General features: G+C 44.2%; 3 protein-coding genes and 24 non-coding genes across 27 annotated transcripts; 20 read left to right on the plus strand and 7 right to left on the minus strand.

Annotated features, from left to right (window-relative positions):
• The first annotated feature begins 11240 nt into the window (after positions 1–11240).
• Trnar-ucg (transfer RNA arginine (anticodon UCG)) lies at positions 11241–11313 on the plus strand. Its single transcript has one exon. It is a non-coding gene; the product is annotated as a tRNA-Arg (tRNA).
• Positions 11314–16793: 5480 nt separating this feature from the next.
• Positions 16794–16881, minus strand: Trnay-gua (transfer RNA tyrosine (anticodon GUA)). Its single transcript is given in 2 exon segments — positions 16794–16829; positions 16845–16881. It is a non-coding gene; the product is annotated as a tRNA-Tyr (tRNA).
• Positions 16882–19156: 2275 nt separating this feature from the next.
• On the plus strand, positions 19157–28029 carry Btn1a1 (butyrophilin subfamily 1 member A1). Its single transcript, XM_075971037.1, has 7 exons — positions 19157–19283; positions 19810–20160; positions 23336–23617; positions 24505–24654; positions 25061–25081; positions 25177–25203; positions 25632–28029. The coding sequence occupies exons 1-7, from the start codon at positions 19205–19207 to the stop codon at positions 26294–26296; spliced, it is 1575 nt and encodes a 524-aa protein (XP_075827152.1). The 5' UTR covers positions 19157–19204; the 3' UTR covers positions 26297–28029.
• Positions 21066–21137, minus strand: Trnae-uuc (transfer RNA glutamic acid (anticodon UUC)). The gene has a single exon. It is a non-coding gene; the product is annotated as a tRNA-Glu (tRNA).
• Positions 28030–31897: 3868 nt separating the features above from the next.
• On the plus strand, positions 31898–31980 carry Trnal-cag (transfer RNA leucine (anticodon CAG)). Its single transcript has one exon. It is a non-coding gene; the product is annotated as a tRNA-Leu (tRNA).
• Positions 31981–34989: 3009 nt separating this feature from the next.
• On the minus strand, positions 34990–35063 carry Trnat-agu (transfer RNA threonine (anticodon AGU)). Its single transcript has one exon. It is a non-coding gene; the product is annotated as a tRNA-Thr (tRNA).
• A 3561-nt stretch (positions 35064–38624) lies between these two features.
• On the plus strand, positions 38625–38697 carry Trnar-acg (transfer RNA arginine (anticodon ACG)). The gene has a single exon. It is a non-coding gene; the product is annotated as a tRNA-Arg (tRNA).
• Positions 38698–39306: 609 nt separating this feature from the next.
• Positions 39307–39379, plus strand: Trnav-cac (transfer RNA valine (anticodon CAC)). Its single transcript has one exon. It is a non-coding gene; the product is annotated as a tRNA-Val (tRNA).
• A 10616-nt stretch (positions 39380–49995) lies between these two features.
• Trnaa-cgc (transfer RNA alanine (anticodon CGC)) lies at positions 49996–50067 on the plus strand. Its single transcript has one exon. It is a non-coding gene; the product is annotated as a tRNA-Ala (tRNA).
• A 537-nt stretch (positions 50068–50604) lies between these two features.
• Positions 50605–50678, plus strand: Trnai-aau (transfer RNA isoleucine (anticodon AAU)). Its single transcript has one exon. It is a non-coding gene; the product is annotated as a tRNA-Ile (tRNA).
• Positions 50679–52014: 1336 nt separating this feature from the next.
• On the plus strand, positions 52015–52086 carry Trnap-agg (transfer RNA proline (anticodon AGG)). Its single transcript has one exon. It is a non-coding gene; the product is annotated as a tRNA-Pro (tRNA).
• A 3167-nt stretch (positions 52087–55253) lies between these two features.
• Positions 55254–55341, plus strand: Trnay-gua (transfer RNA tyrosine (anticodon GUA)). Its single transcript is given in 2 exon segments — positions 55254–55290; positions 55306–55341. It is a non-coding gene; the product is annotated as a tRNA-Tyr (tRNA).
• Positions 55342–56940: 1599 nt separating this feature from the next.
• Trnaa-agc (transfer RNA alanine (anticodon AGC)) lies at positions 56941–57013 on the minus strand. Its single transcript has one exon. It is a non-coding gene; the product is annotated as a tRNA-Ala (tRNA).
• Positions 57014–59114: 2101 nt separating this feature from the next.
• Trnay-gua (transfer RNA tyrosine (anticodon GUA)) lies at positions 59115–59211 on the plus strand. Its single transcript has 2 exons — positions 59115–59151; positions 59176–59211. It is a non-coding gene; the product is annotated as a tRNA-Tyr (tRNA).
• Positions 59212–60995: 1784 nt separating this feature from the next.
• Positions 60996–61080, plus strand: Trnay-gua (transfer RNA tyrosine (anticodon GUA)). The gene is given in 2 exon segments: positions 60996–61032; positions 61045–61080. It is a non-coding gene; the product is annotated as a tRNA-Tyr (tRNA).
• A 915-nt stretch (positions 61081–61995) lies between these two features.
• On the plus strand, positions 61996–62082 carry Trnay-gua (transfer RNA tyrosine (anticodon GUA)). Its single transcript is given in 2 exon segments — positions 61996–62032; positions 62047–62082. It is a non-coding gene; the product is annotated as a tRNA-Tyr (tRNA).
• A 1827-nt stretch (positions 62083–63909) lies between these two features.
• LOC142848258 (activator of basal transcription 1-like) lies at positions 63910–66371 on the plus strand. The gene is made up of 3 exons (XM_075970063.1): positions 63910–64219; positions 64712–64911; positions 65064–66371. The coding sequence occupies exons 1-3, from the start codon at positions 63958–63960 to the stop codon at positions 65424–65426; spliced, it is 825 nt and encodes a 274-aa protein (XP_075826178.1). The 5' UTR covers positions 63910–63957; the 3' UTR covers positions 65427–66371.
• Positions 66372–72404: 6033 nt separating this feature from the next.
• On the plus strand, positions 72405–72477 carry Trnav-aac (transfer RNA valine (anticodon AAC)). The gene has a single exon. It is a non-coding gene; the product is annotated as a tRNA-Val (tRNA).
• A 207-nt stretch (positions 72478–72684) lies between these two features.
• Trnaa-agc (transfer RNA alanine (anticodon AGC)) lies at positions 72685–72757 on the plus strand. Its single transcript has one exon. It is a non-coding gene; the product is annotated as a tRNA-Ala (tRNA).
• Positions 72758–73515: 758 nt separating this feature from the next.
• On the plus strand, positions 73516–73588 carry Trnav-cac (transfer RNA valine (anticodon CAC)). The gene has a single exon. It is a non-coding gene; the product is annotated as a tRNA-Val (tRNA).
• A 9049-nt stretch (positions 73589–82637) lies between these two features.
• Positions 82638–82710, plus strand: Trnaf-gaa (transfer RNA phenylalanine (anticodon GAA)). The gene has a single exon. It is a non-coding gene; the product is annotated as a tRNA-Phe (tRNA).
• A 90-nt stretch (positions 82711–82800) lies between these two features.
• Positions 82801–82873, plus strand: Trnav-aac (transfer RNA valine (anticodon AAC)). Its single transcript has one exon. It is a non-coding gene; the product is annotated as a tRNA-Val (tRNA).
• Positions 82874–83105: 232 nt separating this feature from the next.
• Positions 83106–83178, plus strand: Trnaa-agc (transfer RNA alanine (anticodon AGC)). Its single transcript has one exon. It is a non-coding gene; the product is annotated as a tRNA-Ala (tRNA).
• Positions 83179–83965: 787 nt separating this feature from the next.
• Positions 83966–84039, minus strand: Trnai-aau (transfer RNA isoleucine (anticodon AAU)). Its single transcript has one exon. It is a non-coding gene; the product is annotated as a tRNA-Ile (tRNA).
• Positions 84040–84358: 319 nt separating this feature from the next.
• Positions 84359–84432, minus strand: Trnai-aau (transfer RNA isoleucine (anticodon AAU)). Its single transcript has one exon. It is a non-coding gene; the product is annotated as a tRNA-Ile (tRNA).
• A 5539-nt stretch (positions 84433–89971) lies between these two features.
• Trnam-cau (transfer RNA methionine (anticodon CAU)) lies at positions 89972–90044 on the plus strand. Its single transcript has one exon. It is a non-coding gene; the product is annotated as a tRNA-Met (tRNA).
• A 7466-nt stretch (positions 90045–97510) lies between these two features.
• Positions 97511–108930, minus strand: LOC142848266 (zinc finger protein 322-like). The gene is given in 5 exon segments (XM_075970081.1): positions 97511–101457; positions 101460–101703; positions 104581–104661; positions 107980–108064; positions 108730–108930. Coding segments are annotated over 2 exon segments (1230 nt in total). The 5' UTR covers positions 101563–101703; positions 104581–104661; positions 107980–108064; positions 108730–108930; the 3' UTR covers positions 97511–100330.
• Positions 108931–110608: the final 1678 nt, after the last annotated feature.

A 110608-nucleotide genomic window follows, 5' to 3' on the forward strand; every position in this document is an offset into this window, starting at 1 on the left:
GAGGTGGAGGCAGGATAATATGACTGGGTGGAGAAAGGAATATAAGGCATGAGAAAATAGGAGCTCAAGGCAGTCTGAGGTATTTTGAGAAGGCATTCGGTCTGAGGAGTTATAGACACAGGATACCCCATAAGATCTGAGGATTTCATACAGGTATGAATTAGTGGCTGGCCACTCTGCTTCTCTGATCTTCCAGCTTTCACCCCCCTAATATCTGACACTGGGCTTTTATTATTAAGGCCACTTAGAATTGGTGTTGCAAGAGCTACTGACCTCTCTAAAGATGTTAGGAAACAGTCTTCTTTTGGGTTGTTACAGCACCATCTTCCTCTGGCTTCTCCAATGGGATTGATCCGGTCAGCCATTGTGACGGCTATAACAGCAATGTCTGTTTGGATAAACAAGATAAGAGGAAACAGACTGGAAAATGGCCATGCTGCTACTCAAGGTAAGTCACAGAAAATGAGGTGACTTATGGAGGGTGGATCCACTATTAAGGGTGGGTAGAATAACTGTCCCATTAGAGAGACTGTACTTCTCTTCAGCCTATTATTTCAGCTTTCCAGAGTAGAATGGGAAAAAAAAGACACGAAATACCAACTGTCTAGAGCTCAGAAGAGGAGTAGGGGTTGATCAGAGAGGAGTCCAGCTCCTTAAACCATAAAACACGGGAGGTCACACCACCAGTTCCCATCCCTCAATGATTAAATTCTAGGAAAAGATCCTGACGGCAAAGGAAGAAATGGAAAATAAAAGACAATGTGAAAGGAAGTCCAGAAGGCCTGAATCTGATCAGTAGCTCTGAAAGGCTTCGATTCTATGCCAGTTGACAGTGATGGAGTTCACAAGGAAAGCCCCTCGTCTTTGACTTCTGATTGGTGAAAGTTGTAACTGTAACTTTGCAACAAATGTTTATGACTTTTGTGCTTATAAACCCTGCTTCTTCCCCTACTCAGGGCTGCCAGGAAAAGCAAGGCTCCCTAGTCCTTGTCCTGCAGCCCTGATTGATCACTGACTCGCTTAGATGGTGATTTATTAAAGTCTTTGGAACCCATAAGTTGTGTCTCTCTCTTCTTTCTCATGGCACAGTGTCCACAGGGTGTGGCATTGTATCTACATTTTGATTCAATTTGTTGGGATATAGAAGGAAACAGGACCTAAGAGACTACAGTGTACACTAGAGAAGAATATTTACTTCTTCCTTAGTAAGAAATAAATGTTAACTTTAGAGACCCCTTGAGCTATGGATGTCCCCATTCCTAAACTAAGGTTTAAAACTTCCATTGTTTTGAGTTTTCACAGCAGACACATTGGTGTTCTGGCTAAGTTTCTGTCAACATGACAGGAGCTAGAGTCATTTGAGAGGAGAGAGCCTCCACTGAGAAAATGCCCTGCACAAGATCCCCCTGTGGAAGAAGCGTGTGTGTCATTTCTTAGGTAGCGATTGGTGTAGAAGGGCACAGTCCACTGTGGGCTGGTGATCCACGGATGTACTGTAAGGCAGGCTAAGGATCAAGGCAGTAAGCAGCACTCCTCCATGGTCTCTGCTTCAGGGCCTGACCTGACTTTCCCTTCAGGACTTTCTGTGATCTGCACCTGTCAGATGAAATAAGCCCATTCCTCCCCAAGGTGCTCTTGGTCATGGTAATTAAACACAGCAGTAGAAACACTAAGATGATTGGTCTCCAGTTTACGGCAATGTCCTAACCTATCAACACATTCAAGGTTTCTTAATAAATCACCCTCACCTCTAAGGGATCTCTGAAACCTAAAATAAGAAAGTTTTGATCATTGGTTGAAACTAGGCAAGCCAGTTCCATGCCTAAGAGAATATTAAACTGTACAATACATAGGCCCTGCCCACCCTGCCCTGCCTTTCTTTCACCACACCTAATTCAGCCTCACTGCATTTAGTGTCTGTCATAGGCCAACTGTTCATGCACAGGAGCACAGCTGAAGAAGATGGGAATTTATTGGGAAAAAATGGGAAGGAGTAGGCAAAAGAGGGGGAGGTACTTTGGGAGGCCAAGGCAGGGAGATGTGGGTGCTGGCAGTCTATGAGGTTTGGCAGTTTGGGAAGGGCCTCCTGGGAGGAAGATATGTTTTTGTGTGGCATGGGGACCAAGAAAGAATGGGCCCTGGGAGAGTTTGGTGAAGTAGTGTGAACAGCAAGCAGAGGAGAATCCAAGCAAGAAGGGACTTCATGAAGAATTGGCCCATGAGGCTATAGTGGAGAATAGAACGTAGGAATACTTTTGCAAAAACAAACCAAGTACTCAGAGAATAAGGCAGCTGCTCATCCTTAGCAATGTTGTTTTTCCCCAGAGTTCAAAGATTGTTCTACACACCCAGGAAGAAATAGGCTCAATCTTCCAGCACCACTGTCTGCCCCAGCGTCTCTAACACCAAGCACCACAGTCTTCATGAATCACTACTGACTGAAGGGACCACTTGAACAGGGATGTCTGAGAGAAGCTGGAGAGGTGGAACCTCAGGTGAGAGGAAGATTTGCATCCAGGAGAAAGGAGATTGGTGCTGCTCTAAGAAGCCCCATGTGGAAGAGCCCTGCTGGTGCTATAGCCAGGAGGTGGGGTTCTTAGCTCTCCACTGAGGCTGGGGCTAAAGGACGACCTCTGGTGCACCAGTTTCTGCTCTGTGGCTGTGATCACTGTTCTCAAAAACAATTTAAGGAGATAGTGGTTTCTTTAATCTCACACCTGATTGACAGATTGTGGAGGACTTTGTGATGAACTTTAAACCAAGTGTATTTCAGGAGGTTAGGAACATCATCTGAGAACACAGTGATAAGTGAGTTTGGGAAGATTGTTGCAGGAAAGAGTTTCTTGGCCTGGAGAGGAGAGAAAGAACAGAGAACAATTTCAGGGAAGGCCACAAGGCAAGGACACAGAAAGTGGGGTAAAAGTTGACCAATGGTTCATTGAGGCAGCACCTGAGAAATGAACATTCTAGTCTCAAACAGGGTAATCTAAATTCTCCTTTAGGTTATGTTGGACAGGTTAACAGGGCATTGAAAAGTACAGCAAGGGATGGGGTCTTCAGTTCTCAACACTCCCAAAATTGGTTGCTCAGTTTCCATGACCCTGACCATGATCCAGATGCAGTAACCAAAATAATTAATGTTCAAACAAACTAAACAGAAACTAAAATAACTGGAAATGGTATAAGTGAAATTGTCATGTTGTCTGAAATCACTACTGTGTTCTGCCATACAAATGTTGCATGGTTACTCTGCTCTCACCTAACACTGCGTGAATGTGGGGTTTTTGTTTTGTTTTTTACTTTAACAATACTACCCCTGAACTTCAACGTCAAGAACTTTCTGAGGTGTTAGCCTTCCAACAATAAAGAACTCAGTTTAACATTATATGTGTGGCTGGTCTGTGGTTTTCTCACCTGTCCTGTTGTAGATTATCATGAGAATCTCATGAGACAGTACTTGGGAACCATCTTGTGCTACAATAGGGTAACATCTGAGAACCTAAGAGAGAGAGCTCTTTCTTCATTTCCTAGTATTTCCTGAAGCAAAGCCCTCTCCCCTCTCCACCCGCATCCAACCATGGACAACTATAACTTCACTACCATTTTTCATCACGTAGGTCAAGCCCCCAGCATTTGTATAAAAGGTCAGTGTATTAAACTTGGAGAGCAAGCTACAGGAATACCTAGAGGAATAATGTTCCAAGTAGAAAGAATGAGGAATTCGTGCATAGGTGTGCGAAGACAAAGAGGCTGCCACGCCTAGAGACTGGAGGTAACTGGGATTGAGAGGGAATTTAGTGAGTTATTTGGTCCCTGTCGGGTCCAAAGAAAACCCCAATTCCCCAAACTCCAAAGTGCAGTCCAAACATCCAGAAATGAGCTCAACCTGAACTACACAAGGCTATTGATGGCGAGATAAAGGCCAGGATTCTTTCAGGAACTGGTGAAACTGGCTCCCATCTGTCTGAAGGGACAGAATGGCTCTCCGTTGACTTGTCCCTGCAATCACAGGCACATACCGGTTGCCAAGCTCCCTCAATATCACAGTGTTTGTTACACATTTCAAAGCTCCCACAGCAATTTCCTGGCCCTTCCCTACCCGCAGCCAGTCACCCTCCTTATTACCTTGTTCTCACTGCATTCTCTCTATTCTACATCGCCAGCTAGTCTCCCCTCTCTCACAGATAGTGTGTGGGCCGTGTTCAGTCTACTTTCTTTCTTCGTTCTGGACTCTTCCAGATGCCTCTGGTTCTCCCTCTTGTACCTATAATAAGAATCCTTCCTTGACCCTCACCCTGGAGAGGTCATGTGGGCAGTTTCTTGCATACAGTCACAATATGACAAATGTGCTGCTATGAGACCAGCTTTCAGCAGCTCAGGAACTGAAGAGGAGTCGGTGAATAATCACTCAATTGTGATTTTTTTTTTTATCAGAGGGAGTAAAACTTAACTCTCTGGGTGTAACTCCTGCGTTACTCTCTACGGTACAGTTAGTACTCTCTACTGTACCGTTTGTGAGCAGGGCAAGGACCTGGAGATTAAAAGAACACACAAGAGACGTGGATCATTCATGAGGAGATGATGTGGAACGCCGTTTATTCGAGTTTAGGAAAAACTTTACATACCTAGCTGCTGCCTCAGGCAGGTGGGAAATTACCAAGCCCAAAATAAAGGAGGAGGAAGAGGAGGAAGAGGAGGAGGAGGAGGAGGAGGAGGAGGAGGAGGAGGAGGAGGAGGAGGAGGAGGAGGAGAAGAAGAAGAAGAAGAAGAAGAAGAAGAAGAAGAAGAAGAAGAAGAAGAAGAAGAAGAAGAGAAAAACATCTTTTAGTTAATCAAATACTTTGATCAAAGAAGATTGCATTACTCTTTCTCAGAGGAGTGCTCTTAGACGTGTGTTGGCAGCTTCCTTTCTTCCAAATCAACTTACATTGGGCCTGCTAAAACCCTCTGTTGGCTTCTCCCTTTTAAGGTATCACAATCTAATTTCAAAGAGAAACTGGGCAGAGTCTCAGCCAACCACAGCAAGCTAAAGCCATTCAGAGGCAGTCTTTCAAAAGCGGTTCAACCAATGGAACCGCTGATTCAGAGCTTCAGCAGCGCCGACTCGCCTCCCGCGTGAAGAAGGCAGCGGGAACAGACACTACCAAAGTTCTTAAGCGTGGGAGACGGTTGATGGCCTGATAGCCTCCTTGTTCGAGATGTAAATTATAAATGGGTGGCAGGAGACCAGTGAGGGAATGACAGCTGCGCCTGGGACACCTTTTAGTCAAAACACCTTTCAGTCAAATAACTATTTTAACAAAAAAATATTCTGTTAGTTTTTCTCAGAGTGTCACAGACACGGGTTGGCAGTTTCCTTTCTTCCAGATCAACTTTAAGTGTGGCCTGAGAGAGGCACCTAAGGGCTTCTTCCTATAATGAAACGCCACTGAGCTACAACCAATCAGAGGCAGTCTTTCATAGAGGTTTAGCCAATGGCACCGCAGATTCAGAGCTCCCGCCGCGCTGGCTCAGGAAGCGCAGGGGTCGGGGGCTGCGGGGTGACTAATTCTGAACAAAAGGGGAATGTTGACCCTGACATCCTCCTCCGTGTCGGAGCTGTGCGTTCTAAATAGGGGGGCAGGAGGTGTGTGAGGAAATGACAGCTGGGCTGCGGTGATGAGCGACCGGCCTGGCGAGCCGAGGAGAACGCGCTGTGCGGCCCCGAGGAGCTCCGTCCGGCAAGACAACCCGGTGCAGACAGCTGTACCGTCTTTTCTTTCTTTCTTTCTTTCTTTCTTTCTTTCTTTCTTTCTTTCTTTCTTTCTTTCTTTCTTTCTTTCTTCTCTCTCTCTCTCTCTCTCTCTCTCTCTCTCTCTCTCTCTCTCTCTCTCTCTCTCTCTCCCTCCCTCCCTTCCTCCCTTCCTCTCTCTTTCTCCCTCCCTCCCTCTCTCCCTCCCCCTCTCCCTCTCTCCTCCCTCTCTCCCCCTCCCTCCGTCTCCTTCCCTCCCTCTCCTTCCTTCCTTCTCCTTCCTTCCTTTTTTGTTCTTTTTCTTTCTTTTTCTTGTCCTCTGAAACAAGGTTTCTCTGTAGCTTTGGAGCCTGTCCTGGGACTCTCTTTGTAGACCAGGCCCTGCCCCTGCCCCCTAGTGCTATTGCTGAGATTAAAGACCTGGGCCACAACACCAGGCTGTGCGTTTGATTTTTAAGTAACACATTTGCTTGCTCAATTATGGCTTGTCTTTTGAAATTTAGGAAATGCTACGAGAAATATAAACCTTGTTTGTTTGTTTATTTGTTTGTTTGTTTGTTTTGAAACAGGATCTCTCTGGAGCCCTGGCTGACTTGAAGCTTTCTGTGTAAACCAGGCTGCGTTTGGCCTCAGAGGTTCTCCTGCCTCTGCCTGTCCAGTACAGGGATCTAAGACTTGAGCTGCTTACCACCCTTGAAAGAGACATGAACTTTTTAAAGTTGACAAAAAGAGATGAAAAGTTTTAGAAGCATAAGCAGGACCATTGTTTGTTTTCATCTGGTTTTCATCCTCATAATAGAGAAAGCAGTTAATTAGTTTGAGCACACACTTTGAACAGATTCATACATTTGAGCAGTACCAAAAATAAATCCTGAAAAGTTAACATACACATATTTTATTCTATGAACTCTTATGTACATTGGTGTTTTGCCTGCATGTGTGAGTGAGAGAGTTGTGAGCTGTCATCATGTGGGTGCTGGAAACTGAACCTGCTCAACTAGGTCCTTTCGAAGAGATGCCAGTGCTCTTGACCACTGAACCACCTCTCCAGCTCCACATTATCAAATTTAAGTGCCCAAAGGAGATTTTTTTTTGGAGACTGTGTCTATGGTAGTTTTGTTTTTGTGAAGCTTTGGTAGCTAGTACTTAAACTGTTACCGAGAATAGATTAATGATTTAAGAGAAGTCCACTGATGTGAGTAGAGGCGTGATGTCCATGTGTTAAACTTTGGACTTGGAAACTTACCGTTACATATATGTTATCTCCAAGTCTTATCATTCACATGCCTTCAATCATTTACCCAGACTCTCACAACTTGCATGGACTTTCTCCCTTTTCTTTCCATCTGGGAATTTCCAACCCTTTTAACCTTTCAGCACAGACACTCATCACTAAAACTCTTTGCATCTTTACATCTATTAAAGTTTATTTTTTTATTTGCTGTTTTTCCTTAATATCAGGTGCTTGATTATTCAAAGTAGTCATTGAGAAGGCAAATCTTTTTCATTACCATCCCTTTAAATGTGCAGAAGAGAGGCAGATTTTAGGTCAGAAATAATAGCTTGGTAGCTTTGAGTTTGTTTTCCCATTGAAAGCCTGTTAGCTCTAGGAAAAGGCAAGGCCTGCTTTTTACATAGAAATGCTCAAAGGCCTGATCAGAATTGTATATCCGTAAATCAGTGAAAGAAATTAGGTGGGCCGGGCGGTGGTGGCGCATGCCTTTAATCTCAGCACTCGGGAGGCAGAGGCAGGCGGATCTCTGTGAGTTCGAGACCAGCCTGGTCTACAAGAGCTGGTTCCAGGACAGGCTCCAAAACCACAGAGAAACCCTGTCTCGAAAAAACAGAAAACAAAACAACAACAACAAAAAAAAACAGAAATTAGGTGGTAGTGAGCTCTTTGCCTTCTGACTTTTTATAATGTCTTGTGGAAAGTTCACAGAGTCCATAGAGGTCTTCTTGTAGGTTTTTTGTTTTTGTTTTTGTTTTTGTTTTTTCTTATAGGATTTTATCTATCAGTGGAAGAAGACCCTAAGTTGCCTTGAGGTCAGGATATTTATTCATTTCTTTACATGTTTACTTTAAGCCTTTGTCAGAGCCTGTGACCCTGTTGAGAGTCTTCACTGATCTGTTCATTAACCAGCCGAGGGGTGGCGAATAACTGAGCCTCACTTTTGAAGTTGTCTTATTTAACAGACCCATGAATGAAACTGCCCTTTAAAGCTCTCAAGGGCGAATCATTGGGGAGCATCATGGCCGCCTGTGTGCCAAAGGTACTGCAAAGACAGTGTTGTGAAGGTGGGAGCAAGCATTTTAACTAAGGACAGATCGGTCAGGTCACCTTAGAGGAGCTGAATGAGGCCTGCCTGCTGTTGTAGCAGGAGCTGGCAGGGCCTCTGAATTGTGTGATGAAGATAGGGCGTGGGAGAGGGAGGCCCCATAGCAATTATGCGTGCATGGTGTGCCCTAAGAGGAACATTTACGAGCTTGTGCCAACAATGACTTACTTTTAACTTCTTTAAAGTGCTTAACTGCCATGCACGCATATGAGCATAAAAATCCATTCTCTTCTTGAGCGCTGGGGTTTAAGGCCGACAGGTTTTCCTCACCTAGTTTAGTGTCGTTCTGTTTGAAGAGAAATAGGGCGGTCAATTTGTCTAAAATTGCGTTTTCAGGTATGTCCTGTTCCTTAGTTTCTCCTTCTATTCTTGGGATCGTCATTTACCTTTTTTCACAGAATAGAAATCAGCTCTTTTTCTCTCTTTTTTCCTCACTTCTAGGTCTGAATGTAATGCCTTGTGCATGTTAGGCAAGTGCTTCTCCACCGATGTGCACTCTAGAACCCTGCTATTTTGTTTTTGGTTTTTTTTTTCTTTTTTTTAATACTGTGTCTCAGGTAGGCCAGGCTATAGCCAAGGATGGCCTTGTACTTCTGATCTTCCTGCTTCCAGCTCCCAAGTGCTAGATTACAGATGTTCTTCATGTATATGTGGTGCTGGAAATCTAACCCAGGGTTTCATGTGTGTTATACAAGCACTCACATCAACTGAGCTCAGCTGTCAGGAGCCGTGTCCTCCTAAAATCATTACAGGAACCATCACCCTGGGGAGTCTGCAGAGAGCCCCACACCCCTAATTGTGTTAGGAATCGTTCTATTGACAGAGCCTACCCCACACCCAAATTGGCTGTTAATGGAGAGCTATCTGTTAGCGGAACCCACCCCACATTCCAAACTATCTAGAGAACTAGGTGTGTCATCTCCTAGTTGTGACTTCCTGGCCTACGTGACCAACACAAACCACGTGACCACCATGGACCACGTGGCAAGATTCCATGCCCCCGCCCCCATCCCAAGCCAAACTCCTTACCCTATATAAGCTGTACCCCATCTCTAATAAACGGAGGCTTTGACAAGAAACCCCCCCCACCGCCCCCCCCCCACCCCCGCTTAGCCTCCTTCTTCTCTCCTAGCCCATTATCTTCCAGATAGTGCCTCTCCATGACCCTGGAATAACTGAACTGCCAGGCGGGTTACAAACCCTAGACTAAGTAACCCGCCAAGGCAATCAACACTCAGCTTCCCCTGCTATTCATTGTTTAAATTTACTTATTTTTGCCGGTTGTGGTGGCACACGCTTGTAAGATTTGCCGAAAGAGGCAGAGGCAGGAGGATAATGAGATCTCTCAGCAGTTGTTAATTGCCTGTAGTCTTTATCTAGGAGTGGAGCTATGAGATTTCCGGCTTCTTCCTTCCTCATTAGCATGTCTTTTGGTGGTGTGATTTTTCAGGTGTTGTTTAGGCAGCCCTATTATTTATCGTAAAAATACAGCTTCCCTGTCTTTTCTTTTTCTTTCTTTACTTTTTCTTTTCTTTTTCTTTTCTTTTTTGAGATGGGTCACACCACCACTTCCCACTCCTAAGTGATTAAATTCTAGGAGGGAAACCAGATGTCCTAGGCAGTTTGCTTGCATAAGGAGAAAGTGATAGAGAATGTTATACACAGAAATCCTGTGCACAGGTTCTAGACCATAGAACTGTCAACGTGAGCACTGCATTGTTGGGAGGCTTGGCTGAGGATCTGTCTGAAGTGGTCTTGTGTGGCACTCTTTCTGGGAAGACAGGAGCAGACCTCTGTTCACCCCAGATAGAGAACCAGGGAGAGAACAAAGTACAGATACTGTTAAAGTCTAACTCGGTGAACCAATGAGTTTTATTAGGGTTTGTGCTGAATAGTTTTATGTCAACTTGACCCAAGCTAGAATCATCTGAGAGGAGGAAACCTCAATTGAGAGAATGCCTTCAGAAGATCAGGCTGCAGGCAAGCCTGTAAGGCATTTTCTTAATTAGTGATTGAAGCAGGAAGACATGGGCTGGTGCTCCTGGGTTCCATATGAAAACAGGCTGAACAAGCCATGAGGTGCAAGCCAGCAAGCAGCACCCTGTCATGGCCTCTGCACCAGCTCCTGCCTTCAGGTTCCAGCCCTGCTTAAGTTCCTGTCCTGACTTCCTTTGGTGATGAACTGTAATGTGGAAGCATAAGCCAAATAAACCCTTTCCTTTCCAAGTTGCTTTTATCATGGTGTTTCATCCCGTCAGTAGTAACTAAGACATTAGTGACTTACAACAATAAACGTATTGCTATAAGACTACGTATAGCAATAAAGTGAAGTGTTACTTACAGGCGCAGAAATGACCCAAAGACAACTCACCAACATTAGCATTAGTGGCAGCTCATAAAAGCTGGAAACCTGTAGACATCTCAGCAGATTGGAGAGTAGTCTGTCCAGGCAACATAATTGTTCCAAGCCTCTTTCTTGAAGGCAGCTTGCCTGATTTCTGCTTCTTCCAGCCAGACAGCTGGTCTCGACTTCTAAGGAAGTTCAGCTTATCTGAGAATGTCAGCAATCCATACAGTATACTATGCTTAGTTGGGGTGTGGGGGCCAGTGTATCTGGTCAGTTTCAGGGACACAGCTATCGAGTTATTTCCCAAATTTAACAAGCTTCCCTGCAGGATGAAGTCTTCCACCTCCCTTAGTATATCCTGTTGTTTTCCCTCCCTTAACACCCTGTGTCTTAAAGAGCTTCCTCCGGCTTGGAAAGGCTGCGGTGCTGTCAGAAGCAAGCACTGTTGACCCAATGTTGCCTTTCAGCCACCACAGAAGGAGCAACAGTCTCTAACCATCAGATTGCAGGATAACAAGGATTTCCACGTTATTTTCATAGGATCAAACACTTTGTTTTTTTAGAACTGATGTTACATCAGATACACTTACAGCTGTCTTCTCTGTATCTGGCCCTCTTATTTTTTCTCATCCTATCTTTTCTACCTTTAGGAGGCCTGAATCACCAAATTTCTATCTTCAAGGATTTCTGATTGAAACTCCATGATAGTAAATTTAAACTTATTTCACCAATAAATTTGTAATAACAACATCGCTAACAATCACGAGTCATGAAGAGAACAGTTTTTTTCGAATAACAAATGAGCAAGAGCCCCTCCATGTGGGACCACGTGGCCTAATGGATAAGGCGTCTGACTTCGGATCAGAAGATTGAGGGTTCGAATCCCTTCGTGGTTGGTTGGTATCCTTTTTAGATCTTATTTTCGACCTAAATATTAGGCCACCTGACAACCGCCTTCTGACACAGCTATTTACTACTGGTTAAACACAGAAAAGACCAAAAACATTAAACTGAATCTAATCACCCAATACTAAGAGATACAGATTTTTCAGTTTAAAGACAGTAAAAAAAATAAAAGCTGCCTCAAGAGAAAACGGAGCCTAATCCCTAAGGTGAGATAGTCGAAAATACAATTTAATTGAGTTTGATTTTCAGAAAACTCTTTTTGTTTGTTTATTTTTGTTGTTTTTCGAGACAGGGTTTCTCTGTGTATTCCTAGTTGTCCTGGAACTTTCTGAGGACTAGGCTTGCTTCAAACTTAGAGATCCACCTGCTTCTGCCTCTCCAGTGCTGGGATTAAAGAGAAAAGTCTATATCAGAGCAAAACAACAAAACAGAATTCTGGGAAAGTGCGGTAACCCCCCCCCAAAAAAAACACCACTGAAGTTGCCATTATAGTCAAACAATGAACCAACTAGCTAGCATGACTGTAATCCCAGCACCCAGGAGATGGAGACAGGAGCATCATTACACGTTTGATGACCGCATGGTCAATACAAGCAGTTTCAGCCAAGTTAGGATTATTGAGTGAAACATGATCTCAGAGGAAGATAGAAAGAGAGAGAGAGAGAGAGAGAGAGAGAGAGAGAGAGAGAGAGGAGGGAGAAAGGAGAGAGACGGATATTTTAGAGAAATTTTAAAAAGAACAGAATATTATTAGATACTCCTAAAGAATTGCTACATTGTCTTCCATTGGACAAGGACACAGTAGTTTTATCAATATATATACTCGTGTGATTCATGTTTGTATATTTATATATTTGATCATATGCGCCCTAGTTAATTTAATGCCATTCAATTTTTAAAAAATAGATGAAACTAGTAAACAGTTACAGGTTGACTCTAGGTGATGATGAATTACAGACAGATCCCTCTTTTCATCTTCTTTATATGTTGAAAAACATATATACGGCTCCTGGTTACACACAAGTAACCTTTCAGACCCCACACTCACACTTGAGTGTGTCTTTTCCTTTCCCTGGATGCCTCTCTCTCTCTAGAATGTCCCATGCATAAGTCACACTGAAGGCTCAGCAGGTAAAGGCACTCACCATCAAGGCTGACATTTAGAGTTCAGCCCCTGAGACACACATGAAGGAGAGAGCTGATTCCTGGAAGTTGTCCTCTAACCTCTACACGCACGTGCTCCTACACTCGTCGTCCCCCATCAATCCGTTCGTCCATCCATCAATCAAAATAAACAAATGTAATCTGTATTCAAATCCGTTCCTAAAAAACTCCATTCTGCTTCTTGGTTCATCCTAAAGTTCCTTTCTGTCGTGAAGTCAAGAATCCCATCTTCACTTGAGTATCTGAAAAAGAAAAACTTCCTCAGGCTGCCGTAGGTGGCACTGGGGAGCTGTGTTTCCCATCCAATCCCCACAGCCACAGACAAACCCTAGTTGGGCAGCTGGTGGACCTTGGCCAGCAGGCTTCACATAGCCACAGGCAGTCAGGACCCTACTACCAGTCTCCAAGCTCCTACAGCACCCACCCCAAACTTGGCTCCCCACTGAGAGTTGTCAGATACGGAAAACTCTTGACATCTGAAGCCAAAAGGAACTTCCCCCAGGTTTCTCAGAACAAAAGCTGAGACATAAAGCATGTTCATTCATGACACACTGAGAATCAGATACTCTAGGAGGGAACAGTTGTTTCGTTGTGAGTCTAATGCCATTCCCAGAAACGCAAACCTTTAACACGCTCAGCTGCTTTCCACACACTTAACTCACCTGGTAACTGAATTTCAGTCTTGCTTACTTTCCAGAGAAACTAAGAAAGGGCCTTGGGAAAGTCTGGGTCGCCCTTGTCCCGATTATTCTACAAACAACAAGCCTTTCATAAACACCAGTGCTGCCACAGAACTGTCACCTAGAGTGTGTGGGGGCCACTGACTTCACTGCACGAGGAGTCAGAGCTCCCAACCCCCACCCCCAAGATCTCTAAGCCTCAGGATGATTTAAAGACAACATTTTGGAGATAAGGACAGAAAGGAAAAAGATGGTAATAATTGTTTTTCAAGTTTTAGGTCACAAACCCTCTCTTGGAAGTTGACCACAACAGCGGGCCCATTTCTTCTTCCCTAGGTTGCCTGAAGGCAGGGTAATTCCTCACTCTGGGTGACAGTGAGGGAGGGGAGATTGCAGGCAGAGTGTGTCTGGAGAGGCAGTGGCTAAGAGAAGCAGAGACCCGGAGCTGGTACTGACAGTGGTGAATAGGCCTGAGAAAAGTCCTGAGAATCCTGGCAGTTTACAGCACAGTGTTCCTTTACTTAGAGGCAGTTGTCTTCTGAATCTCACAGCCCTTGAATCTCAAGGTACCGCCTCTTTGTTTCCCGGTTTGCTTCTGGCATCTCTCTGACAAACATCACTCCACAAGTCCCCAAGGGCGGCAAGATTTCCACTCAGTTTGGAGATGGGGAGTTCCTAATCCCACCTGGTCCCTTAAGAGTCCCCAGTAGCAGGGGATCCTGGCCTATGCCTTTAATCTTAGCACCTAGAAGGCAGAGGCACATGGCCCCCTGTGAGCTCAAGGCCAGCCAGATCTTTATATTGAACTTCAGGACAGCCAGGTAACATAGTGAGACCCTGTCTCGAGACAAAGAGTCCCCCAAAAAGCGGAGCTCCCAGTAGCCACCAGTGAACTTGCCCTTTGTTAGCGCTTCCTTGTCTACGCATCCTCACTGTGTTTCTCGAGATCCTCTCCCAATACATTACAGGCATCCAAGTCTTAGTTTTTAGGGTCTGCTTTTGGTGAAGACAAACGGACACAAGGTTTAATCAGGGGCCACAGAGGGGCCTCACTGGTAAGAGGATGAGAGAAGGCCATTTTTTAAAAGCATCTGGGTCTTGCGTAGCTCAGACTGGCCTTGAATTCTGTCGTGCCCCCCCACCCCCCAACTGCCACACCTGAATGTCCTGGATGCTGCTGGATCGTGACACGTGGTGGTGTGAGGACCTGACTTTGCAAACTCCATTTTAAAGAAGGGGCTTCATCTTAAGGCATATAACGAGCAGGGGGCTGATCTCAGATCCGGAAATGTGCTGCAACAGCAGAATTTGAACAGATACCCCGAAAATAGTCCATCAGAGAGCTAAGGAGCAGGGCCATAAAATTTAACGAGGCCCAGATGTTCCTGGGAGGCATCCTGTTCTTGAAGATACCCTGTCAGTTATTTGTGGCTCATTGTTAGGTTTTCACACCCAAAAACTGACCAATGGTTTCAGTAAGTACCTTACCCTATGCCCTCCTTATCCGATCCCTAGACAACAGGACATGAACTCCCTTTAAAAGTTCTACCCTTCCAGGGTTCCCTGCCACACTTTCCTCCTCACCATGCTGCGGTGCTGGAAAGGTGTTGATCCAAATATGAGTTTGGATATTTAAAAAAAACGTCATGTAATTTGCATTGGAAATCTGACTCCGTGAATTCATTTGCAGACCAGAAACTTGGGCATAACGGTGGGTGTGCACCACCACACTGGGCCGAATAGCAAATGTGTAGGTGTTGCTGAACCATGAGAGTGCGGCTTTGCTCACACCACCCCAGCCTGTCAGCTAGAGGGAAAAGGCGCCCCGCTTTGGCCAGTTGTGCAGTAAGGCCACAGGACAGTGAAAAGACCAGAGTGAACAATAGACAGAGATAACACAGAGGCTGCAAGGGGTAGAGCTCAGAGAAGGTCTTGTTGAATTCTCTGTCCATCTTGTTCAGTCCAACCTCGGTTCATTGGCTTCTGTTCAGTACTCTGGTGACCCTTTCACCTTCTCCAGACCATCTCCGAGTCACCTCATTTCCACATCCCTTACAAATATGCAAATTCCTTCATATTACCCTAGGCACGGGGTTGGTAAATAGGAACATGACTTCAGAACCGTATTGTCAAAATGTCATGCTGTTGTATCGGGTGTATGTTAATCATGTGTGCTCCCTAAAAGAGCAGTTGGCCACGAAGATCAATGGCAAGCCAGTTAGGAGCACAGAACTTGCAGGCCCTCGCTCACTCCAGCCCTTCCTCTTGGCTCAGCTTAACCAGAACTGTCACACAGCTGGCTGCTGCCTCGTCCCTTGGTTCTGCACGAGAATAAGACCAAAAGCTGCAACCCTTTGACACTGAGACATCTTTGTCATCTACAAAGTACACATTGGTGTTGGGCCACCACTGCCCGGCAGTAACAACTTTTTTAAAGACTTATTTTTAACTGTGTATATATGTGTCCACCCAAGTGTGGGTTTGTGCTCATGAGTGCAGATGCTCAGGAGTCCAAAGAGGGTGTTGGAGCCCTGGGGTGCTCACGAGCCACTCCACACAGGTCCTTATAGGAGCAGTCTGTTTTCTTAACTGCTGAAACTTCCTTCCAGCCCACTGACATTTTTATTCGTCAGTCTGATAAGCCAGGGCGTATTTAAATGTATTGCATAAAACGTTTTAAAACAAAAATTACCCACAACTGATGAGGCAAGAATTCAGAACTAAAGAGTTGGTATTTTGATAATGTGCATATCCTGTAGGTATGAGCAAGCTGAATGGGGCATTTCTGATTGACAATCAGATATGCAGGGATTGCTACCTTCTAAGCCCTCTTGCCCGTCCTTAACGTGCAGAGAAATTTTAAGCAAAAAATAGTATAACTAGATTTGTATTTGGGAACAACCCGATCTTGGCAGTCCAGTGGGCCAGCTGGGGTAGCTGGCCTTGATCTTAATCATGGTGATTAAGAGAAAAAATAAAACTGAGGAGAAATTTTGCCAACAATATAAAGCAGTTACTTTAAAATTCTTTTCAATTTATTTGTAGGCATGTATGTTTATTATGTGTGTGTTGGTGCCCCGAGTTCCCTGGAACTTTAGTTACATATGGTTGTGACCTTTCATGTAGGCGCTGGGAACTGAACCTAGGCCCTCTGCAAGAGCAGCCAAGCTCTTAACTGCTGAGACATCTCCCCAGACTCCAAAATTACAATACAGTTATTAACTTTAATTTCTAAACTGTCCACCCGGACCAATAAGAAGCATCATGAAGCCCCATTCTCAAAACAGACAGCAACTGGTCTGGACAGCTCTAGCCTAGATTATATCAAGTGGTTTGTCAATGCGTTAAAAATGACCAGCCTTGCTATCATAAAAAGACTTGATGATAATAATAATGATTTAACAAATTTCATATTTCCATAGTAAACATATAATACCTCTCTTTGCTGGCAGAGTCGAATGTATGATCCTTTCAGAGATAACATATATATACCCTTTGATCAAATGGTAATATTTATAGAATTAGATCAGATAGCATATTAGGAGCTATCAAATTTATGAACAAGGAAGGTTTTGTTCCGACCTCTCTCTCCTGCCATCGTGTGTCCTGAGCCATAAAAACACTTCTCCTTCGAGCCGGATTCGAACCAGCGACCTAAGGATGTCCAAATGACCACTCTACAGTCCTCCGCTCTACCAACTGAGCTATCGAAGGATGATAGAGACAGTTTCTAACAAGGTCTCAAGTAGCTTATCCTGGCTTTAAATTTAGTCTATATTTGTGAATGGTTTTGAATTTTTGATCCTCCTGCCTCCAGCTGGGATTGCCGGTATGAGCCACTATGCCTGATTTTAAACAGCGCTGAGGATCAAGCTCAAGGCTTCACTAATGTAAGGAGGACCAAATGCCAAGTGCATTATTTATAACAGAAAAAAAACACCAAACATCCCATAATCTTGGCAATTACATACTTTTTTTTAAAGCAATGCTTTGAATTATTCAGGAAAACTTACTAATTGTTTCTATGATTACACAAATATGAAATAAATACCAAAACAATATACGTCAACTATCATTAACTGATGGGTTTGTGGTGGTTTCATTTATAAAAATGTTTCTCTTCATTGTTTCATTTTTTGGTAATAAATGTAAACTCAAAACAAGACAAGGAATTGCTGATCTCATGAGTGACTTTGGCAGGGAGAAGCTCAAAGTCCTTGTGAGCTGGGCAGTTGTACCACCGTGAAGGTGGGTGTCCAGTAGAATCCTGCAGCCCACACACCAACTCCTGAAAGTGTCCCGAGTCATTGTGGCCTCAACCTTTAATTATTCACAAATGTGATGATAGAGCAATTTACTTTCTGGGCTCCAATTCTTTTTCTTCCTCTTCCTCCTCTTCTTCTTCCTCTTCCTCCTCCTTTTTATTCTCCCACACCACCCCCCATTCTTTTGGTTTTTGGTTTGTTCAAATCAGGGTTTCTCTATGTAGCCTTGACTGTCCTGGAATGCACCCTGTAGACCAGGCTGGCCTCGAACTCATAGAAATCCACCTGCCTCTTTGAACACACAGAGATCCATCTGCCTCTGCCTCCCGAGTGCTGGGATTAAAGGCGTGAGCCACCATCTGGCCCAACTGGGCTCCTATTCTTTTGCCTGCTTTGCTTCAAGTACTCTTCCACCTCCTTACTCAGCATAATTCAAACAAGGTATTATTAACATTAGTCTTTTGCTAAAAACAAAACAAATCAAGCAACAACAACAACAAACCCCACTACCCCAACAACAACCATAAAAAGACACACACACACACACACAAAAAAAAAAAAACATCAACTCTCTTTTGTTTTATTCAAACAAGTTCTTTATATGTAGCTCTTGCAAACCTCAATCTTGCTGCGTAGCCTAGGTTGGCCTTAAATTTGCAATGATCCTCCTGCCTCCTGAGTCCTGAATTTACATGGGTGAACCACCACACTGGGCTTATTGTCCTTTTCCATGCTAAAATAATTGAAGCTACAGGGGTAAATTAACTAGCTGATGGCCTCACTCATCATTTTAGTTACTCAGGTTTTCTGTCTTTTTGTCCTCATTCCTTGTATTCAGTCCAGTTCTTCAATGCATAATCTGTTCTCTTGGAAGAGGATGAAGAACAGCAAACCACTGGACTACCAATCTGTAGTTCACATCCTTGGAGAACTGGTTTTTGTTTTTTCCTAAGAAAATACTTTTGGCCACCCCAGGGGTGGGGGTGGGGGCAGGCTTCCCTAACAGCCCACAACCCCCTTCCTCCTGCTGGCTCTAACATTGGCCCTAGGGCTACAAACAGCTTTTTCTTTTGGTTACTCTGGCTCCCGTTCCTTTTTCCTCCCTGACCACCGAAGTGGGTAGGTGCTTCACTCTCAGCTCAGCGAGACACAGAACAACACAGCTCTCTTTGTCCAGCTCCTCTGTGCTAGGCTTTCTGCTCCTCAAGCTCCTCAGCTCTGCCCCTCTCTTCTCTCTAGACAGGCAGGACTGTAGCTCAATAGGTAACTCACGGAGATCCTCCAGGGTGCTGAGCTTACAGGTGTGAAACACCACGTCCCCCTTCATTTCATGTTATCCGTGTCTACCTTGATGGCTTTGTCTTTATTATCTTTTCTAAGCATGAATAACGAGATGTTCTACTCAATATGATTTGATTCTATTTCTGCTTCTTCTTCTCCTCCTTCTTCTTCTAAATGCAGAGATTCCACCATTTCTTCATTTATCTGAAACCGTGTCTCAGAGCTCCCTTCTGGAGACAACTAAGGACTGGATGACCCAGTTTGCTATTTTGTGCATGCCTGACTGGACTTAGAGAAGGGTGTGGATGGCCACTCTTGTAACATGGACTGAAAAATTACCGTTTGGGGGAGGTACAGTGCCCTTCAGGTTGGAAAGAACTGGTGGCGAGCAGGGTGCTTGCAGAGTCAATAGTTACCCCTTGACCATTTATCTCCCAGCCTGAAGCTCCTGACGACTCCATCAGCAGCCTGTTGCCCCAGCAAAGTTGGAGATGGCAGTTTCCCCCAACTCCTGCCTCTTGGCTTATCTGCTCACCTTCATGGTCCTGCAGCTGCCCACGCTGGATTCAGGTACGTCTGTGTTCTAACCATCTCTTTGATGCAAGGATGGAAGGTCCCTGTAAATGTCAGTGACCCAGTGTGGCTCCAAGTGGGGACCTCCACGAGAATTCAGTGGATTCAAAGAAAATCCACCCTGGTGGTAGTGCATGCCTGCAGTTCCAGCACTAAGAAGGCAAAAGCAGACCTTTATGGATCCAAACCTGCCTAGTCTGGATAGAGATAGCCTGACCAGCTGGGGCTGCATAGGGAGACCCCGGGGTTTTTGTTTTTGTTTTTGTTTTAAATCAAAGGAACTGGAACGCTGGGTGTGGTGGTGCACACCTGCAATGCTAGTTGAGAGTCGAAGGCAAGAGAATCCAGGCCACACAGTGAGTTGGAGGCCAGCTTGGAATTTGTGGGATCCAGTCTGAAAAACAAACAAAACAACAACAGGAATAGTAGGCAGCTTGAGCTCCGTACTTTACGAGAAGCCAGTCTGGTCTGTAGGCCCTCGATCCCATCCCATCGTCCCATCTGATCTCATTTATCCTGGCAGCTCCCTTCAACGTGATCGCACCTCAGGAGGCAGTGCTGGCCCTACTGGGTTCAGACGTCGAGCTGACCTGTCGCTTCTCCCCAAACGCGAGCGCGGAGCACATGGAGGAGCTGCGCTGGTTTCGACAGACTAGGTCGCCGGCTGTGCTTCTTTATCGGGCTGGTCAGGAGCAGGAGGACCAGCAGATGACCGAGTACCGCGGAAGGGTGACGCTGGTGACCGATGGGCTCCCGGACGGCCGCGCTACTCTGCGGATCCGAGGTGTCAGGGTCTCGGACCAGGGGGAGTACCGGTGTTTTTTCAAAGACAAGGACTACTCCGAGGAGGCCTCTGCGCATCTCAAAGTGACTGGTGGGTACACAGAGGGCTGCGTCGCCGAGTCACTTCGCCCTAGACGCTCACTTTGGGAACTACCGAGTTCATTCTCCAAATCACTTTGAGGTTGAAGAAGGCAGGCCGGCGCCGAGTGGGAAATAAGTGGGAAGGGGCTCAACCAAGGGGGCGGGAGACTGAGCGAGATGTCGTTCCTGCGGATACTTCATTTTAATTCTCCGCACTTTCCCCGTCTAGAAGAGACTGTTTCCTCCAAAAAATGCATAACGCTCCTAATTTAATTTAGTTTTTGAGACAATATTTGGCAATCCTCCCGCTTCTACTACCACAGTGCTTGGATTACAGGTGTGCACCATCGCCTCTGGCGATTACATTCTTTCACAAAGTACATCATAATTCACCGGATCAGTTCCCAGAACCGGTTTAAATTGCGTGTGTTTTCACGTTTATATAAGTCTGTCGTGAGCGTCTCAGATGCTCTGAGCAGCTTCGTGGATTAGTGCCTAAGGACACATTATAGAGTGTGGTGCGTTTCTAATGTTCTTCATCTGTCCCCAAAAGGTTTTACTTTAACTCACCCCCCCCCCAACCGCGAGATAATATGGAAAGAATACATTGAGCTCTGACTTCCCTGCTTGCTATGATCAGAATCAAGCAAACCGCCCACTCCGTGTCTCCTACTGTAAAACCAGTAAACTATATACAAGAATTCGCAAAAAAGGAAATACAATTTATTATTATCCACTTACTACCTAATAAGTGAAAAGTACTTTGCCAATGGTAAAAGCATTTTAAAGAATCTTCTACATCTTAGACTAACATGTATAATACATATATATTGCCTTTCTAAATTTATTGTTAGTTGACTCATTTACTTCCTTTGAGAGCAGGGCTATAGAACCAACCTACTTAAAAGAAGTTCATTCCCACACCGGGAGTCGAACCCGGGCCGCCTGGGTGAAAACCAGGAATCCTAACCGCTAGACCATGTGGGAGATGCTGTACTTGTCCTTCTCTTGCCTCCTCCTCCCAAATACAGGCTTACAGGTGCACACAATACACTCGCTCTAGGTGCTAGGAAGCGTAAAGTACTTGTATAAACTTGAGTCTTGCTGCCCCTAGTCCTAAAGTGCGTTGCGATGTTTTGCCATATCTAAAGAATCACATATCTTTTAGGGAAGTGCATCTTAAAGACTGATTGCGTATATAATTGTGTGAGGTGTGTGTGTGTGTGTGTGTGTGTGTGTGTGTGTGTGTGTGTGTGTGTGTGTGTGGTGTGCTTAAATTTAAACTGGGTGAAGTGACCGCCTGCAATTCCAGCAATTGCGAGATGGAGGCAGAAGAATCAAAATCAGCCTTGGCTACTGGGAACCTCATGAGTTCCAGGGCAGCTTCGCAGCATAAAGCCCAGCTTCAAATAACAGAAAGACTCACCTAGGTATTTGATGACATCTTTAGCCGGTCGTTGACGTCTGCTTTTAATCTCAGCCCTTGGGAGGCAGAAGTGGGAGGATTTCCGAGTTCTAGGCCAACCTGGTTTACAGAGGGCGTGAGTTCCAGGGTTGAGAGAAGCCCTGTCTTGAAAAACAAGCAAAAAATAAAACAAAACAAAGCTGGATGTTACCAGCGCTTGGGAGGCAAAGGCAGAACTCTGTGAGTTCGGGGATAGCCTAACTACACTCACTCTACAGAATGAGTTCCAAGACAACCAGGGTTATACAGAGAAACCCTGTCTCAAAAAACAAACAGAAAAAATATACTATTATTATTATCTTTTATGAGTGCTAAACCTTTAAATGATGGCCATTTTCAGATGGGAAAGGTAGTTATATGTCTACTTTGTTGTTACTGAAGTGTGTGTGTGTGTGTGTGTGTGTGTGTGTGTGTGTATGACATAGACTTGCTATATAGCAGCTGGCTAGTCTGAAACTTGCTATGCTGACCAGGCTAGCCTAGAACTCATTCAGTTGCTTCTGCCTCTTCAAAACTGAGATCCCGCACCATCACACTCTGCTGTTTTGGAGCTATGGTCTCAAACTTATTATGTAGCAGAGGCTGGCTTCGAACTTCTGATCCTTCTTCCTCCACCTCTTGAGTGCTAGGATTACAGCTGTGTGTCCCCAAGCCTGGCCCTATGTTGATTTTTATTAGGGCATAGTTGTGTGAGGAAAGATGAGGTTGAACCCATTTAGGAAAATTCTGAGTCATCAGCTTAGGTAAAGGAAAGTTAAATTATTGACTACAAACCTCAAGAAAAAAAAGAAGAAAAAAACTCCAAAATATTTTGGAGATAGAGGTATGGTGCGTAGCATGTTTGTTTAGCATGCACAAAACCCTGGGTGGATCTCTGTGAGTTCGAGACCAGCCTGGTCTACAAGAGCTAGTTCCAGGATGGGCTTCAAAACCACAGAGAAACCCTGTCTCGAAAAACCAAAAACAAACAAACAAACAAACAAAAAAAAAAACCCTGGGTGGGATCTCCGCTGTATGAAATGGTTGTGCTGGGCCGGGCGGTGGTGGCGCATGCCTTTAATCCCAGCACTCGGGAGGCAGAGGCAGTCGGATCTCTGTGAGTTTGAGTCCAGCCTGGTCTCCAAAGGGAGTTCCAGGACAGGCTCCAAAGCTACAGAGAAACCCTGTCTCGAAAAACCAAAAGAAAAAATGAAATGGTTGTGCTGGCCCCTAGGAGTAACATCAGCACTGGGGAGGTAGAAGCAAGAGGATCAGAAGTTCAAGGTCATCTTCAGCAGCGTGGCGCGTTCGAGGCCAGCTTGGGCTACATGAGACCCTGTCTAAAAAGGAGACTACCTTTCTATCCATCATGAAAAATTTCTAACCACAGTTGCCTCATCTCCCAAATCGTTTCAGGAACTTATAACTACAGAGTCTTTCTTGACTCTGGAGCTCCTAAGCCAGCTCTTAGTCATTGTTCTTGCTCTCATGATGGCTGGACAAGTACCCCCATGTCTACCCATAGACTTTTGCTGTTTTGTTCAAGGGCTGTTTCCAATAAAGCACCGTCTCTGATAAGGGATAAGAAATTATCTTTATTGTTTCTTCAGTCTTCACACAGAAGGACTAGAGGAATCCCACCTATTCCCAGCCCACTTTTGCCTCCTCTCTGTCTTTCTCAAGATTATCATGCTCCCAGGAAAACCCACTGGGAGATTAAAGCCAGCTTCTCTCTCCATAGCGCTGGGCTCTGATCCGCACATCAGTCTGGGAGTTAAGGAGAATGGTCAGATCCAGCTGAAATGCACCTCCTCAGGGTGGTTCCCAGAGCCAGAAGTGCAGTGGAGAACGCCCTCAGGAGACAGCCTTCCATCCGCAGCAGAGTCCAGCAATCGTGACGCGGAAGGCCTGTTCACTGTGGCAGCTTCGGTGATCCTCACAGACAGTTCCGTAAAGAATGTGTCCTGCTGCATCCAGAATCTCCTCCTGGGCCAGGAGAAGGAAGTAGAGATCTCTGTACCAGGTCAGCGGAACGCATATTGGACTGCCATGTTGACAGAGACTCGGGACAATATCCCCTGGGACCCGGGTCAGAAGGGACTTCATGGTAGAGTTGTCTACATCGTCCCTGTCCCAGGGGCTCTGGCCTGCTGACTCGAGGGAAGCCCTACCACCTTCATTTGAATAACGATGCTGAGGGTTGAGCTGAGTCTGGTGATAGAAGGCTTAGAGTGTGCACGGGGTCCTAGGCTCCTCCTCTAGTGCTCCATACACCACCCCCATGTTGTAAACATTCCAGAGCTGAATTTTAGGATAAACAAGTGAGATAGCGAAATTCTTTTCCTTGGGGCCTTCTTGACTGAACCCTTCTGCTTCAATAACTAGGGATTAAATTACTTTTCTGATTTGATTCTGCCCTTCTGCCCTCCCTGTACCTCTCCTTTCCTCATCCCACACTGGAGCGCCATATAGGCTGCCGCGTTCCTCCAGGAAGTAACCTCTTCTGTCGTTCCCTGGTTATTACCTCTGGTTTTGCAGGGATCGTTACCTGTTTATTGGCCAACACAGCCTAATCTGTGATGTATGTGGTCACCCTTCTCCCTTTTCCTCCAGCACCTCAGTGGTAGTTAGCAAGGGGTTTTGTGACACCAATTGGCCCATTAGATTTTTATTTTACATATCCTGGCCCTAGATGGCTCTTCGAAGCTTGTTTTTTCCCCCCAGAGTCAAATCTCTCTGAAAAGTTTAGTATGAAAGAGCAATACTTGCTGTGGGGGTTGGGGGCTGTTAAGGATATCCCCACATCCCCATCTCTATCTCCTTTGACACCAGGAGAGAAGCTGAAATTATTCAGTTTTCCAGACAATGCCCTTCTTCAGTTTGTTTTTGTTTTGTTTTGTGTTTGTTTAGCTCCCTTGGTGCCACGACTGACTCCTTGGATAGCAACTGTGGCTGTCGTCATACTGGCCCTAGGATTTCTTACCATTGGGTCCATATTTTTCACTTGGCGACTATACAAGGAAAGATCCAGAGAGCAGAAGAGTGAATTTGGCTCTAAAGGTAAGTCACAGTGCTCACAGGGCTTCTTGTCACAGCATCCAGAGAAGTGGGACTCAGGCCTGTTCCAACAAGAACGTCCAACAGGAAAACGATGGATCTTAGAATTCTGAAGTTGGACGAAACTATGAGCCTTCTAAAACAATGGGTACCTAGTGGCTTCAGGCCCTCTGGCCAATTCTAACCCTGCTTCCCAGGAAGAATCTTATGATTAAGATCTAGTCCTAAACCAGGAGGAACTTCCAGATGATTTCTTAGAAATATTGGTTTTGCCAGCAGCATTTCTGTTCCCGGTTCACTGGGTCACCGTGGATTAAACAATGTCTCTTCTTGTGTTTCTCATTCTGGTCTTCCTCCGTCCCCTTGCCTGTTATAAAAAGTCACTGAAATAATTTTGTTTCTTTTCCAGAGAGACTTCTGGAAGAACTCAGTAAGTTGTCTTCTTGTTTTTGACCCACAAGATTTATTTTCTCCCTCCTGTCTGTTAAGGCAGCACTGACAGTCTCTCTGTTTTACAAATCGCAGGGTGTAAAAAGACGGCGCTGCATGAAGGTCAGTGGTTCGGAGCTCCTCAGTGCCTCTGAAGCCCGGTCTGGGGAGTCAAAGACCTGTGAGGCTTGAACGCGAGAACACGCAAACGTCCCCTTTAGTGACAGGATAGAAAGAGGGAAGGTGACAGTGAATGACCTCAGCACCTTCTGGGAGGCGTCACAGAAGATGGATGGCTAGGCGAAAAGCCCCTTTGACACTATCCCACTAGGTACTCAGTTAAGTCATTCCGTAGTCGCAGGTGAGAGATGGGTCTGGAGAGAAGGGCAGCAAGTGAGGGGCCATGCAGCTCTCCTACTACAGGGTTGGTTCATCAGCTCCTAAGTCTGCTCCACGTATTTGGGAAGGAGAGTTAACCGGTCGGCCGAGTACCATTGCTGATTTTCTCTCTTTCTCTCCCTCTCCCTCTCTCTCTCTCTCATTGCCTCCAGTGGACGTGACCCTGGATCCAGACACAGCGCACCCCCACCTCTTTCTGTATGAGGATTCAAAATCAGTTCGCTTGGAAGATTCACGTCAGATCCTGCCTGATAGACCAGAGAGATTTGACTCTTGGCCCTGTGTGTTAGGCCGAGAGATCTTCACTTCAGGGAGACATTACTGGGAGGTAGAGGTGGGAGATAGAACTGATTGGGCCGTTGGTGTGTGTAGAGAGAATGTGGTAAAGAAAGGGTTTGACCCCATGACCCCCGAGAATGGGTTCTGGGCTGTGGAGTTATATGGAAACGGGTACTGGGCCCTGACCCCACTCAGGACCCCTCTCCCTTTAGCGGCCCCTCCTCGCCGGGTTGGGGTTTTCCTGGACTGTGAGTCAGGAGACATTTCCTTCTACAACATGAGCGATGGATCTCTTATCTATGCTTTCCCTAGCACCTCCTTCTCGGCCCCCCTACGTCCCTTCTTTTGCCTGTGGTCCTGTGGTAAAAAACCCCTGACCATCTGTCCAACTGCCAAGGGGCCTGAGAAAATCACAGTCATTGCTAATGTCCAGGATACCGTGCCCTTGTCCCCACTGGGGGAAGGCTCCGCTTCTGGAGAAGCAGATACTCTCCATTCTAAATTGATACCTTTCTCGCCTAGCCAAGTGGCACCTTAATGACTATATCAACTCCACAACTTCCCTTTTTTGTCTACTCCCGCATGCTCTGAAGCATCAGTTGCTCGCTTCCTGCAGTCCTGGTTCTTTCTGGTGGGCGGTGATTAATTCGCCTTGGGAAGGAGGGTATGCTGATGCTAGAGAGGGCAGGGAGAAAGGCTTTCCTAATTTGTTTCCGCGCCAATACTGGGGAGATTGAGAGGTGATTCCCAAACTGTTTCTAGTAGCCATATCCCTTCAGATCAGAGCCTACATAGGAGGGCTTGGTACGATCGGTCACCGGAGGGCCCCAGAGGCAATCAGGCTGGCATGAAAGGGTGGCACCAACATTTGGAATAGGGGCATGTGGAACAACAGATTTTAGGCAAGGGCAAAACCAAATAGGATGCTGGGAAAGGAAGATCTTAGGCTAAAAATCCCATAAAGAAATTTAGAGAAGGCCTGGCAGGAGTGAATGAAGTAAACTTGGTCCCGTTAGGTGCACTTGTCCTGTCCTAGGGTTTTTCAGGACTATATCTCAAAATTTTTTATTAGTTAAATTTTTTGACAGCTTCAAACATGCATATAATACATTCTAATTACTCTCACACTTCTCTATTCTCTCTTGTTTCCCTCCTCTCCCCCTCAGCAATATCCCTTCTTGCTTCAAATCTGACACTGAGTTTAAGTCAGGGATATAATGAGGGCTCTCATGGGAACATGGATTCGGCGCTCTCCACTGAAGTTTGCTGGGCTCAAGAGAAGAGGCACAACTGAACGCAATGATTTTCCTCTCCCACATCTGTCAGCTTCCTGTAGTTCAGCCGGGAAGGGTAGGGCCCCTATCGTGGCTAACTGTTGACAAAGCCAGCTTTGTTCAGGTCTAGTTCAGGAAACTACAGTACCTATGAGGTCATGATTACAAATGCCCCAAAGAGCACACTTCCCAGCTGTTTTCCCTGTCCTCTGGATCTTAGGTTCTTTAATCTTCTCTTTCAGGACGCGTCTTGAACACGGTATCTTACATTTTCTAAGTCGTGTTCTATAGGATAGAGGAGGCTGGCCCTACTTGTATGGAAGTACAGCTGTGAGCAAGCCAGGCAGGGACTGGGAGGAGTGGGGATGAGCAGGGCTAGAGAAAGAACCAGGCAGGGTTAGAATAGAGGAGGATTTGAATCAAGTCTGCCAGGTTATTTTTGCAGCTGTCAGGCCCTGCTCTTCCTTCTGTGTCCTTCTCTTTTTCCCTCCCCTCAAGGTCAATCCAACAGCACTCTATTGACTTCACTAGGTAGGTGTGTGTGTGTGTGTGTGTGTGTGTGTGTGTGTAGGTAAGTAGAGGTTTACTAAGTAGCTCAGACTGACCTTGAATTCCTCATGCTCCTGCCTCCATTTTCCAAGTGCTAGAATTTCAGCCGTGTCCAGCATGCCTAGCAAATCCACCAGTTTTGACTCAGCCTGCTTAGGGTAACATCATTATCTCTGTCAGTCTCAGCTGCGTGCTCCCTCAGGCTCCACTGCAAAGCACAACCAGCTCACAGGTACCTTCAATTCCCTCCCACCGCCATTCTTTTCCACGCTGTGCTATTACTTAATGTAGCCTATCCAGCCTTCCTGAATCCTGTTTTGTGTTAGGACCCCCAGTGTTGCACCATGATGTTCAACACAACTGGACAGCTTGTTCCTATTTGTGTCTGCTTCAGTGTCCTCCTGCTTGTTTGGGAATTGTGTATATCCAAGCACTTCCATTTCTATTGCATTTCTCCCAGCTTCCAGAATAATAAACAAACAAATAAATAAGTAAATAAAGTCTGATTGCTGAAGGCAGCTTCCGAACTTTCCTTTTTTATCCTGGTAAGAGGAACTAGATCAAAGAGAAACAGGACTGAAAGCTACCCGGGAATCCGCTGCCTGCTCCAGCAGTGCTGATCTGTATGGTCCCAGGTCTAGGCCTGCAGGAGAGATTCACCAGAAAAGGCAGGGATGGGAGCTACTCATGGGGATCAAACTACCTTCAGAAAGGCCGCTGTGCAGAAAGCTTCCTGCTCTCAGCCTCATTCCAAGGGTGGCTTCACTTCTGTTGCTGTTAAGGTAATTGTGTTGGTGAGTCAACCTGGCCACTTGCTCAGACGAACCAGGAGGGTGTAGCTCCAAGCAGAGCTCTTGCTTACCGTGCCCCAGTCTGGTGTTCCATACTTGGTGCTGCCCCTCCCCCATATGACTTTGACAATTAAGTCTTCAAACACATGACAGTTGGGGGACACAATCAGACCACTGCAGGCTCTTTCCTCCATCGCCTCACAGCACCCAATGTCCTCTCTCTCTCTCTCTCTCTCTCTCTCTCTCTCTCTCTCTCTCCCTCTCTCTCTCTCTTTCTCATACACTAGCCACCCTATGCAGCTTGTCTTACACTGTACTCCTGGGAGGAAAGCATACTTTATCTTTGCTTTAAAATAATTAATTTAAGTTAAGCATGGTGACACATGCCTGTATTCCCAGAACTCAGAAGTCAGAGGCAAGAGAATGGTCACATTTGAAGGCAGTCTGGACTACACAGTCAGTTCAGAGGTCCACCCAGGATATATAGCCACACACTATCTCAGTAAATAAATGCATAAATAGGTGTGTTTATTTGTGCTCAGATTTTACTTGTAGAAATTCACAGAAGTCATAGTCAAAACATCCTTTTAAAAAACCGCATTGGAGCCGGTCGATGGTGGCGCACGCCTTTAATCCCAGCACTCAGGAGGCAGAGGCAGGCGGATTTCTGGGAGTTCAAGACCAGCCTGGTCTACAGAGCTAGTTCCAGGACAGGCTCTAAAGCCACAGAGAAACCCTGTCTAGAAAAAACAAACAAACAAACAAAAAAACAAAAAAACGCATTGGAGAGCTGGTGAGATGATTTACCAGATAAAGTCACTTGCTAACCTTGATGACCCGAGTTCAGTCCCAGTGACTCACACAGTGGAAGGAGTTGTCCTTTGATAGCCTCATGTTTGTCCAGACCATGTTCACCCATACACACATACACATACACATGCTAAATGTGTGAATAAGTGTAATTAAAATGTTACATGCTTAGAAAAGGTAGACAAGTGCGTCGTTGTGTTTAATGTGTAATATGTATCCTAACCGGCATCTGTAAAATCTCACACGGAATATATAGAACCGTATCTCTGAGATTAGAAAGAGAAGGGGTCTCAGAACTGGGCACGGTGGCACATGCTTGTAATATCAGCATTCTGGGAACTGAGTGAGGAGCTACATAGGAAGTTTTAGGGCCCTATCAAAGGGGGCATGGTGGAGTGGAGAAAAGACCTCTGCTTCCCTGTGCCCCACAGTATTCAAGGCAAGAGGTCTGTGGATGTACTAACCAGTGGTTAGATTGTTAGGAAACACCAAGTCCTGATTCCTGGTGCTCCAGTTCTAGACTCTGCCTGTCACCTGTATGTCACTCTGTATATCACCCTAAGTAATGAGAAGGGTTACTCACCAACAAAATCACCTCATTTGTACAGTAACAGCAGCCTTTAAAAAGAACCAAACTCAGTTGGATGTGGTAGTATACATCTGTAATTCCAGCTCCTGGGAGGTGGAGGCAGGAGGATTAAGAATTTAACAACAACCTCAGCTACTGGTGTAGTGTAAAATTCAACCTGAGCTATATAAGACCTTGCCTCAAAACAAAACAAAAAGCATAATTTGAGTCAGAGTCCTGTTCCATACTGTCTTTTTTTTCTTTTTTTTTTAAATTTATTTATTAAAGATTTCTATCTCTTCCCCGCCACCGCCTCCCATTTCCCTCCCCCTCCCCCTGTTCCATACTGTCTTAAACACTTATGAATGTGGCTACACGGTGGTGGCGCACGCCTTTAATCCCAGCACTCGGGAGGCAGAGGCAGGCGGATCTCTGTGAGTTCGAGACCAGCCTGGTCTACAAGAGCTAGTTCCAGGACAGGCTCCAAAACCACAAAGAAACCCTGTCTTGAAAAACCAAAAGAAAAAAAAAATGTGGCTACAGTCTCATCGTTAAAAGAAAGATTCAGGCTTTCACTAAAGTTTAACCCTGAAAACATGCTCTCAAATCTGGATGCATGCAGAGTTTCTTCAGGTAATGAGGGCATCTTAAAAACCCAGTCAGCCGTCAGGGTGACAGGGTGTTCCTCTTAATAATAATAATAATAATAATAATAATAATAATAATAATAGCAACAACAACAATACATTTAAATTTTCTGTTATCAGGTGACACTCCCAGACATTCTGATTTAATTGATCAGGAGAGAATTGTTATCCTAAAGGGTTGTCAAAAGCATTACCTATAAACTTTCCCTACTTTCTGCTAATGTTGGGGGGAGTTTCTCTAAGAATTACAAAATACTATATTTTATTTAAGTCATGGATTTCACAACGGTGTGGAGGAACTGTTAGACACATAATGTGGAACTTTATCCCCTAAACCTACTTAAAAGTCTCAAGTCAGGATTATATATAGTTATGGTGTACAAAATGTTCTGATATGTGGAACACTGCAGAAAAGCTGAAGTTACAAACCATAACTGTTACCACACATATTTTTGTGGTGACAACCTTTAAAATCTCTCAGCAATTGCCAAGTATGTGGCACATTGTTATTAACCATATTCTTGTTTTTAAACAGCAGAATTTCAAATTCAGTAGGTCTAGGTGGAGCTGAGCACCTGCATCTACCTCGATATCTAGAGCTGTACATTTTACTCACAGTGTTAGGGATTAAGCAGTGTTTCAGTCAATGACATTTAAGCACCAGAAACCGTCCAGAAATAAGGAAAGAAAGAAGAAAGAAAAAAGCAGTTTCTAGACTAGACACCATGATTGAAGCCTGTGAGGCCACTGCGCCGGAAGCCGAGGCAGGCTTGAACTACATGAGTTTCCTAAATCTCAAAAGCTAAAACCAAGGGTGGTGGTGGAATGGGTGAAATAGTTTTTTAAGACCACAGGGGCAGAACGACTTGTCTGCGGTCCTTCGGGCAGTTAGGTGACTGGACCTGAAGCTGTCTGAAACCAGAGCTCGGTTCCTTCAATTTCTAGTAAGATTCCGGGGACACCATCCCCACCGCTGAGATAGACTGTATAGAAATCGGTCGCCCTGGTCTTGATTTGCGTTTGGAAAATCCTCTGTTGTCGAGAATTGCTATAAAGTACATTGATGGGTTTAGGAGAGAAACGATTTCTGGTTTTCGGTTTTGTTTTTGTCTCTAAGAAACTTTTGCCTTAGACAAGTGCACACAGCTGTGCACAGCTCGGAGACTCAGCCTCTGGTTGTGCCTGCGGGGAGACCACCTACCGGGGGGCCCTGGTGACAAAGTGCCCCGGGCTGGGAGTGACTGGCGGGTGAGCACCCACCGGCTTCCCGCTGAGGACTCGGAGCAGACCGTGCTGCAGCCAAGCCCGCGCTCCGCACCGGCCAGAAGGCCGAGGGTTTCAAGAGTTTCAAGCGTAGACGCGGCAGGAGGCGTTCACCTCGCTACAGCGATTTGTTTAGAACTGAAATGTCATCAAACCTCGACTGAAAGGTGGCAGAACATGGCGAATAGCATTTTAGAAAAGATAGAAGTAAAAGTCGAGCAAGGTGGAAAGCAGCAAGTCAGGATGGCCGAGCGGTCTAAGGCGCTGCGTTCAGGTCGCAGTCTCCCCTGGAGGCGTGGGTTCGAATCCCACTCCTGACAAGTGTTCATTTTAAAAATTTTGCCTTCTTTAGTAAACGTTTTACTTTTCTTTCTTAGTCTGACTTTACAATAGAGGCACTGTGTAGTTGCAAGATAGCTTGAAGGCTAGATATTTTAATATTTTCTTTCTCTCTGTTTACAAGAAAATTTATATGAATCTTAATTTTTAATTCATGACTCACTATCATCACTTATGTCTGCACTCTTACTGGCTAAGCATCTCACTGGTCTGAACTTTGTTTTTTAGGTTTCTGGTTTTGTCAGAATTGCATATATACTTATACTAGTTAAGATCCTACAAAGATACAGAACTGGTATGTATATGTCTGACTGTCTACCTATCCACATCTACTGGGATACAAGAAGACAGATGGAAAAAGGCAGATGCACAAAGAGATGTAACATGAAGGCATGGCTCACAGTTATCAAGGCTGAGAATTACCATGATCTGCTGTTTGTAAGCTGGGAACAAGAATGGTAGGTGACCTAGTTCAGTCCAGGTATGAAGTCTAGAGAGCAGAGGCTATGAAGTCAGTCAGATCATGTAGCTCCCCATCATCCCCACACCCCACTATCCCCACACCCCACTATCCCCACACCCCACCATCCCCACACCCCACCATCCCCACACCCTACCTCCACCACACCCCACCATCCCCACACCCAGTCTAAGCCTGGATCAAGCCCCACCACACTAGGGCCTTCAGTCTACTGAGTTAGGAAGTTCCAGAACTCTGGAGACCCCATGGCTGTTCAATTAGACATTTAAATTTAACCATCACACTGTTGATGCTCACATGGTTGATGGCCAGGCAAGGGCTGATCTCTAGAGACAAGTAAACAGGACTTGTTCGGGCCCAGCCCTGAGGAGTGAACAGATTTGTAAGAAACTGTTACAAAGACACGAACGGGGTGTAGTGGTGGACACCTGTGAGCTCCCCAGAGGTGAGGGCAGGAGGATCAGAGGATGGAGACACAGGAGGAGGCTAAGGCAAGTCAGTCGTTACTACAGCCAGTCAAAGTCAAAGAAAAGTATTGAAAAGAACCTCTAAGAAAAGAATTTTATTTGGCACATTTGGAAATAAAGTCTAGTCTATGAGCTTTCTGTTGCTCTGATAAAATGCTGATGAAAACTAGCCCGGGGAGGAAAGGGTTATTCCAGTTTACAGATTATAATTAATCAAGCCAAGTCAGTGCTGAAACCTGGAGGCAGAAACTGAAGCAGAGACCGATGCTTACTGCCTTGCTCCCCAAAACATCTATCAGGGGGTGGCACTGCCCTCAGTGAGATGGGCACTCCCACATCAGTCCTACAAGCAGTTCTGATGGAGGCAATTTTTCAGTTGAGGTTACCAGCTTGTCAAATTTGCAAAATATAATCACCGCAAAGACTAAAATGTAAAACATGATATGCACGAACAGGCCAGGGTAGCTTTTGGTAAATCTGAGTAGGAAGAAAATGTTGGTAGTTCTATTATGACAGAGAAATCCATACACATTGTGACAAAAGCAAGTTTAATGGCATTTTCAGTGTGTGAACTGACGTTCCCTCAGAAAAGGCCACATATTTGTGTGTGAAATGTATGATTAGTCCTCTGTGGTTTGGCGAGTTGGCGTGTTAAAAATCAAGTACCAAAATGATCTTGGGCTATCTTTAGTCCCCCATTAACCATTTATCAACCACTTTCTATATTGGTCAGGGAATGTATTAACTTAGGAACGCTTTCGCTTTCATCAACCCAACAGCTAAGAATGACATCAGAGGCATTTAAAATCTATAGTTATTTCCCCCACTTTGATGTAACCTGTTTCCCTGATGTCCACTAACAACAACCACCACAAAGCCAAAGCCTTAAAGTGAAGGCAGGCTGTTTGGACGAACCTTTTGTGATCTTAGCATACCACGCCTCTGAGCTTTGTGTCAGACCCGCCATCGAAAAATGGTACCCAAGTGCTCAGTTTCTGCAGTCAGCCTGGGGCAGATGAGTCAGGTTTGGTGAGAGGAGGAGACAGCGGTGTGCAAGAACTGGAGAATAGTCTTTACTCTTAAAATAGAGAAAGGGGTGTGTAGGCAGAGAGAAAAATCAGAGAATTTGCCTCTCATAGTCATTGCTTACAACATAGTTGGAGTCAGAAAGTTTAACTACCTCCAGAGCTGTCCTTCAGAGTATCAGGATGCTCTGTTTCCACAAAAGCAGTCAAGTCAGGCATGTGGAATTTTCTGTGCCAAGCGCTGGGAGCTGGGTCTTGGGAAATGAGTAGGGGTTTGGCAACTACTCAGTGAGCTCCTGTTTCCCTGATCTTGTGAGAATACTCAGCTCAGATAACTATACATTTTTTTCTTTATTTTTTCAAACTTCTGAAATTCTTCATGCTGCAGAAGGCTCTCCAGTCCTAAGTCTTCTTCAAGTCTCTGTGTTTCAGAGTGTCACTCACTCTGTGACAGGTGACCATACAGATGCTTTCCTGGACAAATTTTCAGATGTTTCTTTCCAAAACGCTCTGAGCACAATACAGCATTAAGATGAATCATGGCGGTTTATATAGTTGTCGGAGGTGATATGGGGCTTTCCCCAACAGGTTTATCAACCACTTCAAAACCAGGTTTTAAAAAATAAACAAAGAAAAGAAACAAGCCATTTGAGGCAGAATTCAAGAATACACCTATTCAAGATTCCTGATAAAGAAAATAGAATAGCCAGAGGTCCTGTAGTTCTTGCAGGATTTTTTTCTTTTCTGTCTGCTATCCCTGATAATAATTTTTGTGTTTGCTGGGGGGGAAGGTGGTTGTATACTACATGAAACAAAATTATAGGAACACGAAGAAATGCATAAATTTGTCTTTTAAGGAATGATCTTAGCTTTCGTTTTCTTGTTATTACTACCTTGTTTATTAGAATTCACGTCCCAATCTGCATTAATACTTTCGTTAAGTGCCTGCAGTGCATGAAGATAATTTTGATGTGACACTTGACAGAGCGGTTTACTGAACACCGGAAAACCACAAAAAGGCCCCGCTGGGATTCGAACCCAGGATCTCCTGTTTACTAGACAGGCGCTTTAACCAGCTAAGCCACGGAGCCCGCACGCGTTTTGGGCTTCAAATCAACAAAGAAAAGGAATGAACTTTGCTTTTGTTGTCTTTTTATAGCTTTCTCTTTGAAGGCGGCCCAAGCAGATCCCCCAAATCCTAAAAATGGTACCAGCTACGCGTCAAAGACCTAAGAAAACGCTCAGTTGAACTGAGTCCTCGTCGGGGCGGTTTGGGAGAAGCACGGATGAAGGAAGGCTGGATGCACCTCTGCAGCTCATCAACACGCTGATAAAGTTCCACCCAGGAAAAGTGAGTAGTCGGGGCCCCCAAAAAGGTGTGTGTGCGTGTGTGTGTGCGTGTGTGTGTGCGTGGATGTGCGTGCGTTACACCTATGTTCCCAATCCCCAAACGCTCCATGCAGCAAGCAAGTTTTTTTTTATTTTATGATTTTTAAGTTAAACTGAAATGTAAGATTTTGATCATTCTTCAATTCCCCCCACGTTCTCCCGTCCTCCTATAAATTTAGGTTTCAACTATCTCCTTCTTGGTTCTAAAATTAACGAAAAGAATTCCAGACACAAGCCTTAAAAATCTGTAATATGACTTCATCATCAACAGCCCATCTTGGAAAGGAATGAAGGAGAGGCTGGTGTTCAACAGCTCTGGAGGGAAAGCCTTCTTACGTTTGGCCAAAGGGTCTAATTTGACAAAAGGTTGAGTAAAGAGCATCTGCAACATTTCTGTATTGTCTCCGGAGCTGTGCATTTGTGTCTGCTTCCAACCTACTCAGTTCTCTGTTCAAATAAACCCATCCTTGAAGTATAATTCAAACAAAGGAAAACAGACAGTTTACAAGTACTGTTGTTATCGTTGTGAAAGTAACTTCACAAACGAAACCTGCAGGTACAGTCGGTTGGGTTTCCTAAGACCGATTGTCCCAGCAATGACGCTAAATTCAGCATTTCACTATTTCTAAACTGCGTTGATAGTTGAAGAATTTATCAGACTGTAAGACAGCCAGCCATTGGACGACAAAGATGGGGCACGGTGACAGTCTGTGGGTACTAGGGCTCTTACTTTCGTTAGAAGAATTATGAACTATGAACTCTATTTATGATCTATGAACTTGATGAAATAAGGATCCATTTCTTTCATCTTAAATTTTAGATGTTTTATTGTGTGTATGTGTGTGCTTCCCTGAATGCTTTGCCTGAGGAGTCTGGATGGGGCAGTTAAATCCCGTGGAGTTGGAGCTTCAGGCCTAACTTGGGAACTGAAAGGAAGTCCTTTGGAAGAGTAGCCGAGTCATCTTTCCAAACCCCACTTCTTAATCTTATAGTTAGCCAGCATGTTGTTAATGGTGTGTTCAAAGGCTCAGTCACAAAATACAGCTTTAAAGCTACAGAGAAACCCTATATCGAAAATCAAAAAAACAAAACAAAAAAAACCAAAAAAAAAACAAAAACAAAAACAAAATACAGCTTTAACCAAACTGTGGCAGATGTCAAACGACAACATTGTATTTGGTTTGTATTTCTCGTCTGACTCAAAGCTGGTGACATTTGCATGGAATTTCTAAGAAGTCTAGGAATTGTTGAGCCTGAGAGAACTCCTGCAAGATAACAAAACTCTGATTAACCCTTTACAGACTTGCGTGAGCTGGACACACACTATAATCTTAGCACTTGGGAAGTAAAGGGCGGAGGTTAAGAAGTTCAAGGTCATCTTCAGCAACAGAAATAGAGAGTGGCTGCTGTTTCCCGGCAGCCTCCACTGTGGACTAGGGAGGCAGGCTCATTACTCTGCTCCACACATCTGAGATTGGCGACAAGACAAAGTCTTGTGTCACACACTGCTCACATTAAAGAAAAGAAGAGAGACAGACAGCAGTTTTCCTTATGCCTTGGAGCAAAACCAAAGGAGAGTACATTGAGACCAAGGAAAGAACTCATCACAGTAGTAGCTTAAGGTGTCAGCTTGGTCAGGCTGTAATAATGCCCAGTTATGTACTAAACACTAACAGAGCGGGGCATAGTGGGCTCACTCACAGCCCAGCCTACTCAGTAGACAGGCTGTAGACGTTTTAACCCTGTCACTCATGTACGGCAGTTAATCATGTATTCTTCTGGATTTGATTTCTCTGCCTAATACAATCACTGACTGGAAGCTGGATCTCTCTCTCTCTCTCTCTCTCTCTCTCTCTCTCTCTCTCTCTCACACACACACACACACACACACACACACACACTCACACACTCATACTGGACTCAAATAAGACTCACCCAAATAAAGTAAAACAATACCTTGCTGAGGACATTATTCAGGAAATTGAGGCAGCCAGAAAAGGCCTTGAAATTTTGCAAAAGAAAGGGAGTTTCAAGAGATTAAAAACAATATGACAGGACATCTGGACAAACAGAATGAGCCCAATAGCTTTCAGAGATGCCCTCTGATCTAGCCCCATCTCTGAGTGTGATGGGAATAAACAGGACCTGGAGCCGCAGGATTTTGCTTCGTTACTAAAAATCCAAGCACACAAATGTACATGCTTGTTTGTTTGTTTGGAGACAGAGTCTGAGGTAGAAAGATGGTTGGAGTTTGCTTGCTAAAGGAAGAATCGGAAGACTACTTTAGCCCTGACCATCTTGTCTCCACCTCCTCAATGCTGGAAGTGTAACCATATGCTCCTGTGACTTTGTGTTGGTGACATATTTCAACATAATTGGTTTCTTTTTGAAATCATTTCTTTTTCCTTACATATATTAGCATCATTCCTGAGATGGAGTAGAAAAGATACCAAATTACCTTGGGGGTCTGAGAACAAAACCTGATGAGAAAGGACAAAGTATTAGGCAGGCTTCCTTTAATGCTTAAGTGTAAAAACAGTTGCACACATGTTTAGAGTTGTTGAAACTGTATGAACCCAAACTAAATAGTTTTCTAATCTTAAGATGTATAGTCTCAACATCAAGCAATTTACTTCTATTTTAACAGCCCTTTATTTATTTACAGATACCCTTGATTTATTTATAAATACCCTTTTCAAAAGTCTCTACTGAAGATTGAAACACATATATGACAATTATCTTTGCTTAGGAAATCTGTACAAATGTGTACCGGAACTGACAGTTCCTAGAAAAACATAGCATGCTGAGACGTGTGGTGGAGACTGCCTACTGGGGTCTTATTTGGTAAATATTTGGGGTAGGGAGCATCAGGACTATGATATGTTCCACCTTTTTTCTTATTGTATTATTTTTTCCTCCATATCTCTCACAGTTTTATGTAGAGCTTTAGTGTCTATGTCAAAACTATCATGTTTTCTGTAGGCTACAGGAAGATCCGTTTTCTTCATTATTTTATCTCCCGTGCATCCAGCAGTATTGGTTGAATGAATGCGAGCTTGAGTAGAAAAGCGACGTGGGGACACCTATCACCGCCGTTTTGTTTGGTGGGGGGGCGGGTGACGGGAGGAGGGGGTGGGGCAGAAACAAATCTAGAAGTAAAGATAATAGAGTCCTCAACAAAACAAATCAAAAAGACACTGCAGTGTTAAACTCGGAGAACAGCATAACTAGTTGTGTGCCCCACCCAAAGGCTTACGTGTGCAGGGCCAGTGGCGCAATGGATAACGCGTCTGACTACGGATCAGAAGATTCCAGGTTCGACTCCTGGCTGGCTCGGAGTGCACGGTACATATTTTTCCTGACTACACGGAAATTTAATGAAGAAAATCCATACACGTCTGAGTTTGTCTGAAACAAAATAAGAAACAAAAGGATCACGCTGTCACTTTTTTTGTAGCTGGGTATTTTGGGGTCACTTTGTAACCCAGCCGGCTTGAATTCAAAGCGATCCTCCTGCCATAGCTTCCCTTACGGCTCATCGCTTCTTTTTAGACCAAATCCCACGTCCGACCGTGCGGTGGCGACACCAGCGTATCTGCGGAGCCGTGATCCCCAGGCCGGGTTGTTTCGCCAGTCCATTTTGGCTTTAGGATGATTTTAAGTGACCTCTTAATCCATTAAAAATCTGTTCAGAACAATTAATTTTAATAACAAGGGTAATCTGGAGAGATTATTTAAGTTTCTGTTTCAGTCTTTCCTATTCAGTCGTTTGTAGAATAAGAATTTGGTTTCAGGTCCCACTTATGAAGCCCAAAGTTTGTGCTTCTCTGTTTCTCGGAGTTAAACACGAGGGACGCCTCTCCAGGTCACCATCAAACATTTACTTGACAACAGAAACGAAAGAAATCGAAGGAATATCTCAAGGCAAGGCTGCTAGTACAGCTTGTTTCCGTAGTGTAGTGGTTATCACGTTCGCCTCACACGCGAAAGGTCCCCGGTTCGAAACCGGGCGGAAACAGTGTTACTACCCACTTTTAGTACTATATAGAACTAATTCTAAACAATTTTCATCTATTATATTCTCTTTCGCTCTCAGTGTGTAGTTTGAAGCTTCTCTCTCAGCAGCTCCCATTTCCCTCACCCGAGCCTAGACCTCTTTCTGCGAATGGAGAATCCTTTTCTCGCCCACACCAGCTGCCGGAAGCGCATCCGGGGCTTGCTCCGGCGCGGCTAGGTGTCCACCGCCGGGGATCGCCCCCCTCCCGTCGCTCTGGTGAGTGCGCCGCCGCCTCTGCCTATCTTAGCGAGGGTCTTAATTACCCAGTCTCAGAAGATGTTTCCATTCCTACCTGTGGCTTTAAAGCTATGCTCTGTAGATAGCTTTATTCTACTTCTGTTAAAGTCTGAATTTGTCATATATCACATCGTATAAAAAGGTTCGTGTTGTCTATATTCCTCTGCAACTTGCTGGTTTTGCTCAGTTTTATGTTGGTACTTGTTTATGTTTTCTGCATGTAACTGTTACCTACTTATTTCTGCTGCTGAGTAGTATTCTCTTGCACACATATTACTAAAATTTATTGTCTTTTCTATTAAAGCCATTTGGGTGCTTTCTAACTTTTAAAAATGATAATACTATCATTAACCCCATCTGCCCACAATTTTCAACTTTCCCATAGAGATATTCAGGAAGAAGAATTGCTTTACACGATGCAACTTTGCTTTACAACTATATACTAATTTCACACACACACACACACACCCAGCAGTGTGTATAGGTTTTGATTGCTCCACATCTACTGAGCCCTTCATATTGTCAAGCAACTTAGGTTTTGCTCTTATCGGGTCCGATGACCTGGGACGGATGTGTAGAGTCGGCATAAGAAAGAAAAGTCTGTTTCAAGCAAATGGCCCCGGATAGCCTGAGTCATTTTTATTTATACAGTTTCAATAGCTTGCATGAACAGTTTTATAATGATATTTGTTTCCTTAAGTTTCTAATAATGATTACAATAATTGCCCGTTTGCTCTCTTATCTCCTTCCCTTTCCGCCCCTCATCTTCCCCACCTGTAATCATGATCTACTTGATTCGTAGCCCTGATATTAGAAGCAGAAGCAGTACAGCCAGCAACAAAGGAAACTTTCTAACATGGCACAGCTACAGGTGGACCAGTGTGCCCAGTCGGCAGCATGTGCAGTTCCAGCATCCCGCAAAGTGAGAGGAAATTTTGCCTCTAATCGTTAATGTTTACCTCTGGTCAAGTCATCAGCTAAGGAGGTTCAATCCGTTCTTCATTCTGTACCTACTCTGTCTCCTATGGGGGACATACCAGGCTTTCTCCTACCATCCTAGAAACTACTTAACTTAAAAGCTTACTCTTAGTAGTTGGCACTGCTTATCTTTTGTTCTCATGTCCCCTTCCTCTCAACTTCCTTCGATATTGACACAGCTCTAGAGATGAGGGTGCATCATCCCCTGTTCCTAGATGGTTCCCATAACTCTTGATATCATCTACTTATTAACACTTCTTCTAGACTCTTGTGGATAAAATCAATCTGTCCAGGACAATTATGCAAATTTGTAATTTTGTCTTTCAGGCTAGTCACGAGGTGCATTGGAAAGGTGACATTGTGTTCTTGAGAATCCTGAATTTATGGCCGTACCTGAAACACCAGAGCCTTTGGGCTGACTCAGATCTGCTGTGTATTTTTACCAACATCCCCTCTGGCTCACCTAGAGGAGAGTCCTAAGGGGAAAGTTTGACTCATGCAATAGCCATTTCATCTATGGCTCTAAGAAAGTGAAACTAGAGGCAACCAGCAATCATTTGTGGAAGGAAAGTGAGGAGAGCAGGCAGCACCTCTGTTCCTGGGCTCAAGCCCAGAATTATCCAGCAAACTACCCGTAGGCCTTGCCAAAAATGGGTTAAATTCTCCCAGGCCTTGCCAAAAGGAGCACTTGTTCCTGCTATTCTCAGGCCTTGTTCCCCCAAAGACGTCGCATGGCTCCCAGCAAGTGCTCTTCAAGTTAGTGGGTAAGAAGCTGTATCCTGTAGCTCACACATGCATTTCCTGGGTCACACATCCTCTGCTCCTAGATCTAAGTAGTACTTAGCACTTTTAGCCGTAGGTGGTTTTTTTTTTTTATTAAATTTTACGTTTTGTGTCCTTTTTGTGGATCTACAGAAATGTTTATACATTCTAGGTTCCAAGCCTTTGTTAGGTGTGTGTCACAAATATGTTTGCCCGATAATTTAGTTCTTACACAATTTTGATAATTGCTCCAGGTTTGCTATAATCAATGATAAAAATTGACAAACTGAATCTAATTTTTTTAAAGTGACCCAAGAAATTAAATGTCAGCTTATGAACTATTAGCTACTTTTCTTATTACAATGACTACATCCCCGGGGGGAAGCAACTTAAAAGAAGGAGGATTTATTTACTTAACTCTTATTTTGGGGCATAGCACATCAGGGTATGAAGGCCTGGTGGAGCCACAGTCTTGACCATAGGCCCTTATCTGAGAGGACTGGAAGGCAGAGCATTTTATTTTCTTTGTATTTTACTTGGTACCCACAAGTTGCTAGCTGTAGTATAATTTTATTTTTAAGTGTTGAATGTGTTGATTCCTTCCTTGGTGGTTTGTGTGCTTTGTGTCTGGTTAAAGAACTCTTCCCAGGAGTGGTGTGAGAAAGAAGCATCCAAGACCGGCAAGATGCCTACCAAGTAAGCAGGCAAAATCCGACATCAAGAACGATAAAGGAAATGAGTCTGCGTCACAGGCTGAAACAGAAGGGAAAAGAGCCACCCAGAGGAAAAAGGGGAAGCAGATGCTGGCAATGGCTGGAACAAGCCTGCAAAAACTCAGGATGCTTCCACAGTTCAGCCCCAGGAAGAGAACATCACTAGGGATGCCAAGTAAAATGGCATGTTCTGTTAGTGACCCTGCTCTTACAATAATATTTTTGAAAATCAAATTTGTTTTTTTCCTCCTTAAATTGTAGAATTTTATTTTTTGAAGTTGCATTGTTAGTACATAAGGCGACTTAATTTTTTGAGGGGTGGAGGTGCAGGGATACCAATGAGTGTATCTCAGAAGCTGAACTGAAGTGAGACAAATGGGGTTTTCTCTCTCTCTCTCTTTTAGATTACTGGTTTCTGGGGAGGAGGCAGAAATCTTAAATAAACAAACAAACAAACAAACAAACAAACAAAAAAAGATTACTGGTTTCCAAGAAAGGTTCTCTGAAATTCACACTTGAAAAAGTTTGGCAGAGAATTGTTATAAAACAAGAACAAAAAGTCACAGGCATGCCTGCCTCAAGTAACAATAATTGGGTTTTCTACAACATCATGATGCTGCCACTCGAAAGAACAAAGATTCCTGCTTTTGTCTTGTTGGCCAAACTGTGAAGAATAATCATCACGTTAGTTCATTTCCTCATCAGAGCTGGCCTTGAAAAGCTCTCGTGTGGTTTGTGAGAGTATCTACTCCCCATGGCTGTTCCTTCTCAGAGCAGCAACCAAACACTTTGTCGGCTGCTGAGGTTGGGGGGAAAGGAGCTTGGACACTGTGATAAAGTACCACCTGCTGCGCAGCCACCACACCCCGCACACCCCACACACCCCGCACACCCCACACACCCTGCACACCCCACACACCCTGCACACCCCACACACCCTGCACACCCCACACACCCTGCACACCCTGCTGCCAGTATCTGTAACTGACAAATGGAAACCTAGATATAAGCAGGCTTGTTGGGGTAGAGGGAACATTTTATACCTGGAGTTTAAAGATAATCTTTATTGCCCTGTAATTTTCTAGTTTTGTTTTTCACACTTGTCTTTAGTCTGCCCTGAACTTATTTTTTTTAGACAAGCTCTTTTTAAAAACTGTTTTTATTGGGCTTTTTTAAAATTGTTTTTCTCCGCTCCTCTCCCTTCTTTCCCCCTCTCCTTGTACCTTCTCCTTGAGCCCCGTGCTCCCAATTTACTCAGGAGATCTTCATTTTTTCTACTTCTCATGTAGATTAGATCCGTATATGTTTCTCTTAGGGTCCTCTTTGTTGTCTAGGTTCTCTGGGATTGTAAATTGTAGGCTGGTTTTCTTTGCTTTATGTTTTAAAATCACTTAGGAGTGAGTACATATTATAGTTTCCTTCTGGGTCTGAGTTACCTCATTCAATATGATGTTTTCTAGATCCATCCATTTGCCTGCAAATTTCAAATGTCATTTTTTTCCACTGTGTAGTACTCTATTGTGTAAATATACCACATTTTCCTTATCCATTCTTTGGTTGAAGGGCATTTAGGTTGTTTCCAGGTTCTGGCTATGACAAATAATGCTGCTATGAACATACTTGAGCACATGTCCTTGTGGTGTGATTGGGCATCCTTTGGGTATATAACCAAAAGTGGTATTGCTGGATCTTGAGGTAGGTTGTTTCCTAATTTTCTGAGAAATCGCCACACTGATTTCCAAAGTGGATGTAACAGTTTGCTTAGTCAAGAAGTGGCTAAAAGTCTTCTCTAAGATTGATACCACGCTCAAAGATGTAGCCAATATTCAATGAACTATTTTGAACAGACAATAATTAAAATGCATAACAAAACAAGTATTGTAGGTTTCTTGTTCTAATAAAAGATAAGCCTTGAAGTGTTTATTATTGGTCAAACAGTGTGCGTGACCCCCGTGAGCCGATGACCAGCTAAGACGAGGGAGGCTTGTCGGGCCTCACCTCCAGCACCAGGACTGTGGCTCACACCTTCCGCAACCTGGAAGGTGTCCCAGCAGGTAGGGCCGCAGGTTGCTTCTTGCTTGAAACTGAAAGGGAGTTTTGGAGATCATTATGAGCCACCAAGGAAACCCTTTGGAGATGGGATGTTGAGAAAGAAGTGACGTAATTTACTGGGTTCACGATAACCACGCCAGCTGAAGAAAAAGTGTGTGGGGGGGGGCGGCGAGCACAAAAGTGTTTCCCTTCTCCAGGGCCAATACCTCAGGTTCAAAGCAAAAAACTGCTGGGCACTCAGCGTGATTCATGCCAGGCACGCAAGTGCTCAAAGTAGAAACAAATCAGGATGTTAGGATGAGCCTGTGAGACAATAAAGAAGCCTTTCCTTCTTTCTTCCTCCCTTTCTTTGTAACGTTTTCTTTTTAATTGACACATTACTGTACATATCTGTACTGTACAAGTTGAGGTTTTAATATGTGTATGCAATACCTAGTAACATGATTGGGTATTAACTTCAGATGTCTGACATTTATGTTAATGTTTAAAATCTTTTCTACCAACTTCTTTGAAATATTCAGTTAATTGCCAAGCATAGTCACCTGTACTATACAGAACACTGCAAGCGGTCCTTCCTGTTCCCACTTCAGGAATATTATCAGTGTATATTCATGGATGCATATGTGAAGTCATGCACTGTAGCAAATAATACATCTAATATATTTATTCTTCAGAGTCTGTGCTGCCATGGAAGGCTGACATCCTTCCCTGTCTCTTTGTCATTATTCCTTTATGCTAGAAACTAATTGTTGAATTTGCCCAACTGTAATCACTCGAGTCAGATGGTTGCACAATGGTATCTTGCAACTTTCTTAATTTACTCAGAGAAACCAAATTCTTTATTGGGAGGGAGGGGGAAGCAGGTTATAGTTAAAATCTACACTAATGATTCCCAATCTTTTAAAAGCGCAGTTTCTCAAGTCGAGGTGGCCCACACCCGCACTCAGGATAAAAGTTCTCCAGGATTTTCTCATGAGAAACCAGATGGTGCCTGGTAATCACGTTAGCTGTCTAGCTTATTCCATACAAGAAGTCGTGGAATATGCATTCCTATATTTCTGTAATCAAAATTGTCAATAAAACTTTGTGTGTGATTAAAAAAATTGTATTAGCTTGTATTAATTATGCATTATAATGTTTCATAATGACATTTCATCCATGTCTATAATGTCATTTGATGATCACATACCTCCCTTACCTTCTGTTATCTCCCTCTCACTTGTGAGTATTCCCTTTTCCCAACTAGCCGCCCCCATTCCCCATCTTCCGGTTGCATAGATGTCTGTGCACGTGTGTGTGTGTGTGTGTGTGTGTGTGTGTGTGTGTGTGTGTAAGAGTTTCATCGTTGTTGGTTAGAGGAACATAAAAGAGAGTTGTCCATAGGAATATGGCATCTTTATCCCTTCTCAGCAACTCAGCTGTTGAGCTGTGTATAAATTTGCAGGAACAGTGGGTCATTCTGCTTTTCTTCCACCTACTCAGGTGTGCTTTCTCTCTCTTCTCTCCTGGTGGCTTTGATGGAATTAATCACATGAAAAATTGATAGAGTGTAAGATTAGACTGGACTGCAGTGCTGGAACTTTTTCTGCACACTTCATGCTATTCTGCCTTTCTTTAGGAAATACTGAGTACAGGACAGATGGGGAGCGAAATAGTTAAGTCCCACCATAATGACGTATACTCATTCAATCACCAGGGCTCCGATGGTAGGTGCTAGGAGCTATGTTGGGTGTTAGGTCCACTGGGGTGCAAAGACGGGGGACAGACCGCCAGAGTCTATTAAACCAGAAGCAAATTTTATTCCAGGGAAAAAATTAAAAAAAAAAATCTCCATGGGTCACAAAAAGCTTATCAACTTGCTGATACCATAGCCAGAGATGGATCCCTAAGGTTGTAGCAAAAGATGGTTTTCAAACTCCCCCTTTTATAGCAAGAAGCAAAGCATTAGGCATGAACAAAGGAAGTTTTAAAAATTTGAGGTAAAATTCAGATACAAAATGTTCTTCTTTGCAATTTCCATTAACAGAGTTTTTTTTAGTTGTACTGTGTTTGTATTTACGTCATTGTTCTCTCCTGGCTTCCCCTGAAGTTGTTTACCAAAGCCCTACACTCTCCTGATACTGCTAGTTTTGTGTGGGGAAGGTACGGGGAAAATGCACAACCAAAAAGGTACATCCCATCATTTAAAAGTTAACCCAGCTCACATCAATTGCTGCTGGTCATGAGTACCCTGGGGCGGGTATCTAAAAACTGACCCTCAATATGCAGAGCTAACCTCAGTTTGCAGAGGGCAGCTTCAGCCTTGCAGACAGAACTATTGGTTGTAGAGCAAAGTAACCCACTGTTAATAGTTAATCCTTCAGCGGCTGACAGCCTGCTCGCATCCTCCTAGGCTTATACTTTATATTTCTTTATTTCTACATTCTTATTTCTGGAATCTACATTTCTGTATTCTTGGACTCTTGGGCATGGCCGTGGGTGTACTGTAGAGGAAGATCCTACAGAGCTAGTGCATCTGGCTTCAATTCTGGAGTGTTGTTAATACCTAGTGGCTGAACTACCTTTTGTGATTGTTACCTTTCGTTTCAAGTGTTTAATTCTTATTTGGGTCCTTCCTGAAGGATCCTAGTGTCTTTGCAAAGCTTAGTTCTGAGAGTACTTGGCAAACCAAGCAGTCTCATGGTTAAGAATTTTACTTGGGCAAATGGTTCCTTCAAACAACTCCAGATAAGGGTGTTGGTATGCAGAAATTGACTTGCTAAGAGGTATAAATTGTGTCACAATAAAGAGGCCTTTTCCAAAGCTCTGAACAGTCAGTTCACTAGAAGCTGGCTCCCCTGTTGCTGATTGCTAAGCCTGAATCACAGTCTGAAGTGACTACCTTGTTTGACAGACTGCATAACCCAGGCATCGACAGCACAGAAAGATCAGGCAGAGTCCAGCCCATTCCTGTGAACACTCAGACATAGCCCCTGAGTCTGGACGACGTTGAGGAGACAGGCTGGGGGGGGGGGGGGGAGGCGGGGACTTCCCAGCAGAGGAAGCAGAAGGAAATTTGCATGCTTCTCTTTATGTTACCTTTGGAACAGTTAAGCTGAAGTTAGAAGAAATGCAAGAGGCAGTGGGTGGTGGGACTGGGAGTGTAGCTCTGTGAAGGAGCTTGTTTCATAGGCACCGGGTGGAATGTGTCTGTGACCCCAGGACTAGGAGGAGGGAAGCAGAAGGGTCTCAAGCCCATAGCAAGTTTGAGGTCAGGCTGTGCAAAGATTAAATCCATTCCTTTGCTAACTAGAAATTAATAACTAGTTTTTTAAAAAAGAAGTAAAGCAGGAAATCCATGGTCCCAGGCAAAGCCAGTTCCACAAAAACTTTTTTTTCACATGGAATTTCAGATTTTATCCAGTTTGCTTTGAATCTTATAGGAAATGTGCTATTTGGACTTCACAGAAACTTTGTGTTGACCCTTGAGTGGTTGAATTCAGAGGAAGGCACCAGAAGTGGAGATTTCCTAACAGTAAAATAGACTGCTTCATTCTGGTCAACAAGTCAGAACTGTCTAGGAGGACATGGAACAGTTGCCCACTTAGATGAAGACAAAATAATGAAAACCAGTTTAATAGCACTGACTGTTCTTACAGAGTATGTGGATTTTGTTTCCAGCATCCACATGGTAACTCAACTGTAGCTCCAATTTCAGGGGATCCATACCCTCTTCTGGCCTCTTCTGGCACCAGACACTTGAGAAGTGCACAGACATACATGTAGGCAAAACACCCATGCATATAAAATTTAAAATTAGATATTAAGAATAATAAATAATAAAAATAAGCCCAGGGGGGCTGGAGAGATGGCTCAGAGGTTAAGAGCATTGACTGCTCTTCCAAAGGTCCTGAGTTCAATTCCCAGCAACCACATGGTGGCTAACAACCATCTATAATGAGATCTGGTGCCCTCTTCTGGCATGCAGGCAGGCATGGAAGTAATGTTGTATACATAATAAATAAATAAATATTTAAAAAAAATAAAAAAATAAACCCAGCCCTTGGGAGGCAGAGGCAGGCAGATCTCTGTAGGTTCCAGGCCAGCCTGGTCTACATAGAGAGTTCCATGACTAGAGACCCTGTCTCTAATACTTGCCCCCAAATATATATGATAACATATTATGTTACATAAATTATATATTTATATATTAAAATATAGTATAATATATTTGAGGGTCAGTATATATACATAATAAACAAATACATGGGCAAGTATATATAATAAACATATATAATATATATAATAAACAGATATATGGGCAAGTATATATAATAAACAATTGCCACAGTACCTACAAAAAGGACAAGAGCTTTTGAATGGTAGCATGGGTGTTGAAAAGACTTTCACAAAAATCTCCAAATCTTCCCTCCTCCCACCCTTAAACATTATAAAGTACACGAATTATGAAGGACGTGTAAGGAAGGATAGGCATCCGAATGCCTATCTTCTAGAATTTAAGTAGATGGTCCTATTATGGGGAAGAAGGTAAGGAATAGATGAGGAGGGGGGATGGGAGACTGATGGACTGTGAGGGGCCTGGGTAGGAGCCACAGACCTGGAGTAGCAGCACTCAGGAAGGGAATTTAACAAGATCCTGATCCAGGCCAATGTCCATTACATTGTGAGTTAGAGGCCCTCCTTGGCTATATGGACCCTGTTTTAAAAAAGCTAACCAGGGCCAGAGAGATGACTCAGTGCGTCAACGGGAGGAGCCAAGGCTGATGAACTAAGTTCCAACCGCAGGGTCCATATGGCAGAAGGAAAGAACAGGCAAGTTTGTGGACAAAGATGCGGAGTATCAGTATTTGTACGTTGGTTTCCCGGCTCCAGTTCACAGAAGACAACACTAACAAAGCTATGGGACCCTGTACATGTAGTGAGTTGTGTTTGGGGAAGGAACTACAAAGTTGGGAATCCCATTTCTTAGAAAGCAAGCACTAAGTGTAACTGCCCACTGCGTTGGAGACATTGTTTTCTAAGGCTGCTTGCTTTGTAATCGTTCTCGAAAAGAATCTGGAACAAAGAGAAATCAGTTTGTCAACAATAAAACACGGAGATATGAAACTCACAGAGAGCTGTCTCCCAACAATGAATTGTTAGCAGTAGTGGAGTTTTCTGTGTTTGAAGCCAACCAAGCTCACGAGCACACAGGTTTAGAGGTCAAGAGAATGGGGGGAAATCGGTAATATGTCTCTTAGTGTAATCCACTGCCTCTAGTATATGAACTGTTAGACTAGGGGAGTTGAGGACGATGAACATTATACTATGCTTTACCGCATATATTCCCCTCGCGCGCGCGCGTAGTGTATATATGTATCGAATTATGTTAGTTGAGACCTAACGCCCACATTCTATTCCTAAGGTTTTTTTTTCCAGAACAATAACCAATACTTTACATGTAGGCCCAAGCAAAATCATTTTCAAACTCCTGTTGAACCTTGTAAGTGAGCAACTGAATTGTTTAGGGCTACATTCTTTGAGTATGATATGAGAGGTGGAAGAGGTGTGGAAGCTTTTGAAAAAAATGGAAAAGAAAGAAGCTTTTAAATAAGGGTTCTCTCCTTTTTCTCGTCAAATTTCTAGGTGGTTCTTTTATACAGGTAGTGAAATGACCAGTATCAATGGCTAAACGGTGTCCTGTACTTAAAAAGCAGGTGACTATTGTCTCTAACAATTTCAAGATTTTTTCCCCCAAGATTTTGTTTTATGCAGAAAGCATTTAAGATTCAGTTTCAGAAAGAAAAAGCGAATTCAAAAATTGGAGCGATCCTCAAAGCCCACATGACAGCGGCTGGGGATGTAGCTCAGTGGTAGAGCGCATGCTTCGCATGTATGAGGCCCCGGGTTCGATCCCCGGCATCTCCAGTTCTGTTTTCTCCCTGAAAACAGGATACCTAACATTTTAAGATTTCAAATCATTACATATTACGTCCTGCACTACATATTGTTATTGTTTTTAACTACAGCTAATAGAGCCGGATGCTAGCACCGAGGGGCCTAGTATTGCTTTAAGGTCTTTTAATATCATTTTATCTGAAACAAATGTATCCTAGAGCGTCGAAAACTACACCCCCATGCATAATGAGAGAAGCAAAGAATTCTAGAAAATGGACCGTTTTCCAGAATGAATGGCTATTTGTGGTGTTTGGCTGGCTAGGGCAGAAGTAATATTGTTTTGAAATAAAAAACGAGGAGATGTCACTAATCCAATATTTCATGGCACAAATAAAAGTTCAGTATACAACTGAGAAAACGGAGAAAGTCTAGTTCCTTGAGGGAAATCCAGATACCCAAATATACCAACATAATTTCCAACAGAACCAAGAAAAAAAACCAAAAAACAAAAATAACAAATGTTGTATAAACTTGTTATAATAATTTTGGAGCCCTACTAGTACCGTCGGCCGGTTAGCTCAGTTGGTTAGAGCGTGGTGCTAATAACGCCAAGGTCGCGGGTTCGATCCCCGTACGGGCCAGATGTGTTTTTCTTTTGCTACCCCTGGCTTCTGTCTCCTCCAACTTTGAGAAATGAACTGCATGAAATTTCCAGAGGGAAAAGCAAATTGTTCAAGAATTAGTCTTACAGGACAGCTATTACAATCAGGCTGCAAATGTTTTGCAGCGGGTCCGTCTCACTACGCTAAACTGTAAGAGACTCATTTTCCCTGGTCAGAGTGTTTGCTCAGTACCTTCACGTTAAGAAGGCAGAACAGTGTGCAGTGCATCTTTCGAGTTGAGTGTGAGTTCATTAGAAGGAAAAGTGTTCTCACCGCTTTGTTGAGGGCTTGAACCTTGCCTGGGAATGGTCTGTAAACAAAGTATCCAGCCCCGGCATACAAGGTTAGTGTGAGCAGGCTACTCTGCGTGTCTCTGCTGGGGCGAGACTAGGGAAGGGAACGCCTCTTTTCTCTTCTCTTCTCTTCTCTTCTCTTCTCTTCTCTTCTCTTCTCTTCTCTTCTCTTCTCTTCTCTTCTCTTCTCTTCTCTTCTCTTCTCTTTTCTCTCTCTCCCCTCTCTATCTCTCTCCCTCCCTCCCTCTCCCTCTCTCCCCCCTCTCCCCTTCTCCCTGCCTTTCTTCCTTCTCCCTCCTCCCCCCTCTCTTTCTCTTTTCAGTAAGAAAAGGCTAAGCCCCATTTCGGAATCTGCTCTAGCCTGTCAGAGCGTTGATTTGGTTCGGTGAAACTAGGCGCCCCTTTGCTCAGTCTATTTCTTGACGTTTTTCCTCTCCTTTCACCAGACCCATTTTCCTTCTGTCTTTTTTTCAGGATTCCAATCCTATTAATCTCTACATTCCTTGGACAGCTGATTTTTCTGTTTATTCGTGAACTCCTGGCTGTATATCTCGGGTAGTGAAGTTTTCCACCTTCGCAGTATCTTCCGAGGGAAAAATTCCCGGGTCAAGTCGTCTTGAGGTCCAAGTGGGTTTGCGGACAGTGCAGGCGGCTTCCCCACCAGCCTCCTGCTGACACGTGTGACTCAGTTTCGTGTTTGCTCACAAATGGGCCCTTTTGGGTTTTGCTTCCAGACAGCCTTTAAGTAAATCTGAGAAGGAATTAGACTGTTCTTAATAAACGCTACGATTGTTTCTCTTACAAGGGTGGGTCAAGAGGTGTTTATACAGTCCTCAGAGATTTACCGAAGGAACTTCCGGAAGAGTCAAGTAACCACGCTTATCGGAAATAACATAAGTAAACAAAACAAAATATCACCAGAGTTAAAGGCAATAAAAGTAATATATACTAAACATCTACTCGGGAGAAACAAATAGAGTTTGTTAAATAATTAAGAAAAGTAGCAAACAGTTGCTATCAGAGGCTCGTTGGTCTAGGGGTATGATTCTCGCTTAGGGTGCGAGAGGTCCCGGGTTCAAATCCCGGACGAGCCCAGTTTTTTTATTTCGGTCACTGAAAGTTTAAACTCAGCTGTACCCATAATGGTGGCAGTGTCGCATTCTCTTTTGCAAGCCCGCTTTTTATGAACTCTTTTTGGTTTGTATCTTGAAATCTCATAATTAAAATCAGTTGTTTTCAGATTTGACTTTCACTTTTTCTTTCAGTGGGTCTCACTCAGAGTCTCGCTAGGTCAGGAAGCTCTGCGCCGTCCAAAGTCAAGGGTTCTAAATTCTGCATGGCGCAACGTTCAGTACCATAAGTGCTCGCAGTGATGTCGCAATTACAATTGTTTTAAAGTTACAAACCCTGAAAATAGTTTTTGCTTCTATCAATAGTAATGAATTATACAGTAACGATACATAAAAATACAGAATTTGTCACAAGTTTAAAATAGTTGCGCCCAACGTGGGGCTCGAACCCACGACCCTGAGATTAAGAGTCTCATGCTCTACCGACTGAGCTAGCCGGGCACATGTAGCTTTGTGTCTCTACACTTTCATAAGAGAATGTGTATCCTTTTCGCCCCCTTAAGGTAGTCATGAATTGCAACTTTAGATTTTGTTTTGTCACTTACATTAGTTTTCTAGGTAAGCTGAAACTGTAATAATAAAAAAATGCAGCAAATTATTACTCTGTATTCTACTTTACGTTTTCCTTCTTTTCTCATTCTCTATTTTTCCTCTTTCTATTTCTCTTTCTATCTTGATCTCTCTTTCTTCTTCTTCCTTCCTCCCTCCCCCCGCCCCCATTAACCATAGAACTTTTCCTGGATCTTTGGGGCTTTTCCAGAGCCCAGACCTTGCTGCTAACTTGACTCTGCGCGTAGTCCTAGAAGCTCAGTTCCGAAGGCCTTATCCAGGGCCCTCCCGCTTTGTGATCCACCAATGCTTTCTGCTGGCGTTCTCCACCTACCAAGTCGACCGGCTTCCTTACTCTTTGTGTTAAGAACAGACCTGAAGGGGACAGTAATGCAGACCAGCTCGGTGAGGAGGCTTCTGTTGGCAGGTGATGAACTACCGCAGAGCCGCAGCAAAGTAGAGGTAGGACAGCTGATCACGTGTCTGTCAGGAAGGCTGAGTCGGCTCGGTTGCCTGTCAAATTCATAAATTCATAGCAAGAAATAGAACTATGTGGTTTGACGCATTTTCAATTGTTTTCAAAATCTGAAAGACTAAGTTCATAGCCAGAGTTGACTGGTAGATAATCAAAGCGAAGGGGCTTCGATGGTAACGGTTACAGCATTTCCAGTTAACACTGTCAGGAGGCCATTGAGCTTGCCTTGCAAAAACACCCCCTTCTGAATGACCAGTCACCCTCCCCATGCTCTCCATCCAAGCCTTCCTTTTTCCTTTGCCTAAGTGTTGGGTCCCTAGAGGACAGGCCTTCGCACCCCCACTTGATCGGTTTTGCACTCTTGCGGTTGGTTGAAAACAGGAACAAAAAACAGGAACAATCTGTTGTTTTCAGCAATGTTTCTAAGGATGTTTACGGTGATGAGCTTCCTGCTTTTGCTGGCCTGGCCTCCCCTGTTGATGGCTGTATATGCTGTGTGAGAAAGTGGAATAAAGGCTTGTCTGCAGAACCTGGAGCTGTGTTGTGTGTTAATCCCGACGTCCCTCGCTCAGAAAAACGACAGTTGCCGTGCTGGCGCGGCACCTAAGAACCCAAATATTAATGTCTCCACTTGATATGTCATGTCTCACCATAGTCTAGCTATTCCATTGAACAACAACAACAACTCGCGTGCTCCCTGTTCAGAAAGGCAGCTCCCTAGGTCTGGCAAACACAACCATGTATAGAAAACTAGGAGGACGGATTCCCTAGATTTGTTGATGTGGCTCGAATGTACGCAGTGAAACATCAACAGTGGATTTCACCTACAGTGCGCGAAGCCCTAGTGTCTTTCAGATCGATTGACAAATGGAGTTAGGTGATTGCAGGTGGTTTAAATAAAGAGATTGTCTCTTCTCCTAGTGGGAGACCAGGAAGTTCGTGCTCAACTCTCTGGCAAAGCTCCCTCGCAGGGTCTTTTGGGGACACAGTTCTATTAGATCTGAAGTCTTCTTAGCCTCACTTACTTTTAATTACTTCCTTCTTCCAAATACAGCCCCACCGAGGGTCAAGGCTTCGTGCTCTGAATTCCATACAGACACAGTTTAGTTCACAACAGGAAGACAAGCAACCAAGAAAAACAGCCTGTGATGCTCAGTCTTTCGGGAGGTACTTGAATGTTTGCTCGACTGAATGCACATCATCTTTTATATATAAAATGATCAGTCAATGTGAGTGAATTGACTTAGGAAATCTTCTGTGAGCTTTCCTCATGAGAGGTCATCTGCAGGCAGTGCACGAGCTCCTTGGCGAGACACAAGAAACACCAACCAGAGGGCAGTCATCCGAGGGGCCCGCTGCTGGACCGGCTAGGCGCAGGATCACCTTTGAACTTAGCAAGGCTCTGGATGAAGGGCACAGACTGAGAAATCACTGAGCAACCGAGCCTATTCAGGGACAGTGTTTCTTCCATCCGTACAGGCAAGTGCGTTCTTTAGACCACCGTGACAGTTTGAGAGACAAAAAAAGGATACAGAGATGCAGGGACTCAGTGCAGTTTGCAGGGCCGACTGGGCCTTAGGTGAAAGAAACAGAAAATCCTGTTATCCTATCCTCTTCTATCTTACCCTACCCTATCCTATCTTTGTTTGTTTGTTTGTTTATGAAGGCTCTCACTTGGACTGTCCCCCAACTCACTCCGTGGAATTCACCGAGTTCTCCCTGCCCTGACTTCCTGGTATTGGGATTGGAGGAGAACGCAGCAACTACATCAGGGCCAGTCACAGACTCTTGTTGCAAATCGAGGTTAACACGTTTCAAATCTTGCTGATATGGGGCAAAACCTGGCTGTTTAAATTCACCACAATAAAAGTTGGTCCTCGCAAAGTCCTGAATAGTTTTGTTTCCTTGGTTTTCAAACTCCATTTTCTTCTGGGGCCAAGGCACTAAGTGACAGAAATTTGGTTTTGAGGAGGCACTAAATTAAGAAGAAGAAAAATGAAAGAGAGAGGGAGAGAGAGAAAAAAAAAAACCTCTTATACAATGAATAAGACACAGGGTCTAATGACGCAGAGATGGCATCCCCAGTGGGAAGAAAATACACGTGGGCCCTTCGATAGCTCAGTTGGTAGAGCGGAGGACTGTAGTTGAGCAATCCAGTTATCCTTAGGTCGCTGGTTCGAATCCGGCTCGAAGGAGACCCTAGTTTTGGCAATTTTTTTTTCTGTGCACCCTCTAGAGAATTGGGTGGCATCTTCAATATTTGAATCAGATTAACACTATTCTCGATGTACAGATAAATGAATATAATTTTTAAAACTTATTCGCTGTAATAATTTTTAATGCTTGCAAGCAGGCTTCGACTTAATAGCTCACATAATCTCATCCCTTTGAAGATCCTTGTCCCTTGAGGACAGGAACCAGGAACACCGTCTCGGCCGGGGTCTGGAGCCGGGAGTGCGCCCTCAAACCCCGCGCGAGGCCCTCGGGCAAACGGTGGGGCACGCGCGCCCTCAAGTGGCTGGAGAGTTCTCAGCAGCCGGACCTCAGGCTCAAGCTCCTCAGCCGCAACTGTCCAATCTGCTTAGCTTTACCGTGTTACGGTGGTTTATTGTTGCTGTTGTTGTTTGTTTTCAAGCAGCTGGGAAAACCTGGCGCATATCAGAATCACCTGGAGATATTTTACAACCGGTGCTAATTTCAAAAGGTATGCAAATGATTTTAATGAGCTGCAAGGGCTTCTAAAACACCGCTAGGCTGATGTAACAGCGGGTTTATCAACCAGGAGTCTCCGGCCTGCCTTGGCAGTAAGGTGAGCCTTTGTTTTCAAAACAAAACAGAAGGCACTGCTAGAAAAGAAATGGCAGCTTTAGGAGAGAAATGCAAAAGGAGATTAAAGACAGCTCAGTATCAGTAGAACGTATTTGCTAGTTTTGTGCTCATTCCACTAAACTACGTTACTTCTGCTCTCAAAAATGTGATCTCAGATACAAAAATGTGGAAGACTCTCAAACAGAGCAAGTAAGACAACGTAATTGACAAAGGTTTTAGGTCGATCAGAAGTTACGCAAGATTTCTTGCACCTTCCATCCCATGTGTCAGAACTTTTATTCTCGTAGCAAATTATTTTCAATTTTCGTTGTAAACCATAATGATCTTAAGTTACCAACATGAAAAACCACGAGGCCGGCCTAGTTGCAGACCTGTCTGAGCTGGCAGTTCCGGAAGCTCTTGTGTTTTGAAAGTGTGTTGGGGGCAAAAAAAAAAAAAAATCCAATTTTCTTTTTCAAAGATAATGTTTGGGCCTCAGATACAAAATGTATTAGATAGTCCTGGACTAGGCTTCTCTGCAAGGCACAGTAAGTTCCCACCCATTTCTTTCCATACCTTGTACAGTGTTCTGGGATGTTCTACAACTGAAGGAAATAAGCAAACGACCTAGATTCAGACACACCTAGACTCCTCATCTTATTAGCAAAGGGGAATGCTTTAAGAACTTGATCGGAAAACGGGAAATAGTGAATAAAGAGATATTATCAAATAACTGAATGTAGACCTGCGAATTCTCTCAAAAGTAACAAAACTCCAGCTCTCCAAGTCGTGAGGGAAATCTCTCGAAGAAGTCGGCCATTTCCCATAGAAGAGTGTGGCAACAAGCAGGCCCTCCCGGGTTGCTGAGGGAACCCGAGGAGTTAAAAGGGGTCTTTAGAGTGAGGGAGGTGGTGCCTCCAGCAAGCTGCTCTTGCTCTGAAAAAATATGATTGGGGGGAAAAAAAACCCCCGAAGGGTGGAAAAACTGGAGAATGCGGGCATCGATCCCGCTACCTCTCGCATGCTAAGCGAGCGCTCTACCATTTGAGCTAATTCCCCACCTGGTGGTGCACGCTTGCTGCCTTGCTCCCTTTTCATATCTGGATGTAATTCAATACCGGACAGTATTTTTCAATCCACCAAATAGAGACTTTTTTTTTTTCGGGGTTTAACGTTTGGTTTTAAAAGCCCAGTGAAATCTGGGCAAGATGATAAAACTGAAATGGAGAAGGTGAAATGTCGCATTTAAGAAAGTTTTTCCTGGGCTGGGTGTGGTGTTCCGTAACCCCAGAACTGCAAGTAGGGAGAAGAAAGGGGTCCTGAGGCAAGAGGAAAATGGCCTCTTTGAGACCAGCTTGGGTTACCATAGCAAAACGAAGCTAAAAGTGTGTGATTGTGGTTTGGTATTCGCGGAACAGTTTCGAGGTGACTTCCGCCCGGGACAGACGACAGACAGTACCGCCTGTTCGGCGGAAGGCACTGGGGTACGTTCAGGGGGCCAGGACGCGGAGATCACTGAAACAATGGTGCTGGGATTGGCAAGAAATTGACGTTGGGACCCTGTGTACACAAACCAGATGCCAGAGGGAAAATAAGCTTTCGGCCGAGAAAAACACTAGTTTCCCAGGCGGCGAGGCTGGGCTTTGGCGCCCTGCCTTCTTTCAGGAATATTCCACTACCTTCGGCTAGGAATATATATATATATATATATATATATATATATATATATATATATATATATATTCAGACTAGAGAAGTCTTTGCAAAAAGAGAGAAGTAGTAATTGCTTTTTTTCCTTCTGGACTTACGGAGCTGGCAATGTCTAGCCCAGAGCCCTACCTCGGACCTGGAGGCCGAGTATCAGGTGGACCTCCAGGTCTTAGCTAGGGCTCTGGTGGTGAGCAGAGGGATGGACTAGACATGGTCAGAGGCCTGACATCGATGAGAAGAGCAGGTGAAACCCCCACTCAATAAGCGCAGCTGCCTTTTCTTCTGAAAGTTCAGCAAAAGAGGCTTCCTCTTGTGAGCTTAAAGTTTATTTTTTAAAAAAAATCATTAAAATCGGAGTAAGATAATAAAAATTGAAAGGGAGAAGGTGCAACATATTTAAGCCACTGGTTCTTGAGCCGGTTGGGGCTGAGTTGGAGGCCCCGTCTGGGCCATTTCCTGAATACCAGGCCAGTCAGAGCTGGAAAAAAATCTCCTTTAAATAGGAATACATAATGAATAAACAAATAAGAAAAGGAAAGAAAAGAAAGAGAAACACACAACCAAAAACCCGATCCTGTGTCTATGAGCTGTGCAAGGCGCCCACACAAGCCTTTCCAGGGTCTTTGGACCACGCTTAACGTTTGCTTTTCTCTTTTGCTTATTTATTACAGTCAAGGTTGACAAAAAGAAAATTACTTTCTGTGGAAAGAAGCTCCCTCCACATAAAAGATTTTAAATCTCAGATGCTAAAACCATATTCCTATCTTACAGAACTATTATTCCTCTCATAGACTTGACTTGCTATTCACCACTGTCGAGATTCTTTCTCCTTACTGGACAGAGTCTGCCCACTCTGGCCAATATTTAACCTTCAAACGACACTGAGAAGTGTAGGCGTGCAACAGGAGCAGGGTAGTCCACTCCCGAGGCACGTACGTCCCCATCTGCTGGCGTGGTTACACTCATGGCCCGAGGTCTTCAGCAGGAACAAAGCTTGGGTTTCCAGAAACACTGGGATGGGTGTTACCTTTCCAAACTCTCGATTTCCAGGGGTGCTCGAAGATGAGGAATGTTTTACATCCTACTCTGAAGTGTTGACAGTCACTAAATGGCACCACTTTCCCGACTTTCGGGAAGAAATGCCAGGGCACCAAAATGACAAAAGGTCATTGCTCTCCCCCACCCACCACTACTTTCTTCAGTTGTCTCAAACTTAATGCAACCATACCATTTATCTAGCAAACCTGGACAAGTCTAAGAGGAAGGACAGGCTACAGAGTATCTAGGAGACAGCAAATCTTACTAGTTTGTTTTGTTTTTTTATATATACCCATGAAACTATCAACATTATTATATAAAATATTCCAACTGTTTAAAGAGATTACTTTAAAAATAGTTATGGCAACTTAACAAAATAGAGATAATATTCCTAAGAACAGGTTTTTCATCTCCTTCGATAGCTCAGTTGGTAGAGCGGAGGACTGTAGTGGAGTTTCACCCTCTCCTGAGACATCCTTAGGTCGCTGGTTCGAATCCGGCTCGAAGGACAAGTGTTTTGATGGTAAGGAACATATAATTTAATAAGTCTCCCCTAAAGCATAAGTTTCCTTTGCTAACCCGTCACTTACTTACTGCCTCCTGGTTGCTCTAGTTCCTCTAATTTATACCCACTGGATATGTAGAATGTCAAGGGTCACCCTGCTCCCAAGACTTTATTTTTTTCCCAGGAATCAGGACATAGGCGACAGCCAGTGGGGTCCTCTGTGGTCGGGACCAGTTGGTCTTGGCATAGGAAGAATTTTGAGGCTATGCCAAGCATACCCCAAAGCAAAATGTCACGTACCATTTCCAAGAGAAAGCCATCAGTTCAGTCCCTTTTGCACAGTGTGTCCCCAACACACTCCACCCACCTCCGACAGTGGTGCACACCTAAAATGTGAGATCCTCTCACTAGGGACCGTGAGATTGTCCCAGTGAGGGTATAAAAGAGGGGCCGGTCCTCCTCCTCCTCTTCCTCCTCTTTCCCACTACGGGCGAAGACGATTAACATCTCCCAAATGACTGATGATGGGTGTAGATACTTATACTGGAATCCCAGCAACTGGAGAGGTTGAAGCAGGAGAATCTAGGCAGAGCCCGTAAAGATCTGCGTTTTGGTTTTTCTTTCTTAGAGGTTTTCTGGAGCACCTAGACCGCCTCAGCTCCTTACAGCCTTCCCTCAGCTCCCCACCCTCTCTCTGCTTAAGTCTCCGACACTAGCCGAAACCCGGAATCCTCGACATCGCTGTACGTGTCGCAGACCTCCAGAATACTAGAAATATTTCCATAAATTCTATATGCTTTCCTTACCTCTCATAATTAATAAACTTTACAACGTATAAATTCCAACAAACAAATAAAAGCTTCCCTGAACGGCTTGCCATGTTCTCCCACGGGACTCATTTTTCTGTCTTGGCACCAGGAAGCTGAGTGGCCCATAGGTGGTCTCTAGGCAAGCATAACTGCATACTTAAATATGGGATGTTTACATTTATCAACTTTTGTTCCAGGATAATTGTTCAATATACAAGCGCCACTCCATTCCTAAATACATGCAGTGCTGGCTAGGTTTTGTCAACTTGACACAGCTCGTCATCTGGAAGAAGTTTCGAAAATGCCTCTACCAGATTGACCTGTAGGCAAGTCTCTGCGGGCATTTCCATGACGAATTTTCATGATGAATGATTGATGTGGATGGCGCAGCCCGCTGTAGGTGGTGCCACTGTGGGCGGTGCCACTGCTGGGCAAGTGGCCCTGGCTTGTGTAAGAAAGCAGGCTGAGTAAGCAAGCCAGTAAGCAGCACGTATCTTCCATGTTATCGGCTTCATTTCCTGCTCCCAAGTGCCTGCCTGCTTGAATTTCTGCCCAGGTTTCCCTTATGGTAGACTGAGCAAGATGTGTAAGTTAAATAAACCCTTTCCTCCCCAAGTCGCTTTTGGTCATAGCATTTTACCACAGTGAGAGGAACAGAACTAAAACACATGTCAAAAGCCTCTCAAGTTTTGTGTCTCATTCAGTTGCATTCACCCTTACCTTCATGCTTGTCGCTGAACTGGGCAATAGCCCTGTATCAGGATGCATTATCTATGATATTGTTGCTATTTTCTCTCACTTTTAGCAGAGGGAGGAGGTCCTAGAGAGACAGGACAGCACAGTGGGACAATAAAAGCGATGTTCTAGTATTTTAAGAGACTTTCCTGGTAGCTGTCATTTTGAATGAATCCAAAAGTAGAATCTAACAACCGGCTATTTCATAAATCATCAAGTGCTTGACAGCTGCCTTAGACAGCTTCCTTCGATAGCTCAGTTGGTAGAGCGGAGGACTGTAGGTGGTAATTGATATCCTTAGGTCGCTGGTTCGAATCCGGCTCGAAGGAGAGTTGTTTTAATGGCACAGACTCAATGACAATTGAATTGATTCTATTGTCAAAAGATAATATGCACCGATATATTTAACCAACTTTAGAAGTTCAGATTTGGAGCCCATTTAAGTTCATGCATATAAACTACATTTAGTTTAGACCTGCAATTTTAACGAGATAATTTTTTATAGATAAACATACTAGAAAGATTTTCATACATGTCATAATTTATAAACTTTTCATAATTCATATATCCCATACAAATATCCCTGGATTGCTTCTTGTTTTTCCCGATGGTACTCATTTTTCTGTCTTAGGATCAGGAAGCTGAATGGCAGCATCGGTGCTCATTAGCCAAGCACGACAGCACACTTAAAAACGGAGTGGTTAAAATTACTGTTTGAGGTGTATGTCTAATGTTTCATTTATTTGCTTCATTACAATTGTGCAAAATAGCAAGTTTCCCTCCTTTTCTAGATCCACGTTAAAGGTCTCTCGTGCACTTGTGTCTACCCCTGGTTTTCTTCGTTCAGAAGGGAGAGAATCACGTGTTTCTCTGGTGAAATGGGCGACAACTGTGCTCAGGATAGTATTGTCTGCCTCTGGTATCACTGTCATTTTCTCTCACTGTTAGCAGAGAAAGGAGAGCACAGCAGGGAAAGTGCATCAAGGGGATGATGTTTCCCTCCGGAAGGATTCAGGGCACGCACATTCCTAGGAGCAGTTTTTGGAAGTCTATGAGAAACACTTATGCATTAAGAGCACACATTTCAAACATGTTCTTACACACATGTGGTGTGATCATTAGCTAATTTTAGAATCTCTAGTACTTCAAAAACACTTCCTTATCCTTTATTTTACAACAAATCAGATGAATTGCAACAAATCTACCAGCTATTTTATAAATCTTAAAAACAGTGTTAGCATGTTCCTTCGATAGCTCAGTTGGTAGAGCGGAGGACTGTAGGTGTGATGTTGGTAATCCTTAGGTCGCTGGTTCGAATCCGGCTCGAAGGAATTGCCTTTTGAAAATGGCTCACTATCCACTGGATTACCAGGATTTTAAAGGAAAACACCGCGAACCAATGTCATGTGAACATACACAATTACAGAAGGTGGTGTGAAATAAGCAAATGCAATAACAACCCTATGAGATTTTCGTGTTCAATCATTGACGATTCAACGATTCTTCACGATCCTCTACTATATTCATACTTTTTAAAAATATTAATTAAATTTTAAAAGGGTCTCTCTTGTAGGCCAGGCTGATCTGGAACTTAACTTCCTTTTTCCACCTCACCATTGCTGGTGAAGTAGTCAGTTAAAAATTAAAAGCAGGAGTCTGTTCTCCCCGCACCCGACAAGGAGCAGAGGTAGCCAACAGAAAGTTCAATGAAAGCACCAAAACAAACTCCCGAGAAACCCAGGTTTAATTATTCTGCCTTCAGATGCACCCGAGTTTTACAAATAACGCCCGTAGCCTGCCGACACAGTTGTCCCGGCTTCAGTTCTCTATAATCTTCCTGGCGATGGAAGATGAGAAATTATGTCGGGCCTCGGCGAGGGAACACTTAATCCTCAGGGTCGTCCTAGGCTCCGTAAAGCAGGAGGGACTTTTATTTCACGAAATCTGGCAGTATCGCTGGCCCCTCGGCTGCCCTTAGGAGCCAGAGGCACCGCGGCTGTTACCGCGTGGGTCCCAATAGCAAGAGCCGGCCACTTAGCGGCGCAGGCGAGCGGCTGGTGTGAGGATCTCGCCCCCTGGCGGCTGTCCCGAGGCTGCGCAGGGTACTGACCGAAGAGCGGCAGGAGAGCAAAACTGAGCGATGCTACCCCTCACCCTTCGTTCATCAACTGGCAATAGAAATAGATTCGCGCACGACAGAAGTGAGGGAGAGATCTTTAAATAACTAACACATTTAAAGATTTCAATATCCACCAAGTTAAATTTGAAGTCACCAGAGGCGCGTTTAAAATTTAAAAGGACAAACCCAATTACGATTCCAAAATTCTATGTGCAAGTTTATACGCGGCTTCAAAAACTTTAATTTTAAAATGTTTAAAACTCTGTTGACCAGCCTGGTCTACAGAGCTAGTTCCAGGACAGGCTCCAAAGCCACAGAGAAACCCTGTCTCGAAAAACCAAAAAAAAAACAAAAAACAAAAACAAAAAACAAAAAAAACTCTGTTGAAATTTCAAATAATGAAAACTTCAAAGCTCTGACTGAAATTTACAAGTTGAACTTCGTAAAACTTTTTAAAAGATGAGTTATCCCCCTCAACCTTATTTGCACCACCGTCCTCAAACAAAATACTGTTTTGGTCTCTGCAACACAAAACTCTCCCAACAAATTCTGCAAAAAAAAAAAAACGTGAGACGCACCAGGACACGTATTTGGTGCATGCACGCAAAAATATTCCTGCACATTAAAAAATAAAAATTAAAAATAGTCCTCGAGAGATTGCCTCAGGCCGGGGTGGCATTCTGCAGGGACTCACTGCCCGTGGCTCCGCCTCTTACTCAAGAGAGAAGTCTGTGGGGTCCGCCCCGCCCCTGCCCCGCCCCCGCCCCGCCCCCGCCCCGTCCCCTGCCTCTCGCCCCACCCCAGACCCCGCCCTTTGCTCCGCCCTGCTCCGCCCCGCCACAGACCTGGAATCCGGCTCTGAACGTCCATTCGTGTTTACCTTGTTGGCTCCGCTGCCTCGCAACCGACCACGCCATCTTTTGATTGGTATTCACGGGGTTGTCCCAGCCCCACGCTGCAGACCAGCACACGAAATTTACGTCATAGGCCACTTTTATTCCCCTTCCTGGCCGCAGATCCGCTCGCAGGATGTGCGTCATCGGGTAGCGACACATTTACGGTTGTCGTGCGCCCCGTATCCGCCATCATGAAAGCCGCGGCGTTGGTGGAAGAGCGAAAGGCGCCGATGGAGGGAGGATCGCAGGACGAGGCAGAGGGGAATGCAGATGCGGCGGAGGAGCAGGAGGAGCCCGAGGAAGAGGACTGCGACGGCAGCAGCAAGAAGAAAAAGAGGGTAGTGCCGGGTATTGTTTACCTGGGACACGTCCCGCCGCGATTCCGGCCCTTGCACGTTCGCAACCTGCTCAGCGCCTACGGTGAGGTGGGACGCGTTTTCTTCCAGGCAGAAGGTAAGCCCTGCGTCGAAGGGAGAGGGTGGCGATGCAGGCAGGTGGGCACAATTTATTGCAGGCTGTACACGCATGAGGCGTGGGAGAGACTTTTCCTACTTAGCTGTGAAATCTGTACCATTCACGTCTCTTAGAAGGCTGGGGCGGGGGAAGGAAAATGGAGAGGGTGGGCGAATAGAGTGCAGTAATAAGGCCTGGAAGATACCCCTGATATTCACGTAATCCCTGAAATAGTGTATTATGATTAGCCTCCTTCAGCCTCTTCCACCTCTTGACGTGCACAGTTTGGAGACGGAGGTGGGAACTGGTGTGGCTCTTGGTGTTCAGGGAATTGCATTTGAAGAGAGAAATGAGGGAAAGAAAAGACAGTCTGCACCTTTCCCATCAGCAGCTGTGAACTAACACCCGAGCTAGCAGGTTTGAACTTCCAACCAAGCGGAGGTGTGTCTCGGTGGATGCTTGACCAGGATGTTCGCTATGTTTGGCCCGCAGACCGCTTTGTGAGACGCAAAAAGAAGGCAGCTGCGGCTGCAGGAGGGAAGAAGGCAGCCAAGTACAGCAAGGACTATACAGAAGGCTGGGTGGAATTCCGTGACAAGCGCATAGCCAAGCGAGTGGCAGCCAGTCTACATAACACGCCCATGGGTGCCCGCAGGCGCAGCCCCTTCCGTTACGACCTGTGGAACCTCAAGGTGAGATTCTAGGTTTCTCTGCCACTCATTAGTCCCCCCAGCCCTAGCCCAAACTCACTGTACCCCTTACTAGCTCTAAACAGCTCCCAGTTTCTTCTCCAGTTCTGGTTGGTCTTCCCTGTCCTGACCTTTTCTTGTTTTCCTGGCCACAGTATTTGCATCGTTTTACTTGGTCGCATCTCAGCGAACACCTTGCCTTTGAGCGCCAGGTACGGAGACAACGCCTAAGAGCAGAGGTCGCCCAAGCAAAGCGAGAGACTGACTTCTATCTTCAAAGTGTCGAACGGGGAAAACGCTTCCTTGCAGCAGATGGGGATGCTACTCGCCCGAATAGCTCCTGGACATTTGCTCAACGTCCCACTGAGCAGGAGCTGAGGGCCCGGAAGACAGCACGGCCAGGAGGGCGGGAACGAACTCGACTGGCAAACGCCCAGGACCAGGCCCGATCCAACAAAGGGCTCCTTGCCAAGATCTTTGGAGCCCCTCCACCTGCAGAGAGCAAAGAAGAACCATAGCCAGCAAGGGACTCCTGGTGGAAAAGGAAGCCACTTGTACCTACCAGCCCTGCTCTCTGCTGGTCTGTCCCCCGCAGAGTGTAACCCACAGCCCAGGAAGATATTTTCTCTCTATTCCGCAGACCAAGAGTCTGGTAAAAAGACTTTTTTGTAGGCCTCTTTTACCTACCCTGATCAAATCCTGTAAGTGCCCAGTTGAGAACTTACTCTCCAGGTTGATTACTCCTGGAAGTACCTGTTTTCTTTTGTTGGACTTCTAGTTGCCTGCTTCTTTCTCAGTGGGCTCCTAACAATTTCTGGCTTGAAAAGTGTGGATTTGCCTTCCACTAGCATAGCCATGACAAGCCCATGTGATCTGTGGTAGGCGGCAGAATTAACAGGAATTGGCTTAGTGGCCCAATTTGAAGTTTTTGTTTATTTTCACTTTCTGTGCATTGATATTTTGCGGGGGTGTCAGATCCCCTGGAGGTAGAGTTACCAGCAGTTGTAAGCTGCCATGTGGGTGCTGGGAAGTGAACCCAGGTTCTCTGGAAGAACCGCCAGTGCTCTTAACTGCTGAGCCAATTTGAAGTTTTTGTTTGAAAATAAAAAATAATCCAAAGCTTCAGAGAAACCCTGTTTTAAAAAACAAAACAAAAAAATTGTATGTGTTTAGTTTTTCAGGTGGGAATCGTTGAGTGAGTTTCAACTTCTTTTTGAAGCCAAACTCAGTTACTCTGGTGCAGAAATAATCCTTGTCTACTCATGACTCATTTTGAGATAGGGCTTCACTCAAGTGTTCAGGCTAGCCATGAGTTCATTCTGTAAGTTACTGGTAAGCCTTGAACTAACTCTGTGGTCAGGTAGGCCCTGAACTTGAAATCCTGTCTGAGCCTCCCAAATAGCTGAGATTATAGGTGTGTGTCAACAAACCTAGCTTCAATGTTATACATACATACATACATACATAAAATAATGTGTGTTCCTTTTCTTTGTACGATAAGTTTCTCATCTTGAAGTTATCATAAACCCTATCTTTTAAAATGTTTCATTACTCATTTTGGTTTGTGGTTATATATGAAAATTATACACATGGTAAGAAAGATACTAGTAGATGTAGGGAAGAAAGACAGCTGGTGTATGAGCCAGTTCTTCATGGGTCCTTTCCACCTGCTTTTACAGCCCCTGTTCCTATCTCTATTCCCCCTCCTCAGCCCTGTCCACACTGTGGCTCTGTCACATGAACCACCCTCAGCACCTTCTGAGACTTCCCTGGCCCTGCTCCCTTCTCTACAAGCTCAGGTGCATTTCTTCGAGAGCAAGTCGGATAGGATGTCAGGCTGGCTTCCCTGCTTCTGTGGGGCTGGAGCACTGATTTCTGTCTGGGGTGGCATTCTTCCTATTTTATTTGCTTCCTTGGTGTTCTTAGGAACAAAGATCGAACTTTTATCTTTCACTCCTTAGGGTTTCAGTGTGTTTTGCAAACTCTTTGAGTTGCTGTGAGGAGAGAGATTATAACAATCCTGAAGAATATGTTCTGCACTTTACCTGTAATGTTTTTTTTTGTTTGTTTTGTTTTTTTGCCTTTTCGAGACAGGGTTTCTCTGTAGCTTTGGAGCCTGTCCTGGAACTAGCTCTTGTAGACCAGGCTGGTTTCGAACTCACAGAGATCCGCCTGCGTCTGCCTCCCAAGTGCTGGGATTAAAGGCGTGTGCCACCACCGCCCAGCTTACCTGTAATGTTTACTTGACAACCAGTTCGGGAACTATTATCTACTTGTGACAGTAGTAAGGAGTGGCAGAAAGGTCTTTGTCTTATAAAGAGTCACGTAGCTTAAAGGGAGAGTTGCATCTTCATCTGGGCCGCTGTTTAAACCCACTGTTTCCACATTAAGCCTCTTGTACAGGAGCAATGGTAAGAACAGGGTGAAAGTTAACGCAAGACACTCACCTGGTTCTGTGTGACTAGAGCACAGTAATGAGACATTGTTAGCTGGGCTTTGTGCATGCCTTTAATGCTGGAGACAGGTAGGTAGATCTCTGAGTTCAAGGTCAAGCTAGTTTACTGGTGAGTTCTAGGATGGCCAGGCCTTATTGTCTTAAAAAAAAAAAAACCAAGATAAAGAACCAAGTATTAGTGGAGATGCTTCAAAAATAAGACAGCAAAGCAATGAGCATTTTCTACTTTTTTAGGTATATTTCAGATTTCCAAAGTTGGGTGTTTAGGGCTCTTATCCTATCCTGTGGAGGAAAGTGGAGCCTGCTCCCTCAACTGACTCCAAAGCTCTGCACTGTGATCCTTGTGTTCCCTGGGATAGGCCAGGTTCTAAAAGTACCTTGTCACTTTGTCACTGGCTGTAGGATCTGTAGTGTGGAGTTACAGCCAAAAATGACCCCAGCTTGTAAGTCAGTTTGGAGTCAAGTGCAGTTAAGGTCATTGTGCCCATATTGACTGAATCTCAGCCGGAAATCTCAGTCCAGGATGTGGACTGGCTTGATTTTGTGATGGTTATCCCTGGAAATTAGTTATAGCCTGAAGTGGGTTAAATGTAAGGAATAGTTCTTTTGCTTTTAAAAATGATCTTTTTAAAATAATTTTTTTATGTGTATTGGTGTTTTGCCTGCATGTATGTCTGCGTGAGTATGTTATATCCCCTGGAACTGAAGTTAAAGATAATTGATCTGTCATGTGGGTGCTGGGAATTGAACCCTGGGCCCTCTGGAAGAACAGCCAGTGTTTTTAACTGCTGAGCTATCTCTCCAGCCCCTTAAATTGGTCTTTTTAAAATAAGACTTCTTATGTATATGTATAACTTCATGTTTGTCTGTGCATAGAGCTCTTTATATCCCCTACTGACAGCTGTGAACCGCCTTGTGAATGCTGGGAACCCAAGTCCTCAGGAGGAGCAGAGATCCCAGTGACATCAGGAGACGCAGAAGTAACCACCGTCTTTTCTGTCACATCTGGGTGTGTGGGTTGTGATAACACAGTCACTCTGTTTAAGCCTTTGCTGCTGCTGCAGGCTTCTGAGGCTCGCTCTCTCCTAGCTTGGTACTGGAAGCCTCATGGCCCAGTTCCCTGACCTCTACCTCATGAGAGGTCCAAGCCAGTGACAGGCTGTGTGCCAAGGGTCAGGAAGACCTCCCACCCTTTGAGATGGCCTTCCCTTCAGGACTACTTCTCTATACCCAGCCCTGCCCGATTGTCAATATCTTTAGTCTTACTTGACACATGCCCAGCACCAACTCTATCCCCAAAGAAAACCAGCCTCTTAAAATGGAAGAAAATCCTGAAGGTAAAAAGTCCAAAGGAAATAGGCAGGCAGCAGGATAGGCAGAGAAGCCTTCCTTGGCTGAAAACACTGTAGTGTGTGGTCACCATGTTCTTCATTCAAATACCTGGTTTGGGATAGCATACAATCCCACGCCTGTGAGCTACCTAGACAGTGAGTTAATCTTTTTCCTGATGCTGACATTTCTGCTTCAGCCCTTCCCTCATGCAAGCAGATGTTAACCTAGGGTAGTTGCTGTAGACACTGAGGGTGCTGCTCCAAGGAACGGACCAGGAAAAGGGGGCAGCAGAACAAGCAGTGTGAGGAGCATCAGAGTTGAGCATTTGCTCTCCTCCCCAGAAGAATAGGCAGGAACCCAACCAATGAGGCATTTTTCTTTCATTTTCTTGCGTAAAGATAGGGCCTCTCACTACATAGTTGTCGCCTACATTGGGCCTGCCCACCTTGACCATCCTGGCCTTGACTTCTCGATCCTACTCCACCTCAAAGTGCTGAGATCTAGGCAGACCAGTTCCTATCAGTTTCAGTCTCCTGGGTTCCTGTTTGGAGACCATAGAAACTCTTTCTAGGTTCCTCCCTCCTAGTGAGGTTAGGGATTTGAATCTGTCAGAAAATGGGGCTTCAAGAGAGATGATCTAGGACCAGGGAGAGAACTCGGCAGGGAAAGGTCCTTCCCGCCAAGACCGAGGACCTGAGTTTGATCTCTGGAATCTGCAAAGAGCGCCAACTCCTGCATTTGTCCCGATCTCTGCACAGGAGAGCTGCCACTCACTCCTCCCCTGCTTCCTAAAAATACAGGTAAAAGAATGAAAAACAAAAGACTGTTTACGTCTGCTAAGCCGAGAAGCTGGAGGGGAGACAAATGTCGGGAAGGCAGTAGATGTCAACAACGTTAAGGAAGTGGATCACTGAGAAAGTACGGGAAGGTTCCAAGAATGTTCCAAGAATGTTGGTTGAAGCTCCAAGAATGACCTAAGAGATGCTGGAGGGACAATAGCGACCCTGTCTATGGGCCAAAAAATTCTTGTTGCCTGGATGTGGCCCGTTGCCTATCATGAACGCGTTCCTGGTTTAAAGTATTCCCTTTCTGCCGGGAAGTTGGGGGCGTTGGCTGTATCAAAACATTCCACCCATGTCACGAAAATCTTCAGAAAGCTTCTTCCTGAAATGTTCCTCAAAAAGCTCGGTTATAACTTGCATTTGGTCACCACACACTAGGAAGGTCTGCAGGGAGGTCCAAAAACGTTTCCGAAGAAAAAGATAAGAACCTGTCACCGGTCCAGCAGCAGCATCTTCTATACCGCCCCACTTTGCAAGGAGAGCGTCCATCTAAGGACTCTTGGCTGTTTTAAACCTCCCCTCCGAGAATGAACACACACACAAAAAAAACCCGGTAGCTCATCCTGCTCAATTTTCTTTGATAAACAACCTTTGCAGTTCACATCGAAAGAAGCTACCACAGCTTCATAGCCTGTAGGCAATCGGAATGCCCCGGACAGACAGGCATCAACACTACCCAAGAGCTGCATCTAATCGTCCCTGACGGAGGGGAACTTCCCGCCGCAAGAGGGCGCTGTGGATTGTGTTTCTGCCTAGGGCCTGGGGCTGAGGTGTGAGTCCTGGGCTTGGCAGGTTGAACTGTACTTTGCCTTGGTCTCGCCGCCAAGGCTCTGTGGGTCTTGAACCATTCTCTACTCTGTGCATGCGCCACCTCTGCGCTCAAGTGCATGCTGGGTAGCAGAAAGGCCACCTCTGGTGAATCGACAAAGTCAGGGAAGCTGTAGCATCAGCACAAAGATCAGCAGCGTTTCTAAACACTAGCAAAAAAATCCCTGAAAGTTTTTTAAAAATCCATTTACAGTAGCTATAAAATAACAATGCATTTATCCTGCAGGCTGAAAACTTTAAGACATTTAAAATGGCATAAAATCAGTGAAAGAAACAATATCACTTTCAGAAGAAAAAAAGTAGATTAATCATACTATCTAATCAAAAAATAAATATATTCTACAAGGTTATGATGACCCAAACACTGTGATACTGACATTAAAAACATGTGTAGGCCAACGAAACAGAATAGAAAATCCAGAAATAAATCCATGAATGTATACCCAGTCCATTCTTCAAAAGGTTGTTAAGACACAGCTGGAGAGGGTGGGGCATCTGGGAAAAATTTGACTCATGGCTGCAATCCCAACACTCAGGAGTCTGAGGCTGGAGGATTGACAGGAGGCTTGAACAGGCTTGGGCTATACAGTGAGTTCTAGGCCAGCTTGGGGTTGTAGGGTGCATCCATCTCCAAGAAACAACAAAACAATAGCATAACTAAAAGAGAAGGAAAATGTGAGGGCACACAGGGAAAGAACGCTTTCTCCAGTACACAGTGTTGGGATAACTGGATATCTGCGTGCAGAAGAATGGAATTCAGTGCGTCTCACACAGCAGGTGCAAATACCAAATGTATTACAGAAGAATTAAATGTAAGACCTGAAACCATAGAACTCCCAGAAGAATGTAGCGGGAAAACACGATGGCATGAGTCTGGGTGAGATTTTGAGTGTATTTTAAAAGTATAGGCTAGCCGGGCGATGGTGGCGCACGCCTTTAATCCCAGCACTCGGGAGGCAGAGGCAGGCGGATCTCTGTGAGTTCGAGACCAGCCTGGTCTACCGAGCTAGCTCCAGGACAAGGCTCCAAAGCCACAGAGAAACCCTGTCTCAAAAAACCAAAAAAAAAAAAAAAAAAAGTATAGGCTACCAAAGCATAGACAGAACGCACAGGCTTCTTACCCTGAAACACAGGCTTCTGCACAGAGAAGGAAAAAACCAGCAGAGCCTCGGGCACCTACAGAGTGGGAGAAAGCATGGACAATCGCACATCGGATGAGGGTTTGCTGCCCACAAACACACCAAGCACCACAGCTGGAAAACAAACAACCTGGCAAAGTGGGGCAAAGGATCAGAATGGGCAAGTTTCAAAGAAGAAAAATGACAAACTGACCTCTGAAAATGTGCCCAGTTCATGGGCGACCAAGGAAATGAGAATCAAAGCCCTGTGACGTAGGCCTCACTCCTATCCTACCAGAAAGAGGAAAGAGAAAAGAGCTAGTGTTCCTGAGGCGTGGAGAAAGGAGGATGCTTGCTCAATTTTGATGAGGTGTAAATTATTACAGCCGTTAAAGGCACTAGACTGAAAAGTCCTTTAGTAATTTAGCAATAGGGCACACCGCTAGGCCTGACTCACTCTTGCTCTGTCCATGGTAAGCATCCTTGTCTTCTGAGACACCGGCTCCTCCACATTCTCAGAAGGATTATTCCCAACAACCCAGATACGAAATTAAGCTACTGTCCATCAGGACAGATGAAAACAGCAGATAAACATGGAACGTTAGCTACGTAGCCTTTTGTAAAGCGGCTCTGTCATTTGCAACCACTGGAATGAAGCTGGGGACATGGTGTTAAGTGAGGTGAACCAGCCACTGAGGGACCAATTCCACAGAACTTCACTTATAGTGTGGAATCCGAGTGGCAGCGGCAGAGAAGAGTGGAGCCACTAAGGGGCGGGTCAGGGAGGGGGCGGTCACCTTAGTTACTTTTATTTAGCTAGCCCATGATACAAATATATAAAACAAATACCACCATCGAATCATTTACTGAGCTAATTTTTTGAATGTATCTTTAAACTAACTAATTACTGCGTTGTGGGGAGTTTCCGTAGTGTAGTGGTTATCACGCTCGCCTAACACGCGAGAGCTCCCCGGTTCGAAACCGGGCGGAAACAGAAATGATACCCTTTTTCTCACTTCTGTTTTCAGACTGTCAGCTAACACCCTACATTTTTCAGCAGTTACCTCATAAGAATCTCGGCTCTTAAGTTTTGCTTTCACTGTAATATTTTCATGGGCCCTGGATATAGCAGGTATACGTTGTGAGGAACAGTGGGTTCAATGGGTCTCCAAGAAAGTAGAAGAAAAACAGCAAAAACATCGGGGGATTAGCTCAAATGGTAGAGCGCTCGCTTAGCATGCGAGAGGTAGTGGGATCGATGCCCACATCCTCCAATTATTGTTCTGATCTGAGATCACGTTTCTATTGAGATGCTGAGATTTTGCCATTGGAAATGTTCTCACTCTCTTGAGCAAATATTCGTAAGCGTCTCTATTTGTTACTTCACTGGCCAGACATTACAGAAGTAAATTCCCTGCCGGCCTCTACTGGAATCTTTCTTTTCCTCCTCTATCTCTTTGCCCCCTCGACCATGTTGGTGGAGGGCTGTTCTGCGCCTCACTGGAGCCCTGCACTGCCACCGACGGCGTCGCCTGAGTGGAATCCGCTCTACTGTTTTCAGTATTCCTTTTCTAAGCTCAGAGAGGGTGTGTGTGTGTGTGTGTGTGTGTGTGTGTGTGTGTGTGTGTGTGTGTGTGTAAATCCTTTGCTTAACAGGTTGCTGTGACTTTTTGCGTCACCTGTCCGGGTTCTCTCAAAAGCTCTCCAGTGTCAACAGCGATCTCCTCGAGGTGTCTCCAGGTGATCAGGCTCCTTCCCTCTGTGTGTTTTTCTCGCACGCGGTTCCCCTGCGATGCACGTTGCGTCTCTACCCCGGAATTCCTACAGCCGCGCTTCTCCCTCCCGGAGCTCTCTCCCCTTGTCGCGCCGCCCAAGCTGCATTTATTAATCTTCCCCTGGCCGTGTCTCCTCTCCACTATGGCTTTTATCTTTGGTTTGGTTGCCTTCCCTTTGCAGTTCTCTGTAGCTTCTGAATGGCACTTTAGAAAGTATAAAATTTCTGTTGTTAACTGTAAAGCAACTAGAACAGTGAGTTTCCGTAGTGTAGTGGTTATCACGCTCGCCTCACACGCGAGAGGTCCCCGGTTCGAAACCGGGCGGAAACAATGTTGGCTTTTATTGTTCTCTAATTTTTCAATGGAGCCCATCTTCTGGATGGAGCCCTAAGGGAACACATTCTCCATCCTCTTCTAAGAACAAGCAAAGGAAGCCTGACCATCCCACTGCCATCAGGAATTTGTTGACTCTCCACGTTTCTTCAAACCCCACTTCCCTCTCACCATTTCTCTTTGTCTTAGAGCCGTGGTTCCCAATCTTCCTAAAGCTGAGACACTTCAATATAGTTGTTCATATTGCGCTGACCCCCAACTATAAAATTCTTTCCATTGCTAACTCATAGCTATAATTTTGCTACTCTTATGAATCATAATGTAAATATCCTTTTCCCCCGGTTATTTTGGGCGACTCGAACACCCCCACACCCCGAAATGGTCGTGACCCACAGGTTGAGAATCTCTCTCTCTCTCTCTCTCTCTCTCTCTCTCTCTCTCTCAGCAAATGGTGTGAGCAAGCATAAGCTTTTGTCTGAACAGCTTCTGAGAATACTGTCTATGAGAACCTCGGCTCTTCGTTTTGGGACTTGATGACTAGCCAGGAGGTCCTGGGGGCGGGAAAGCCGCTACAAATAAAAGGGACCAAAAGGTCCAGCGGCCGCTGTTTTGTTACTTTTGAATCTGTTTGCTCCTTATTTTATCTGTCTTAGTCAGGGTTTCTATTGCTATGATGAAACACCATGACCAAAAAGCAAGTTGGATATGAAAGGGTTCATTCAACTTCTGCTTCCACATTGCTGTTCATCACCAAAGGACATCAGGACAGACCTGAAACAGGGTAGGAACCTGGAGGCGGGAGCTGATGCAGAAGTCATGGAGGGGTGCTGCTTACTGACTTGCTTCCCCTGGCTTGTTCAGCCTGCTTTCTTATAGAACCCAGAACCAGCAGCTCAGGGATGACATCATCCACCATGGGTTGGACCCTCCTCCCTCACTTCACTAACTGAGGAAATGCCTTACAGCTGGCTCTCAAGGCAGCATTTCCTCAACTCAGGCTCCTTCCTCTATGACGAGAGTAGTTTGTGTCAGGTTGACACAGAAAACCAGCCAATACACGTTCCCTGTGCCATTAACTCGCCTCTCATCCACGGCTTTTATCTGTAGTTTGATTTCTTTCTTTGTGATTCTTTCTGTTGATGTAGATATGTAACTTCTGGATGGCAACTTAGCAGGAGACTGTAACTGTCCTGGATAGTAGAGTAACAAGCTGCCTATAGAGGTGTTTTTGTAATGTAGTGGTTATCATGTCCACCAGGGAGACCGACTCACCGAAATGCAAAAGCAAGGTTTATTGTGTGCACAGTGCAAGCTGGCAGAGACCTTGTCAAAGCAACGGGCACAGCAGTGGCAAGAGGAGGTACCCCAACTTTCTAGAGGGGATTATTTAAAGGCAAAAACTAGCAAAGTTACATTGGCAGGGTGTGGGGTGACGTGTTCAATCCTGATTGGCTTGTGTCTAGAGACTTCAAAAATTTTATTTTCGAACCTCACCTGTTGCTTGTCGGCTGATCTTCAGGTGGAAACATTCTGTGATTATCTGTGCTTTCCAGTTGACTACCCTGTTACTTTTGCCCCTAGCCATTTCTGAGGACTGGAATGTTTTATGAGAAATAGCTTAAACAAGACAAAATGGAGGAACTTTGGTTCTTCACTGACAACCGAGAATAGCTATTACATGCAGACCCAGATGGAAGCAAAGGACACAACAGAATGGTATGCACAGAGCACAACCTTGAGTTCCATCTACTTGCTCTTCAGGGAATGGAGAACCCCCTGTGTTACTTTTCAACAAAGGAGAGCAGGAAGGAAAAACTTCTGAGGGAAGAGACTGCCAGAGGACAAAAACAAGTGGGAGGAGAGGGGCAAAGGGCAGTTGTAACTGTTCCTGCTCTGTTTAGATGAAAACCAGAGGGGGTGTGGACACCGTCATTCTGTGTATGAGATGCTTCAGATCCAGCACTAGCCGACATGATGCAATTTCCAGTGATGCTATGGTCTTTAAAAGCTGCAAGTGGATGCAGGGTGCTGGGAGACTCAGACTCAGTATTTCTAACGTGAAGCTGCTAATGGGAGGGGCTATTTGATGCAACCTCAGGTCTGTCAGTCTCCTCACCAGCAGACCCTGAAGTCCATCCTCAGGGGAAGGAGGCCTCCTTTTCTACCCAGGGTCTATTAGTTGCTTGTGTTGACAGTGGGTGACAAGGAAGGACTGTGGAGAACCCCGAGCCACATCTGAAGAAAAACAATCACAGCTGCTGATGGTGATCATATTGACATCAATTCCTGGTTGTTTGATGAGGTGGGTAGTGAGGAGAGTCAGGCTACACTGGGCACTGCACAAATATATTTGCTCTTCCTTGCTATTGTGTGATGGAGTGAGCAGGGCAAATCCCTCCTCAGCTTGGTGCTGTGAAGATGCACGGCTGCAGCTGAGGCACAAAGAGGGCTGTGCAGTCAAACACTCATTTATTCCTCTAACAGTGAATCCTGGTGATCTACATAGTGCAATGGTTGCTATGGTTGTAATGTTATTGATTGATTTACATATATTGAACCATCCCTGCATCTTTGGGATGAAGCCTTTTTGATTGTGGTATATGTCTTAGAGGTTCTATTAATATGAAGAGACACCATGACCAGGAGAACTTTATTTTTTAATTTTTCATTTATTTTACATACCAAACACAGCTCCGTCTCCCTCCTTTCCTCCTCCCTACCCCCAGTCCCAGAGCAACTCTTATAAAGGAAAACATCTAATTGGGGTGGCTTGCTTACAGTTTAGATGTTCAGTCCATTATCATCATGGTGGGACATGACGGCATGCAGGCAGACATGGTACTGGAGAAGTAACTGAGAGTCGTACATCTTGCATACAACAAGAAGACGACTTTGCAATGCTTGAGCCAAAAGAGACCTGAAAGCCCATCCCACAGTGTCACACTTCGTCTAACAAGGCCACACCTACTTCAACAAGGTCACATCTCCTAATGGTGCCACTCCTTTGGGGGCCATTTTCTCTTAAAGAACCATAGTAGATAATATTTTTGCTATGTTCTTGAATTCTGTTTGCAAGTATTTTTTAAGATTTACTTATTTATTATGCTTTCTGAGATTGTGAATTGTCAACTTATGGTTTTTTTTTGCTTTATGTCTAAAAGCCACTTATGAGTACATATTTTATTTGTCTGGGTTACCTCACTCAATATGATGTTTTCTAGATCCATTTGCCCGCAAATATCAAGATGTCATTATTTTTCTCCACTGTGTAGTATTCCATTGTATAAATGTACCACATCTTCTTTATCCATTCTTCAGTAGAGTGGCATTTAGGTTGTTTCCAGGTTCTGGCTATGACAAATAATGCTGCTATGAATATAGCTGAGCACATGTCCTTGAGGTATGATTGAGCATCCTTTGGGTATATACCCCAAAGTGGTATTTCTGGGTCTTGTGGAAGGTTGTTTCCTAATTTTCTGAGAAATCGCCATACTGGGTTCCAAAGTGGATGTATCAGTTTTCACTCCCACCAGCAATGCAGGAGTGTTCCCTTTACCTACATCCTCTCCAGCATAAATTTTCATTAGTGTTTTTGATCTTGACCATGCTTACAGGTGTAACATGGAATCTCAGAGTTGTTTTGATTTTCATTTCTCTGATGATGAAGGATGTTGAACATTTCCTTAAGTATCTTTCAGCCATTTTAGATTCATCTGTTGAGAGTTTTCGGTTTAGGTCTGTACCTCATTTTTATTGGATTATTTCTTATTTGATGGCCAATTTCTTGAGTTCTATCTATATTTTGGAGATCAGCCCTCTGTCCAAGGTGGGATTGGTGAAGATTTTTTCCCCATTATGTAGGCTGCCATTTTGCCTTGTTGTCTGTGTCCTTTCTGTTTGCAAATATTTTACTGAGAATTTTTGACATATATATCCATAAGTGATATTGGTCTATAATTTTTTGTTGGTTTTTATGTGGTTTTGGTGTCAGGGTAGTAGAACATTTGAAAAAAGAGTTAGGATATGTTCCTTTAGTTACTATTTTGTGAAGTAATTGTTGATTTTTCTTTTAAGGTCTGGTAGAATTCTGCACTGGTTTTCTTTTGTTTTTGCTATTTGTTTTGTTTTGAGTGAGTACTTCTATTTTATTAGAGGTTCTGGGCATATTTAAATTGATCTTAACTTTGATAGATCATGCATACAAGACATTCTTTCATTTCTATTTCCTTTAAGTCTTCCACAATTTGGTGAAATAAAGATTTTGAAAGTATGTCCTGCCGGGCGATGGTGGCGCACGCCTTTAATCCCAGCACTCGGGAGGCAGGCGGATCTCTGTGAGTTCGAGACCAGCATGGTCTACAGAGCTAGTTCCAGGACAGGCTCCAAAGCCACAGAGAAACCCTGTCTCGAAAAACCAAAAAGAAAAAAAAAAAGTAAGAATGTCCTGATAATTCTCTGAATTTCCTCAGTGTCTACTGTAATGTCCCCTTTTCATTCCTACTTTTTTTTTTTTTTTTTGATTTTCGAGACAGGGTTTCTCTGTAGCTTTTGGTTCCTGTCCTGGAACTAGCTCTTGTACCAGGCTGACCTTGAACTCCCAGAGATCCGCCTGCCTCTGCCTCCCTAGTGCTGGGATTAAAGGTGTGCACCACCACCGCCCAGCCATTCCTACTTTTGTTAACATGAATAATTTCCTTGGGCTTTATATAATTTGGCTAAAAGTTTGTCAATCGTGTTGATTTTCTTAAAGACTAACTCATTTCATTGATTCTTTGAGTTGTGTTTTATATGTTTGTTTCTGTTTCACCGAGTCCATGCAGGAGTTTGTTTCCTGACGTCTGCTCTGTGGGGTGTTACTCCTTCTTGTCATTGTCTCGAGCTCTCAGAACAAGGCTTATGTCACCAGGTTACTGCTGTGAGATCTCTCCAGACTTTCAATGTACTCGTTTAGAACTGGGAACTGGCCTCTTAGAACTGCCTTCCTTGTGTCCAACAGGTGTGGATATGGTGTGCTTTGTTTTTATTTGACTAAAACATAATTTCTTTCTTGATTTCTGTCTTGACCCATTTTTCATTCAGTAGTGAATTGTTTAGTTTCCACCCTTTGTATACTTTCTGCTACTGTTGATATCTTGCTTTAGTCCATAGGGATTGGATAGGCTATGGTAGAATGTTATTTCAATTCTCTTGTATCTGTCGAGAACTGCCTTGTATCCTAGTACGTGGCCAATTTTTGAGCAAGTCCTGTGAGTTGCTGAAAAGAAATTGTATTCTGTAGCGTTTAGCTGGAATGTTCTGTAGACATCTGCTAGGTCCTTTTGACTTGTGACGTCATTCATCTCCAGCATTTCTCTGGTTTCTGCAGGATGACATGTCTATGGAGGAAGGTGTGGAACCGAGGCCACCCCACCACTGTGTGAGGAGAAATGTGTGGTTTTGCCTGTAGTAATATTTCTTTTATGAACTTGAATGCCCTTGTGTTTGGTGAATAACTGTTCACTATTACAATATCTTCTTGGTGGGTTTTCCTTTAAAGGGTATGGAGTGTCCTTCCCTATTTCTTCTATCAGTTTTGATCAAAAGTCTATTTTGTCTGATATTAAAATAAGCACATCTAGCTGGGCGGTGGTGGCGCACGCCTTTAATCCCAGCACTCGGGAGGCAGAGGCAGGCGGATCTCTGTGAGTTCGAGGCCAGCCTGGTCTACAAGAGCTAGTGCCAGGACAGGCTCCAAAGCCACAGAGAAACCCTGTCTCGAAAAACTAAACTAAAAAAAAAAAAAAAAAAAAAAAAAAAGCACATCTGCTTGCTTCTAGGGTCCTTGCACTTGGAATTCCTTTTTCCATCCTTTTCCCTGAGGTGATCTGTATCCTTGACAATGTGGATTGTTTCTTGGAATCAGCAGAAAGACAGAGTCTGTTTTCTGATCTAATTAGTCAATCTGTTAGCAATGAGCCGTGTTTATTGATTTCTTGTCTTTTCCTGTTCGTGTATGAGTTTACCCCCCCTCTCATGATTTCCTGTCCTGGAATTATTTTTCTCTTGTGTCTTTTTGGATGTGGCTAACCTCACACTGAAGTTTTCCTTCTAATGTTTTCTAGAGAACTAGATTGGGAGATAGAAATTACTTAAATTTAGTTTTGTCAGGTAATGTTTTAATTTCCCTGCTGCCTGTGATCGATAGTTTTGCTGGGTATAGCAGTCTGGGCTGGCATCAGTAGTCTCTCTGAGTTCCAGAACGTCTGTCCAGGTTTTACTGTCTTTAGAGTGTCCACTGAGATGTCAGTGTTATTCTAATATGTGGGCCTTCATTAGAATTTTTAAAACTTTTAGAATTTATAAGAGTTTATAAAACAAAGAATTTTATAAGTCTTTAAAATATTTTTGTAAGATTTATAAAGATATGACATTATAAGATGATCTTTTCCCCTTGCAGCTTCTAATATTTCTTTGTTCTGTATATTGAGTGTTTGAGTATTATGTGTTATGGGGAATTTCTTATCTGTTCCTGTATATTTATTGTTCTGTGTCCTTCTTGTACTTGGACAGGAACCTTCTTTCTTTAGATTGGTTAAATTTTCTTCTAAGATTGCATTAAAAGCATTTTTTTGCCCAGGTGGTGGTAGCTCATGCCTTTAATGCAATGGTGGGGTCAGAGGCAGGCAGATCTCTTTGAGTATGAGGCCAGCCTAGTCTAAAAAGGGAGTGCAGAATAGCCAGAGCCACACAGAGAGACCCTGCCTCAAAAAAAAAAGGAGAGAAAAAGAAAAAAAAGAAAGAGAGAAAAAAGAAAAAAGGGGGAAAAATCTTTTTTTTAGATTTAACATTTTTTTGAGAAATTAATGTAATTCTTTCTTCAATGTCATAACCTTCTAATGAGGCTTAGTTTAAGGTTTTTGTTTAACACCTGAAGTTTTTTTTTTATCTCCAGTTTTAGTTCAGTGTAGGTTTTCTTTCATAATTTTGTACCGATGTTCAGATTTTAAAAAATTTTCATTGTTTGATCCAACTGTTTGTGTTTTCACCTTTTTCGGTACTGCATTTGTTCAGATCCTTTTTTAAGGTCCTTGGACATATTCATAATTGCTATTTTGAAGTCCTTGCCTTATTGACGGATTCCAGCTCCAGGGACTCCAGGGGGTTCAGGTCTCAAAGAGGAGGCGAGCTGCTGGCAAGGGAAGGAAGGGATTGACAGGCCTGAGGGCGAACCAGATAGATGTCGCTTTATTGAAAAATGGCTGTATGTTTTATACTCTACAATTGTGCAATAGCTTACTTAGCTACAGGCAAGACTGGAAGCAGACTCAAGGATTCAGGGATCCTTGAGCCAACATTAACTTCATCGCAGCATTTTCCCTGAGACAAAATCACTGGGTTCAGCAAGTATCCAAGTGCCTATTGTTCTGTGAGGTTTGGTAACTCTCCTTGCTGGAGATAAGGAGAATGACTCCCTGTGGCAAGCTGGGGCTTTCCTCAGGCCCCTGAAGGAATGGAGGCCCCTTTGCAAATGCATGGCCTTGGGGAAAGAACTGGGGACCAGACACTCCACTACAACTTGTAAGTGGGATGGATATATTGTGGCTTTTCCACCGTGTAGCATAAGAAGCTCGGAGTTGTACCCTAGTTGAATTCCTTCGTGTCTTCTCACACTATACTGGGACTGTCACTTCTGCTGTGCTCCCAAAGGAAAGGTCCTGGTGTCTTACTCTTTTTCCCACGACACCCTGCCATTCTGATTCCTCTCTGCTTATTGACTGAACTCTTGCCCTTAACGGCCTCAGGCTCTGAGTCTGGATTGTTCACTTTTCATTGTTGGGGGTCAGGTGTGCCAGTTAGTAAATCTCTCACCTTCCTGTTCCCGGTGTAGTCAGGGGGACACAACAGGGAATCCTGTCTGTGGAGACATCACGCTATATGGTTCCACGTTGGTGGGAACTTTCCCCAAAGAACTGTTTTGTTTAAAGAAGCTGCCACTGTATAGATTTTCATCCTTCTCCAAAGCCCCACAAAATTTTCCAAAGGAAGAGGCACATAGAACTCCCGTTACATACAGCGAGAATCATTAAAAATGAAAGTAGAAATTTCTGCTAGGGAAGTGTGGTCTGCAATGTCGAAATGCTGGAACTTTGTCAAGTGGAAGTGGTTGCCGTTCGCCATGCAGCCCACGCCATCTTTTGCTTGCTCTATTGCATTTCTGAAGGCCTATTGCAGTAGGTCGCTGCTTTCTCCAGGAGGCATGCTGTCTTGCCTGTCCATGTAGGCAATGGAGTTATGGTATTTGAGGTGTTTCTTGGGGTAGATATCTGATCTTGTCCCTGTCGGGTGGGTGTTCTGTTCTTTGGTTGTTGTTGCCCACTCTGGATCCTAGGCAAGGGTGGTAGCTGTGGGGTTGCTGGTGGGGAGGACTTCTGCAGGTTGGCATGTGACCCAAAGGAAGGAAAGGATCAGAGGATCCACAGTAAATAGGTCAATTATTTCTTATGTATATGGGCATTTGAATGTAGTGCCCTGGGTAACCAAAAGATGGCGACAGACGCCGTACTACTGACGTTAAAAAAAGCGATGAGCTGCCATGTGGGTGCTGAGAATCAAAGAAACTCCTCTAGCCTGACAAATTGAAAACAGAGCCACAGAGTCATCCATCCCTCTCGTGGGCGCACGGCCACAGCAGTGGAACAAGGTGTTCTGAGACATTTGCTGGTTCACAGGAACGAATCGCTGACTGCCGAGTCGCTCACTCCTTCACATCCACAGAAGGCTAATTTCCAGGATTATTCCGGGAAGGACCAATATTATAAAGAGGTTCTGTCACTCGTAGCCAAGAAGCTGAGGACAGGGCAAGTGAGGTGATCGATCCACCGAGGGAAAATTCCACAGGACTTCACTTATAACGTGGAATCTGAGTGTTCATCTGGCACTAGCAGAGTAGAGGGGAGTCACCAAGAGCACGGCGTGGAAGGTGCAGTCACCTTAGTTACTTTGATTTAAGCTGACCAATGGCACGAGAATATACAACAAAGATTATCATTTAACTATTTCTAGGCAAGCCGAAATAGCTCAGTTGGGAGAGCGTTAGACTGAAGATCTAAAGGTCCCTGGTTCAATCCCGGGTTTCGGCAATTACTTCTTTTACAGAAGAAAAAAAAATTATTCCTAGGCATGAAAAGAGTCTATGTCTACAAACTAGGAAAATTAAGGCACTACATGAAGTTTCCGTAGTGTAGTGGTTATCACGCTCGCCTAACACGCGAGAGGTCCCCGGTTCGAAACCGGGCGGAAACAAATATACTTTTCCTCACTTCTCTTTCCAGATTCTCAATTTATTCCCTACACTTTTGAGCAGTTACCACGAAATAATCTCGAGGCTCTGATTTCCCTTTTGACTTCCGGCATACTTTCTTAGGCCATGAAGTAGCAGCCAACTTTAGGAGAACCCATGGATTTACATGATATACAAGAAAGTACATGCAAAGTTGTACAAACATCACGGGATTAGCAAAAAACTTATGATGCCGGGGGATTAGCTCAAATGGTAGAGCGCTCGCTTAGCATGCGAGAGGTAGTGGGATCGATGCCCACATCCTCCAATCTTTAGACTCCTTCAGAGTCTCTCATACCTACAGCAATCCTCAGAAAATGGGGGACACACAGACTTTTGTGTTGCCTTTTGGAGCACAAATTCACAATACAGACCTTTCGCAGTATCTAAGGTCTGAGAATGTGGCTAAATGCCATGGTTCTTGCCTAATGTGGAAAGCCCTGCCTAATTCGATGCCATCCCAGAGATAACTAAAGTTTGGAGAAATAGCCGAGGACATCTGTTTATTGCATTACACTCATCATGTGTCTCTAATGGATGGGGAAGGTCACCAAAAGGGTCATCGTAAATACTGCAGCACAGATCTCTGCCACGCTCCCGAGGAGTGCTGGGAGGAACAAGACTCGGCCTCACAAAACTGGCAGGAAAGATCTCTGTGGGGACACGCTATGAACCTCACTAAGCTGTTGTACATTGGTGAATGGCGTGGGATTCTGAACCCGGTATTCCTCAGTTGAGTCTCTAGATAGGCAGAGGGCAGGAAAGACACAGGAGTTACCAGCCTTCTGACCCACCCAGGAAGTCAGGTGGTGAAGGGTCAGTGTAGTGAAAGGGACATTTTTCTGTTGTTTCCCTCTGCTTCCAGATGGATTCCATCTGTGCGTTAAGGCCACTAGAATTACAGAAAGACTCGGCAGTTGTGAGGCTGGGGTCAATAAAGATGAAGTTCTTTGAAAGCGTTCTAAGTGAAATGACTACTCCTTAGAGTAGACTAGATTCTGCTTTGTGTGTGTGTGTGTGTTTTAAAGTAAAAAAAAAAAAAGTAGTTCCTCATGTGGCCCGTACGGGGATCGAACCCGCGACCTTGGCGTTATTAGCACCACGCTCTAACCAACTGAGCTAACCGGCCCCACAAACAAGTCCTTTCTGTTACCTCTTCAGAAGTGGAAGCATACAAATGCCAATTGTCATTAGGGGTCTTGGATTTTTGTTTTAATGTTTAAGGTTTTCTGAAATGAGGTATGAAACAAAAGAGTTCTAAACCTGAAAACAGAAGAGAGTATGTGTAACATTCCGATGATCGCTGAGCCTAGACAAGCAAGACTCACACCGCAAAGTCTTCCTCCAGCTGCAGATGTGAGGACTACAGAACAGTCGAAGCTGCGTTCTCTTTTAAGGTGCTAGCTTCCAGGTGATAGAATTGAAAACTGTCTTCTAAAAAGACCACTTGGCCCGTACGGGGATCGAACCCGCGACCTTGGCGTTATTAGCACCACGCTCTAACCAACTGAGCTAACCGGCCAACTGTCAAGCATTCGACTGTCGATCTCTACACGTAGCAAATGCTTGATTTAGATTTGAGATTATTTTAGGTGTTTATTGTTGCTTTGTTTTTTTGTTAAGTTTTCTTGAACCTGGAAAAAGTTACGAAACTCGCGTTGTTCCAAATAGAAATTTTCTCTGAGCAGAAAATAATGTCACGTTGCAAAGCTTCCTGACCCAGAGATACTGGCCATGGACAGTCCAGTCCACTACTCCGGTAACCGCCCACACCGCGACCCGCCCTCTAGCCTTCACAGAGGTCGCCTCCGGTGCAGTTCTCCCTGTTGCCTTCAAGTGACAACAATCTCATAGCCTTCCCGATTTTACCGAATTTCTTGTTCAATTCGCTAAAAAAAAAATATTTGAATAAGGCAGTGCGCGGCTGGCCTCCGCCGGCGCGCGTCTCTACTGGGCCGTTAAGGCATCGATCGCTCTAGTCTTGCAGACGCGGGCACTCGAGGCCGGATGGGGTTGTTGCCCGGGGAACCTGCGCTGGTCGCGGCTGGCGGGTCTTAGTCTCTCTGGCCACTGTCGCGGTCCGCGGTGTCAGGCGGGACGAGTGAGTCCACGACCTGCGCCACCCCGACCGTCACAGGGCGGAGTCCTCTCGGCATAGGCACGCTTTTCTTAAGTCTCAGCGATGCCAAACTCTGCTCAGCTCGAACTTGGATTTACCTTCGTCTCTAGACCATCAGCTATTCTAGAAGTTTGGGGGACTCCTGCGCTTCCGGGCGGGTCAGAACTTTCTCGGCGGGCAACCGAAGACACAAGAGCAGGCTGTCGTGTCCTCTGCCTCCGAATTCCGGGATGCGCTCCCGTGTTCTTTCCGTCCTCCTATAATGCAGTCTCGGAAGAGTGGAGAACTTGCGATTCTGAAATGAGTATTTTCAAGTCGCCCTAAAAAACACTGGCCCTGGGCGCTTTTGGTTTGAGCGTCTGCAAAGCCTCAGTGAAAAACGCAAAAAGCCCAAGGCGACACTAACCGAGACTGAATGGAGCCAGTGCTGCAGGACCTGAGGCCTGGGTTTCCTCTGACCTGGATGGCCTGACTTGACGTCTCCTCATCTTGACATCCGAAAGAGCCCCTCGTAGCCGCAACCAGGAGCTTTGGTGAAACGGAAACTCTGTGACTTCCAAGTCGCCCCCGACCTCGGAATCTGTTTCCAAGGAGGTCATCGCCGGGCCTCAGCCTCCACCTACCCAGTCCTGTTGATTCTGTTCACTAGGGACCGACCCTCGGACCTCCCATTCCTTAACTGGGAGTCTTGCTGCGGCAACAACCACAGAAGGAGATCCGAACAAAGAAGGATTCAGAAAAGGCGCTTCGCATGACGCACAGTTCCTACAACGTCACAATCTACTTCACCACTCTAAACTCAAACGGCTTTACCGCCAGGCTGTCAGGACCCTTGTGGCCAAGGTCCCCGAAGGCTGGACCAAGAGCTCCGCTTGGTCCTCATTTCATCGCCCTGATTCAGATGTGGATCCAGCTGACAAGGCCCTTACAAACTTTTCTTGGTTATTCCAGAGAAAGCGCCGGAATTGCGTCTCGGGTTCTCATCTACCCCCTTTTCAAAACTACTGAGGGTCTGTGGAGATGGGACTCTTGGGCACAGCGAGCTTGATTAGGACATGTTAGCGGGATAATAGTTCATTTCTTCGGGAGACCGGGACACAGTTCCTCAGAATATTGGTCCTCGCGCATGGGAAGCTTTTTTTTGTAAATAGATACTCTGATCGCATTGGCATGTGTTAGACAACATGAATCAGTTCTGTCTCACACCTCCATAGACGTGAACATTCCTAAATACCTGCTTGATTCTCGTTGAACTGTCTCAGTACTGCTAAAATGCCTGCGAAATCTGACCCTAAAACGGAATTCTTATGTGCAAATCTCCATCGGGGAGACTATGGAACCTCAGGTTCAGATTTCGGGGCTCCAGACACTGAAGTCTTGTAGTATTTTCCAGGGTGTGGGAAAAGCCGCCAACGACACAGAGCCGCTGACCCGTTCTGACAAGCATTACCGGATTGAGCAGTGTGAAAGAAATGAAGGCAACCGGGTTCTTCAGTGGTGTTATTGCTGAATGAAAAGGAACGGGCTCCATCCGGCGATTTAAAATTGAAAAGGGGAATTAGCAAAGACCTCAACCCCCCCCCCCCCCAACAGAGAGGTCACACATAGCAGATTAAAGAAGGAGAGACCATGCAGAGCAGCTGACCTCGCCTATGTTATTATCTGGACTTCATCTCCAGCACCACAAACCAGTCAATAACTGCGTGCTGGAAAAGCCTAAGCCTGAGGGGCGGTGAACTCTGGAGTAGAGCGGGTGCTGATCTAGAATGAGGGAAGCGGGAATGCCAGCTCCAGTTCTGCGCTTTCCTCCCTCGTCCTTGTGGTGGAGGTCCTCCCAGGGACGACTCCTCACACATGGGCTTCAGCTAATGGAAAGTCTTCATTAGCCAGCCAGTGACGACACTGGGTGTTCTAATCCCAGTGTAGCACTGAGTCTTTCTCATGGTGAGCTTATAAGCAGAAAAACCATGTTCTGGGTTGACACACTTCTGTTAACAAGAACACTTAGCTAGACTGAAACAGAAAAAAAAAAACTCCCCAAAACCAAAACAAACAAACAAAACCCCAAAACAACAACAACAAAAGCCCCCAAAGTTAGCACATTTAGAGACTGTCCCAGAACTATGTACTTTGATAGACTAAGTCTTTGTTTTCAGTTTAAGCAGGTTACCTCTGTGCTGAGTTCTACACCCTGAATGGTATTTCCATCACGGAGTCAGCTGTGCTAAGGTCTGAGGGCATACTATGTCTGGGGCCCTGTTACAACCCTACGCTTCTATGGCCTTATTCTCTGGTAAATACCTTCAAGGGGTTTACCTTATTCTAGATCCGTGCCCTGGGCTGTATTTGATGGTTTAAAAAGCAAATGGGCCACGAGGTGCTGCACACCTTCAATCTGAGCACTCAGGAGGCAGAGGCAGGTGGATCTCTGAATTCCAGGCCAGCCTGGTCTACAGAGTTGATCTAGATGGTCAGGGCTACACAAAGAAACCCTGTCATAAAAAAAACTGTTTAGTAAATAAATAGAAGGCAAGTGAAAGTAGTGTATATTTATTCATTTTAATGTAATGTGTATATATTATTTTATTCATTCAAAATTTTATAGATGGAAGTGTATCTGTGTACATGTGTGTGCAAATGCCTAAGGAGGGGCAGAAGAAGAAATCGGATTTCCCTGACTAAGTGCTGGGAACCAAATTCTGTTTCTCTGCACAGAAGTGTGTGCTCTTAACCACCTCTACAAGGTAGTTTTATAATTATAACATTCTTTCCTGTTTAAAGAATCTGCATGAGATAATGAATTAATTACAAGTCATGTGATTTAGGCCACTCATCCATAGCACAGCCAGTGTGCTGGAAAGGGTGTGGATATAAGGGCTGGCTTGCTTCAGGAGCTCCTGCAGGTCCCTGGCCCTCCCCTTAACACCCGTGTCTTTCCCCCTTCTGATCTCCACAGTTGACTTTCTCAACTGTGGAATGTGACTCATAATGGAAGACACATTCTGCTAATTCCATGAGTCCATGCAATCACTCTTGCCCTCTTAGCAAATAGACTCATAAACAAGGGTCCTGAACCCCTGCTCCCAAGCACTTACAGTTCCGTGGAAGGCACTGGCTACTGTCTGTTCCCAGCAGTCACTCTGAGGACAATGCCCTCCCACTCTTCCCATGTGACATTTCTTTCTCAGGCAACAGTTTTTCGGACCCTGTCCTCTGTCTACCTTTTCTCCTGAAACTTCAAGGTTTCTAAATTACCTGGCTAGCACTTCTTCATTCCAGAGACCTTTGTTTGTTTGTTTCTTTTGTTTGAGATTGGGTCTCTCTGCCTCTGCTGTCCTGGCTGTCCTGGAATGTAGACCAGACTGTAGACCTTGTTGTTCCACAAATCAAGTCCTTACCCTGATACTAGCTATGCTCAGAGAAAATGATCATGTTTCAGTATTAACCCAGAAGTCTGCTTCCATGAGGAAAAGCCGTGGAAGGCACTGAACTCTGCTTCCTCTCCTCTCTTGGCACTTGACGGTTTAGAAAGACTGTGAGAAGGACTAGGCCTACTATGAGACGCAGGAAATAAAGAGAAGTGGGGACAGGGGAGGGGGAAGCAAATTGGTAAGACAAATGCTTCTAGATCAGACAGTGTGGAGGTGCCATATATTTTTGTTTTGTTTCTCTTTGCTCTGGGGGTCTTTTGAATCTATGTTGACACATAAACAGAAGCCTTTCTTCTGGAAAATGACAACTATAAAGCGTCACCTTGATGAGCTCATGAAATTGGGAGATGTATTGCAGCACAGGGAAGTGGGAAAGAGTGGAAGGAGTATATGATGGAGAAACATTGTATACCTGTACACTGGCTGGCTTATGTCAACTAGATACAAGCTAGAGTCCTTGAAGGAAAAGGAACCTCAATTCAGAAAATGTCTCTGTAAGATCGGGATGTAGGCCAGCCTATAGGGCATTTTCTTAGTGACTGATGGACGGGGTGGGGTCACCCCTGGGCAGCTGGTCCTGGGTTCTGTAAGCAAGCTAGGCAAGCAATGGGTTGAAAGCCAGTAAGCAACACTTCTCAATGGCCTCTGCATCAGCTCTTGCCTCCAGTTTTCTGCCCTGCTTGAGCTCCTGTCCTGGCATCCTTTGATGATGAACAGTGATGTGGAAGTGTAAACCAAATAGACTCTTTCCTCCAAAGTCTGGTCATGGTGTTTCATCACAACAAAGATAACCCTAACTAGGACAGCCTGTATGAAATTTTCAAGGAAAAAAAATTTAAAGTTCAGCCCTGTTTTGTTTCTCATCCGTCTTTGTCAATCACAAGTGAGTGATTAGTTCTACTGAGCCTCGGCTTTATCAGTAAAATTGGAATAATGATACAGAGGTTTAGGGGGGGAAATATGTTGAGAGAAATAATGTCAAGATCTCTAATGGGTTTGTGGGTCATAGACGTGGAAAAGAAGAAATGAAACAAGAAACAAAAACAAAACTCACACACACACACACTAACATCATTGTGTGACATTTCGAGGGATTATTCAAGACAAAAATGGTTGAACCTGCAAGTTTGCATGAACTGTCCTGCACACCTGTCTCCCAGAACTGATGTGAACTGTTTACACTTTTAAGTATTCAGTGATAGGCACTGTTCCAACAGGGCAGGGCTGTCACGGGAAAGAAAAAGAGATTGAGAACAATGAAGATGTCAAATGTGTACAGTAAGATGACAAGTTGTAGCACAGACTCGGCACCCTTGTTCAGTCCTACATCATGACTTCAGGGCTTGTGAGGCTATCAAGGGCACAGGGCTAAGAGAGTCTCTGTTGGTTCTCTTGGAAATATCCCTGTCTTAAAACAAACACCTAGAAATACAGACTTGAGGACTGACGGTGGAAATGGGGACAAGTAGAATACATTCGATTCAATCTATAACCAAGCCTTAACCCCTGTAGCCCTCTTAGCGCAGTAGGCAGCGCGTCAGTCTCATAATCTGAAGGTCCTGAGTTCGAGCCTCAGAGAGGGCAGCTTTTGCTCATTGGATAGTTTCCCCTTCAGCACTTCCTTAAAGCTAGTCTCATAGACAAAGAAATACTGCAGAAATTTTAGGAACCCTGCGACTGAGAACTGCCTAACAAGACGTCTTTCTGTGCAAACCTTTATAGAACTTAGAGACGTAGAGGTTCAGTGAATGCAATTGTCCCCCAGTGTATTACTGGTTCCTCTGATACGTAGGACAGGAACACTCTACGAAGGGGTCCGATGGGTCCGACGGGGAGGTGGCATACAACATGCTGGACTTCCGTTTTCTGGTGTTCCATACTTACGAACAACCGGACGTCAATTTTGTGGGTAGCTAGAAGACTGGGTTAGCTGAATTGGTATTTGTACTGGAATAAACTGGGAAACAGGCTAAGCCTCATCCAGAACAGGGAGAATCCAGGCTGTGAGAAAACTGGTCTGGGGTCAGGTGGATCTGGGTGAGAACTGAAAAGCTTCTGTTGACCTAAGGAGGACCTGACACACAGGGGACTTGTAGGAGCAGTCCAAGAAACAGAGAGAACGACCCCGAGGAGCGCCGTCTTCAAGGCGGCATTGCACAGCTAGCAATTTAACTGTAGCCTCAGAAGTTTTCAAATGTCTGAGGAAACAAATGCCTCCACAATGACATCAGGATAATCTGCCACGGAAAAACCCTGATGGCCAAAAAGGATAAAGGATTTTTTTTCCCTGTCTCTCGGGGTGGGGGTGGGGGTACAAGGCAGCAACCAGGTGTGGTCCTGCCGAGTTAGTACCCACCCTGCTCTTACCTAGTTCACGCTCAAAAAAAAAAAAAAAGTGTCTCGCTTAAGAATAATAGCTTAAACAGACAAAACAGGGGTTCTGTTAAATCTCTACCCTTTACATAATTGCAATTCCTGTCTTCCAGATGTCCCTGCCTTGAGGCCTATGTGAGAATTTCTTACACTGCAGTCACCTGACCTGAGATTGTACACATTGTAAAGTCCCTTCCCAAGATCCTCAAGTCTGAATTCTTGGAGCCAGTGAGGAGTTGCTTTGCATGGGAAGATGGCTCTGTAGCTGTGTTAAGGTCACAGAGTACGAAAGAGAGTTTAATTTAGCTTAGGGTTCCAGAGGGCCAAGAGGCCAAAATGGTGGGAGGCTGGCAAGAAAGTCTCAGGCACAGCTGCAAGAGCAGGAAGTCGAGAAATCACGGCTCAACCGCAAGCCCCAGGCAGGGAGAGGAGGAGGCAGGGTGAGTCAGTGAAGTCTCAGCTGAGCCCTGGGACTCTTCCAGCAAAGCAGCACCACTTCTGCCAACAGCTCCACCAACTGGGGACCAAGTCTTCAAAGTACTCGAGCGTAAGGTGGGCATCTGTCATCCTCATCACCACAGACAGTCTGTCTGGGATTACCCAGGTCAGTCCAATAGAATCAGATGAGTGGATAAAAACGGAGAACCTCTCCCTTTATTATCCAAAATAATTCAGTGGCAGGAGATTTAGAGATATATGTGAGTAGAAACTGGTCCTTCAGTTCAAGCTTTAAAAATGGTGGAAGAGGTGAAACCTAGAAGCTGGAAATAGAAGAAAAAAGGATTCTCCCGATGATAACACAGCCAACACTCTAGGTGTAACAGAGAGACTTGGACTACTGATCTGTACACTGAGAGACGGCAAAGGCATCATCACACCACCACACTGTTCAACCCTTTGGCTGCGAAGATACATGTTCTAGCAACAATAAAAATTAATTGCTTCTAGAATATAGAGAGGGCACAGCTGTCTTATTGGTCTTAAGAACTGCTATATCTGTCTTGTAAGGAAATATTAGGAGAAAATTTCCCTCACAGGCATGGTTTCACAGACAAGTCTGTTACATCCTTTCAAGTAAACTAAAACCAGAGGCTCTCTTTGCATCCAAGTGTGTGAGCAGAACTGTTTGCAGACCTAGAGTTTTGGCTGAATGATTGTATTTAGTTGTTTTCTAATGGGTTCAACTGAAGATGCCAGGATGAACTAAAGGGGGGTAAAGAAGTCTACTCACAGCCAGGCAGTGGTAGTGCATGTCTTTAATCCCAGCACTCAGGAGGCAGAGGCAGGTGGATCACTGTGAGTTCGAGGTCAGCCTGGTCTACAAGAGCTAGTTCCAGGACAGGAAAGCAACACAGAGAAACCCTGTCTCAAAAAGCCAAACAAAAAATAAAATAAATTAAAAAGTAAAAAAGAAGTCTACTCACAACGGGAATCATCTGTCCATGTTTATTCTTCTCTCAATCTTTATTCTTCCTTGTTCTCTCTTGTTCTACCTTGTTCCCTGTTTTACATGTTACAAACATTCTCAGTCATATATATATATATATATATATATATATATATATATATATATATATATATATTCAGCAATTCCCCAGCCCTAGCAGGTTCCAGGATCAGATTGACCTATAGAAAATCAGATAAGGGTTTCTCTCTCTCTCTCTCTTTCTCTCCTCCCCCCCCCTCTCTCTCTCTCACACACACACACACACGGATCTATGGGAGTGGCTAGTACACATACAGTGAACTCCTTAATGGAGAAAGTTAAGAAAGGAATTAAAACATCAGGGGAATCTAGAGGGGAAGGTTAGCGCTCTATGCTACATTTTTAGATGGTTAGAAGGAGCCAAAGGGTTTATTTTCAATAAAATTATGAATTTTGACTGATAGCTTAAGTCAGTGTGCCATTTCTTTTCTCCCAGCAAGCATAGAGGCTACCAGGTAACCAGGCAACCTGTCTAAACAGTCAGGGAGAAGCTGATGGCTCTTGATCAGATAGCACATAAAACAAATGCTGTAGTTTCAATGGGCCAATGTCTGCAGTTAGACTTACTGCCCCAGCATTTTAAATTGTGAGTTCCGGGCTATGCGGTTATCAACTTTACGTTCGTGGGTGTTGTGGGTCTTCCTCGGGGTTGCAGACAATTATCTCTTTTGCTGTCCTTATGAGTAAAACACAGCCATAAATTTCCTGAACTAAAGTCATCAGTAAACTGAGGTGAAGGTGAGTGTAAGGAGTTGAGTCTTTTGAGTGAGGTAAAACCAGAGCAGCAACTTGGGCAGGTAGAAATTCTACGCCCTTGGAGATCTGTGAATATCTGAATGAAATGCTCTATGCCTGGATCCTAAGCACTGACCAAATGCCTGCTGGTAAAGATAATTGCAGGAAGGCGGATCTCTGCGTTTACATAGGGGAAAGAAACTGTTCTGAACTGTGGAATTAATTCCCAAATATGTAACAGAGAGGGAGTCAGCTACAGCGAAAACTCTACTCAAAGGACAGCCACTTCACTCAGAAAGCAATAACACCATAAGCCTTGTCTTTTGGTTTAGCCTTCATCAGATCCCTTGGCTCTGATAAGTCCTTAGTGAAGAGATGGCCGAGATGTTGCAGCTTGTAGCAGTTTTCCAAAAAGAGCAGCCACCAATGTGTTTTCCTGCTCCCCTCCCCGCCTGTCTTTTCCCTCAACTTCTTCAAGTTGCTACAATTTGTTTTGAGGGCTTCTTTTGTCTTAGAGGAACAAAGCCCTATCTAGGTATTACCTGGCAATCTGAAATGTTTTTGTGGGGGTTTTTATTACTATTAATTAAAAAATATTGTCCTGAAGGAGAGGTAAAGTTCTTCAATGACGTTGAATTTTTAAAATCAACACAGAAACATCTCCCGCAACGATCTGACTTGCTCTATAAGAAACCTTTGGAGTAAGATGGAAGATTAGGAGACTCGGAGTTCCTGACAGAAACTTTTAAAACAAGCAGAAAGTATGAAAAACCAAGCTTTCTAAGAGCAGAAAGCAGAGTCTAAATGGCCTGTGGCTAGTGGCAGGTGGGCTGCCATTCTGCATGAGAGACACTGAAGGAGCTGGATGGGCGGAGATATATTTGAAGAACTAATGCTGAAAACTTCTCAAATTTGACAGAACTCATGAATAGTCACATTCAAGAATCTCAACAAACTCCAAGCAGGATAAGATAAAAAGACCCGTTACAATCAAACCCCAAAGGGCAAATATAAAGAGAGAATTTTAAAAGCAGCAAAAGAGAAGCCATTAATTTAGTAAAACACATTCTTCAATGAGATTAATAGCCGATTTCTCTTCAGAAGTGATAGAGGCAAGAAGGCAGAGAGAAGACGTGTGTAAAGTGTTATAGGAAGGAAAGAGCCAACCAGGAGTGAATTTAGCAAACGGGCCGGAGCAAGACGGCTCAGCAAGTAAAAGCACTTGCTGCTGTTAATGTTACAACCTGAGTTTGACTTCGAGGACCCATAAAGTGGAAGGAGAGAACAAACTCCTGCAAATTTCCACATATGCACTGTGGCATGCGCTCTCTCTCTCTCTCTCTCTCTCTCTCTCTCTCTCTCTCTCTCTCTCTCTCTCTCTCTCTCTCTCACACACACACACACACACACACACACACACACACCCCCCACACTACATGTTAAAAAATTTTTTTAAAGAAGGTATCTAGCAAAGATTTTAGAGGAGCCTGAGACTGGTGGGGTACCAAGCAGTGACTGGTCCTGATATCCTTTCCTGTGGTATTGGAGAACAGGGAGGGGAAGGCTGAGATTAATATGAAACCCACATGGAAAAGTTAAAACGGAAAACGATAGCCAGGAGGAGAGCTTTCAAAAACAGTTTCTTGGGGCTAGCAAGAAACCAGGCATTAGGGAAATTCCCAGAAATACACAAAGATGACCCCAGCTAAGAATCTAAGCATCATGGAGAGGGTACCGTAACTGCCCTTCTGTAGTCAGATTGATGACTACCTTGATGGAAGAAGATGCGGAGATCCACAAATAAGCACTGGGCTGAACTCCTGGAGTCCAGTCATAGCAGAGGAGATATATTATCAGCAAAGGGGCCAAGACCATGATGGGGATACCCACAGAAACAGCTGACCCCAAGCAAGTGGGAGCTCACTGACCCCAGACTGACACCTGGGGAACTTGCATAAAAGCGAACTAGGCCCTGTAAATGTGGGTGACATTTATTATGTGGGTTGGGCAGTTTGTGGGGCCACCAGCAGTGGGAACCAGGCTTTATCCCTAGTGCATGAACTGGCTCTTTGGAGTTCATTCCTTATGGAGGGATACCTTGCTCAGCCTATGTGGGGGGCTGGCCTTGGTCCTACCTCAAGTGATAGAATTTGTTGACTTCTCATGAGAGGCCTCACCTTCTCTCAGTAGAAGGGGAGAAAAGTGGGGGGAGCAAAAGAATGAGAGGGAGAGGGAAGTGGGATTGGTATATAAAATGATTGTTTTTTAAAAATAAAAAAGTAGTTTCTACAAAACTGAAAAAAAAAAGAAATAGTTAAAGTTCACGGCCATCCTAGGCTACAAAGTTTGAAAACAGTCTGGGCTGAAATTCTGGCTTAAGACAAAAAGAATTCATATTATCCTATGTTGCTAAGTACAAGAAAATGAGGGGTGGACGGGGGTGGAGGCAACTGAGATGCGGAACTGAAGACCACACTGCACTTGGGTTTAAAGGCAGCTAGCAGCCCTATATAGAGTAAGATATCTTAGAAAGGAAGACCGTGAATCTTTAAGCTAGTAACTCTGGGGAGGGTAGGAATGACTTTTTTCCCCCCAACTGGGAATTAAAGGCCACCTAAACACACTATGAAGACAGGAAAACCCTCAAAGAAGAAAATAAATCAGTAGAGATCATGGGAAGAAGATTTTAATGGTTAATGAAGACAATGTACTTGGATGGGAGGATGCGAGGGTTTGGCATATTCAAATAAAGTCAAGGCACTAATTTCCTTGGGAGAAGACAGGTTAGGTGTATGCTCTTAAGTAGCCAGGCCGGCTGTGACTATTAGATCCTATTTCTTGGTGCAGCAGTTAACTAAGCGAATGTGGGTTGGGGCATCTAACACAGACAGATGAGAAAGTACTTGTTTTATGTAATTCCCTTAGCACTGCTTTCCTGAAAACAAAGCTGTAGATTAAGCTGTGATAGGTGACTCCTAAGGCATTCCTATCTTTGAGCCAGCTGCCACGCTTTAAAGTAGCTCTCATTCCCTTCACTTGTGAGACTTAAGGCCTTCATTTGGAAGAGATGTGAGGTTCCAGAAGAGTCCACTTAAGAGTTCTACATTAAAACTTCTAGAGTTCTTCTCAATTTCAAATAATTATGCAATTTGTCAGTCTTAAGACTGAGTCCTGCCGGGCGATGGTGGCGCACGCCTTTAATCCCAGCACTCGGGAGGCAGAGTTAGGCGGATCTCTGTGAGTTCGAGACCAGCCTGGTCTACAGAGCTAGTTCCAGGACAGGCTCCAAAGCCACAGAGAAACCCTGTCTCGAAAAAAAAAAAAAAAAAAAAAAAGACTGAGTCCTGAAAACAAGCTTGCCCAGAACTTCAGAACAGGTGTGAAGGAGTACAAAGTTCAAAACAGTCACTCCAAGTCGTCGCTTCCTCTTCAGGTTCTAACTGCCAATTTACCAGTCACTACCAACAGTCCTTCCACCTTGACTTTTGAGGGATTCATGTAGCCCAGGCTGAAACTCCTCATCCTCCTACCTATTTCTACCTTCTGAGTGCCGAGAGTAAGCTGCCCCACCCACCTTATTCCCATTTCAATTTAGTACGCCAGAAATAAATGTTGAATGTTCTCAATCTCTGTCTAAATTTTGAGACAAGGTCTCCCACTGAACCTGGAGCTTACCTAACATAGCTAGACTGGCTGGCCAGGGAGCTCCAGGGATCCTCTTATCTCTGCCTTCTCACTGCTAGGATTACAAGCACCACTGTGCCTGATTTTTACACAGGTACTGGGGACCCACATTCAGGTTATCTTAGCTGTGGTGGTTTGAATACTTAGTCCCCAGTTGGCACAACTTTTTAGGAAGATTTACCATATGTGAACTTGCTGGGAGAAGGTATGTGTGACTGGGAGGGGGCTTTGAGGTTTCAAAAGACTCTTGTGATTCCCAGTTAGCTCTGACTTGTGGTTGTGGATTAAGATGTGAGCTATCATGGAGTCACGCCTCTGAAACTGCAAACCAAATTAAACTCTCTTTTATAAGTTGCCTTGGTCATGGTATGCTGTCACAGCAATAGAGATGTAACTACAACAGAACCAGAAAGTGGGCTGTGACAGACCTGACCATGTGGTTTTCCTCAACTAAGGTGGCAGACTTTGGGATTTTGAACTAGAAAAGCAGTTACATTCTGTAAGCAGAGCTTAATGGGCCATCATAGCAGGAAACTGGTAGACAGAAGTGCTGAGAGCTATACAGACTGTGGAAACTACGCTCAAGAGGTTTCAAGGAAGAATATTAGTAACTGGGATAATGATCTTTATTTATTTTGGCAAAGAATGTGGTTGCCTTCTGCCCTTCTACAATGGTTATGGCTACCACCTACACATTCATCATTAAGTACAATACCCCAATGTAAATGCAGGGGACTAGTTAATTTCTCATAGCATAGTGGAGACAAGAATAGAGTTTTTCAGAACAAATGTTTATTTAAGAATTAAAGGTAAACAAAACAATAAAGCATAGAGGAGTACACGGACAGAATATACTTTATTTTCATTTAGTCTGAAGTCTTGAAAAAGTTACTCTAACTACTTACCTGAGGTAGATTTGGGTTGGCACTGCTTCAAGGGAACCTCCATCCATCCCAGAAGTTACCTTCTAGCTTTGGTTACAGGCTCCCAAGTGGTCCTCTCCAACCTCAGGTTACGCTATGTAATACCAACACCTTCTCATCATAGTTAACAGGCCTCAGGCCTGCTTTACATCCTCAAAGTTCTGTTTGAGGAATGGTCCACTGTTAGTTTATTTGGAGACTACAGACAATTACCAGTGAGACAGGCTGAAGGAAGGGTAAGTCACCAACCTACTAATGTTTTAAGCTTTGCCTCTTTCTCCATGGTCTATTCACTGATTAATAAGCAGCCACAATGACTAATTTTTTTTACTGCCATTGTCATATATCCAATATTATTTTAAGTATCACAATTATCAAACTTTTGCTAGTAATACCATGACATTCCTCAAGAAGAAAAATACATATCTAGTGTGTGTTTATCACAATGGATAAATTTTCATAGTACTAAAATTATTTGTAAAAATTACCAGAACACATCTGATTAAAACTGACACAACCTGTTTCTTAAAGGGAAAAACACTGGAACCAGATTCTTTACGGGGCTAAATTCACTGGCCTTAAGATTATGATTATCAAACAACTATCAGGTTAAGAGCTTACAGCCACATGTAAGGTATTACCAGATCACTTGCATGAATTGAAACACTAACACCCCATGGAATCCAGGGGTTCACTAAACAAATTACAACAAAACTAAAGGACTATAATTAGCAACAAAATAATACTCTACAGAGTCCCAAATACTACAGGAACTTGAAATAGTTGAATTAAAAGTCTTTTAAGCCAAAGAAAGAAAAACAATGAGAAGGGAACATAAGATGCTTGGGTCATGAGCCATCCAAAGAATGATAAAGACAATCAACTACCCTACTGTACTGGAAACAAATGTTATCCTTAAACCTCAGATGAATCTGCCAACCACTTTTCTAACATTTATAATCCTGCATTTCAAAACAAGAATATACCTTATATTGTGTTGACTGCAATCCTTTCCCTGGGATTAAACTGTATTTTTCTTTCCTTGACAGAACTGGAATAAATGAAAAAAAATGTGTCATTATGAAGCTTAATTTGCTGCAAGCATCAGGATAAAAGAATGAAGAACATGAGCTTTGGAGTCAGGACCCTCAAAATCAGTGTCCTGTTGCTCTATTAAGAATGCTTCATTGTCTCTCCTCTGCTTTCTCTGGTTTACAACTTTCCCCTATTTCTTCTGCTCTGAGCCAGTTGATACAGTATCTATCACTGAAAGAGATGTAGCAAGTAACAAAAAGCTGGATACTATAACATGATCATAACCAGTATCCAGGAATTGGTTGTTTGGGCTTGAAAAGAAATGAATTTCTATATCTGAAATTTCAAGGGCCAGTGATAACTCAAAAAAATACTTTAGGGACAATTTTGGACCATTTTGTGGGCAGATCTCAACACTAAGAGCTGAGTACTCTGCTTTTTGCTGAGGTTGATTATGCAAAGGGGAAGCGACTGATAATTTTAACCTAATCTAAGTATTCCCTAGCTTCTTAGTTCTTTTCATAGCCTGCTAGCAACACACCATTCCCATCCTAGATAAGAGACTTTAAAAAAAAGAAGCAAAAATCAAAAGCACGTCTTTCTTCCAACAATAACCCATGCCCTACCTTATACACAAGATTACAATCCTTTACTGAATTTATGAGTTTTTAAGAGTGAAACTAAAGCAATCATGAGGTGGTTCAGACAAAAGAAAAGTGTCTTTACCTGAGTTACCCTTCAGCTCCATGCTGACCTGTCCCAGCTCCTCCGAACAAGCTTCTGGGTCACTAAGACACTACTCCCTCCCATACAACTCTATTTAGCTCCTTCTAACTATGAGAAGAGCTCTCTCATACATATATACAGATTCTCACCCACAACTAGATCTCTCGCTGAAGCAACTCCTCTGTAGAACCGGTTCTTTGGGGCCCGATTAGATGAGAGCTTCTAGCTTCTTAGACACAAAACATTTATGCGTTTTCACTGATGTGAGTTCCCTGATACACCCCCAAGAGCTGAAAATTAACAAGCTTTTCTCATTCAGACATGTATCTTTCTTCTGATTTTTGTTTAGGTGGATACAAACCCAAGATAAGACTCTCCAACAAATATTTCTGCCACACTCAAGACAAAATCCATTTATACCAGTATGGCTTCTTTGATGGGTAAGAGAGTCAGAATTCTGTCAGAAGCTTTTTCCTGCAATTTCTGAGGTTTCTCCCCAGGTGAATTTTCTGATATCCAGTAAGGCGTACATATTATCCAAACTACTGCTGACACAGAGCATTTAAATGGCTGTTCTCTGGTATGAATTCTCTTGTAATGGTGATGGTTTAACACTGCTGGAGATTTCCCATACTGCACATGTAAGGTTTCCTATCTGAACCTTCTTGTGTGGAAGGTTTCTCAAAACCCAAAGCATTTGTGGAGTTCTTCACAAATGTGGCTAATAATGGTGTCCTAATAGGGCCAATCTCTGCATAAAGCTTTTGTTACAGTTCCAAAGACTGTAGACTCTCTCTCTGGTCCCCAATGAAGTCTGAGGTCTGAGGTAAATCTGAAATTCACCTAGGAGTCTTTCTCTTAATGAGTTCTGATGTGTAAATCCCTTTTTAAGGTAATGTGACTTCTTGTCAAGACATCCGTGAGGTTTCTGACGCACGAGAGCTGAGATCAAGTCCTTTTTCACTCACATTACAGATGTAGTCCTCACCAATGCGCACTGTCTGATGCTGAAGAAGGGCCGAGCTATGATGAAAGCTTTTATCACATACGCTGTATTTATAATGCAGCTCCTCTGCTTGAGTCCTCATTTTCTGCTGGGCAACAAAGTCCATACCTAGGAAGAAACCGCTCTCACACATAGACCACTGATGTGGTTTCTCTTCCATGTGAATTCTCTGATGTACAATAAGGTCTGAGCTACAGCTGAAGCTTTTCTCATATTCAAGGCATTTGAAAGTATGAGTGTGAGTTGCCTGGTGCCTAATTAGGTTGGCACTCCGGGTAAAACTTCTCATACACTCCAAGCATTTATATGGTTTCTCACCGGTATGGACTCTCTGATGTACAATAAGGTCTGACTTCTGGCCAAAGCACTTCTCACAGGCACCACACTTGTACGGCTTCTCCCCGGTATGAACTCTCTTATGTACAATGAAGGCTGAACGGTGTCGATAACTTTTCTCACATCTACTGCATTTGTAGGGTCTTTCACCGGTATGAGTCCTTTGGTGGCTAATAAGATCCGATTTCCCACTAAAAGCTTTCTCACATTCCAGACACTTAAATGGCTTCTCACCTGTGTGAGTTCTTCGGTGCCTTATGAGATTTGTACTTCGACTGAAGCATTTATCACACTCATTACACAGATAAGGTTTTTCACCTGTATGGCTTCGCTGGTGGACAAGCAGATCAGAGCTCTGACCAAAATTCTTGCCACAGATGTCACAGGTATAAAACTTTTTGCCTGCATGTGTTCTCTGGTGTCCTGAAAGGGCTAAGTGGTGCCAAAAGCTCTTCTCACATTTGCTACACTTATACGGCTTCTCATAATTATGAATCCTCTGGTGCGAAATAAGATCTGAACTTTGGATGAAGGTTTTCTCACACATATCACATCTATAAGATTTCTCCCCAGTATATGTTTCTTCGCACATACGTGCTAAGTTTTCACAAAAATTTTGTTCACGTTCAAGGCACTGACAAATTTGATTATCTATTTGAGTAATCTCATGAACATGAATATAAATCTTTTTCCCCTTCTGAGGGCAAACATGGTATATTTTTCTTTTTTGAGTTCTCTGGTTACATCTCTCATCTGAAGTGTACATTTTCTATGGTTCTCTCCTAAGTGGTTTTCCATTGGTCTTCTTGACCCCTGTTTTCATAGTCATTTTACTGGTAACTTCAAAAACATATGTTTCAAGCCTTTCATTCATTAGCAGTTTGCATTTACAAATTTCCAGCATCATATATATCAATTTCTTACTTGGAACCTCCAAACCTATAAGACAAAGTAGAAATATTATTTATATTTCTATCACTAAGAAGTCTAAAAGCCAAATCACTGCAGGAAAGACTGACAGAAACTTTTCATTGGGGTGGGAGAAATGACTCAGTGGATAAAGGTGCTTGCTTCCAAACCTGATGACCTGAGTTTTACTCCCGTAACCAATCTACATGGTAGAAGTTGAAAACTCACTGTCTTCCAACATCCACTCTGGTGCCATGTACCAACATGCACCTCCTTCACACTGAATAAATGCAAAGGAAAGGAAAGGAGAAAAGGAGGAAGGGATGGAGGGAGGGAGGTGGAAGAGAGAAAAGAGGAAAAGGAGGGGAGGAGGAGTAAACTGTATATTCTGCATGATTCCTTATCCAGAACAAAATGTTCTGGATCTGTGATTTTTAAAGACCTGCATATACATAGCGAGTTGCCCTGGAGATGGGATGCTTATCTACACGACACTCATGCATGTTTCATAGCCAACTTGTTTGGTCCTTCACATTTACCGTCGTGTGTAGTCTTTTTCACGCAGCACCACCATCTTTTAGTTAGTAATATAAATATGAGTTTGCATCTTATTGTATTAAGAAAGTGAAAGTAAACAAGCAGAACAAGAATAAAGCACACACATCAGTGCAAACGACACCCTTCGCTGTGTTCCTGCTACCACCTAGCAAGCCTGTAGGTGTGCTACAGCAGGACTTGCTTCCATCTCTCACCAAGGAGGACAAGTTACTGCTGCTCAACCCACAAACTTTACCTTTGTATGGGACTCCCATCTGCTCTCTTCACAGCTACATCCTGACCGCAGCTCTACAGTCACTCCCCTGCATTATCAATGTCTTCCTTTCTACTGGGTCATTCTCATTAGTAAACAGGCTATCCTTTCTCCTCTTTAAGAAAAAAAAAGCACAACCAACAAGCAAAATTCCTTGATCACCTCAGCCTCAAACTAGTCTTCCCATTCTGTTTCCTTTATATTGAACTTACCAAAAGAAAAAAATCACTCGCTACCTGCCTCCAAATCTTGTCTTCTAGGGTTTCTAGAACATATTCCAATTAGACATTTGACCCTTAACTTTTATCCAAATTCCTTTAGAAACCTGCAAACATCAAGGAAACCTGATCCCTAGTTCCCAGCTTCAGTCATTTCTGTGTTCTTCCCCTACTCTGGTCACCCTGGTCTTTGACACAGTTCAAGCAAGCCAGAACTATTTCCATTTCAGGGTCTTAATGTCCTCTGTCTGTCTGTCTATCTGTCTCTCTCCCTCGCTTAAGGACTTTTCCTCCTCTAGATGTCTTCAAAGCTTCTCCTTTCCTTCACTTAAATCTTTGCTCAATTGTTACATATTCCCAGTGGGGCCTTTTCTAATCACCTTATTCTCCACCTCGACTTACAAAACACCCTTTCCATCCTTTCTTTTTTATTTTTCTCCACTGAATGTGAACCCTAACAGACAAGATCCCCCGTACTTATTTCCATTATTATTTAGTTTGTTCACTGCTGTTTAACACCTAGGACAATGCCTGACACATGCGAAGCTCTCAAACTCACAACAGACCTTCTTATGGCATCTATAGGTGACTGTATAACCTATGAACCATTTGCTGCTCATTATACACCTATTTTTCTAGGGAGAATGTCACAAATGTCAAGTATCTAAGAATGGACTGGAGCCTACATAAAAGTTTGCAAATGAAACCAATATCAAAACTGACTGAAAATGGCATGCCAGTAAATGTAAATGCTCACCAAATTCAGCACACTGACAAACAGAGTGGAGCAGAACTCAGACAACACACCAAAGGGATCTCAAATAATAAGATAATGCACGACTTCCTATTGCATCACTTTAATAACTCCAGGTTTCTAGTTTTCACTCAGCAGTTGATAGTATCCTCGGTGTGTGAATATACCCATTAAGTGAATCCTTGTTAGACAATAAAATATCCACCCTTGTTACATAAGCGGATACTTCTCTGTGTATTTCTTACCAAGATGGTGAATCAGAGTTCACCTTGTTGACCCATGCATGGTGGGTATCAAAGGGCTGAAGGTGTGCTTGGCGGAAGGAAACTGCACCAAATACTGACTTGCCTTGTGGGAAACAGTTACCAGAGAAACCACTAATATCTTGAGCAGAGAGCATGTTTTGTCCCTGTCACAATCAACCCTCAAATCCTAAAACCACCAGAGAACATTATTTCGACCTTATGGGGCTGCGTTTACAGAAATGAGTGTCTAGAACCTGTCTAGAACCTTCTCTGGCCTTCCAGTCAAAGAAAGTAAGCAAAGCCTGCCTTACACTGACAATAAACTCTCAACTCATCCAAAAACCTGAAGGGTCACCTTGCAATCTCTTCTGTTTTGTACCTCACAATCAAGGTGTCAAAAATTTGTTGACTCCATTTCAAAATTCATAAATCCAACCACTTTTCACCAATTTCTGCTGCTACCAATCTGGTTCAAACCACTCTTCCTTCTCCTGTGGAGTATTATAACTTAGCTGGTTGTTACAGGCCAAACTGTGCATCACCTCTAACCCCTACCTTTTTAGAATGTGATACATGTGACCACATGATCTTCAAGAAGGACATCTGGATGGCCCTGACTCAAGTAGACCGATGTTCTAACAAGAGAGTAGGATGCTCAGAGTTTGCAAAAATGCACACCCAGAGAGAGAAGACTGTGAGGGTATGGGGAAAACGGAGCTGTGTGCTCCAAGCAAACCACCAATATACATAATAAAATAATTAAAGAAAAAAATTAAAATTCCCCCCTTAGCTGACAAATTAAAGGGGCTAACACATCACAAAAGATGGACCCTACTCTGGTGAAGGAGAGGTCTAAAGATTGAACAAACTGTCGCTTACCCAGAATCTAAACAGACGAGAAACAGCATTCACTGCATTCAGTGTCTGGTCTTGAGAAAATCAAAATTAAAATACAGTTTTCTGTAAAACACAAGGACAAAACAAATTTTATGCTAAGTCATTTATACACAAAGAACTTAACAGTGAGTAAACATTTCCCTTAAAAAGGGCTAATGAGAGCAGGGCAGTAGTAGCCCATGCCTTTAATCCGAGCACTTGGTAGGCAGAGGCAGGATCCAGATGTCTGTGAGTTTAAGACCAGCCTGGTCTACAGAGCTAGTGTCAGGACAGGTGCCAAAGCTACACAGAGAAACCTTGTCTGGAACACTGCCCCCAAGAAAGGGGGACCGACTGATGGGTGTTGGATACATACTCAGCTACGTGTACTGCTTGCCCAGAGGACCCAGGCTCAATTCCCAGGATAATGTCTCACAACCATCTTTCTGTAACTCCAGTTCCAAAGTATCCAACAACCTCACTTGGTCTCTTGTGTTGTAGGAGGCCACTTGTTTGCTTTTGGCCACCCAGACTCCCCAAATAATCACACAGAAACTGTATTAATTAAATCACTGCTTGGCCAATCACTTAAACATACTGCTAACTAGATTTTACACATAGAATTAACCCATTTTTATTATTTTATATTTTATCATGATGCTTGTGGCCTACCGGCAAGGTTTTAACTAGCAGATCGTGTTTTCTCCCCCTCTGGCGGCTACATGACTTCTCCCGGACTCTCTTCTTCTTTTTTTTTTTTTAAATATTTATTTATTTATTATGTATACAATATTCTGTCTGTATGCCTGAAGGCCAGAAGAGGGCGCCAGACCTCTTTACAGATGGTTGTGAGCCACCATGTGGTTGCTGGGAATTGAACTCAGGACCTTTGGAAGAGCAGGCAATGCTCTTAACCACTGAGCCTTCTCTCCAGCCCCCCCCCCCCCCCCCCGACTCTCTTCTTTTTCCCAGAATTCGGTTTAGTGTTCCCTCCCCGTGTTGTGTCCCCCACCTCCCAGCTCTGTTCTGCCTTCCTATAGTCCGAAGCAGTTTCTTTATTCAGGAACCAATAAAAACGACACATATGCAGAAGGACTTCCCATACCACTCTCGGGCACTGGGCATGCAGATACAGTACACAAATACACATGCAGGCAAAACACATGACACCAGATGATGTGTCCACCAGAGTGGGATAATGAAACACAGATTCCCCACAGTCACAGAGGGGAGTGATAAGTACAAAAGAACAAGATAGACATGAACTCTGTATCGGAGTTAGATGGAACTGAAGGACAGTATCAGAATGAGGTCATAGTTTGTACTTATAGAGAAACAGACGTGTGTACACATAAAAACATGTTTTTATCCAATACTGTCAGTTGTCACATCACAGAAAGGCAATCCCAGCAATAATGTACTTAATGAACATTGAGATTCTGGGTCCTAGACACCATTCGTCTCTGAAAGGAATCAGGAGACATGTTAGATATGGGTTTTCAAACCAGCCTAAAATTAATATTCATGTTGAGCCAAAATGTAGACATGCTCAACGAGAAATGTGATATGCTGGGTTTTTTGGTTTTTTTTTGTTTTGTTTTTACTGTTTTGTGGTAATGGGGATTGAACCCAAGGCCTGTAAAACACTTTTACACTCTACCATTGAGCTATATACCCTATATTCTTTACATTTTGAGAAAGGTTTTCCCTAGGTCGCCTAAGCTAGCTTTGTAACTTACAATCCTACTACCTCAACTCTTTAACTGAGTTTGCTGGAAAAATGGACCAGATTATCTCATTCAGCTACCAATCCAAAGCATCACAATTGCCCTCAATAGCCAAGAATGTGTGGTGCACAAGGAAAACAAAGCAAAGCAAAAAACAAAACAAAACAAAAATATGTAAAACCAGAAAACAATTTTCCTATGCAAACAAAACACAATCTGGCTGCTGAACTTCAAAAGACTATGACACTTTTCATGTTTAAAATGCCTTTTCTTACCATTTATCTAGAATAAAATCCAAGGTTTTTACTGCCTTCCATAATACCATCTTCATCCTCACAGGACCTCAGAAAGTTAAGTTTCTTCTGCCTACACTGCTCTTCCTTCATGCAGCGTTCTCCACTGTTTGAGTCACGTTAGACTGAAACTTACTACCTCAAAAAGTAGCACACCTTGATTACCTTCTTTCAAAGACTTCATACCACCCTAATGCTCAACATCACTACCCAACTTTACCATATGCATTTTATGTACGTTCCCTTGTTTGTTTCTCCTACTACATCATAATAACATCTACTAAAGTTAAGACATTGTCTTTTGGTTACTGCAATTTCTTATCTGTTCCATTTAGAATACATCTGCTAAACAAAACAAAACCAAACCCCCATAAGTAAGCAAGTATCAGAATTAAAAAAAGGACTATCACTACCCTTGGGTCTCCAACAATAATACAAGCTAAGCTGTCCATCTGGCAAACACAAACACATCCTCCAAATCTTACCTTCAGGTCGCTGTCTCTAAAAGGCTTTTCTTACCCCCTCCTAGGAGGGAGCAACTTTTCTCTTCTCATGAGCAACATCAGACTGCATTTCATAAGCAAAGAGCAAACAAAAGTTCAAATATACAAGCTGAGCAACAGCACTTCGGAGCTGAAGAGTCTTTTCGGTTACAGGACACATGGGACAATCACACAGTATTTAAACCTATTATCTGAAAACCCACACCTGCTGTATACGCCCAGACCACGGATTGCCTCACTTCTTTTCATTGTTTACATGGGTTATGGACATGTAATCCTCCCAAGACCACTGTAAAACCAACCATCAACACCAATGTCTGCATCCTACCGACAGGACACTTGTTTCTATTGGTAGTTAGCTAATTACACAAGACTTAACAGGTAGGTAAGTAACAGAGCCAGTTTCAATATCCATCCTCTCCTCCAGCCTGCTTGAGCATTGGGCCAGTGCCTTCTTCGTATGGCAAATCAAAAGAGGGACAACTGTTGCACACCTACTGTGAATATGCACACGCTTGCTGGAAAAGTAAAGTGTACTTTAACCGGTACGACAGGGTCTGGTCTTAACACCACTATGTTAGCAACAAAGCCCTTTCTTTTCCTCAAGTATGTTTTACTTCTTTCTTATCCCATCCCTATTTCAAAATTCACGTATATAAAAACAGATATAAGGCCGGGCGGTGGTGGCGCACTCCTTTAATCCCAGCACTCGGGAGGCAGAGGCAGGCAGATCTCTGTGAGTTCGAGGCCAGCCTGGTCTATAAGAGCTGGTTCCATGAACGGCACCAAAACTGCTACGGAGAAACCCTGTCTCGAAAATTAAAAAATTGAAACAAACAAACAAACAAACAAAAAAAAACCCAGATATATACTACTTACCATAACAAGAACTCAACGACTTTTTCTTTTGGCTCCACCAGGTTTCTAAGCCAGAACTACTCATAATATTCAATTCTTCCCTCTCCTAGAGGAAAAAGCAACAAAGTTGAACAGGGTTGCAAAGTTCACAATTTTTTATATCAAGTCATTTAAATATCATCCCGTGCACACTTCACAGCAAAACCCTAGGCCTTGTTTGCCTCCTGCTATTTCGTTTTGTTTGTTACTTAATTTTGCTATTTAGACAGGGTCTCATGTAGTTCAGGCAGGCCTCAAACTCGCTAGGCAGCTGAGGCTGGCCTTGATTTCCCTAGCCTCCTGCCTCCAACGCACAAACGCTGAGGTGACTGATAGGTACAGTATTATTTCAACTTCTGAGATCAAGGATTCATTCTTCGCACACTAAAACTCCAGGAATATGATACATGAATGCAAGATTACATATAACCAAGGCCCTTAAAAATAAATGACTATGTAATTCTCTGACCGAGCAGATTCTGCAAACTGATTCCACGGCAGTTTAACTAATCTCCGCCCTTAGGACTGGTGGGGAGGGTCCTCCCAACGCCCCTGGCTCTCTCGACATTCAGGAAGGCTATAGACTGCCTCCAAGCCCGGCTTCATTGCTACCGCCAGGACAGTCCTACAGGCTCCAACTTTTTGTAGACTGTGCTCCTGACATCAGAGGCGTGGCGCCCGGCCCCCGATCCCCGCATCGCCAAAGGCCGCGCTGCCCAGCCGCCAGCTTACCCCGCCGCCCTGGGCGGCACTTCCGGCGATTGGAGCCTGCAGCCGGGGCTTCCGGGTCGCGCACGCTGCGGCAGCGGGTTCGGTCCCAGCGTCTGTCAGGGAGAGAGGGTGAGGCCGAGAGGTCAGCAAGCCGTTCGCAAGGCACCAACCAGGCTCACCCGGCCATCCGCGCTACGAGGCCAACCCGGAGAGCGCGCACCAGCTGGGACGCGGCGGCGTAGTCCCGCCTCCCGGCACGTAACCAGCCCTCATAGGGCGATCACCGCGGCTCTTGAGCCAATAGGAACCGAGCCTCCGGAAATGAGCGGAGCCTGAGCGCGCCTGCGCCCTGGAGCTCTGGTGGGCGGAATTTCCAGTTTTTAGCCCCTGGAATGCAAGACTTGGGAGCTGGCCTGGCTGTGGTCTTCGCGGAACTGCAACCATGCCCCACTTTGTTTTATTTTCCCCGCAGGTGTTCATAGCACGAGCCGGAAGTAACGTCGCAAGGATAGAGGCTGCGGACCCAGACTTAAACACCGGAGACCCGGAGAAGTAGAGACTTCCAAGGCGCAACGGAGCTGGCGCTCACGGAAGCCAAAGACAGAGAAGGATGAGAGGCTTTGAAAAGGGAGCGGCGGCAGGCCTTGCTACGTGGAGAAAGCGGCGAGGAAATAGTACCGTTGAAAGGATTTCTGTTCATTCTGACTGAGATTCTAGGCTAGAGAACTGAGATATAAAAAACGAAAATGAGCGTTAAATGTCCTCTTAACTTGAAGGAGGGAAAGTATGTAGGCCGGCGAGATGGCTCACTGTGGAAGTGAGGAGCGGCGAGTGTTTACTGCTCAAATCTAGACACCTGAATTCCATCCTTGGACCCCATGTAAAAAAGGCTGACTCCCCGAAAGTTGTCGTCTGCCACACACACACAATAATAAGTATATAATATAGCACACATATCTCCACAGACCTACTATATGTATATATAAAAATCCCTCACAGAGGAAGATGAGTACTAGAATTCTCTGGTCTGGCAAAGGATTTGGATTGGCTGAAATTCTAGAATTAGGGACCGAGGCTGGCAGTTATGTGTTCTGGATTCACTAATTCCTATTTTCGGAATGCAGCTTGTTTGTTTTAAACGAAATTTCTAAGGCAAAAGTGTCCTATCACAGTTATTCTAACATTGAAATGTTTCTCTTAGATTTACTTATTTTATGTGTATGAGTGTTTTGCTAGCATGCATATATATATATATATATATACACACACACATAAATACATACATGTATACGTATGTGCACCACCTGCGTGCCTGGTGCTCTCGGAAGGCATCAGATTCCCTAGAATTGAAATCATGTATGGTTTGTGAACTGCTGTGTAGCTGCTGAAGCAGGGCAAGAACAGGGGCCTTTACTGTTATCTCTCAAACCCTCGTTCTAATATTTCAATAACTTTTATTAACTTTTTTGAGTATGATATGTTCCAAACACAATTCTAATCACTTTGTGGAGTGGGCTGTGTATGACTATAGTAGGAGGAAAGGTATTCTAAGAAGAGATTTGTGTCACTCCCTTCAGCTATGAGGGTATTCAGACAATGGACTCCAAGCAACTGGAATTTTGGCAGGAGTCTTATGCTGGGAAAAGGAAAGGCCTGAGGCCCTGTTGCCAGCCAGTGGCAAAGTCTGAGCAATATTTCACACAGTTCTAACTATGGTGATGAGTAGGGTTGCACCTTGACCAGGACTGCTTACTTATGCTAATCTCATGCCCCCCCCCCCCCAAAATCACACTCAAAAAAATTCCTGAACCTCATGTTAGGCCCCACCCCCCAAGATTTGAACATCTTTACTCCTTCCTCTTACCAATGTAACCTCACTGAGTATTTCTCTGCTTTTCCT

This window comes from Microtus pennsylvanicus, chromosome 4 (assembly GCF_037038515.1).
Source record: "Microtus pennsylvanicus isolate mMicPen1 chromosome 4, mMicPen1.hap1, whole genome shotgun sequence".
Lineage (NCBI taxonomy): Eukaryota > Metazoa > Chordata > Mammalia > Rodentia > Cricetidae > Microtus > Microtus pennsylvanicus.

Bases quoted from the DNA above. Each gene is read 5' to 3' on its own strand.
- Btn1a1 (XM_075971037.1), top strand. From the start codon at position 19,205: ATGGCAGTTTCCCCCAACTCCTGCCTCTTGGCTTATCTGCTCACCTTC. The intron at 25,082-25,176 runs GTAAGTTGTCTT...TACAAATCGCAG, and splicing joins GAGACTTCTGGAAGAACTCA to GGTGTAAAAAGACGGCGCTG. The intron at 25,204-25,631 runs GTCAGTGGTTCG...CATTGCCTCCAG, and splicing joins AAAGACGGCGCTGCATGAAG to TGGACGTGACCCTGGATCCA.
- LOC142848258 (XM_075970063.1), top strand. From the start codon at position 63,958: ATGAAAGCCGCGGCGTTGGTGGAAGAGCGAAAGGCGCCGATGGAGGGA. The intron at 64,220-64,711 runs GTAAGCCCTGCG...TTTGGCCCGCAG, and splicing joins CGTTTTCTTCCAGGCAGAAG to ACCGCTTTGTGAGACGCAAA. The intron at 64,912-65,063 runs GTGAGATTCTAG...TCCTGGCCACAG, and splicing joins ACGACCTGTGGAACCTCAAG to TATTTGCATCGTTTTACTTG.